Consider the following 144,179-nt stretch of genomic DNA (forward strand, 5'->3'; position numbering starts at 1 on the left):
ATCGTTGCCGGAGTTGACAGAGGTCTGCAGTTCCACAGTCTGAAACTGAAGGCAAGTTTTTGTTCTTCTCCTTCCCTTTAATTCGTGTTCTGTGCATGCCTAGTTAGATTCCAGGAATTTAAACTAAAGATTAAAAATGGATTAAACGAAAAATATATCAAGTCTTGTATGCATGTATAAACTATACTGTTTCGTTGAAACGAGTATTTGCAATAAGTCTTGAGGTTTCTGTTATATGTTTCTTCTCGGTGTTTTGTGTCGTTATTGATTAAATTGAGACCATGATTATGTAATTGATGATTGAACTCTAAATCAAGTGTTAAAAGCAGTAGTTATTATCATTAAATAAATCTGTTTAGAGTCTCTTAAATTTTCTAACTGAAATTCTATAGCTGTTGCTTTAAGAGGTGGTGTTTTAATACATCTTAGGATTGGATATCAGTGGTTTAACATTTATCTAGGACTAAGTTTGAACATAGAACGAGGATGTAAAAACACCATAGAGGCTCTGTTAATCACCGGAGTTGGAGAAGAAGACGCATAAACGAACTACGGCTCTCAAAGGAGGAGAGCCGGTTCACCAAATGAGGGAGCCGGCTCTAGGGGGTGAGAGCCGGCTCCACAAGGGATTGGAGCCGGCTCCATAAGGGTAGAGCCGGCTCCAATAAGGGAGGAGCCGGCTCCACCAAGAAGGGAGGCGGCTCCAATATTCTAGAGGCGGCTCCAGCTTCTTTTCTTGCTTCTGCGTGATTTTGGGTTATTTCTGGACCTATGGAAGATGACTGGGTTGTTTTAGTGGGTAAAATTGGGTTGTATAATAGTTCCAGGGATGTAAAAATGGTTGGAAGTATTGTTAATGGTATTGTGTTGAACCTTGAAGCAACCTAAGGTTAAACGACGAAACTGCATATGTGAAGTTGTCTTTGAAATCTTTGTAAACTGTTTACTGCTTTGAGCAAAGTTTTGGGTTCTTTTGCATGTTTAAATTTATCAAGAATGTTCAAATATGTTATAAGCATATGTTTATCTATCTAGAAGATTAAGTATGCTTAAATGGAATTAATGGATGTTTTAAATTTATCAACTATTGCATCGGATATGGTTGTGCAGGAGGAGTGGTAGGTTTCAGTCTTACTTAATAAAATGGGACTGGAAAGGGATTTCTAAAACTTATGTAGGATGATTAATGTGTTGTACACATGTTAAACTGTTTATATACAAATCTTGAAGTATGGTGGATTGGTATTTATTACTGTTCTGTCAACTATATTAACTGGAGGAACTACATGTACAGTCTTTTCATATATATATAAAGCACTGTAATGTGATATTTAAATGGTATATTGGATGCATAAATTGGTTGTAAATATGTTAAACTATATTTATGTTTCTTTTGGAAATTAGTTGATACATATTTATGTTGTGTTATTAACTATGGAACTGGAGGATTGTATGCACCGGTATGGGACGGTGGCATATTAGGTATGGATTAGTACAAACACTAAGTCCTACCTAATTTGGAATGAGTTGGATTAACCATAAAGAGGTTAAGTCCTACTTATATGGATGTATATGAACCGGTATGGGACGGTGTCATATTAGGGATGGCTTAGTTCAAAACACTAAGACCTACCTATATTGGGAAGGGATTAGTTCAAAACACTAAGTCCGACCCAATTTAGATTAAGGTATGAATTAACCATAAATGTTAAGTCCATCACCTACTTGTGTCATGTCAATCAAATAAAGTGAATGACCTACTATGGTTTCAGGATGAATTTGTGCTACATATATCAGACCACTATACAGATGGATGATATTTTGTATTAGGAGTACGGACTTTATATATTTATTTTATGTGCCATGGTATGAGCTTGAGTCTCAGGACCATGGTTAGGGCGCGTATATCGCTTGGGATGGATAACTGGACATAGGTATTGTTCCTTGGTAGGTCTAGGTACTCATACCCACCTTAGGGTGCGTATTTGCATGTTGCCTTCTATTCAGGCTGAGACAGTAGAGGTCTCAACCTGAATAGAAGGCAGCATGCAAAAATGCACCCAAAGGTGGGCATGAGTACCTAGACCTAACAGGGTACACCTCAATCTATTTTAACCAGCTACGCATCCACTGCATATACGCACCCTAACCAACGAGTCTAAGACTCAAGCTCATCTCGTGGTACCATAAACATATATATAAAGTCCGTCCAAAACTAGGGTATGTCATTCAAATATTTATTAAGATGACATACAATATACAAATTAGTTAGTCACTTAACTTATTCAGTTGATATGACTTAACTACCATCCATTGATCCAGGAAGCCATTCAACTTAGTCACAGTTGATCTGACTTGGTCAAAATTAGGATTCAATATTTTTCAATCCATTCCTTTAATCCGATAGGTTAGGTTTAAGCATTTTGAGTTAAACCATCCCTAGTATGTCAACGTCCCATACCGATGCATACAATCCTCCTTATCCTTGTAAATTACAACACATGTATAATAAGCTAGTAATTTACAATCCAAACCATTATCCATATCATTGTAGAAAAGTATTTAAAATTTCAGCAATATACATCCCAGCATTAATTCATGTAATTGCACTAGAGAATTTGATATTCCAACAATTAACATCTAGAGCATGCATAGTTCAAACTTTAAACATAAAATGATCTATCATGCATCCAAATATAAGATTTATAATCTTATTACAATCCATTATGTTGCCCAAAATTTAACTAAGCAATTTGGTTCTTTCCATCCCTTATCAGTATGCTAAGCTGTATGCTTTTATACTGATTCATCCTTTAAATAATTTATAAAATTATTTTCAAATCCATTTTGTCCAATTCCTTATGCCCAAGAGATGTATTATACACTCTAGAACCTTCCCTAGTCCATTTAACACATTTGATTTAATTAAAATAGGTTTTTAAACAAATCTGGGCATTTGAAACCAAAAATCCCAACTCAGCCGCCTAAGTTACAACTAAGCAGCCTAAGTTACCAACTCAGCCCCCTAAGTTACCAACTCAGCCCCCTAAGTTACAAACTTAGCCGCCTAAGTTAGTGCGGAGGTCGTCTTCTTCGTCTGTTCAGCCTCTGTAAACCCTAAAACTCCATTGTTAAGGTCTCCAAACTTTAACCTATGTCCCATACGTCCATAATAAATTATTTTAAATGATTTAGCAAATAAAGATTCAAATTAAACCACAATTGATGCATAAAGATCTAAGAAATAAAGAAATCATGAAGAAACATATAAAATCTGAAACTCTCTGTTTTAATCCAATTAAACATGCATGATTATTATGTTTTTAGTATTAATTAAGCTCCTGGAGTCTAGCTAGGCATGCACAGAACACAGATTAAAGGGAAAGAGAAGAACAGAAACTTGCCTTTGAGTTTCAGATTTTAAACTCTAATCCACGTCTCTGAACTTTCCGTCAATGTCTTAGGTTATAGTTCTATACCTCCAGTGCTTTGGTTCCACCCAGAAACAACCACGTTCCTTCCTCCTTGAATTGTTTTGTTTTTTATCCAAGTTCCACTCTTGGTTCCTCTCTGCCTCTCACAACCTTACTCTGTTTTCTCTCAATATACTAAGTACGTGAATAAGGTTTTCTCTAACCCTAGCAGACTTATACAAGCTTATATAGAAGCCCCAATGAAAACCTAATCCTAATCCCAAGGTAATTAAAAGTCGGCTATAAAAAACGTGATATCTAAAACAAAACCCTAAAACAATTAAAACATTTAATTCATCTAAATTGAATAAAGAATATAATAAACCATTAACTAAAAAAAACACATAATTTAATTAAATAACACAAATACCATTAAGCAAATAAATTATTCAATTAACTAACACAATTAACACAATTCACTCAACTAAGCAAATTAATAAGCAAATACACAATTAAACAATTAAAACAAAACAATTAAACAATTAAAAATACAATTAAACAATTAAAAATACAATTAAGCAATTAATTAAATACCAGGACTATCCTTTTAAAATTAGGGGTATTACAAAGCTCCCATTCGAAGTCTAACAAAAACAGGCCCCCAAACTGGAAATGTGCAACCTGCAAGGGAACACTGAGAGAAATAGTGGGGAAAAGATACAAAAGACAGAATTAACAATGAAACATTAAAAGAAAATAATTAACAGACAATAAAAGAAAAGAGGGAATTTTCATTCAAAAATAGGTGGACATGATTACAAAAGGAACTGAAATTCTATCATGACTAACCAGATCAACTATGACATAAACAGATCCCCAAGTTCAAAAACTAGAACAGCAACAGAAAATAGAAACATAAACATGTGAAACAAAAGATGGGTCACGAACGGGCAACTAGCTACGGGCCAAGGGGAAAACGGGCAAGGATTGCATTGAGGAGGGATTGAGTTTCACGCCTTTCATCCTATGCCACACGATGGTCCTCAGTTACAACACGACGGTCCTCCTCCGCACACAAGTACTCCTCTCGGATTGTCCTATTGTAGTCCGCCAAGGTATGCTCAAAACGATCCATCCGAGCATGGATACCTGCGATGCTAGCTCGCAGCAAAGCATGGTCCTGCTGAGAGTCAACAAGAGGCTCCTTCCATTCAGCATCCTCAGCCATGGGATCATCCTTGGAAAAATGAGGAGATGGATCCCGAGGGGAAGGAGGAGCAGTGGGCTGAACGGGCCTAGAATGGCCAAGAACATTGTTCCAATAGCGGATGGTAAATACCTGAACCTTTTTGCCTTTTTCTTCACGAGGCGGGATGATGAAACCTTTGTGTTTCAGGAGCTTAGTAATGAAGAAGGGTAATGGCAAAGCCCAAGCTTGGGCTCGTTGATGCAGGGAGTTAAGGCAGTCGTCCCAGAACCGCACAAATTGGCTCCAAATGAGCTCCGAAATAAAGATCCATTGGTCTTGGTCCAGGGCATACAAAGCCTGTAACATCAGACCTCGGCGCTCGGTGCTGTGCACCAAGGGGCAAATATTGTGCTTAAGCACGGAGTCAAAGAACCACACGCATTCAGGTAGGGTGGATTTTAGTGTATAGCTCCGGGGTCAATAAGGATCATCCACATTGCAATGGCAGCAACAACTTGTTCCACAGTTAGATTATAAGTTCCTCATATAAAGGAAGATTCTCATGATTCACAATATCATCGAGGCACTCCAGAGGACAGCCGGATACAGTCATAATGTCAACAAGAATGAATGAATAGAGAGTGCCAGAAATTGAAGTGGTGAAAGTGTTAGGCTGGTCGTCCGGGCAATTGAGGTTTTGATAGAACAGTCGTACCACGCGGGGGTAGGCGATCTTTGCAACAGGCTTGCAAATGTGCTGAATGCACCGGTTAGCTAATTCTGCGGCAGCTCACGAAGTGGTGGGAAAAGTGTCAAAGACATCCGTGAGCGGAAAGAGAAGCTCATAGTTGATCTTTTTCGTAAGCCAAGGTTCTCAGGGTTGTTCACGATTAACAGCGGGGGCATCCGTAGATGGCCTAGGACGGCAAGAAGGTCCAGCACGAGACATTTGGAGAATTGGACGTGGATGGGGAATTTCAGTGAGCACCTGGCGAGCACCAAGAGAGAAGAAAGGTGAGAGTGAGAGCAATGGATGATAAAACCTAAAATTTTTGAACAATAGAGCTCTCTAGCCTATAGCAACAACATCAATAAACATCCAAACCTCCAAAAATGCAATGCCCACACTCCTCAAAATGAAAACAATAAAAAGGAAAAAGAAAAGGAAAAGAAAAAAGAAACGTACCTTGAGAGGAGAATGGAGAGAAGGAAGAATGGGATGAGGAGGGAGGATGGAAGTGTTAGGTATCTGTAAGGGATTGGTGCATGAATGGGGGAGAGGGAAGGCTAGGGGAGTTATGGAGGGGAATTGAATGAGAGAGGTCATGGGGGAGAGGGGATGAATGAGTGAAACAGAAAAGATTGGGAGAGGGAAAGTCGGTTTAAAAGGGGGAGGAATCAGCACGAGGGCTCGAAGAAGGGTCTTCGAGCGCTCGAAGAAAGGGCAGAAGGCGTGGGGGAAATTGGTATCAAGGCACGAGCACTCGAAGAAAGTACTCCGAGCACTCAAAGAGTACTTCATGAGCGCTCATGAAGAGTATGGAATGACGAGAAGGCCTTGATGCCAACACACGGGCGATCGTGTGTCTATACGAGCGCTTAAAAACAGGTCAGAAGAAAAATTCGTATCTCCGAGCACTCAAAGACTCGGCAGTGGACATTTTGGAACTTACGAGCGCTCGAAAAAGACTCAGGAGCGCTCGAAACTGCAGTGCAAAACTTTTCCAAGTCCTATGGATTTCAATCTTTGCTGCACGGCATTAGCAATGAGGTCAGAGAGTGCCAATACAGAATCTAAGTGTTCTTATAAACCTGGAAGACCTCGAAAAATGGGCATTTCGGAAATAAAAGCTCATGCACAAGAGTACTATTCCGAAGGCCCTTTAAAGTCGATAGCTAGACGAAGCAAGATCATGCATTAGTCCTCGTAAATTGGGTTCGTCAAGAGGACTTTCTCAACTTTACGGATTGGGACTATGCCGTCAATGTAAGGCTTAAACCGTTGGCCATTAACCTTAAACAGGGATCCATCGGTAGGATCTTGGAGTTCAACTGCACCATGAGGAAAGACGGATGTGATGACATAAGGACCATCCTACCACGAACAGAGTTTACTGGGAAAGAGTCTCAATCTAAAGTTGAAAAGCCAAACTTTCTGCCCGGGGGCAAAAGACTTTTTGACAATGTGCTTGTCATGAAAAGCTTTAAACTTTGCCTTATAGATTTTGGCGCTTTCATACACATCATTTCGAATTTCCTTAAGCTCATTGAGTTGTAATTTGCAAGTAGAGCTTGCTTGTTTGAGATCAAAGTTGAGCCTTTTTATAGCCCAAAAAGCATGGTGCTCTAATTCGACTGGGAGATGACAAGCTTTTCCAAAGACAAGCCGATATGGCGACATACCAATGGGCGTCTTGTAAGCTGTCCGGTAGGCCCAAAATGCGTCGTTTAGTCTTAATGACCAATCTTTGCGGTCCGGTTGACCATTTTTTCCAAGATATGCTTAATCTCCCGGTTAGATACCTCCACTTGACCACTCGTTTGAGGGTGATAAGGTGTGGCAACCTTGTAAATGATAGAGTATTTAGAGAGGACGGATTTAAGATAACGATTTCTGAAATGAGATCCGCCGTCACTGATGATTGCTCGGGGCGTACCAAAACGACTAAAGATGTTGGACTGAATGAATTTGATTACGACTTTATGATCATTAGTTCTGGTAGCCTCGGCTTCAACCCATTTGGAAACATAATCCACCGCTGCAAAGATGTACTCATAGCCATAAAAAGATGGAAATGGTCCAATGAAGTCGATCCCCCATACATCAAAAATTTCAACAATTAAGATGGGAGTGAAGGGCATCATGTCTCTTCGGGACATGGATCCGAACCTTTGACATCGTTCACATGATTTACAGAAGTTATAAGTATCCCGAAACAAGGAGGGCCAATAGAATCTGCTTTGAAGGACTTTGTCAGCGGTCTTTTTGGCACTAAAGTGGCCTCTACAAGCAAGAGTGTGGCAGATATTTAGGACACTTGTGGTTTCGGTTTCAGGAATGCATCGCCAGATGATTTGATCCGAGCAATATTTAAACAACTCTGGATCTTCCCAAAAAAAAATTTTGACTTGGGAGAAGAACCGGTCTTTCTCTTATTTAGACCATTTGGACGGAATTTTTCCTACCGCTAGGTAGTTTACAATGTCCGCAAACCGTGGGAGACTTAAATGAGAAATCTGAAAAAGTTGTTCATCCGGAAAGGAATCACGGACTGCCGCAAATTCAGAAGATTTTTCAACGAGTAAGCGAGAAAGATAGTCTGCGACAACATTATCGGTCCCCTTTTTGAAGTAAGAGTATCCATCGAATTAGGCAGGGTTTGGTCTCTTTTTTCGCGAGCAAGTGCCTAAGAGCGGCATGATCCGAAAAAACTATGACCTTGGAGCCAAGAAGATAGGAATGGAATTTATCTAAGGCATACACCACAGCTAGCAATTCTTTTTCAGTGGTGGTGTAATTTAACTGAGCATCGAGGAGAGTCTTGCTAGCATAATAGATGACGTATGGAAGTTTTTCCACACGTTGGCCCAAAACCGCACCTAATGCATAATCGGATGCATCACACATGATCTCAAAGGGAAGAGACCAATTTGGCGGTTTCATGATTGGGGCGGATGAGAGAAGAGTGCGAAGTTTAATGAAAGCTTCCATACAAGCTTCATCAAATTGAACGGAACATCCTTGGCAAGAAGATTACACAAGGGCCGAGAAATTTTGCTAAAATCTTTTATGGAGCGACGATAAAATCCGGCATGGCCAAGGAAGGAGCGGACTTGACGGACGGAATTCGGAGGAGGAAGATTAGAGATCAACTCTACTTTGGTCTTATCCACCTCAATTCCCTATTTAGAAATGACATGTCCTAGAACAATGCCTTCTTGGACCATAAAATGGTTTTTCTCCCAACTTAGAATGAGATTTGTCTCTTTGCATCTTTGGAGTACAAGAGATAAATTATGGAGATATGAGTCGAAGGAGGAGCCAAAGATGAAGAAATCGTCCATGAAAACTTCCAAGAACTTTTCAACTATATCAGAAAATATGGACATCATGCACCTTTGAAATGTTACCGGAGCATTGCATAGCCCAAAAGGCATGCGTCGATAAGCAAAAGTTCCAAAGGGACATGTGAAGGTTGTTTTCTCTTGATCTTAGGGGGCGATTGCCACTTGGTTATAGCCGGAATAACCATCAAGAAAACAATAGTAGTTTTGGCTAGTTAGCCTTTCTAGGATTTGATCAATGAATGGGTGTGAAAAATGATCCTTCCTAGTTGAAGAGTTGAGTTTCCGGTAGTCTATGCACCCACGCCACCCGGTGGTGGTTCGTTGAGGCACGAGCTCACCCGCTAAATTTTCAACAACGGTGAGGCCGAATTTCTTTAGAACAACCTGCGTGGGGCTTACCCACTTGCTATCGGAGATGGGATAGATGATTCCCGCATCTAGCAATTTGATCACTTCTTTCATGACCACTTCCTTCATATTTGGATTCAACCAGCGCTGAACCTCTCTAGTAGGCTTTGCGTCCTCCTCCATGTGGATGCGATGCATACAAATAGAGGGGTCAATTCCTTTCAAATCAGCCACTGCCCAACCAATAGCTTCTTTATGCTCTTGAAGCACAGCTAAAAGGCTGGTTTCTTGGTCCTTTAGAAGGTCTAATGCAATGATGACTGGAAGAGTTTGATTTGCACCAAGATACATATACTTGAGGTGGGCCGGGAGTGGCTTAAGTTTAAGTTATGGTGGAGATTTCAATGATGGGACCAGAGGAGTAGTGGAAAGTTACGGAAGCGGTTCTCTTAGAACTTTCGAAGGAGGAATATCCGTGATAGTACCAACATCAAGTAAAGAATTGGCTTCTTGGATGGATTGATCAATATCAAAGTTTAAGAAGTCGAAATGAGACATGCAAGTTTCAAGGGGATCCTTGGTTAGGATGAAGGGGAGAGATTCTTCAACCACTTCATCGATGACATTAAAAAGAAAACAATCATCCTCGTTGGAGGGATGTTGTGTTGCATGGAAGATATGGAGTTTGACTTGCATGTTTCCAAAGGCAATGTCCATCACCCCAGTTCGGCAATTAATGGAAGCATTAGCCGTAGCTAAGAATGGCCTACCGAGGATCATGGGAATATGCTTCTTTGGGTCATGAACCGGTTCCGTGTCAAGAACCACAAAGTCTACCAAGAAGTAGAATATGTCCACTTTGATTATGACATCCTCAAGAATGTCTCGTGGATGCTTGACTGATCTATCGGCAAGTTGCAAGACCACAGAATTTGGCTTAAGATCTCCCAAACCAAGTTGTAAGTAAACTGAGTATGGAATTAAATTCACACTAGCTCATAAGTCAAGGAGGGCCCTCTCTATCTTGTTGTCACCAATGACACATGAGATTGTCGGGGCACCCGGATCCTTATACTTTGGAGGAGTGCTGTGCTGAAAGATAGCACTAACATTCTCAGTTAACCTTACTTTCTTTGGCAAATGATTTTTGGAAATGCGCTTTTGAGTGCACAAATCCTTAAGAAATTTTTGCATAGGGAGGGATTTGCTTGATAGCATCCAAGAGAGGCAAGTTGATCTTCACTTGCTTGAAAACTTTTAGCATGTCTTGAATTTTACAATTCTTATTCCCAATATGTGTCAACTCTCAGAGACGTTGAGAAAACGGAGCTTTTGGCTCATAAGAAGTTTCCACATTTGGGGTGACAAGCTTAGGATTTTCATGAATAGGATTTGGATTAGAAGAGCTGGTATTTGGATTTGAATTTTTCGGAGGAGAATTTTCCTCATCTTTGTTTCCATCAACCTTGTTGTCAACAACTCGACCACTCCTAAGGTTGGTGATTGCTTGAACATGTTCATGACTCAGCCCACTCGGAGGAGGGGATTCATCAATCACATCCATCCCTCTAGGATTTTCAAATGGTTGAGCGGGAAGCTTACCCTTGTCCTTTTGGAGCAATTGATTTATGGAGTTAGCTATTTGACCCACTTGATTCTCAAGGTTAGCTATGGACTGAGTATAAGAATGAACCATTTGGAGAGTGGGTTGCAAAGATGTCAAGAGTTGCTTGTTGGAATCCATCATTTGCATATTTAATGATTCCATCATTTGCTTGTTTGCAGTCAAGATTTCATCGGTTGGAAACACAGGAGGTTGATTAGAGACATTTGGATTATACGAAGGACAGTAACTTGAAGAGGCTGGAAATTGCCTATTTTGAAATTGAGAAGGGGGCTGATTTTGATGCCCCGGATTTTGGAATTAAGAATTTTGTGGGGCTTGTTGCCTCCACGAGAAATTCGGATGATCTCTCCATCCCAGATTGTAAGTATTGGAATATGGATTATTCCCGGGCCTTGAAAACATCGCATTTGCTTGCTCTTGATTGGTATTGGAAAATTGTTCTGGTGTGGGACAATCTTCCGAGAGATGGAATGGACTAGTACATGATGCGCAAACCGCACTTGCCGAATTTTGAGACAAAGAGGGGGAAAGATATGGTGCCATCAATTGATATAATTTATGAGCTATGGCATCCACCTGGGAAGATTCCTCCCTCATTGTTTTTGGTTGACAAAGATTGGTGTTCTTTGTATTGGTTGAGGTTGGACCACTACGAGAATTATGCTGCAACGAGTTTTCACTCAAATTCTCAAGTAAGGTCCATGCCTCATCCGCACTTTTAGACATGAACATCCCCCTACAAGATGAGTCAACCATGAATCTATGTGGGTCGGTTAACCCAGCATAGAAGGTTTGCACTAATTGTCATTTTGGAATTAAATGGTGCGTAAATTTCCTAAGAAGATCTTGAAATTTCTCCCAAGTCTCATAGAGTTGTTCCCCTCGCTTTGTGAAAAGCTAATAATGGAACGCCTCATTAAATTGGTTTTACTCACTGGATAATATTTTTTTAAGAATTCTTGCTGCAGTTGAGCCCATGTGGTGATGGAATTTGCAGTAAGGGAGTTCAACCAATATTTTGCCCTTTCTTTTAAGGAAAATGGGAAGAGATGTAAATAGAGAGCATTGTCAAGAAAGCCCCTCAGCTTGATGGTAGAGCATATTTCAAGGAATTCATCAAAGTGCTTATAAGGGTCCTCATTTTCAAAGCCATAAAAAGATGGAAGTATTTGGATGGTGCTAGATTTGATTTCATATTGAGCGGCCTCAATGTTTGTCATTACTATGCAAGAGTAGTAGGGATGAAATGGTCCCTAAGAGTCATGGGAACCACATTTGGAATTTCGGCCCTATCATTATTAATCCCCTCATTTCCTACATTTTCAGCCATTGTGTTAAATTCAATTTCAAGCTCTCTTATATGAGAAGATTCCCTAAAGTTTCGTCTAAAAGTTCTTTCAAAAGAATTTATGTCAATTGGCGAGTCAATTGTGGGTAGGGAAAGTGATCGACGACCAAACATCAATAACTCATAACACAATCATCACAACAATTCATCATCATCAACTCTATATACGATTTTCCCTTTCTCCTCAATTATTAAGACAGAAATTAAATGGCCACAACAAGGACCGATGCTTGCAGTTGAAAAATACATAATAAGATAGCCTCGACAAGGGCTCACAAATTAACTATTGCTAAATTCTATTCACATGCGATCTATTAACAACCCGAAAATAGAGAGTCAAAGAACTTACCTGGGGGCCTCTAGACTTACAAATTTGCTAGCGTTCCCTCGGCGAGCTTCAAGTCCCTAGAATCTCACAAACAACTTATAACACAAAGATGGTCAAAACCACACAAGAAATATTCACAAATCACAATATTAACAATCAAACCAAAGTTAATCCTAGAGCTTCGGTTGCTAAACTGTTTGCAGTCCCCGGCAACGACGCCAAAAATTGATCGGTTTGTCAATCATACATCAACTTTGCAATAACACAAATCATTGTAAAAAAGGGCTATTGGTTGGGTAAGTCGAACCACTAGGACTGCTAGTTTAGGGCAACCTAAGTGTCTAGAATCATTTTTAGAATGATACAGGGGGTTATAGAGGATTTGTTGGATTGTCACTAAGATTGTGAATTGAAATGCACATAAAACAAGAATGCTAGGAAATAAAAGGCAAAGACAATAAAAATGAGAATTAGGGAAGTGAATCAGCACTAAACCCTGAACACATGCTAGATCAAGACTAAATTGGGAATAGACAATATATATGTAATGGTCAAGACTTATGTAGCAACACATAGTTGCCTTATAATCATTTAGAAGTTCATTAAATCAACACAAGAATGATCCATCAAAAGCTAATACATTTGAACTACCTAACTAGGGTGTAGCATTAAATACACTATCTTAAGCAAAAGATCATCAAGCATTCAATCAAATAATGAAGCACATGAAGCTAGAAATTAAGCATAAACCATCAAAAGGATTACCTAAGCAATGGACTATCAAAGTTCTCTATCAACATGCCATTAAACCATTTCATAACCTTTTTTTTTCATTATCACTATGAAAACATAAGTAATATGATTAATGTAAGACATCATCTAAAACAAGATAATCAACTTAGAAAAATCATTCATATACATCAATATCCATTACAACAAATGAAGTGCTCTAGATCATGAAAAGACCATAGATTATACATTGCAATCCCCAAATTAAAACTGAGCTAAAACATGCTTAGAAAGGAGGACTTCATCACCTCCCTAGAGGAAGAGTTACTTACCCATGGATGCCATAGAAGAAGGAAGAAGCTTGGGGGAAACTCCCATTTTCGAGCTCAACCTTATAGCTACCCAAAACTCTCTTCTCTTTTCCTTTCTTTTTTTCTCCTCCAATCCTGAAAAAAAATATGATCCCCCCTAATACAAGCTCCACCTCTTCTTTTTGTAGACAAGATGTCTACCAACCCTCTACAAAACAAGGCTCAACTTTTTTCCAAAAGAACAACTCCAACCAACTCATAAAAGAGGGAAATCAGAAATTGAGGGAATCAAGGCACAAGTGGGTCTGCAATGTTCCTTCGAACACTCAAAGATTGCAGGACGAGCGCTCGAAGGTGCCTTGGAACAAAAACTTGCTGGCTCGAGAACATGGACGAGCCCTCGAAGGTGGGTCTTCGACTGCTAGAAGATGCCTTGGACCATTCCATCCTGATTTAGAGCGCTCGTATGACATGGATCAGCTCACGTGGATTTCTCATAACTGCCGCATGAGCGCTCGAAGGTGCATCAGTTTGTATTTTTGACTTCTTCTATTTTGGACTTCTCCTATATGGCATTAGCATTGGCCCCTTTTGTTCTCTTTTGCATTGATGAAGGCTTCCTGGATCTCCTTTAGCATATTCTCCTCGGCAATCATCGGCTGCAACAGCCCGAAATGACCTGATCTTTACAGAAAGCCTCAAAACTTCCATTTTATTTCCAATTTGGAATGCAACCTGAAAATTCATAAAAACACAAAACTTGGAGAAAATCTATACATATAAACCATAAATGGACTTAACTAATGCAAATAAGGGTGCTTGAATATGCAATATTCGGCGCTTATCATCAACATCCATACAGTGACTCAATGAACAAGCATGTATGATCAATACAGAATTTTTTTTTTTTTTTTTTTTTTTTGAAGATTGCTTTTTGAAGTCAACATCAATTCACAGCCCTCCACGACGCCGACAACATCAACAGTGACTCGTTACCACCATCACTCTCTCTAATCGCCGCGGTTGCACCTGTTTGTCCCCACCGGATCCATTGTTGCTGATGGGTTCTTCGCAGATCAGATCAGCCATGGCCGGCCACTCTCCAAGGTCGTCGTCTTGTTCACCAGCGACGCAAGCCACCTACTATGTTGAATTTTTTGTTTTGAAACAATGACGACGCCACTGCCCGCAGCCATCACAAGCCGCTGCCGTCGCCGGATCTCTCTGTCGTCGCTATTGCCGGATCTGAAACTCTGCCACCGCGGCCATCTCAAAAGTTGAATCTATATATATATATATATATATATATATATATATATATATATACCAAAAAAAAAAAAATCAAAACCCTCTGTTTGCCCCCTGTGTAATACTGTTCCAGTTCTGGATAGTTCAAAACTAAACCAGTTTTGTAACCTTATTTGAAAACTAGTTCTGTGATAAACTCTTTCAAAAAAAAAAAAAAAAAAAGAGTGAAAAAAATATTGAATCATTTGGAACAGACAAGTCTACCTACAAATGCACTCATTACAATCAGACTGGTCATACCAAAAGTCGTTGTTTCAACTTGTGGGATATCTAGAATGGTGGGATCATCGCCGTTGGAAGAAGAATTCAACAAAGACCTCCACTGCAACAGTTGTTAAGACAACAGATACTGGTGGCAAGAATTTCAGTATTTCTATACATGTTGCTAATAGTGCATGGATAATTGATTCTGGTGCCACAGATCATATGACATTTGATTCTAAACAAGTCTCACCTCTTAATTCATCCTCACACAAATTTGTTTCTACTACCAATGGGACTTCGACCCCGGTTATTGGGGAAGGACCTTTGACACTCACTGATAATCTATATTTAGATTTTGTTTTAGTTGTTCCATTTTTAGATTCTAATCTTTTGTCAGTTTCCCAAATAACAACAGTTTTATCTTATGTTGTCATTTTTTGGCCTGATTTTTATGTGTTTAAGGACATCTAAACAAAGCAAACGATTGGTTGTGGTATTAGGCGAGGGAAACTGTATTACTTGGATTTGTTGTCCAAAAGTTCCGACAAGCATTGACAGTGGATGGTTCTGAGGGGGAGAAAAAAAAAATTTGAAATCTGGCTATGGCATCGACGTCTGGGGCATGCTTCCTTTGGTTATCTGAAAAAATTATTTCCTAATTTGTTTACAAAATGTGATGTTTCTAGTTTCCGCTGTGATGTTTGTGAACTAGCAAAGAGCCACCGTGTTTCATATCCATTATGTTTGCATAAAAGTCCACTTCCTTTTATGCTTATACATTCTGATGTTTGGGGTCCGTCCAAAGTCACTACTTTAGGTGGATCCCGTTGGTTTACTACTTTTATTGATAACTGTACCAAAATGACCTGGTTGTGCTTGATGAAGTCCAAAGGTGAAGTGAACTTATTATTTCAGAAGTTTCATAAAATGGTTGAATCTCAATACAATGCACATGTTCAGGTTCTCCGTAGTGATAATGGTGGAGAATATCAAAGTTTTGACCTTCAGCAGTATTTGGAAGCACATGGAACTATTCATCAAACCACTTGTTCCAATACACCCCAGCAGAACGAGGTTGCAGAGCGAAAAAATCGACACTTATTGGAGGTTGTTCGTGCTTCATTGATAGAAGTGCATATGCCATTATCGTATTGGGGAGAAGCACTTACCTTTGTAGCATATCTCATCAATCGAGTACCTTCCAACTCTATTGCCTTCCGGACACCATTGCAGGCTCTCACTGACGCAATTGTTGCCCCAACCGTCCCAAATCTACCTCCTCATGTATTTGGTTGTGTAGTATTTGTACACCTCTATAAGCATCAACGCAACAAACTAACTCCTCGAGCATTACGATATGTTTTTCTCGGATATGCTACTCATCAAAAGGGGTATCGTTGTTATCACCCTCCCACTCGATGAATGTTTATCATAATGAATGTTGTCTTTCATGAAGACTCGATGTATTTTTCCTCTACGTCTGAACTTCAAGGGGAGTACCAAAATGAAATTCAGACTCTAGATTATGATTATCACATTTTTAAGGATGGAGATTCTAATGTTAATGACTCACAAGTTGGACCAAACAATCAGGAATCAGCAGAATTGGATTCGAATGGTATAAGTTTGGATCAAAGTGGTGATGAACGCCTAGAAATAGAAAGTATGGCGCCAACCCTATCATCGTCCGCGTTCGAGTCCCTCGTAACTGATATATCAAACCAATCGCCTGCTGAGGATGTTCCTAATTTGGTGCCTGAGCCACTCAGAAAATAATTACCACCACATCACACTAGAGGTATTCCTAAACCCACATATGAACCCGAACTTTTTAGTAAAGTTAAGTATCCCATGAGCAATAATGTGTCGAACTATCATTTGTCAAGATCAAATTTATCATCTGTAAATCAATTATCTACTATATCTATTCCTATCAATGTGCAGGAAGCCTTAGCTGACCCTAGGTGGAATGCAGCTATGAACGAGGAATTGAAATCCTTGCAAAAAAAAATGAAACTTGGGAACTCATTGATCCTCCACCAGGAAAGAAACCAGTTGGATGTCGATGGATTTACATTGTGAAGTATAAAGCAGATGGCACAGTTAAACGCTTTAAAGCAAGATTGGTGGAAAAAGGCTACACTCAAACCTATGGAATCGATTATACAGAGACGTTCGCACCTATAGCCAAAATAAACACAGTTCGTGTCTTGTTGTCTTTAGTTGCGAACTTGGATTGGCCATTGCAACAATTCGATGTGAAGAATGCCTTTCTGCATGGTGAATTATCTGAAGTAGTCTACATGGATCTCCCACCAGGATGCATGATACCCGAAAAGTATAGTCGAAAGGTCTGCAGGTTTAAGAAATCATTATATGGGTTAAAACAATCTCGAAGAGCATGGTTTGGAAAATTCACAAAGTCTATAATAGCATTTGGCTACCGTCAGAGCAATTCAGACCACACGTTATTTCTGAAGAAGCAACAGGGTAAGATTACTGCACTCATTGTATATGTAGATGACATGGTGGTTACAGGGAATGATCCTGAAAAAATGAAGGCTCTCAAGAAGTACTTGTCAAGAGAATTCGAAATGAAAGATCTAGGATTTTGAGATATTTTCTTGGGATCGAAGTATCTCAATCTAATAAAGGAATCTTTCTATCTCAAAGAAAATATGCCTTAGATCTATTACAAAAGCCTGGCATGACAGCATGTCAACCAGCTGAGACACCAGTGGAAAAATGACTGAAGTTATGTATTGAGTCCAACCAAGTACCTACTAATAAAAGAAGATACCAAAGACTTGTAGGGAGATTGATGTATTTAGCACACACGAGACCAAATCTGGCTTATGCATTAAGCATTGTTAGCCAGTTTATGCATGATCCTGGAAAGCAGCATATGAATGCAGTTATGTGCATTTTAAGGTATTTGAAATATACTCTTGGAAAAGAAATTTTGTTCACTAAAAATGCTGGTCATCGAAACATAGATGCATATACTGATGCTGATTGAGCTGGAGCTATAGATGATAAGCGATCTACTTCTGGTTACTTTATTTTTGTAGGAGGTAATCTTATTACATGGAGAAGAAACAAAATGTTGTTGCTCGCTCGAGTGCAGAAACTGAATTCAGAGGTATGGCGCTTGCACTTTGTGAAACATTGTGGTTAAGATTTCCCTTGCGGGATTTGGGTTATCTACCTGGGCAACCTATTCGGCTCTATTGTGACAATAAAGCAGCATATGATATTGCCCATAATCCAGTTCAACATGATCGTACGAAGCATGTCAAAATAGACAGATTTTTTATTAAGAAGAAGTTGGATGGGAAAATTGTAGAGTTACATAAGATTCGATCTGAGAATTAACTAGCTGACATTCTCACCAAAGCAGTCTCAAATCAAGTGTTTTCAAAAAATTTAAACAAGTTGGGCATGTGTGACATCTATACACCAACTTGAGAGGGAGTGTTGAGATTTTATCTCTTATTGTACAGCTGTAGTATTGAATTATTTTCTCCTTGATTTAAGGCTAATTGGTAGGTAATTAATTACCTATTTTAGCTAGGTCCTATTCTATAAATTGGATGTAACACCATCAATGAAAAGATTGAATATATTTTTAATTCTCGTATTCTTTTTATGAATTTCAAGAAATATGTACAAAGAGGGAGGCCCAAAAAATGATCTAGTATACAAGATAGCATTGAAGAATTTTTTTCAGAAAACACCCTTATTTGAAACATTTTTCTTTTTTTTTTCTTTTTTTTTGGTGATTGTTAATTAATATTTAGTTGTTTCTTTTTTATATCTTCCCATATTAAATAAATAAATAAATGCAAGGGGAACAAGTGAATAAACTAACGTGAAAAGAATCTCCGGGCATGACGATGAAAGAATCCGGCGAGGTTTTCACATTGATCCATTTCCCGTCTCTGCTTTGTACCTCTAACCCACATACCTGATTAATCTGATACAATATGGGTCAAAAGGTTCTTATCAGTGTGGGTCATCAGCATAATCTTGTTCTCCTTATTTTCGGGACCTACATACTTCATGACCCGAAGATTGTCTTGGGACCAATCTATGCTCTCCAAAACCATCCTCTTAATCATTTGATCTAATTCAGATAGTTGCTCTGAGAAGGACCCTACTGTTTTGCTGCCAAATGAAGAGTTGTGCTCAAAAGTAATCAATCTTCTTAATTAGTTAAATTTTTTGGTTCAATTATATTAAAACAGTTATTAAGAACTTTAAAAAAAAAAAAAAATTTAACTGAATTTTGTTTTCAACAAAAGGGAACAGCATAAAAATGACTAACTAACTAACAACAACGAAAACTAATTAAATTTACGCACCCAAAGCTAGGGTTTCCTTCTGGCCACAAGAGATTAATGAAACTTTCGAGATTTTCGGGGCTGAGTACATCTTCGATATTCATGCTCTCCCATGGTGTTTTCTCTGACTGCCCAGTGTAGCAACCGAAGGGCATTTTAGTAAAGAACATTCCTGAGGAAGTTCCAAGATATCTTCAATTGCACCAAACATGGATTTTCGAAGCTCAGGAGGGACTTTGTTGAACACAGCCTCGAAGCAACCATATTCCTGGAGTTCTTGCTGAACGCGGGCTCTCACGGAGTCCCACTCAAGAGCAAGGAAGCACCAAAAAAATTTTGTGAGCGGGGTGGTCTTTTAATTTATGGGGGCATAGTGAGTCAAAAAAAAAAAAAAAAAAAAAAAAAAAAAATCAATGGGAGCGAATTGTATATTAGTGGGGGCATCTTCAAATATTCTCAAAATTTGAAGTAGTAAAAAAATAAATAAAATAAATAAATTTAGTGAGGATGAATTATAATTTTAGAGAGGACATTTTCATAAATTTCAAAAAATTTGAGGTATAAAATAAAAATATAAAAAATTTAGTAGGCGCATTCGCCCCTACTAGTCTTATGTTAGGTCCCTGCCTGCTCAGGAGTGGCTAGCTTTTAGCTCATCTGAGAAATTTATGATAGGAATAAGAGCTTCAGAGCCCATTATTTTCTTAGTATGCAATTAATTGTTGATGAGCTTTAAGATGTTCTATAGCAGATTTATATAGAATTTCTAATTATGCTCAATGTTGCATGGGAACAAATTATATATATTGTTATCTTGTACTGATAAGGATTAACAAACTCTGCAAACAATACATATAGGAAAGATATATTTTTTTGTTATGCACCGTCACAACGAAACATCAGATTGTCTCCCTCACCAAATTTAAAAACAAAAGGAACAAGAAAACATCACATTGGGACGTACTGTATATATTACTATATTTATGGTCTGTCTATAGCTTGCATGTTTAAATCATGACTGTGGATCAGATTAGATTTAAAATGCTGAAAGCTATGATTAGGTTCTTTTATATGTGTGTCGGCCACTCTAGACAAGGAATTCACGACGTCACATCAGATTTATTGTGTTTTATTTGTTTGTATTTAAATATAATATTTAAGCTCAAGCAAAGCTGAGCTTATTTTATCAAACCCTAAAAAAAACCTAATCAAATGTTATTAATAAAAAAATAATAATAATAAAATATTTTTGTAAAATTTAATAATATAAATTTGTATGAAAATTAATATTTTACATTTCAATGACATTTAATAAATATTTTTGTCTTTTTATGTCAAAATATAAAGTTATTGAAATCTTTTAACACAAGGGAATGTCAACTTAATTATTTTTTAATTTTAATTAATGGTAGGAATGTCGTTGAGCACATGCGCCAAATTTCAGATGTCAAATTTTAGAAGAGGTTAAAGCGCCAAATCTCAAAGGAGGTCAAAATAATAAAGGTCAAACGCTCTATCCATGTGTAATTTATCCAAACCTTAGAAATTTGAATAATATTAAAATAAAAAAGAAGTATTTGTGTTGGATTGGCACTCTATAGATAACCTACATCGATACAAACAAAAAAGTGTAGATGTAAGAATAAATAAAGAAAAAATAGAAGAGAAATCAATGTAATTTACCCTAATAAAAACCATTCCCACATTTTGTGTTACAAAAGTTGTTGCACGTTGAAAAATTAAGAAGATGCCTTAAACTAGCCTTTTGGACCAGATCCAACCATATATGGGAATTGATTTATGGGTACGTAGGTCAGTAGCTAGGTCGGCTCAAAACATGCATACTTTTATCTACAATATGTGATGTTTAAGAATTCAGGCTTACTTATGTTCAGCGGTTTGTTTGATCATTAGGTTCAGTGAAAGAAGAAATGGACTTTGAACAGTACAAAAGTAGATGGGTCTTCTAGACTTCTAGTGGCAGCTGGCTCTACATGCAATTAAATGGAAATTTTCTATTGTTATGTTTGGTGAATTTGTAATTTGAAATTAGAAACACATTCAAGTCACCGATTTAGTATTCACAAACATAATATATAGAAATTTGGGAGTGAAAATTTTAACCTAAGTAATCAATTGACATTCAAAATTGAGTTCATAATGTCAATTTCGTGTGAAGATATTCATTCGTAATCTACTAATCACATTATTTAATTATATAGCTTAAAATTTTAAGTAATACAGCATTGCTCAAATTAATTATGCAGATTCAAAAAGGCTTATCATTTTCGTAAATGTTGGGGTTTATTATTACCGAAGTAATATGTTTGTTCCAAGCAGACGTGTTAATTTAATCCTGACAAGCCATGATAGTCAATACACTCGATCAATCAAACAGCATAAAAGAAACAAATACACCTTATTCATATTTATAAAGCAGAGGAAAATTAGACTTTGAGTAGTTGTTCCTTAACCTTAGGCCAATCCCAAACGAATCAAAAGCTTTTAATTTCCTGTATTGATTTCCGTTGTTCTCAGCCATTGGTTTTCTTTATTACTATTGACGGTGAATTTTACTATTATAATTGTGAAATTTTATATGTTATGTACATATTTGCTTATATGTGCAATTTCACCATTATAAATTTTTTGAACAAAAAAACATTTGCTATTATAATAGTGAAATTCAACATTGATAGTGGTGAAAGTCATCAACTGTAAGGAGTAATATGAAATCGTTACCGGAAAAGATTCGGATTCATCTCAAATACCACAAAAAACCTTTATGCCGCATTCATGAGATTTCTGTCCTTTTTCTGTTGCGAAGAATTTGAGATACTCCATATATTCAAAGGGCTTAAAGCGTAATGGGTGTTCTTCATTCACTAGCTCGTCTGGGACTTTCACAATGTGACCTTCTTTTGGGCTCGAAAATAACCCCACTGAGTACCTCGTTTCATTTTCAGTCATCACAACCCGATGAACCGGAGCATGCACATGCCCATTAGTCAATGCCTACAAATTGGTAAAATTTTAAGTTCTAAGAAATGTCCATGGTGCCATAAATGAATTTTGTAATTTATTTATAGTCTATCATTTGATATTTGTGTGTCACAATAACAATACATGAATGATTGTGGAACCTAAAAGAGCCTTAAATACTTGCATGCTATATATACATTCTTATACATCATTTAAATTTGCTTGACATTTATCAACGACCTTTATTCAATTTTCTTTTTCGTTTTGAAACAGTGTTTAATTTTAAACTTGGTCAATTGACGAGTTGAGCCTAAGACCAAAATGAGTTCGGTGACTCTGGTTAATTATATATAACATCAACTCCAAGAGATTTGACCAAGCTAGATTATTTCATAAGGCTTTAAGTTATGGACATGTTTCACTGAATTTTCAGTTTTCTAATGACAAAAAACTTAAAAAGAAGTTAAAATTTCTTTTGGCTAGCTTATAGTAGGAGTATCTGGAGAGTTGCTTTAAGAAAACACCCATATTTGATTTTTTGTTTTGTTTTTCGGAAAGTTTCAATTACTGGTTTCTTTTTTCTCTGTCTTCCCATATTAAAATAAATATATGCAAGGGGATGAAGTGAAGAAACTAACGTGGAAAGAATCTCCGGCCATGACGATGAAAGAGTCCGGCAAGGGTTTCACATTGATCCACTTCCCGTCTTTGCTTTGCACCTCTAACCCATGTACCTCGTTAAGCTGATACAATATGCCCAAAAGGTTCTTATCACTGTGGGGTCTCAACAAAAGCTTGCTCTCCATTGTTTCGGGACCTTCATACTTCATGACTCGAAGAGTGTATCGGCTTAAATCTATGTGTTCATCACAGTATTTCTGATCAACACCAAAGCTCTCCAGAACCATCCTCCTAATTGTTTGATCCAATTCAGACAGTTGCTCTGTGTAGGACCGTAGAATTTTGCTGCCAAAAGAACAGTATTTGCTCAAAAGTAATGTTCGTTTTAGTTCAATTTTCTAAAAACAGTTATCGAAGAATTTAATAAGAAAAGTAACATAAGATAACTTACAACAAAATAAATAAATAAATTTACTACCAAGAGCTTGGGTTTCCTTCTGGCCACAAGAGATTAGTGAAGCTTGTGAGATTGTCGGGGATGTGTACATTACCAATATTCATGCTCTCCCACGGTGTTGTTGGTGAGTGCGCAGTGTAGCCACCGAAGGGCGTCTTAGCACAAAAAAATCTTGATTTTGTTTGCAAAGGAAGTTCAAAGATCTCTTCCATTGCACCAAGCATCGATTTTCGAAGCTCAAAAGGAACTTTGTTGAACAAAGCCTGGAAGCAACCATATTCTTGGAGTGCTTGCTCAACCCGGGGTCTCACCGAGTCCCACTCAGGTGTGCCCGGCTTTAGCTCTGACAAATCTATCACAGGAAGAAGAGCTTCAGAGCCCATTGTTTTTTCTTTCTTTGGCAGGCTGGGGTTTAAGCAGCTAATTTTCTTAATATGCAATTGTTGATGAGCTTTAAGATGTTGTATAACAAACTTATGTAGAATTTCTTTTAATGTTGGCATTCGCAGGGGACGAATTATATATATATATATATTGTACTGACAAGGCTGTATTAACATATTCTGCCTACAATATAGGAAAAATATATATTTTTGTTATGCACCGTCATAACAAAACATCACGTGTCTCCCTCACCCAAAAAATAATAATAATAATAAAAGGCATTGCATTGGGTCAAATATATATATATATATATATATATATATATATATATTATGGCCTACAGCTTGTATGTTTAAATCACGACAGTGATCGGATATATTTAAAATGCTGAATGCAATGGATTAGGTTCTTCTATGTGTGTCGGCCACTCTAAAGAATGAATTCGATCGACATCAGAGAAGATTTATTGTGTTTTATTTGTTTGTATTTAAATTTAATATTGGTTTAAGACCAAACAAGCTGAGCATATTTTATGGTATGCAGCTTCCGAGTAAAACTTGATAGTTAGTTACTGTAGTTATGTTTTTTCGGCACTTTCTAAACTGCTCTTGCAATATAATACCATGGACGCAATTAGTACTAAGTTAATAGATATATTAAAACATTCTTACTTAGTCTGTCATGTAATGGCAATATGGTCGAACATTTATTCTCAAATTATAGATTTGCCATCTTATTATTACACAGATTTTGATAGTCTAATTATAAGCAACCAATAAATGTATGATCAAGCAGAGCATTACACTATAGTCATGCAATGAGATCATAGCTACGACTATGTTTATTCAAATTACACGCTCAAAACATTTACACTTGGATATTTGCTTCTACAGAGATTAGAACTACATTGTTTGTGTGTAGGATGGAGAAGTAAAATCGACTCAATGGAGATCCTGGGCAGATGTGGACGAAGATCCATTTCGTGTTGCTTCGGACAAATCAAACAAGGTCTGAGTGTCACTTGAGCTCTGGAGTTGCAGCTCACCATACCTGTCTCTCAGAGATTTGAACTTTAAATCATCACCATAGATATTTGGATCTGCGATTATATTCTGAACCTCGATACGACCCTCAAGCATGCTTACTACTGCAGACATGGTAGGCCTATGTTCTGGAGATGGATTAGTGCATAATAGTGCTACTTGGATCATTCTTGATACCTCTTCTTTGTTATAATTGGAACCCAGTTTTTGATCCACCAACTCCATTACACTTCCTTTTTGTTGTAAAACAAAGGCCTGAAATAAGCACAAGGAGGAAATGGAATAAAAACAGAAGCCAGTCACTGGGTAATGTCACTATAGACTAACAAGTGTATTAAGCATGACTCATACAAGCGATATCTATAATTGGATGAATATTTAAATTAAGAAATTAGTTTGGTTTTCTGCAATTTTTGAACTCCAAATATGACTAAATTCATCCTCTTCATTTGTTAAATTTCTGAGTCAGACACATTTATAAGTAACTATCAGATATCAACAATTCCTTTCATTTCAGCGAAAGTAGAGTGATTTCCAAATCAATATTTGGAACTTGTGTTACAAGGACTCGGGTACGTGTGTCAGGGGTGGGTATGTATCCATGCGTCGGACGTGTCAAGTCCCTGGACTAAGGATACATGGACATTGCTAAATATTTATATTTTTTAGTGTTTTTCATTTTATTTCTAGAGTATAATCAATCACATCTTTAGGTATCATGGTGTTTAATATAGGCATTCCACTCGTTTTGAAGCAATAATATAATAACGTTGAATCACTGAAAATGTTTTTTAGGTGTATGTCCAATCAAAAGTGTCCGACAAATATCCCGCGTGTCCAAGTATTGTGCGTCTGACACGAATACTTCACTTACCTTTAAAGAGTCCATGTTGTGAAATGTATATTTTGGGGAGATTATGAAAAATATATATTGTATATTGGCAAATTTCGTTGTCAAAACAAGTCGATCCGATCGAGTTGTAAAAGTTCGGTTCAGAATTTCAAGGTTGAAGATCGAATGTGGATTTGAAGAAGTTCAAGTGTTCATGATTTACTACACTCCGAGATGATGAGAACAATGCTTTAGAAAGGTATGTGAGTGAATGAAAACACTTAGGAAATTTTTAGAAGTTTGAAGTGTTAAGGAAATTTACATTGTCTTTTTGGTACTGGCAACCAAAATCTAGTACTGGCGGGAAATTTACTTCTATCTTTTTGGTACTGGTAACCACAATCTAGTACTGGTAGGAAAATAGTAGATTCACTTCTGTCCATTTGGAACCGGTAGGAACTTCTTGGTACTGGTAGCCAAAGGCTGAAACAGTAGCAAGAGTGCGTTGGAAAGCCTTCTGACCTTCTGGAACTGGTAGCCACATTCTAGTACTGGTTCAAGAAGTCCTGATCAGTATAGAACTTCAATTTCCTTATCTGTTTGATTCCTTTTTGGACCAAACTTCCTTCCAAGTCCTATACACAAAATTTTCTATATTTTCAGAGGGATTAGGACATTCAAAACTCTATATAAACCTTGTCATACACATAGATTTATACACGACTTTTGCATACAAAATTTAGATCTATTAGAGAGCCATCTTTAAGAGAGATTTTTATTCAGAAAATCAATCTGATTTTTTTGATTTTATTTTTGAGAGCACACATAAATACGAGTGATTTAGAAGTGTTGTTCTCTATTTCATCGGAATTGGAGCATAATCAAAGATTCAGAAATTCTGAAAAAGCATAACTCATTCATTCTTCATCAAATTCAGATCTAGAAGAAAATGGGTAAAGCGATCACACTTTGAAGGGGTCAGAGCATTCGTGGAGTGTTGTCTGATCTACCTGCAACTCTTCTACAGAGATCAAGAGTAAGCCTGAGGTCGAGAATTGTTGGACGGGGGAGTCGTAAAGTCGGGGATCGTCAGCAATTGGTTTTTGATAGAATGATAGAGTGTGAGACTAAGTCAAAGTTCGGTATACTTTGCTTCAAACATAATGGATCATTTATCTCAGGATTGCAAAGTCCAACGAGGTTTTTCCTGTTACAATTGGTTTATTCTACCAATTGGGGTTTCTAAGATAAAATCCTGGTGTCATATCTCAAACTCTATTTACTTTACTTGCACTTTATTTTTGCTTTGTGGTTTGATTTTAGTTTTATTTCGGTAAAATTAAAATAAGTAAAAATTGGATAAAAGAGTAAGTAAAATCTATTTACCATCTCTCTAGATTATCTATCCATATTATATTCCACAACCATTCTGCTGCGCACAAACTCTCAACACATGTAACATAGTTTAGAACCCTATAAGGAAATCAAACTACCCAACTAGCCCTAGTACAACCAATTCAGACAGCTTCCTACCCTGTTTGAAATTAATCAAAGCAAGCTGACTAAGCCAAATGGATAGGTCCCAAAGCAAGCAAACTGGTTTTTTAAACTGCTAATCGAATGCATTCAAAGAAGTAGCCGAAATTCTTACCCAATCAAGAAGACATGCATAGTTCTCATTGGGATGATATTTCACGTTTTTCTTTCCAACAACAATCTCCAATGCAACAACTCCAAAGCTATAGACATCTGCTTTGTCGGTCAAGTAACCCCATAATGCATATTCTGGTGCCATGTACCCTCTGCACAACAAAGATTGTTCTGTTACTTCTATTTTACTAGTATGAGGTTTTATGTACAACAAATATGACAATTGAAGTGGCAAAATACTTCTACTGGCAGTTGGGAAATCAGTCATGAAATTTATAAGGTGTTATGACAAACGTAACGAACCTAAGTTGAATCAAGAATCACGACAGAAAAGTAAATACGCCCCACAAAGAACACAAAGATTTATACGTGGTTCGGCAACAGCCGTCCACGGTTGGTATGTGGCGAAAGTTTTCACTATGTGTAAAATTGAAGATTACAAGTTTTTAGCCCCACTCTGTTTCTGTACGAATTTCAGAGTTTCTCTTATCCTCCACTCCAAACCCTAAGCGCCCTTAAATATCGAGCTACAAGAGAATAATTAGGGTCCACGACCCATGAGCAAAAAATTGGTCAAAGTTTTCCCTCGGGTCATAAATAGGACGCAACGCGACCCGGCACCAAATTCGAGCCACAATATCACATAACGTCATCAAAATATGGTGAAAAGTTCATTAGTTCATCGTACATGAGCAAATTAAAATTAATAGATTTTGTCACAATAAAAGGAATCTTAACTTCATAATGTTATCGAGATTTCAAAAAAAAAAAAAAAAAAATGAAATGAACAACTTAAACCATAGGAACATAATGATTTGTAGCAAAAAACTCTCAGCAGAAGAAAAAAAATAGAAGACGACATACACTTTGAGTGGGTACACAACCAAGCCAAACACACAAACAGTTAGATATTGGTATGGGTATGGTGGGGTTCGTTGATCTTTCTACTTTATCCAATGTGACCTGAATTGCTATTCATGTATCATTCAAATGTGATACCCTCTATTATGAAGCAAAGAGCCCATCCTCCGTCAAAGTTACATGAAATTTGCATGGTTGATTATCAAGATATAGATGACCATCACCCATTGTTCAACATTACTGTATGAACTAGTTCTCAAAAAATGAAAATCATTAAAGAATGGCATATGCAGTGAACAACCTTTTCACAAGTATGGTAGCACTGCTTAATGCAGAAACCGAAATAAACTTGTCAATCTGAAAAGATTTTGAAAGCTGCCCTATTTTGGTTACTTCTAGGACTGCAACTCAACCATGTAATTTCAGCCAACACCGTTCATATTCATGTTCTCACATAGTATTCAGAGACGAACTAATATAATTGATGTCAATTTTTAGCAGGCAATTTAAGATGCACATTTCTATGAAAATGCAACAATGTTAGAGTAATCTTGAAGGAAAGAGTGGATTGGAAACTCACATGGTTCCAGCAATTCTGGTGTTAATGTGGGAATTCTCTTCGTGAAGCTTGGCCAAACCAAAGTCGGAGATTTTAGGGTTAAGATCCCTATCAAGCAATACATTGGTAGCCTTGATGTCTCTATGAACAATTTTCAGTGTAGATTCCTCATGCAGGAAAGCTAGGCCTTTTGCAATGCCAATACAAATTCTTTGCCTTGAAGGCCAGTCCAATTTCAATTGCCCCTCCACTGGACCTGCTGTTAACATTGATAGCGCAATCAAAGTACATCTACCGCATTGATTGTTGGTTAATAGTTGTCATATTGTTTGGTTACTCACTCTTATTCAGTCTAATTAACATAGCATGCATGATGAAATAAAAACGGTTAACTTACCAAACAAAGCACTGGCGAGGCTATTGTTCTCCATGTATTCATATACCAATAGTAATTGACTACGTTCAATACAACATCCATACAATCTTGCAAGATTAGGGTGCTGTAAACCAGAAATCATGCCTATTTCATTCACAAATTCACGATTTCCTTGATTTGATCGGGAAGAAAGTTGCTTAACTGCAATTACAGTACCATCCAGTAGTATACCCTGAAAATGTAATAGAAGTGAGTAGCCTTTAAGATGTAAATTGTTCTCCAAATGCCATAACCACACAAATAAAAGGCTTTAAACAAGCACAAAAACACAGGAAAAAAAAAAGGGCTCAATATATACCTTGTAGACAGATCCAAAACCACCTTCTCCTATCTTGTTTGCAACATCAAAGTTGTTAGTGGCGGCTTTAATTTGTCTAAAGGTAAATAAACAAGTTTGCAGGTCTAATCCTCTCAAATCTGTAGAAGAACAAGGTTAAGATGTTGAATTGCATCTTACAAAGTATTAATTTTGCTTTTAGCTGAATATACAAGTGCATCTTGATTAAAAGGGCAAAATTTTGAAAGAATGAGATCAAGATACGCATTTAGAAAAGCTAATGTCTTCTTTGATTGCAGAAAAGTTGTAGGAAAGAAATAATATCTGTAACCAACAGCACCACAGAAACCTCAGCCTATTCTATATTTGTTAGTTATCATATAGAGCAGAAAGAATGATTTCTGACTCACTAAGGAGTCAGAACACAACTTGAATTTTCAAGATAATCAGAAATTGAAAAAGAACCATATACCATTCCTTTTCCTCAGAATTTGAGATATGTCTATTTGTTATTACTACTGCATATATAAGACATGGACATTTTAGGATCCAAGAAAGACTACTAATCAGTAAAGCGCAGGCTCAAGTGGGCTTGAGAAATTAGAAGCCAGATTTGTTCTAAATTTTATTATAAATTTATGAACTCCCTAATTTGGATAATGGTAGCAGTCTACAAATAAAATGTGAGTTTATTTGTATCATACTTTAAATTGATCAGTAATAATCTGCACCTTCTAAAATACTCATAAGAACTATTCTAATCTGTCATACAGTGTTTCGAGGTCATCTCAATAGAATAGAATATTGAAAAGTTTCTGGTTATCCATTCCAAAACAAAGTTCGTTGAGTAGATTACACCACCTTGTTCCCTTGAGGTTCTGTTCCCAAAAAAGCCTTTCCACCAAACAATACCAAAAACTATGAGAATGAGGCATAATGCTGAAGCCACAGCTCCAACTATAATGGATATCTTCTTTTTGCCATCAGGAGGGTTGTCTATACAAAACAAAAGCAGATAACATAGACTGTTAAATTGCACACAGTTTTGTATGCAGCCTGAACAATCAAAATATTTGAAATTCTAATGATAAAATTTTATTCGATAACTCAAACAAATATAAAACTCTAGGAGAAGAAAATAGGCAGTGAATATTTTGTGTTCTCTGAAGTTTCAAATTAGCCTAATTTAAAATTTTCACCTTTTCTTAATAGCGTATGTGTCTTACCTACCCACAGAGAGAAAGAGCTATAAGAAAGATTAGTAAAGTCTTCACACAGCACTACTTACCAGATGCCACAGAAATAGCTGATACGAGAGTACCGTAGCTTCCACTAAAAGGGACTTTTGTTGTTCCTTTCCCAGCCCAATGAAAGCGAATCTCTATAGTTTTATCCTTCACAATTGCTTTCCATTTCTTTATACACACCTTATCAACCCCTTGTGCTTCATGTTCAATATCAAAATCCTTCAAAACTAGCTCATCCTGTAACAAACTAATTTAATCAATCATAGTTGCATTGCATACTAAAATTGCAGTTATAATGTTATTAACTACCTGTATATAAATATCAAACATCCGTCTTCCAAGACTCTGAAAAGATTGGTTCTCTCTAAAAATTATCTCTGCAAAGTGGAGTGTAACAGTATATTTCCCATTTGCCAAGCAACGCCCATAATAAGTGAGAGATAGAGGAGACAGGCGAGCCCTTGTGTACAATTCAGAGTCTTTCATTCTCAAGACAGATACATTTTCTGCAATGTAATCCTTATCTAATTCACGTTCCCAGAAGTCTCCACTGATACTAGTTCCCCAATTTACTCCTTTAGGAACAAATTTTGCTGAATTTCCTTGGTCTTCATCTGCTTCATAAATGGTGTTTCCAATGGTAATTTTTGCTCCACCACAATTGATATGAAATGAATATTGGTCTTCACCAAAGAAGCAACATAATAAAAAATGATGAAACATTAAAGGAAGACCACAGAGAAAAATCGAAAAAGAAAACAAAAAAAAAAAATAACTATGTTATATATATGTAGATATACATTTAATGAAAATCCTTTCCTATAAAACATGAAAGGTCGACCTATTGAACTTGCACCTTGTTTAAGTATCAACAGATAAGGCTTGAAGATGTATCTAAAATATAATTTTAAGCATAATCATCAATTGTAATTCAGAATAATATATACTTACCTTCTGAACAAAGAAGATAATTTTGCTTGAAGCACTTCCCCAATTCTCTAAATTGATGTAGTATGAGAAAAGGTTAAGAAGCAAAGTTATGCAATATAAAAGTGAATTAAAATATATGGAAGCTCCTCAAAGTTCTTGCCAAATAAGTTAGGAATAAGTTAAAAGCTTACGAGTTGTTTCCTTTAGAAAAGCTTCTGAACAAGTTTCTATAAAATAATGGACCAAACTTTATATTAACAAAATAATAAGTGAATGAAAAAACATATGAAGCGGAAGCTAGGGGAAGCCGAAATCAAGAAGGGATTATGATACTTACAGGTTAGCCGGACAAAAATTCGGTATAGAGTCCTCAGAAAAGTTATTGTAAGAGAGATCTATATAGCTGCACAAAAATATATTAATATTTAACTCATTTTTAGGTCCATCAAAAATAACGGGGAAAAAATAACAAGACACATATTAGAAGAAGATTGGAACAGAAAATTGATCCAATGTTTCAAGAAATGTCACTTTTAACATTCTATGACCTTTTGTAATATAAGTTGCTCAACAGCACATTTTTCTTTATATTCTTTTGGGCTTTCTTTTTCTCTCTCATTACCTAAACCATCGAAAAGCAAATTCAGACCCTGCTGAATTATGTTCTTGGCAACAAAATTGCCATGTGGGTCAAACATCTAGCATCCAACAACAAAAGGTAGAAACCAGAATTAAACTTCTATTTTTTCTTTTCACTAGTTGCACATGGACAACAAAGTAAACGGAACAGTAAGCAAATCAGGATTGCTTCACAAAAGCACAAGGCAGAAACACCACAGGAGAATGACCCCCAAAGAGATCAGATCATGATTTAAACCACCGTTGATCAGTGGATGAATTGAGTGTCTATAAATACATATAGGCACATATCTACTGTTTCCATGTATTTAAAATTAGAATATTAAATTATAGAAAAGAATAAGGTTTCATGAAAAACTGATATAAATTCAGGATGAAGAACTTACTAGCTAGAACTTCTGCTCTTGATCCATTCTGGTATGGGCCCAGAAAGCAGGTTGCTTGTCAGATACCTAATCAGTGTTCAACAGTCTCATTCCGATTACATTAGCATTTACATTGCTATTATTCCAATATGTAATGCAGAATAAATAAGTGGCATGAACTTCTAAAATCTGTGAGATAATCTAAATCTTAAGTATAGGAAGGCTTTTTTCTACATATCACAAGGCTTCTTATTACATTAACATTTGAAGGAATCCAAGGTTGGAATAATCATGCATGGATCAACACAATAAGGCAATGCCAAACTACATACGAAAATTTACAGGGAAGATTTTGTGAGTTGCTCTATGCAGAATGGTAGTGGAATATCAGTTTATCAAAACACATAGAGGGAGGTGAATAGGTTTAACATGCTCTGTTATCCAAATTTTAATTTTACCCGCACAATTAAAATTATAACAGAAATATAAGGCAAGTAGATAAACTAAAGTTTAGAATGACACCGGGATTTTTAGAGTGGAAACCCTTGTTGGAAGAAATCCGACCAACTGGGACAAAAACCACGGAGACTTTTGCAATCTCGAACGAAACGATCCACTATCTCGAAGCAAAGTACAATAGATTCTGACTCAAGCTCACACTCACTCCACTCTACCAAGAAGTAGTTGTTGAAAGCCTTTGGCTTTGCAATTCCCCGTCCAAACACTCTTGACTTCAGGCTTACTCCTCAATCCTCGTAGAAGGGAACACGAACACTCCGCGAATGCTCTGTCCCCTTTGTAGCACAATCAAATCCTCCTTCCTTCAAATATGAATTTAAGAAGGTAAAGCGAAAACCCTGCTATTTGTACACTAAAACTATTCTGTCGATTCGGACGGTCCTCGCTTTTGGATCCAAGAGGTATCTTGGCAGAAGAATCAGAAAATGAATATTCCAACTCCTGACGATGAAAACAACATAGGCTCAAAGAGGAAATCGACATTCACTTATCGGGCATCCATCCAATGAAATATTAATTTGAATTCAATATGGTATAAACTACCGGAGGTTGTGCTTCTAGTACCATTTTCATTGGGGAGCACTTGATTCTGGCCATTACCTTGACTTTGAAACTATTGGTCCCACAGGGGGTGCCAAAATTGTTGCCGGGGAGCTGCATTTAATCAATGAAATACCTCATATTCGGCCACCCCATCCATACGAACATTCTAAAATGTAGTTGTATCCATACGAGCATTCTAAAATGTAGTTGTCGATGGATCATTTTTTCTTAAGTCTAGCTCAATTAGAAGAGGAGGTTGAAGACCAAGTTCAGGCTTCTGTTCGTATCCCTTCTTTGGTTGGAAAGGGGTTCCCAAGGGGAATCAAGGTTCAGTTAGGGTCTATGGGGCGAAATCAATAGAATCTTTAATTGGCACGAACTTTGATCAGAGAGAAAACACCAACCTAATATCACTCGTGTAAAATAGTGTGTGCTCTCATAACAGAAAAAATAAAACAGATCAGAAAGGTTCACTGAAATTGCTGAATTTTGATTTCAAAAGCCGTATGAAATCATGAGAAAAAAAGTGTTTATATAGAGAGTCCGAACCTAACTTGGTAAATCAGTCATGGTTGTACATGGACTTCCCTAACAAGTCTTTGTAAAAAAGGAAAGAAGAATTTTACAAAAACTGAAGTTTCCTTTAATCCTATAAAGTGTGACCGGTTGGACTTAGTGGCACTTGTCTGACTTTAACAGTCGCAATCTTACAATTTCGATTTTTTTTTTTTTTTTTTTTCTTAGTTGGTACTCAAACACACATACCTCCACTTAGGCTTGAATCCCTGACCTCCCTTTGGGAAGTAGGGGTCTGTTACCGCTAGGCCACTGGCCTGTTCGTCAATTTCGAAAATTTGTTTCAAGGCTATTCACCAAGTACAACCGGTGGGAAATAAGTTGGACCGGTCAGACTGTGGCAGTTTGCAATTTTAAAGCCAAAAATATGATTGCAACCTAATCTGACTTAAATCTAAACGTGCAATATGTATCCTCATTCACATACCTATACTAAATAATGTTCTCATCGAATCAAAGTATGCTTGCATGTTTAGTTCCGCTTCCGATATCGAGACTCAAGGTAAAACAAAAATTACAACTTGATCAGACACATTTTAACACCGAAATTAGCCAATTACAAGATCCATATCTCACAAACTTTTGTACATCAAAAATTAATTACATGGCAGGTTGCCCTACTGAATTTAGTTACTTACATTTTTTTCACACTTCTGAGTCCTTCAAGGTTTGGAATTTTCCCTTCCAACTTGTTGAAGCTGAGGTCTCTGCCAAAGAATAACAAGGCCACTGTCATGCTAAAATCCAATAAGGGGAAAAAATGTTTAGTAAGATTGAATGCAAACACATAAAAAGTGCAATACAAACCTAACAAAGTCTCACAAAGGCATTTGGAGAAGTGTAATTCAAGAAGTAAAAAAAATGGTGGTTGAAGAAGTGGTAAAGAGGGTTTGGAGACCTAAGTCCCAAACCAAATTGTGAACATCAAGTCAACACTCCTCGCGATGGAAAAATAGCCAAAGGATCCAAATTTGGTTCTTCAGCTCAAGAAGCCAATATTAGATAATGTATAGTTTCATAAAACCCTAGTTCTGCCAAAGGCAAGGGAGAATTGGTTCATCTGAAAGGCAAAAATTTGCAAATTAAATGCGGACAATCTTCTTCAGATATGTTTGATGTGACAAAAAGTGCCTCCATAAGCTTGGAGATGATTATTAAATAGACTACTATTAGTATGATCTCCTAGGCTAATAACTGCATATATAGTCAATAGTAGTTCAGAGTAAGCAATCTATTGCATTTAACAGTTTTGAGTTTCCCTCGTTTTCTCCCATCCCATATCTGTGCCAAGATTCTTAGTTTGCAGGAACTTAGTGCACAGTAAAAGAAGTAAAGACCACGATAGAGGATGAAATTGATCTTTAACCTCCACATTGTTGATACAGTTAGCATATATACAGAGATGTTAAGTTGATATCGAGGAAATTGATACTAATCAAAGATGCACTTGTCATGAAAAAAAAAGAAAATAAAAAAGAATTCAGAAAACAAGAAGTAATAGAGTTACAAATATTTCAATTCGTTCATTTCTGCTATATATTTGGGGATTTCTTCAGATATATTACAGCTCCTCAACACCCTGCAACATAAACCAGATACATACAAGTATTATTGCAGGGGACTACAAATGAAAATACTTTGATAATTTTTCAATGTTAGTATGCAGGACTCACAAATATTTCATTCCTTTCATGTTTCCTAGCTGCGGAAAAACTGAAACTGAATTTCCTCCATATAAGTCACTGATCCTTCTGCACAGAGAACCGGTCAAGTATAATTGCTTTCCACATTATTTATCTTTTACATAAACGCACAAGAGGATATTACTGAAATCAATCATCTCTAGAAATATGACCTGAAAAGGTTTAACTCACAATTCAGTTAAGTAATTTAAGACAGAAATGTCAGGAGGTATGGGTCCTTCGAAACCACCAGCTTCGATCTCTCTGTTGACACGTATCAAATGTGTTTTCAGATAACTAACAAGGGCTGTTCAGTGAAATTATAACTTTTTGTGACTTTATTCAGATAAAAATTTGAGGAAACTGGCAACTAAAAGAATTTTTGAACTAGTTCCAAATTTTCTGTTACCTGAGAACACGAAAGTATTCTTGTAAAGCTGAACAAGCAGGCCTTTAACTTCAAAAAATTAATGGATACTTTAAAAGTTAAGAACACTTACAACATCTGAAGTTGTTTCCAACTTTGGAAACTGGGTAATTTTCCAGTAAAGTTGTTATTGCTTAACCTACTGCATTGGTCCAAAATAGAGAAGAGTGAAGATTACAAAAACACACACTTGTTTTTTACACAACTTTAATTCTTATAAAACAATATTACTAAGGTCACTAATACACTCACAGTTCTGTCAATTTGGTTAGATTGGTGAGCTCCATCCGCAACTCTCCTGTGAGATTGTTACCACTGAGAATTCTACATTGACCAAAATTTTATAGCGATTATGTAATTAGTTAACAATCAAGAATATCATATCAAATATGATACACACACACATATGAGACAGGACTGACAGATTCACCAAGTTGGGCAGCTTCCCAAGCTCAGCTGGAACCATACCACTAAACCGATTGATCTCTAAGCTCCTGAAAACCAATTTTCCAAATCATAATCACAAAAGAGGTAAACCATGTAAAACTTCTAGATAATTATTTTTCCTTTACAGTTTTGTGTGTGTGTGTGAGAGAGAGAGCATACATATAAATGAGAGTTGCAATGTTTCCCAAGTAGGCTGGGATGGGCCCTGATAAGCAGTTGACAGCAACAGACCTACATGTAACATGCACTATTTTCACTATAATTAATTCAAGAAAACAATTAATTAGTGTTGGCTGATCTTGTAGCACTATAAACTATGAAGTCCAGAAGTTGCTTACAAATATTCCAATTTGGTAGAAGCCCATTCTGGGGGTATTGTACCACTGAGATAGTTGCGAGTGAGATCACTACAAAGAGAAAAATATATTTTCAAGTTAATAAATGATATGAAATAAAAAATAAAAAAATAAAAAGAGTTACTAATTTATATAAATCTATTAAATCTTACATTGTCTTGAGGTATGGTAACTTTGCCAAGGATGGCGGTAGCACACCAGCAAGGTCCTGGCCTTGAAGAGATCTGTTTTACAAAAAAATTACGGGCTCAGATTTTTGTTTGAACAATATTATATAATTCAATTTAGCATATATAGAAGAACTTCCAACTGAGTTGTACTAATTGTCTCTTTACACATAAACATCAATTTCCTTCTTAAAGCTAATGTGTTAGCATATTAATTGCGGACAAGTTAGGTGTAAGGAAGAGGTTCTTTCTTGGTGTAAAGAAAACAAATGTTGTTTTTTAAATGTGTAAGAATTTTTTTTAAACTAATCAATATAAGTGGTAATTGGGTAATTGAGATTCATGTGAGTTTCAGTTAACATTCAAAACCCATAATTTTTTTTTTTTAAAAAGTAATCGAGAATTCTTTTAAACTAGTCACTTAACTCAGACTAACTAAACACAGTGATTCAAATTCTTCATTAGGGTAAATTACACTAACCTCTTCCGAGGTTAAGCAAAATAATATAGACCACTCCTACATTTTTCAACAATTACATTGACCTCTCCTAACAGGAGAGGTCAGTCTTACAAGTTAAAGATTGTTTTGATTTTACTAAAATGCCTTCTATATCATGTCTTCTTTTAAAAAATAAAGTACACCCGTTGCAAGAGCAAAACGAACATATTTAAATTTTTATTTTCCAGTAACAGCAGTCAGTCTCTGGCAACTTTAACAAAAAGATGGTTATTGTATTGTTATAGAGAACTTAAAGTTTGAAAACAAAGGAATAGTGTCTGTAATTTTACCAAAGAGTGATGCTACTCTATCCGAAGAATAGTACCGGAATTATGCACCAAAGGGTTGCACAATCTCAAATGCATTCATCTAAGGGTTGTGCAGCCCTTCAGCTTACCTTTCAGTAATTCTATTCAGTTAGAGAATCATTTCTCTTTTCTCCGTTTGTTTGAGGGTAAAATATTTTTTAAAAAATTATTAAAACCTAACAAAAATAACTTATTCATTCATTTTCAGCAAGCTATTTTACACGCCCCACCCGATGGACTCGACCTCAACCTCGATCTAGGCCTTTGCCAAACACCGAAAAATAAAAATATAACAAAATATTTTACCTGAAAAAAGAAAATATATTCCAAGGAAAAAAATATTTTCCGTCAAAACAAATGGAGCCTTAATCTCATAGTTTCATGATATACAAATTACAATTGTACAGTTGTACATCTTCACAATATTAAACAATGAGATATCTTTTCTGAGCAAAAATTAAGCACGGAGATATTCAATCAATTATATATTCAAATTTTTTTTAGTACACATAAGACCGAGAAGATAAATGTTTCCTTGGTCAATGAATTGTATAGGTCCCATTGTAGGTCCACGTGATCCTATGGCTGGGGAGCAATAATCGCGCCACAAGGTTACAGATAAAAATTTGGATCCTCTCCGATGCACTAGATGATCCAGTGCACAGAAAATGATAGAGATCACTCCATAGAGGGTGTGGACTCCACGGGCAGAATGGATCCCACCCCTTGTGGAGTGATCTCCATGCTTCCCAGTGCACTACAACGTCTAAGGCACTTGAAAAGATTCGGGTTGTACACGTAAAAAGGTATCTCCATACAAAATATAAACAATTCAATTTTGTCAGAAGTCAAAATAAAAAAAAAATAAAAAAAATAAAAACAAACTTGAAATTAATCATAAGGTGTCTTCGGAAATCCAATATGAAGCTATAGAGTCAAGGCAACCGTTCAGATATCTTAATGCCCAGAACAACTCTAAGGTTGCAAGTAGATTCATATAAAGATATGTAATTGTAGTGTGCCTTTATGCGCAGGTTAGAACAGCTCACACACAAGGCTGCATAAGTACAAAGAAAAGTAAAAAAATTTGCAATTCACAAAGAAGAAAGTTTTATGTAGTGATGATAGACCTATGCTTGGTAGATCTTTCTTTTTTTCTTCTTCTTCTTCTTTTTTTTTTTTTTGTGTAGAAGGTAAATTGTATAGAAGAAAGAAAGAAAGAATGGAAAACATAAAAAGAGAATAACAGGAACAGAGCAACCAAATAAAAACAGTAATTATATATGCATGAAAGCACCTTGTATGTAAAAAACAAAAAAAACACAAAAATCTAGCTTAAATGCATTACAAAATCAAATCCTAAAACACTCTTCAAGTCAATAGATATACAGTGTGATTTATCATATCAAAACTCAATATAAAGATGACCAATTCTGTAATCATATTTAACAAGGCTCTCACTAGTTTGAGTTCAATATATATGTGTGTGTGTGTGTGTGTGAAATGTATTTTACATTACTGACTATTGAATAAAATTACATGTCACTGCAAAAAGGCTATGGAACAGGGTGTAAAAGGTATATAAGGATATTGTGACTAACAAATGGCATATATATATATATATATATTATAGAAACTTTTACCTTCAGTACACCCTCTTCTATCATTAAAGGATATAGTGATGTAAAAAGAACAAGAAGAAAGAATTTTGATTTTTTATCGCCATAAATAAGTTTCAAATCAATGAAGGTGAAAATATTTTTAATAGTATGAAAAGGAAGCATACATGCTGATGACGTGGCATTCACCATTAGGATAAGAGCAACTGCAGTTGACAGTGTTGTTATGAATCAGTGGTGTCTCGCTGGGTCTTGGTGTTTGCCAGTTGGAGTTTCCATCGCAAGGGTTTAAACTGAAATTCCAATCCTTTTTGCCCAATTGTTCTGCTATTTCCCCGAGAGCATTCACTGAAAAATCAAAATTTTAGTTAACATATTACATGACATATATGTTAACTAAAATCCGACTACTCAAAAGATTATGATATTGTATAAACAAGTTGTATTATTGTGTGTGTGTGTGTGTGTGTGTGTGTGTGTGTGTATACTTACTTGATTCTCAAAAAACCATATACTTCAAGGGACTAATTTTCAATTCAATCATCATATATGGGTTAGAAATGGAAACAACTTATGGTTTTAAAACTTTTTAAAATGGAATTTCTACTGGCAAATCAAAATGGAAATTAAAGATGGAATACAGTAAAACTGTAGAAGGCTTCTTACTTTCATACGCGGGAAGACTCCCATTTCTTACTTCCGCTCCAACACATATTAGAATAAGCAAGATGAGCAGCAGAACAATGATGGCGGTTGACATCTCCTCTTTTGAGTAAATTAATTCCTCGAGATTAGCATAGAGACGGAGCGACCGCGTCAAATATTTTTATATTAGCTTTATGGACATGTATATTGTGAAGTCTTACAAAAATGTCCTCTTTAAAATTTCTAATTTTTTAAAATATTTTTTTAAGTTTTCTTCAAAGTTCTCTCTCCTCTCTCTCCTTTTCGCACTCATATATGCCTGTGCGGTGCATGTGGTGCGACTAGGAAATCAATAAAAGAGGCTGAACAAATTGTTAAGATGATACGGCGATGAGGTGATAAAATCCAAAACGTTACTTTGATTTGATGATATGAAATTCAAATTATGGACAAAATCTTTTCTTTAAAGATTGCAACCAACACTCGGCTCAATTAGTTATAAAAACAGACTCTTATCAGTCAATAAGGCACGAGCAATATTGAACTTCACTTTATCAATTACCTAATTTATTTTCGTTATTGTTTCAGATCGTTGCAAATTAATCTTCGTCATGATGTAACTTCTTTTTTTTCTCTTTTTCTTATTTAAATTTATTATTATAATTCTATAAACTTGATGTCTGTATTTTATATTTTAAAATTTCTTCATCTATAATTTTTGCAAATAATAGTAATATACTATCTGAATCTTTATTAATGCACCATTATTGCACTTAAAAAATAATAACTATTTATCATATTCAATATGCTTGGATGAAATAAATTTCGGTATCTGTCTATTACCAGACTCACCACACATATGAAGATATATGTGTATGTGTATATATATTTTATTTGTAAGTGTGATATGTCGGTAGATAATTTCATCCAATAACAGTTATTGTCAGTAGATAATTTCATCCAACAATTATTGTGAAGCATCACGGGCTCCTGTTTCCTAACATTGGATCAATCATGGTGTAACTTTTTTTTTTCTCTCTTTTTCTTATTTAAATTTATTATTATAATTTTATAAACTTGATGTCTGTATTTTATATTTTAAAGTTTCTTCATCTATAATTTTTGCAAATAATAGTAATATACTATCTGAATCTTTATTAATGCACCATTATTGCACTTAAAAAATAATAATTTTTTATCATATTCAATATGCTTGGATGAAATAAATTTCGACATCCGTCTGTTACCAAACTCACCACACATATGAAGATATATGTGTATGTGTATATATATTTTATTTGTAAGTATGATATGTCGGTAAATAATTTCATCAAATCACGGGTTCCTATCGGTAGATAATTTCATCCAACAATTATTGTGAAGCATCACGGTTCCTGTCTCTTAACATTGTATCAATCATGGTGTAACTTTTTCTTTTTTTTTTTTCTTTTTCTCTTTTTCTCTTTTTCTTATTTAAATTTATTATTATTATTTTATAAACTTGATGTCTGTATTTTATATTTTAAAGTTTCGTCATCTATAATTTTTGCAAATAATAGTAATATACTATCTGAAATAATAGTAATAGTAATGTATTATCTGAATCTTTGTTAATGCACCATTATTGCACTTAAAAAATAATAATTTTTTATCATATTCAATATGCTTGGATGAAATAAATTTCGGCATCCATCTGTTACCAGACTCACCACACATATGAAGATGTATGTGTATGTGTATATATATTTTATTTGTAAGTGGGATATGTCGGTAGATAATTTCATCCAATCACAGGTTCCTGTCGGTAACTAATTTCATCCAACAATTATTGTGAAACATCACGGGTTCCAGTCTCTTAACATTGGATCAATCATGGTGTAACTTTTTTTTTTTTTTTTTTTTTTCTCTTTTTCTTATTTAAATTTATTATTATAATTTTATAAACCTGATGTCTGTATTTTATATTTTAAAGTTTCGTCATCTATAACTTTTGCAAATAATAGTAATGTACTATCCGAATATTTGTTAATGCACCATTATTGCACTTAAATAATAATAATTCTTTATCATATTCAATATGCTTGGATGAAATAAATTTCTGTTACTAGACTCACCACACATATGAAGATGTATGTGTATGTGTATATATATTTTATTTGTAAGTGTGATATGTCGGTAGATAATTTCATCCAATCACAAGATAATTTCATCCAACAATTATTATGAAGCATCACGGTTCCTGTCTCCTAACATTGGATCAATCATGGTGTAACTTTTTTTTTTTTTTTTTTTTTCTCTTTTTCTTATTTAAATTTGTTATTATAATTTTATAAACTTGATGTCTGTATTTTATATTTTAAAGTTTCTTCATCTATAATTTTTGCAAATAATAGTAATATACTATCTGAATTTTTATTAATGCACCATTATTGCACTTAAAAAATAATAATTCTTTATCATATTCAATATGAAGCATCACGGTTCCTGTCTCCTAACATTGGATCAATCATGGTGTAACTTTTTTTTTTTTTTTTTTTTTTTTTTTTTCTCTTTTTCTTATTTAAATTTGTTATTATAATTTTATAAACTTGATGTCTGTATTTTATATTTTAAAGTTTCTTCATCTATAATTTTTGCAAATAATAGTAATATACTATCTGAATCTTTATTAATGCACCATTATTGCACTTAAAAAACAATAATTCTTTATCATATTCAATATGCTTGGATGAAATAAATTTCGGCATTCATCTGACTCACCACACATATAAAGATATATGTGTATGTGTATATATATTTTATTTGTAAGTGTGATACGTCGATAGATAATTTTATCCAATCACGAGTTCCTGTCGGTAGATAATTTCATCCAATAATTATTATGAAGCATCATGGTTCCTGTCTCCTAACATTGAATCAATCATGGTGTAACTTTCTTTTTTTTTTTTTTTTTTTTTTTTCTCTTTTTCTTATTTGAATTTATTATTATAATTTTATAACCTTGATGTCTATATTTTATATTTTAAAGTTTCTTCATCTATAATTTTTGCAAATAATAGTAATATATTATCTGAATCTTTATTAATGCACCATTATTGCACTTAAAAAATAATAATTCTTTATCATATTTAATATGTTTGGATGAAATAAATTTCGACATCCGTCTGTTATTAGACTCACCACACATATGAAGATATATATGTATATGTATATGTATTTTATTTATAAATATGATATGTCGAAAGATAATTTCAGCCAATTAAAAGTTTGGGTCGGTGGATCATTTTATCCAACAATTATTGTGAAGCATCACTACTCCAGTCTCCTAACATTGTTTCTGTCGGTGGATCATTTTATCCAACAATTATTGTGAAGCATCACTACTCCAGTCTCCTAACATTGGATCAATCATCTTCCTTTCCCAGGTCCCTTCGTAAGTCACGACAGAACAAGTACATGACTCGTGGGACTCCCTTATTAAAAATAATGAAGAGTCGGGTCTTATCCATTAAAGTCGCGTGCATGCGGCCAAGACTCTGCATTCAGAAGATTACATCTAACCAGTCAAATCGATTTGTGAATGCAGTGAACCAAGTCAATTCTCTTTATGTTACTGTAATTTAATTATTATTATTATTATTATCATTATTATTGTTTTGTCACTAATAACGGTTTTTTTTATGAATTTATTTGTTGTTCAATCTTAATATCTTATAGAGTAAAAGATAAAAAATAATTAAAATAAACACATTTTTTTGTCCACATCCCTATTTATATAAAATTTTATATATATATATATATATACTTGTCAAACCCCATTTGTGTCGAAATATTTGGTAGCATTGTTGAAATTAAAGATCCATCCATCAAGACTGAGGATAACAACAAAGAAAGTAATGCTATATTAATTACCTAAAAAATACGGTAAATAGATAAAATTCGATGAAACATGGCTTATAGATTTATTTTTCTGAAAATTAAAGGTCCTTAGTTTTAGTAACCCTTCAGTTTCCTTGTTATTGGTTTATAAATAGTATATATGTGAATTAACTTTAAACTTTACAGCTCGTTATCCAAAGAGATAAAAATTAAATTAAAGGTAACTAATTACGAAACTTTGATATTCATTTCAATTAATTAGTCTGAATATATGTTAGTAATATATTGGTTTATTTGAATTCGAATTATTTAGTGGACCTTTTCTGTATTCTTCATAATAGTATATAGTTTACAACTAAAAATATGGTTGAAAGTTATAGGGGTTTGTTACACTTTTGGAATTATTATTATTATTTTATATCATATTAGACCAATTATTTTATATCATATTAGATCAATGGAGCAACAAAATTAATCAAACACTCGGAGTCCTCCAAAAGACATGTCTTTTGCCTGTGCATGGAAGGAGGGAAAGAATACCACTGCGACGCTGTCATTGTAGTGACACTACTTAAAAGAGTAGAAATCATAAAGAATACCTTGAAATCCTTTTTTTTTTTTTTTTTTTTTTGATTGATTTTTAACTTCGTTTTTTTTAAAACCAATTTTGATTGATTGATTGAATGGAGAAGGGTTACATAAACCATTTATGAATTACAATATAAATGACTTTTCAAACAACAAACATATCTAAATGATTTTTATAATAAAAGAATTAGATACCAAAAATTTACCGTTAATTTTATCAAATTTATGTTTGATCGCATAAAATTAAAACTTTAAAATTAAAATTGATTTATGTTTGACTGCATTAAATTGGAATCGTCTTGAAACAATTCCAATTCTCCAATTCAATGCAATCAATCATAACTTTAAACTGAAAAAACATGATTCAACAATGCACAAACATGTCAATCCAATATAATAATAAAAAAATTGACAACTAAACATATTTCTACGTATTATCAATAATCTCATTGCAATTTGCTTTTAAAAAATATAGGACAAAGGACCACCAAAGGGCAAATTGTATAAACCCCCTACCTATCAAATTTGTTACAAAGTGATTTTATAATGATGAAAATGTATCTTAATGTAAATTTAAAAAATATTTTTATTTTTATTTTCATTTTCAATTTATATTTTTGTTTTTAATTTTTAGAAATAGAATTTTAATTTTTTTTTTTTTTTTTTGAAAAATACACACCATTAAAGTGATGTTATAATGAAAAAAAAATGTCCCTTAATATAAATTTTAAAAAATAATTTTTCTTTAAAATGATGTTTATTTTAGGTATTATTTTCTTTTTTGATTTTTAAAAAAATAAAATTTAAGAAAAATCTTAAAAATTGTTCTAAATTATTTTCATTTTCTTATAGATGCACCACTAAAAAATTTTGGAAAAATTTTAACATCACTATGTAGAATGAGTTATTTATATTAATTTTAATTTTATATTAAGGAGAACCATTCTCTTAAATTTATATTAAGGGACATTATCATTTGCAACAAATTAAATAATTAGAGTGATTTTATACAATTTTTGTCAAAAATTGAAAATAGGGTAGGTTTTATGCAATTTGTCCAACCACCTTTTCAAACTAGATTTTTTATTTTTTTATTTTTATTAATTTTTTTTTTCAGACTACAAAAAAACACAGACCAGAAATTAAAGATCAGCCTCAATGGCTTGGATCAACCCAGGAGGCAAAATATCCCACTACTGCACTAAATTGGCACTATGAATAAATTCTTTCATATCCAAATATCTATATATATAGATGCGTGTGTGATTTTGCTCACATAGCTCGAGGACATGGCAATAGTTCTTGATGTTCCCAAATCTATCTCAACTCTTTTATTGATCTTGTTTATATTGATATGCAGTGAAATAAGCATTGTTGAAGCACAAGCTGGGCGTCTTCCTCAAGATGAAGGTACGTAGGTGAATATTTTCATTTAGTTTACTTTCTTGTTAAAATTTTCCGAGTATATAAAAAAGGAACTTCATTATAAAACTGACACAACCTTTCACACATCTTCACATAAGTGAAATATAACGTAAAGTTTGAAGTTAAACTTATGGCCATTTTTTTAATTTGAAATGAGCGTTCTGATGAAAAGAAGTTGAAATGTCCATTTTTCTTCATAAGGTAAGAAATGGGCCTTATTACGCAATCATAACAAAAATAAATTTGATTGATTAACCCCATGCCACGCATCGAAATTTTTTTTGTATGGGTTTCAATGAATTGGGTTCAGATTATATTGATTGCATAATTTAACATTTATTTCTCCTAATTAATGTAACCGGTCCCTTTTATTGAACAGTTCAAAAGCTAACTTAATTCATATAAAAAAATGTGTCAGAAAAAAAAAAAAATGTTTACACAATCACAACTCATGTTTATATATTTTTTTTCCATTTACCTATATTTTATTTGGGGTGTGTTATTTATCTATTTATTTTTTATTTTTTGGTAAGTAAATCAACACACACTTGGGCGAAGCCCATTTGGTGGTCGGACCTTTGACTCTCCTGAGTCTCCTTTGAGGAGGTGGAGGTCATATCACCTTGGTAAGGGGTGGTGAATCAGTGATGACCCTTCTTTGTTATTATGTAAGTAATTTTTATGTTTTTTTCTCCTGTCTAATGCATTTACTTGAAAACGAAGAAAAAAAATACTCAAATTTAGTCTCATTGGTTTCAGAGCGAAAATGGAGAAGATGCCATGTGGTAGTTCTAGAGCCACGCGGGTAGCAAATGGCCTCTTGACCCCTGCGGCTTGCCCCTCTTACCTCGAGGGGCTCAAGGGTCTTCTGCATGCAAAGCTCTTCTTACTTTGAGGCCCGCAAAAGTCCTTCAGTTTCAGAGCTCCTTGAGGCCCGTATGGACTCTTTTACTTTCAGTTCCTCTTAATTCAAGCTCTTCATTTCTGGAGCCCCTCTTACTTGAAGGAGCTACTTTTAGAGCTCTTCCTACTTCAAAGAGCTCAAGGGTCCTCCACCTCTAGAGCCACTCCTACTTTAAGTAGGTCGAGGGCCCTCTCAACCTTTAGAGTTCCTCCTACTTTAAGGAGCTCAAGGGCTCTTCACTTTCGGAGCTCATACTTCAAATACCTTAAAGGCATTTTACTTTCACAGCTCCTCATATATTAAAGAGTGAACAAATTGACAGAACTTGAAGAGACTCGTAATTAATGCATCTAGGCAACAGATGTTTTATAATTTAAATCCCTCTTAAGGACCTCTACCTCCATAACTCCTCTTACTTCAAGGAGCTCAAGATCCCTCCACCTTCAGAGCTCCTTTAAGGGCCCTTTACCTTGATAGTTCTTTCTAATACAAGAAGCTCAAAGACCCTTTACCTTCATAGTTCCTCTTACCTTGGGGTTCTTGGTTGTATAAATTGCTCGTATCGAGGAGATCCTTTCTACAAATAAACCTCAGAGATGAAATGAAGGCTTCTGCGGAGTTCTTCGCTACGGATAAACCTTAGAGATTAATGAAGGCCTCTAGGGAGTTCCTCTTTTAAGGATAAACCCTGGAGATGAAATGAATGATTCTAAGGAGTTCCCTTACAAATAAACCTCATAGATGAAATGAAGGCCTTTAGGGAGTTTCTCCATCAGAAAAACCCCAAAGATGAAATAAAGACCTCGAGTAAGTTACTTTGTATAGATAGACCTTTTTTGAAGGGAGTTCATTTCTATAAGATGGTGTTGGCGTCTTAGGGGTGCCCAAATGATTTAATTTTAGTGGGTGGGCCTGGGCGGTTTAACGTGCTTAGACATAAATTGTTACCCTTACATGTAACCAATCTAAGTAGTTGAAAAAAATGTTTTGTGAAGTATCGTGCTTGTTAGAAATAAAAGAGAAAGAGACAGATGAAACGTATATATATAGGTGAATTGAACGCATAAACACAACACATAAAACACCTATATATATATATAGGTGAGGAATAGGGGTAGGTGAGTGTTGTGCAAGTTAGGGTAACTGATTGATGACCAAGATATCTACGTATGGTAAGTGGGTAGGTGGAGGTGGCTACGGTAAACCCTAGTATTATATACAATATAATCTAACACTCCCTTCAAAACCAAGGTGGATTAAATGAACCATCTTGAGTTTGGAAATGAGATCTCAAAAGTGGCCTGGCGGAAACGATTTGGTGAAGACATTTGCTATCTGATCATGAGAAGTAATGGACCGCAACTCTAAGGTCTTTTAAAGAAGATAATGACGAATAAAATAACAATCGATCTCAATGTGTTTGGTGTGCTCGTGAAAAACATCATTGGGTGCAATTTGGATTGCACTCCTATTATCACAATATATAGGAGTGGCAGTGGATGAAGAAACTCCCATGTACTGAAGGAGCCAATGCAACCACATAAGCTTTAAAGTATTGTCAACAAGTGCCATGTACTCAACTTCCGTACTAGAACCAGCAACCACAATCTATTTCTTGTTGTGCCAAGAGATAAGTGAATCACCAAGAAAGAAACAAAAGCCTGTGGTGGAACGACGATTTGTAGGGTCTCCTGCCCAGTCTGCATCTGAATAAGCATGGAGAACAAGTGATGACTGAGAAGAAAAATGAAGCCCATGAAGCATAGTGTCTTTGAGACAGCGAATGATGCAAAGAACTGCAGCAAAATGAGTAGATCTAGGGGCAGTCATGAACTGACTGACAATATGAACATCATGAGAGATATCTGGGCAGGTAACAGTGAGATAAACCACACTACCAACCAATTATTGATACAATGTACCATCCCGAAGAGATTCGTTATCATGTAAATTGAGTCCGTGTTGTGCTCGAGTCGTGTATCAACAATCTTGTTATCAATTAAGCCTGCTTTTGAAAGAAGGTCTGATATGTATTTTTCCTGAATAAGGTATTAACCGTCTGTAACTTTAGTGATCTCAAGACCAAGAAAATAACTAAGGGGTCTAAGATCCTTCATCTCGAACTGACGACTTGAAAACTGTTTAAGTTCCTTAATTCCTGGAATGTTTCTGATTTTTCTCATTTTCTATTTTCTGGAATTTTTCTAATTTTTAAGGGTATTTTCGTCTTTTCACTCTTGCTTGCAGGATACCGTGGGGTGTGCTGGGTGTGTCCGAGGGTTAGTTGGGGCATTCCATCGAGTTCAGGACTCTTGGAAATGCACCAGTTGCCATTTTGGCATTTTTCTGTTTTTCAAGTCGGACGGTCCCGTGTGGGACCCGCTACCGAAATTGTCGTGTGTGGGGTTTTTAATTGGGTCCAATTGCATTTCATTCATTTTATTTCATGTGTTTTATGTGGATATAATATGGTTTGTATGCATATTCATTTGTGGTGCAAAATAAATGTTAAAAAGAAAAGATTTTTTGGTGATGGGACCTACCCACCACTAACCTTTCATTTTTGTGGTCAAGAGGCCACATTTGTGTGATACCCCTCGAATTTGAGACACGGGTTGATCAGACCAAAGTCCAAACCTGAGGGAATATCAAACAATTAATATTTAAAACGAACACGAAATACAAAAATGAAATAAGACATAAATAATTAAGAGCTGAAATAAATCTAAGTTTAAAAATCCTTGAATAAAATAAAATTAAAATCCAGAAATCCAATCCTCCATAAAACCTCCAATAAATAAACAACTCGGGAATCCATCTCTAGTGGACCCCTAATATAAATCCAAACTGAAATGAAACTACTAAAAGAATATCCAAAGTAAACCATGGAGAGAAGTCCTACGTTGTCAGAAGAGTGAGTGATAGTCTCTGCTCAGCACGATCAAGCCTACGACTGGAACTGTCGTACACCTGAAAAATAGAAGTGGGTCAGGCCCACGAACAAGTTCTATCCTATTACAATCCAAGCAGAGACTCGATACGCATATACATCCTAACCAACTCAACAATAACTATATAGTCCGTATATATATATATATATATATATATATATATATATATATATATTAATACTAAAGGACTCTCACTGGACTACAGGCCAATTTCAACCTGAATAGAGGCAACATGCAAAACGCACCAAAAGTGGGCATGTGTATACCTAAGCCTAACAGGGTACATCTCCAACCATCATAGCCAGCTATGTATCCCAATGCATATACGCGCCCTAACCATCGATCCTAAGACTCAAGCTCATATCGAGGTACCATAACAAATATATTTAAAATCCATCCAGAATCCATAGTAGTGCCGCTCAACCATTCGTTGCCTTAACACTACAAATCAATAGGATTTAACTTTTAGTTAATCCATTCCTTAATTCCATAGTAAGTAGGACTTAGCGTTTTTTAGCTAATCCCCCTAGTATGCCACCGTCACATACCGGTGCATACAATCCATCCATCTAGCAGTTGATAATACAGACAAGGAATGTAAATATCAACTAATCCATACATCCAATAATTGATAATTAAAATATCAAATATAAACATCAATTGTTCCATACTAAGCATGATAAAACTTTGTAATTTAACAGGCTTATTTGATACTACTCCGCATAGTCCAATAATTGATAATACAGACCATACATGTAAAAATCAATTAATTCCAAGTAAGCATAATAGATTATATAAATTCACATGCTTATTTTATAACACTGGAGCATAATTAAACTATAGAATCATTCTCGAAAAATTGTTAAAATTATGTTGAACAATTTAAATTCTCCGCATCCAAAAACAGTATACCAATTTGTGTAAGAATCTTATACTGTTCAAACTATAATACAAGGTGGATTATTATGCACTAACAAGGCCCTTGCGAGTTTTAAATAAGCTTAGGACACCTCTTAGAATCTCCAGTATAGCTTCTAATTAAACTGGAACATCAAAATCCAAGTACAGAAGTAAAATCCATCGCTGAAATTAAAAACAAACTGAAAATCCACAAAGGAACAGGCTCCAAAAACGTGTAGAGCAGGCTCCAATTTAAGGTAGATGAGGCTTAACTTTTAGGTAGAAGAGGCTCAACTTAGGTAGAGGAGGCTCAACTTTTAGGTAGAGGAGGCTCAGCTTAGGTAGAAGAGGCTCAACTTTTAGGTAGAGGAGGCTCAACTTAGGTAAAAGAGGCTCAACTTTTAGGTAGAGTAGGCTCAACTCCCTTGGAGCCGCCTCTACATCATGTGGATTGAGCCAGCTCCACTTCAATCGAGCCGCCTCCATTGAAGGGTGCAGGCGCCTCCACTCTTCCCAGCCTTCGTCTTCCCCGACGCCGGCTGTTTTCTGACTTTCTGATTGTCCTTGCTAAGGTTCCGAACCTCTGTTCTAGGTTCCAGATAGTCCCAACAATTTATTAAATTCATTATTCATCAATTAACATCAATTAAAACATGAATTATGTAAGGAAATTTACAAACAAGCAAACACCAATTCATGTAAAAGCATACTGTTATAATTGAAATTAACATGCGAACCAGATTAATCTTTAATGTCTATTTACTCCTGGAGTTATGTAAGGCATGTAAAGAACATGAGTCAAAGAGAAAGAGTTAGGAATAGAACTTGCCTTTGAGATTTCAATTCAAAATCTCAGCGTCGTCTTCCTAAGGTTTCCGGCGAATGCTCTGTCTTCTCCTTGGTTTAACCCTCGAACACACCCCTTTAATCTTTCCTTGGTTTAGCCTTAGTCCTAGCTAAACCCTAAACAAAGTATTATGTTCCTCTCTGTTTCTCTCCGTCTCTCTGTGTACGTGAACAGGGTTTACAAACCTTTGGCATACAGTTCTATTTATAGGCTTCACTAAAAACCCTAATTCTAGTTTAATTTAGAGACAGGAAAAAAACTATTCATATTATATCTAAGTCAGCTAAATGTGAAGAACCTAAAACCCTAAAAAAAATAATAAAAAAAACAATTAAACAATTAAATCAAATTTGCATGTAAACATATATTTAAGACAGAAAATAATTAAAACAAATACTTAATTAAATAATTCAAATATATACAACAAATAAATAAAATAAATACTATAATTAACTCAATTAATTTACCACAATTTAAACAAATAAGCAAACAGCCAAATAAGCCCATAAAAATGCAAAAATTACAATAAAACCATAAAATAAACTACCGAAACTATCCTTTTAAAATTAGGGGTATTACAATTTGGCCTCGCACTTTCTCTCTCCCCGTAAGGATCTCTCTCCCTCACTTTTCTTCTCTTTTTCTTTTCGTTTCTTTACCAAATTCAAGCTTAAATTACTCTCTCATCTTTTGGACTTTTTGGGTGCCTTTTGCGGTGAATTGGAGAGCTCGGCGAGATCTTCAAGTTGATGTAAGCAATTTCAGCTTTTGCCATCCCTAGGATTTTCGAGATTTTTGGCTCATTTTGGAAGATTTTCATCTAGCTTTGAGGTAGGGGTGTTCTAATGTATAATTTCTTGTGCTTTTATGAGCTTTCTTACTTAAATTGATGTCTAGCATGCTCAATTTGTATAAACTCTTGCAAAAATTGTTTAAATGTTAAGTTTGGAACATGTGACTATTTGTTAATTGTTGTGTAGTGATCAAATATGCCTATGTGAAGTTGAATTCATGTCTTATATGCTTACTATGCTAAATTGATGTTGAATTGAATGCATGAGTTATGTGTTTTAGAAATTTATGTTGGATAACATGTGTGAAAATTTTATGGTTGAAATGATGAGTTGAGGCATGGAGCATTCATGCATCCATTGGGAAAGAAAAAGATAAAAGTGTTTTTAAAACAAGTGAAATGTGTTTTAGGAAATGATTTTGAAAAATGTTTACAAAAATCGGACGCCTAGGAAGCGCCTAGTGGTTCGTGGTGTTAGTGTAGTCTAGAGAGGATTAAGGATTAAGTTAACTAGGCCGGATACGACACCTTGGAGGTGCCTTGTGGTCGTGGATAGTTAGTCAATCCCCCTTTCGTGACGCCTTGGAGGTGCCTTGGGTCGGATTACACTAACGGTTTGGAAGTTAAAACAGTATGGTTTCAGAAACAAGGAGTGACATTGCATGGCATGGCACATCATTGGCATACGTGGTGCATTTGGTAGTTAGTTGGGATATGTATGTTTGTTGATGATACAGTGATTTTACTTGACTCCCGAGAAATGATCGCGTTATCTTGTTTTCTATTCTCTATGTGGATTCACGGGGTTATAAGAGGTGTGTCTTAGACACTTCCTACTGAGCGTTTAGCTCACCCCATTATTTAACATTTTTCAGGTTTGGGAAAAGAAGTGGCAGACGATGTTCCACCACAGGCCTAGCTTGGACTATGGGATTATTTTGTTATTTTGTATCTAATTCACATGAACCTGGTGAACTCCAATCTGTTGTAATTAGTAATGAAACTCATATATGCTAGTAGTTGTATTTTGTTGCATAGATTACAAACTTGATGTATCTGTCGTATAATTCATGTAAATGATTTTGGAACTATGTAAAGGACATATAAAGTTCATCTTTTGAATGTATAGGATATGGCACATCATCTTGCAGTGCTTTGGGGGTGGATTTGGACCAATTTCAAGGTCTCTATTGAGACCATTTTTCATTTCCATGTACATAGCAGTTCAACTGCATTTTTACATAGCTTGTAAAGCCATTTCGGTCGACCAAAATGGGCACTTCGGTCGACCGATCATTCTAGTAGCTGCATTCATTGTTGGGGTCACAACAATGAATGCAAAACGAAATAATGAATAAATAATAAAGGCTGAAAAGATATCTAAAATATATTCCTTAGAATTAAATGATTAAAATTCAATAATCCAAAACCTCCATAAATATCCTCCAACAATTAAACAACTCGGAATCCATCTCTAGTGGACCCCTAATAAAAATCCCAAACTGAAATGTAAACAACTAAAACAAAATCCAAAGGTAAAACTGAAACATAAGAAGTAGTCCTACATAATTAGAAGAATGAGTGACTGTCTCTGCTCAGCTCGATCAAGCTCTAAGACTGGAACCGCCTGATACCTGAAAAATAAGAGTGGGTCATGCCCACGAGCAAGTTATATACTACTACAATCCAAGCAGAGACCCGATACGCATGTACATCCTAAACAATTCAACAATAATTATTGTAATACCCCTAGTTTTCAAAAGGATATAATTGAAATTTTTATTGTGTTTTAGGTGCTTATATGGCTATGTGTTTGTATAGTTTCATGTTTTATTTAAATTGATTTAATTTGTTAATTGATTTGTTGATTAATTGCTTGTGTGTTTTAATTTATGTAAATAGTTCTTGATTGAATTGCCTGTGTTGTTTGTTATTGTGTGCTTAAATGATTTTAATTTATTATAATTTTATTTGGAAATGATTTAAAAGTATTTTATTTTAATTTTTATGTTTTTAAAAGAATGGAATTGGATGGTAGTAATGGACCGGCCAAAGGGTCACATAGAACTACTTGGACAGGAGGTTTGATGGGTACGGATATTTACCCATATATGGATGGTGGTATATATTTAATTGAGTATATACGTATGTAAGGATAGAGTAATATTATTATTCATAATTATTTATTATTTATGTTAAAAGAACTACTTGATCATTATGTTTTTAAAAGAATGGAATTGGATGGTAGTAATGGACCAGCCAAAGGGTCATATAGAACTACTTGGACAGGAGGTTTGATGGGTACGAATATTTACCCATATATGGATGGTGCTATATATTTAATTGAGTATATACGTATGTAAGGATAGAGTAGTATTATTATTCATAATTATTTATTATTTATGTTAATAATAGGAATTTAGCAGGTCGTATATATATATATATATATATATATATATAAAATTATGAATTATGTATATATTTAATCATTATATTTTATGTAATTTGGTTTTATTTTCTTTCCGTCGGTTTTGGATTTCAGTAAGGATTAGGGTTGGAGTAGGTTTAACCTATAAATACATAGGATGTCTGCAATAGGGTTGGAAAAACCCTTTTAGCAGCAGATAGGGACGTGAGAACAGAGAGAGAAACTGAGAGGAAGAAAAGCTAGGTTTCAAGCCAGAGGGCTGAACCAAGGAGGAAGAGGAACAGGGGCTGGCTCGTGGGTTAAACCAAGAGTGGCAGAGGTGGTTCAATGGCAACTAAAGCCACCGGAAAACCTAAGAAGAAGACGGTTAAAGGTTTCAAACCGAATCCTTAAGAGGTAAGTTCTATTCTGTCTCTTTCCCTTTACCCCGTGTTCTGTGCATACCTAGATGATCTCTAGGATTTTAATCGGATATTAATTGAATCTTGCATGTTTTATATATATTGAATTGTTTATCTGTGTGTGTTTAAATTTACTCTGGAATTGTTCTTGCAAATTTGTGTTTCAGTTTTGAGCTTAAAACATGTTAAATCGGTAATTGATTTTAGAGTTCTTTTTACTACAAACTGATTTAAATAAAGATCTGGGATGATTCTGGATATTCTTTAGACTCTTAAGATCAGTATTTATAAAGAACAGAATGGCTGGAAACGGCCGGAGACGAAGCAGATGAAGCGTAGAAGTGCAGTGCTCTCAGAGAGGGAGAGAGAGTCAGCTCCAGGAGGTTGGGAGCCGGCTCCCCTCTTCACAGAGCCGGCTCTAAGGTTTAGGGAGCCAGCTTTGAGGTGGTTGGAGCCTGCTCCATTGTCTTGAGAGCAGGCTCTGTTGTTTTAAAATGTATCGGGGCTGTTTTTACGTAGTGTTTGGTTAAATTTGTTATTTTGAACTGTGTTAGGATATTAAGAGGGTTCTAAATATTAATTCATGGTGTGTTAAAGCCCTATGATGCAACATTTTATTTATATGCTAATAATTTTTAAACAGTATGAAAGTTTAAAACAAATTGCATGTTGTTCACGGATGTAACGGATAGAGAGGATTTACTTGCGCAAACTGTGTCTAGCAATTAAATGGATTGTAGCATGTATTCCAAACATTATATTATGCTGTATTAGAAACCACATTGCATAATTAATGTCTTTGTGCTTATGGATTTAACAGTAAGAAAGTTTAACTGATCTTGCATACTGTTAACGGATAGACAGGATTAAATCGTTTAGTTTTGTTTTAACAATTTAATGGACTATCGTATGATTTATAAATCATGTTTTGGATGCATAATGGGGTCATTTAATTATCAGACTTGTTTTATGTTTACTTTAGATTTTAATTGCTGAGATATTAAAACTCTGTTCTGCAATTACGTGGATTAAATGCTTTGGATTCTAATTGCTGGACTATTAGATAATGTTTTAGCAATTACAGGGATGCTATTTTGGAGTTTAGTTGATGAACTGGTTAAATCTGTTGTTATCAACTATATGGATTATGTGGATTTTATTTGATATACTGTTTGAAGTGTTGCATCATTTACGGATCATATGCATTATATGCACAGGTATGGGACGGTGGCATATTGGGGACGGATTAGATCAAAACGCTAATTCCTGCCTATTCATATATACGGAATGGATTAACTAAAATAGTTAAATCCTATATGGTTGCATGTCCTGTCAACTAAAACAGTTGAACGACATATTGAATGTTTGTTTATATTTCTGTATTATGAAGGAAATGGGTTTAATTAAAACATTTAAATCCTAATTTTATGTCGTGTCTTGGCAACGAACAGTTGAGCGGCACTACATTGATTTGGATGGGAATTTATATATATAATTTATGAGATCGCGATATGAGCTTGAGTCTCAGGATCTTTGGTTAGGGAGCGTATATGCGTTGGGATGCGTAACTGGTTATGATGGTTGATGTATACCCTGTTAGGTCTGGGTACTCATACCCACATTTGGGTGTGTTTTTGCATGTTGCCTTCTATTCAGGTTGAGACCCCCATTGTAGTTTAGTGAGAGTCCTATAATATGGATATATATATATATATATATATTTACGGACTATATAGATATGGTTAAGATATCTAGGATGTATCTGCGTATCGGGTCTCTGTTTGGATTGTAGTTAGGATAGAACTTGTTCGTGGGCCTGACCCACTATTATTTTTCAGGTAACGGACGGTTCCATGTCTTAGAGTTTGTTCGTGTTGAGCAAAAACGGTTACTCATTCTTCTGATGACGTAGGAGTTTTCTTCATGGTTTAACATTGGATTTTCTTCAGTTGTTCGTTTGTTAGTGTTGGATTTTTATTAGGAGTCCACCAGATGGATTCCCGAGTTGTATTAGAAATAGAAAAGTTGGATGTATCAAAATAGTTTTTTATTTATAAAATTTTATTCTAAGGATTAAGTTTTGGGTTTATCATTTTAGTTTTCTTCCAGGAATTTTTATTTATTCCTTTTTATTGTAATTGTATTCTGTGTTCGTTTATTACTAATTGGTTTGATATCCTCAGGTAATCGGGCGTGGGACTGGCCAACCCGCATCCGGAAATCTGGGGGTATCACAGTTGGTATCAGAGCACTCCAGGTTCAAGTGTCCTTAGGAGTGTCTTTCGTTATAGGACTTCCGTGTTGCGTCTCTTAAAACTTAGAGCCATATTAGGATTCGTTGTACTCTATTTACAGTTCGTTAGGAGGAGCAGATGTCAATTAAAATTCCATAGTTATGGAATGGTTGACACTAGGAGAAGGATGGGGTCCGAGGCGAAAGCGATACAGACCCAAAGGAGTTAAGGAGTACGTTATCGAGTTCTTTGCCAGAAGCAGAATTTGGGATCGAAGGTTTAGTTTCGGAGTTGGCATTACTTAGAAAGTATAAGCCAAGGAAGGATTAAGGTGTAGGTGTTAGGTCACAGCATATCGGGGCCAACACAACTTCAGTTGTTCTCACAAAGGAGACAAGCGAAGAGTAGGAGTTCAAAGAGGATCCTATCGGAGGAGATTTCAGCGTATCCAAGGAAGATGATACTAAATCTTGAAGATGAGGGATCGCATGAGGGTGATCTTGTTCACCAGTAGTACGGTGAATGATACTAGTAGAGTTGGTGTGAACCAATCTACATATAGTTAAATTTTTGTATCATCTGTAATGGAGATAGATAAAAAAGTACTCTTCAGGAGTTCTTATCAGAACGAAGAATGATTTTATATCACGTTTCAGAGATTATGGGGATTAGGTTGTGACGTTCTAAGTTGCTTTATAAAGCCATGATAGACGGTTTGCGTTCCGCGTATAAGGAGAATGAGGGTTAAGCCTTTTGGAATTTACTTAGGCAAACGAATGTTGCTTTTAAGCTATGTTGAACGGATAGGTTTCGAGGTTGGATGATTACCTACAAAACTATAAAAGGAGATTTTGTGAAACAATTTTTGCAAGTTGAGTTCAAAGGAGGTTTTCTTGTCTAAAATGGACGATAGCTGAGGTAGAATTTTATTTTTGTCTTATTGGTTGTGTGATACATGTTTCATTTTTCCTTAGTTATTTAGGATTTGGAGTATGGTTTAGTTGGGGACACATGTGATCAGTCAACTACTGTTTTAATAACATGGAGTAATAACGCTATCTACGCTAGGATTGTGAGCATGTGGTCATGGGATTTGGTAGATATATATAATTCTAGCTAATCTATTGGACTTGGATATGTATCATTATGGTATGCTACTTGGGATGGGATAGTTAAACTATCAATACGCGCCAAATAATCTAAAACGATTAGTTTGATATGCTTTACACTAGATATGGATTCATTTTTTTTTTATATAACACCCTAATAATGGTGGATGTTAATGTGGCAGTATTCGTTAGGTTATGGTAGATAAAGGTCATTGTAATGCCACTATGGTTTATCAAAGGTGTCGGAGGTGCAGAACATCTTCTTGGAAATTTCAGAAGTGGTCACCAAGGCGGAAGGAGGATTTCGTGCTGGTAGGTACTTATTAGAATGACGCAGAGAGAGGATAATGGACTGATTAAGTCTTCATCAGTCTATTTGTAACCAAGACACTATTCACGAGGGTGTCATTTGGAGGAATTGCTGGTGTTGCACTTGGATGAGGAACCAAAGTTTCTACACTGTATAAAATGTGAATTTTTTTTTAAGGGTCATAATTTGCAACAATTAACTGTTGCTACGACATTGATGACTATATGGAGGATGGGAAAAGTTCCATATTCATTTGAAACGAGACGAGTCAAAATGACACTTACTTATATTAAAGAAGTAGGGTGTGTCAAGGACATGAAGGTGAGACCGAACACCTATATAAGGAAGAGGTGCACGGTGTGTGTGGAAAAGTCATAGCTAGTTGACTTTCGATGAATGGCATTACCGGTTGATTTTCCATATCGGTAAATCTATCACGGATCAGTGGTGCATGGACTTAGGTTATGGAGTTAGCTTTTGATGATGCTTCAAAATTAAGCAATGGGTGCAGATGGAAGCTGATGGTACCAGACTAATGGTACTTTCGGTGGACAAATTTGAAAGAAGATGCAAGGACTGAGGTTCACAACACTTAGTTCTTTCTTCATCCGGGTGGAAATATGATGCACTCACGATATGGAGCAGATTTTTGGAGGATAGGCAGGAGGAGGGACAAAGTGATTTTTTTTTCAATTCTAAAATTTATTAAATAATCAAGAGGAATCATCAGAGATCACTAGATCTATGTAGCCATTTTCTATACTAACGTGGAAATGATAAAGCATTTTCACGGATTTAGTTGAGGATTGCTGACTTTATAAAAGGTTCAGGAATCTGGTTGGGATTTTGGATAGTGTTTAAATTACTCAACTCAATTCTGGTTTATTTTGAACTGGTAGGACATCAGTTCATATGGATAGAGTGGATTATGAGATGGCTTAGATGCATCAAAGTGGTGATTCACACTTTGCATTTAGTTTTGTCTGGTGGAGGGGAATATAAAGGTGGACGCTCTCAACAACCGCTAAGATATTCATATTTTTCGATTCGTTGTTGAGTTCGCAGTTGAAGTTTTAGCCTGTATAATAATAACACTGGCTATTATCAAGGGAATTAAGGAAGTCAACTATAAATATTAGGGTTGATCTTCGTGGAGGTGTTACCCTGCTCAGATAAAGCTTAAGCTACTGACGGAGGATTAGTAGTTTCTATTAGTGTTGTCAGAATGAATGCGATTTAAATTCGACACTTCTTCTCAATGCACTCAGACGATTATAAGGTTCATCAAGATATCGACTATCTGTTCTAATGACCCAGTTGGTGTAAGGACATGTTTAATTTGTCTATCTGGATCGATTGGTTTTAAATTAATGTTATGCGTATGATATACATGCTGTGACTATGTGTGATTTAGTTTATCGTTAAGTTTAAAATCGGTATATGGTTGAATTAAGGCATGGTTGATTTGCCAAAGTATAACTAAATATACTTAAGGCGGCATGGTTGAATTGCCAAAGACATGGTTGAATTGTCGGCATGGTTGATTTGCCAAAGTATAGATACATCTACTCAAGGGGGGCATGGTTTAGTTGCCAAGCTATAAATGAATATATTTGTGGTGTTTCTTAAATATAGGAACCTTGTTTCTTGTTGGATGAATTGAAATGTGGTGGAGCCTATACATAGAGGTCGAGTCCACATGAGAACGGAATGCATTTTTTTTATAAAAAAATAAAATAAAATAAAATTTAGCGTTTCGTGAATTCCAAGGACGAAATTCCTTTTGTTAGGGGGGAAGAATGTAATACCCCTAGTTTTCAAAAAGATATAATTGAAATTTTTATTGTGTTTTAGGTGCTTATGTGGCTATGTGTTTGTATAGTCTCATGTTTTATTTAAATTGATTTAATTTGTTAATTGATTTGTTGATTAATTACTTATGTGTTTTAATTTATGTAAATAGTTCTTGATTGAATTGTTTATGTGTTGTTTGTTATTGTGTGCTTAAATGATTTTAATTTATTATTATTTTATTTGGAAATGATTTAAAAGTATTTTATTTTGATTTTTATGTTTTTAAAAGAATGGAATTGGATGGTAGTAATGGATCAGCCAAAGGGTCACATAGAACTACTTGGACAGGAGGTTTGATGGGTACGGATATTTACCCATATATGGATGGTGTTATATATTTAATTGAGTATATACGTATGTAAGGATAGAGTAGTATTATTATTTATAATTATTTATTATTTATGTTAATAATATGAATTTAGCAGGTCGTATATACATATATATATATATATATATATATATATATTTAATCATTATATTTTATGTAATTAGGTTTTATTTTTTTTCCATCGGTTTTGAATTTCAATAAGGATTAGGGTTGGAGTAGGTTTAACCTATAACTACATAGGTTGTCTGCAATAGGGTTGGAAAAACCCTTTTAGCAGCAGAGAGGGACTTGAGAACGGAGAGAGAAATAGAGAGGAGAAAAGCTAGGTTTCAGGCAGAGGGCTGAACCAAGGAGGAGGAGGAGGAACAGAGGTTGGCTCGTGGGTTAAACCAAGAGCGGTAGAGGATGTTCAATGGCAACTAAGGTCGCCGGAAAACCTAGGAAGAAGACGGTTAAAGGTCTCAAACCGAAACCTTAAGAGGCAAGTTTTATTCTGTCTCTCTCCCTTTGCCCTGTGTTTTATACATACCTAGATGATCTGTAGGATTTTAATCGGATATTAATTGAATCTTGCATGTTTTATATATATTGAATTGTTTATCTGTGTGTGTTTAAATTTACTCTGAAATTGTTCTTGCAAATTTGGGTTTCAGTTTTGAGCTTAAAACATGTTAAATCGGTAATTGATTTTAGAGTTCTTTTTACTGCAAAATGATTTAAATAAAGAACTGGGATGATTCTGGATATTCTTTAGACTCTTAAGATCAATATTTATGAGAACAGAATGGCTGGAAACGGCCGGAGACTAAGCAGATGAAGCGTAGAAGTGCAGTGCTCTCAGAGAGGGAGAGAGAGCCGGCTCCAGGAGGTTGGGAGTCGGCTCCCCTCTTCACAGAGCCTGATCCAAGGTCTAGGGAGCTGGCTCTGAGGTGGTTGGAGCTTACTTCATTGTCTTGAGAGTAGGCTTTGTTGTTTTAAAGTGTATTGGGGCTGTTTTTGCGCACTGTTTGGTTAAATTTGTTATTTTAAATTGTGTTGGGATATTAAGAGGGTTCTAAATATTAATTCATGGTGTGTTAAAGCCCTAGGATGCAACATTTTATTTATATGCTAATAATTTTTAAACAGTATGAAAGTTTAAAACAAATTGCATGCTGTTCACAGATGTAACGGATATAGAGGATTTAATTGCGCAAACTTTGTCTAGCAATTAAATGGATTGTAGCATGGATTCCAAACATTATATTATGCTGTATTAGAACCCACATTGCATAATTAATGTCTTTGTGCTCATGGATTTAACAGTAGGAAAGTTTAACTGATCTTGCATACTGTTAATGGATAGATAGGATTAAATCGTTTAGTTTTGTTTTAACAATTTAATGGACTATCGTATGATTTATAAATCATGTTTTGGATGCATAATGGGGTCATTTAATTATCAGACTTGTTTTATGTTTACTTTGGATTTCAATTGCTGAGATATTAAAACTATGTTCTGCAATTACGTGGATTAAATGCTTTGGATTCTAATTGCTGGACTATTAGGTAATGTTTTAGCAATTACAGGGATGCTATTTTGGATTTTAGTTGATGAACTGGTTAAATTATGTTGTTATCAACTATATGGATTATGTGGATTTTATTTGATGTACTATTTGAAGTGTTGCATCATTTACGGATCATATGCATTATATGCACCGCTATGGGACGGTGGCATATTGGAGACGGATTAGATCAAAACGCTAATTCCTACCTATTCATACATACGGAATGGATTAACTAAAACAGTTAAATCCTACATGGTTGCATGTCCACTCAACTAAAACAGTTGAACGACATATTAGATGTTTGTTTATATTTCTATATTAGGAAGGAGATGGGTTTAATTAAAACATTTAAATCCTAATTTTATGTCGTGTCTTGGCAACGAATAGTTGAGCGGCACTACACTGATTTGGATGGGAATTTATATATATAATTTATGAGACCGCGATATGAGCTTGAGTCTTAGGATCGTTGGTTAGGGAGTGTATATGCGTTGGGATGCGTAACTGGTTATGATGGTTAAGGTATACCCTGTTAGGTTTAGGTACTCATGCCCACCCTTGGGTGCGTTTTTGCATGTTACCTTCTATTCAGGTTGAGACCCCCATTGTAGTTCAGTGAGAGTCATGTAGTATGGATATATATATAAATATATTTACGGACTATATAGATATGGTTGAGATATCTACGATGTATTTGCGTATCGGGTCTCTGTTTGGATTGTAGTTGTGATAGAACTTGTTCGTGGGCCTGACCCATTATTATTTTTTAGGTAACGGACGGTTCTAGGTCTTAGATCTTGTTCGTGCTAAGTAGACGATCACTCATTCTTCTGACGACGTAGGAGTTTTCTTCATGGTTTAGCATTGGATTTTCTTCAATTGTTCGCTTGTCAGTGTTGGATTTTTATTAGGGGTCAACCAGATGGATTCCCGAGTTGTATTAGAAATGGAGAAGTTGGATGTATCAGAATAGTTATTTATAAAATTTTATTCTGAGGATTAAGTTTTGGGTTTATCATTTTAGTTTTTTTCCAACAATTTTTATTTATTCCTTTTTATCGTAATTGTATTCTGTGTTCGTTTATTGTTAATTAGTTTGATATCCTCGAGTAATCGGGCGTGGGCCTGGCCAACCCGCATCCGGAAATCCGGGGGTATGATAACGTACATATATATATCCATACTGAAGGACTCTCATTGGATTACAGGCCGGTCTCAACCTGATTAGTTGGCAACATGTAAAACGCACCTGAAGTGGGCATGAGTACCTAGACCTAACAGGGTACACCTCCAAACATCGTAACCAGCTATGCATCCCAATGCATATACGATTCTTAACGGTCGATCCTGAGACTCAAGCTCATATCAAGGTACCATAATTATATATTTAAAATCCATCCAAAAACCAGAGTAGTGGCGCTCAACTATTCGCTGCCTTGACATGACAAATCAATAGGATTTAACTTTATAGTTAATCCATTCATTTATCCCAGAGTAGGTAGGACTTAGCGTTTTGAGCTAATCCCCCTAGTATGCCACCGTCCCATACCGATGCATATAATCCATCAATCCAGTAGTTGATAATACAGATGAAAATATAAATATCAACTAATCTATAATAAGCATAATAAGAATATGAATAATTAACATGCTTATCTTAACCACTGATAGAGGATTATCTAACAAGTGACAATACAGATAACAGGGATAGTCATCCATTAATCCATGAGAAGCATAATAAAAATACTAATTAACATGCTTATTTGCTACCAACGTACATGATTAAACTGTATAACCATTCCCAGAAAATTTCTAAAATATAGATAAGAAATTTAAAACATCCAAATCCAACCAGTATGCAAATTTTTTTAATAACTTCATACTGATCAAGCTATTAACACTAAGTATTTCATTATGCATTATCTTGCCTTCTGGAGTTTTAATTTGACTCTAGACAACATTTAAATCATCCATAACAACTCCCAATTACATTTGGAACATCAAAAATCCAACAACAGTAGAGAAAAACTCATCGGAATTAGAAAAAAACAAAAAAACCAGCAAAGAGCTGGCTCCCTAACCAAGGGAGCCGCCTCCTTACCTCATGGAGCCGGCTCCTTAGCTTAAGGAGCAGCCTCCCAAAGCCCTAGAGCCGGCTCCCCACAAAGGGGAGCCCCATCCACTCCATGGGAACCGGTTCTCTCCAAGAGGGAGCCGACTCTCTCCCTCCTCTGCTTTGTTTTCCCTTTTTCCGGCGTCTTCCATACATCCAGTACCTCTCTGTTAAGGTTCCTAGCGGTCTTAGCTACGTCCCAGATTATTCCAGCCAATGTTTAAGTCCATAATGTATAACTGACATTACTTAAAACAGATGATTATACAAGAAAACGCAAGTTCAAACAATTATAAATTCATTAGCACACATACTGTTGTTATCAGATTATAACATGACATATAAATTTAATCGTTCAATTAATCCTAGAATTATTTAAGCATGTAAAGAACTCGAAGCCTAAGGGAGAGAGTTAAGAATAGAACTTGCCTGTGAGATTTTGAATTAAAATCTTGGCGTCATCTTCCTAAATTTCTGGCGATCCTTCACTGTTCTCCTCCTCTGTTGCCCGTTGGTTCAACCCACGAGCAATCACCTTCCTTTCTCCTTGGTCCAATCTTAAACTATGGCCGAAACCCTAACCGATTTACTCTGTTTTCCTCTCAAGTCTCTCTCTGTAAACACGAACTCTCTGTATACGTGAATAGGGTTTTTCTTAACTCTAGACAGACGTATATTGTTCTTTAAAAACCTAATTACACTTATTTTAAGAGACAAAAACCTACACTAAATATAAAACTAGTCCGCCACCATATGATAAAATATAAAACCCTAAACTATATACTACATTAAATTCATATTTAAACTAAGTCCACTTAAGCATAAATGTAAATAAAACAAAGAAATCAAATAATCAATTAAATAAAACAATTAACCAATTAATTCAATTAAATAAACAATTAAACAATTAATTCAAATAAATAAAAACAATTAAACAATTAGCAAATAAGCAAATAAAAATGCAATAAAACAATAAATTATATACTAAGACTATCCTTTTAAAATTAGGGGTATTATAAGAATGGCCATTTCAGTCGACTAGTACAGGAGCCATATCGGACGACCGAAACTCCACTTCGGTCGGCCGAAATGCTATAGTTTTGTAAGCCTTGTTCCATATTTTGACGTGATTAACCCTGAGCCTTGCTTTTCTAGAGTTCTTATGAGGTATAAATATGACATGATAATGATGTATTGACCATGGAATTGAAGGTAATTACCTAGGTAACCTCGGGTTCGGGTAAGGACCCGGCTAACGGTTCGGACTTACGGGTTCGGGTCGTTACAATTCCCGTCAAATCATCTCCAGTGATGATCATACCATTAACATAAAGTAAAAGAAGAATAATACCTCGGCTAGTGCGTTGGATGAATACAGCCGAGTCATAATAGCTAGCAGAGAATCCAAGACGAGAGATAGTATGGCTGAATTTGGCAAACCAAGCTCGAGGTGCTTGTTTGAGGCCATACAAAGCTCTTCAGAGTCGATACACCTTATTATGAGGATGATGATAACTTGGAGGAGGCTGTATGGCTGTATGTAAACTTTTTCAAGTAAATCTCCACTGAGAAAGGTATTCTTAATATCCATCTGAAAAAGTCCCTAATGACAGGAAGCAGCCACAACAATAAGAGAGAACAAATGGAAGGCGTGCAACAGGAGCAAATGTCTCCTTAAAATCAATGCCATATTCTTGTGTGAATCCTTTGGTTACAAGACGGGCCTTGTAGCGCTCAACAGACCCATCTGAACAAGTCTTGATCTTGTATACCCATTTACATCCTACTGCAGACTTTCCAGGAGGCAAATCAACCAGATCCCATGTCTGAGTTTTGGTTAGTGCATCTCACTCCACTTTCATTGCTCGCTGCCACAAAAGAAGATGCCTCATGAAAAGTGTAAGGTTCATGTAAAGTTACAAGGGCATGATAGTATTGGAAATCATTAAGATGTGCAGGTGGAGCTCTTAAAAGAAGATGCTTCACGAAAATTTTGAAGTAGTTGTGCTGATAGGAGCCTTTGGTTAGATGGCTGGGACTCAGTCGAAGGAGGATTGGCTGTTTCTAATGATTCTAAAGGTTGAGAATCAGTCATCTCGTCATGTAGTGTATGTAACAAAAGGGTGAGTAAGCGAATTGTGTCTAGAATATATCAAAGTTTGCGCCCAGCTTGACCATTCTGCTGTGATGTGCTTGAACAAGATGAGTGAGAGACAGTGCCATAATGTTTAAGTATTTGAAAAAATGCATTTTGTTGATATCCCATAGCATTGTTAGAACGAAAAACTTTGATGTTTTTCAAAAATTGAGTTGAAATCATTTTGACAAAATCACGATATATGTTGAGTAACTTGGAATGATTTTTCATTAAAAATATCCATGTGAAGCGTGAAAAATCATCAACAAATATTACAAAATACCTTAAGCCACCCATGGTAGACACACGAGAAGGTCCCCAAACATTAGAATGAATAAGGTCAAAAGGAGCAGAAGCACACGACTCACTTATACTAAAAGGTAATGCAGGTTGTTTGCCTAGCTGACACGAAATGCAATCAAAATTCTCAATTTTAACTTGACCTAACGAGCCTTTGAAGACTAAAGTTTTGACACGAGGCAAGGACGCATAACCTAAGTGGGAGTGCTATAATTCAAAAGAAGGAGATTTGACCTGTGTAGATGCAACAGAGATGGTGAGAGTAGGCAGATGAAGAGATTAAAGCTCGAACAATCGACCAACCTTATGCTTGGTCCCAATAATCTGTCCAGTCTGAGGATCCTGTACAACACAACCATTAGAAGAAAAGGTTATGTTTAAGCATAAAACAGTTAATTGACCAACTAATAATTATAAGTGTAAAATAATCCCTGTATGACTACTTGTCATGGTGGATCCATCGGTTGTATGAATAACAGGTGACTGAGGTATAGGAGTTTGAGTGGTAAGAATTATAGAATCAGATGTCATGTGATTTACAGCAAGCGGAATCAAAATACCAACATGTATTCTTACCTGGTGTGGTAAAAAAAAAAAAAAAGAGATGAAGATGCACCTTTTATTATAGTCAAAACCTGATTGATAATTGCCTCAAGGTCAGTTGCAAAGAATTTAGATGAGGAAGATGGAGACTATCCATAAATGCTAGACGCTGGTGTTGGAGCTGGTGACTACAGTGTCCTAGGATCAGTGCAAGTCATAACTGAAGTAGATTGAGTGAGTCTAGCACAAGTGCAACATTGATCAATGGAATGTCCTCGAATCTGAAAAAAAAAGTGCAGTATAGGGAAAGATCGCGTTTGTTGCGATGAGAAGATACTAACTAAGAAGACATTGATGTAGGAGACTGGGAGTTTGGAAGTATGCCTTCTTGTGGTTAAACTCGTTAAGAAGAGCTTGAATAAGATGAGTAATCCCATTTTTTGCCATTTATAGAGGTTCCGAATGCAAAAATGGACTGCAAATTTGGAATCAGTGCGAAAAATTGGGTTGGAATGGTGTCTTCGATTTTTTTTTTTTGACACTGTTGACATGGCGGCTTACGTGGCAGTGATGACGTGGCGCTAGCATGGCAGATCAGCTGGATGATGACGTGAATGACAGCATGAAAAGGAGCTGACATGGCAAAAATGCTGGCGTAGCATATCACTGACATGGCAAAATGGGACCCCTAAGCTGATGTGGCTGCCCTGGATGTTAACGTGGCAATGCTGACATGGCAGATGATTTGTGTTGCTAACGTAGTGACAGCACAAAGTAGTAGATGTATGGGGGTGCGTAAGGGTGCATGGGAGGGCATGAATGGCACGTGAGAGTCTGGTGGCGTGCGAGCAGAACCTCAGACTTTAGGCGGCACATGTGGGCGCATGAAGGCTTCGTTTGGGCTGATTTTTTCGGTGATGAAGAGGTAATCTCCGACCCTTTTGTTTGATATGATCAGAATGGCAAAAGAATGGGCGGAAGATCAAGAACAATGATAAGAACCGTGATGAATAGTGACCGGAAAAAATAATAATAAAAAGAGGTTTAGTAACCTTGCTCTGATACTAGGGGTGGGCAAATAATCTGTGAATCTGCGAATCCGATCCGATCTGTGCGGATTGGATAGGATTACTACACTCACGGATCGGCGACGGATTCAAAAAAATTAAATCCGTAGTTCACGGATCGGATCACGGATTGGGCTGTTAAAAATCCGATCTGAGAGTCCAATCTGTTAAAAATTCGATCCGAGAGTCCGATCCGATCCGTGAAATTTATTTACGAGTATATATTTTCAAAGAATATATTAGTTAATTTAATTAGTTAATGATAATTTAATGTACTCTAAGGATGTATTAGTTAATAATTATTTAAAAATATGAATTAATTTAAATATATGAATTAATATTAATAAATTATAATTTTATGTATTGTTTTAGGGTTAAAAGATAAATAAATAATATTACTTATAAAAATAAATAATATTACTTATAATGGAGAATTTAGATAAAATCCATTCCGCCGATCCGATCCGTGGGATGACGGATCAACGACGAATTAAAATTTTTCTAATCCGTTGGGAGTGAATCGGATTAGGATTGAAGCTACCCCTATCTGATACCATGTTAGAAATAAAAGGGAAAGAGAGATAAAACTTACGTTATATTGAATTGAATGCATAAACACTATACATAAAGAACCTCTCTCTCTCTCTCTCTCTCTCTCTATATATATATATATATATAAACTACCACAACATTGTCAAGAAAATCATACATTCAGGACTAAGCATTATATAAGGGTTGGTGGCTGTTGTGCAAATTAGGGTAACTGAGTGATGGGCAAGATATTTACTTTTGGTAAGTGGGTAGGTGAAGGCACAGTAAACCATAGGATTATATACAATATTATCTAACAGTGCCCAAAATTGTGCATATACACGCGAATGAGCTTTACTTGTTGAAGTTCAAATTGTAAATTGTTGGGAAGTTGAACCATATATAGTGCCAATAGAAACATTGTTCTCCTTATGTAACCGATCTAAATAGTTGGGAAAAAAAAAAATGTTTTGTTGAGTTATTGTGCCGAAAATTGTGCATATACCAACTTATGAGCTTTTTACTTGTTGAAGTTCAAATTGTAAAATGTTGGGAAGTTCAACCATATATAGTGCCAATAGAAACATTGTTCTCCTTATTTATCTATATTCAATTACCTTAACAAACCAATATGGTTTTGATTTGTGCAGAGAATGCTCTTCGTGAAATTGCTGATCAACTGGGGAAAAAAGACTGGAATTTCAGTATAAACCCTTGTGATAGGAATTCGAGCTGGATAACACCAAAAAGGGATGGCATGCCAACTTATAACAACACACTCATCTGCAATTGTTCTTTCCCTACCGCCGGTGAATGCCATGTAATTCACATGTATGCTTCCTTTATCTGTTACTAATATGCTCTTCTTTCCTTGGTATAAAGTGTAATGGTTAATTATATTGTACCCTATTTTAAGCTCATTTTCACTAGATCCCTTCCATTTCAGAGTGATACAATATTACCCATTTGAAACTGCAATAAAGTTGTATGCATGGATCTCCTCTCTTTTCCCATGAATAAATCATTCTTTTCCCAATTGTAGCATTTGGTGATCTGTATCTTCCGCAAGAATATTACCTAGTCCATATGTGATTAGATTCAGATACTATTGTTTAGATAGCATCAAAAATACCAAAATGAAGCATATGGGTACATGTTTAGTGATAGTATACTTGGTATAAAAAGCTTATTTACATTTTTTGTGCTTATGTTGTAAGTGAATTAAATATGAATTATGTTTGCTTGTCACAGATTTCTTAAAGGCCAGGATCTTGCTGGTGTGCTACCACCATCCTTGGCGAAGTTACGCTACCTCAAGTCAGTGTAAGAATAGACTCCAATTTGTCTTTGTTACACACACTATTTTTGTATTAAAATTATCCTTCCATTAAACTGATTAAAGTATTTTCTATTCTTTATAGCAATCTTGATCGCAACTATCTTAGTGGTACAATACCCAGCGAATGGGCTTCTACCAAGTTGGAAATTTTGTGAGCAATATCACTTTGTAGTTTAGAATCCATTTGATTGTATAATATGTATACACATATAAGATAGGGATCTTTCTGAATTTAACAAAGTGAAATTGCTGTAGATCTGTTTCCGTGAACCGGTTATCGGGACCAATCCCAGATTACTTGGGAACCATCACCACTCTCAAATATTTGTATGTTCACTCCTCTCTATTACACAAAATAATTAGAGAAAGAAGGAACTATTACAGATTTTATATGGTTTACTTATGTTAATGGTAGGGATTAAATTTTCATAATCTATCTGTCTCCCACCCCCTCCCTATATATGTGTACTTCGTCTGTCAAAAAATAAATGTTCCTTTGGGGATTTCAACATCTTAATATTGGTTGGAATCACATTATATATATATATATATATATATATATATATATGACATACACATATACCTGATAAAAAAAAAATATTTATAGGTTTAATAAGATTTACTTCTCTTGTAATCTTGAAGGAAATTGAATTTTCAGGGTTTTAGAGAGCAATCAGTTTTATGGAATTGTTCCGGCAGAGCTCGGGAAACTTGTCAATTTAAAGAGTCTGTTAGTATTTTTTCATAATTTTCATACTCAATATTTTACTATGGTTCTTCAATTTATCCTTACATTAGTTTTTTGGTCACTGTAGCATTCTTAGTGCTAACAATCTCATGGGAGAGTTGCCAACAGAGCTCAATGACATGACCAATTTAAAAGAAATGTATGTTCATTACTGTTACATTAGAATATCATAATGAGTAAATTTTAAATTGTGCCAATATATATATATATATATATATAGATATATATGTTTTTATCGTTGTTCTTATGTTCTTCTCTCTTGGTCTCTGTTTTGGGTGAATGCAGTAGGTTAAGCAGAAATAACTTCACTGGAAAAATGCCCAGCTTTCAAAGTTGGAAACAGCTTGAAAAATTGCAAGTGATTTTCCCTTTTTAAGTATTCAAAAACATTTTCACAGTAAAACTTTTCAGGTGCATTTTTAATCCATTTGATATCTCTTGTTGACAGAGAGATCGAAGCTAGTGGTTTTGAGGGGCCTATATACTCTGGCATTTCTGTCTTGAGCAGTTTAAATGAACTGTGAGTTAAACATTTCTAGATCATTTTTCTTTAGTTTCCCTTCTCCTTTTTGGTGATAAAAGGTGTCAGTAGATGTCATTGGCCATGGGCCCATGGCAAGTGTTCTACCTCTTGGGGGAATACTTGAGTTGCTTAATTCTAGGAACACACTATTGTTCTTTGATAAATCAATATTCCTACTCATGTAGTCTTATTGGGGGTCACTATGCAGAAGGATTAGGGACTTAAATGGTGGGAGTTCAAAGTTTCCACCGCTAGAGAACATGCCAAACTTGACACGTTTGTAAGTTAATGGTTGCAGAAATAAATTAAAAGATTGGCTATTGCATTCCCAATATATTTTATTTGCAGGAATTTGGTTTGTGCTGCAGGATGTTGAGCAACTGCAATATATCTGGATCAATCCCCGACTACGTAGCAAATATGCATCAATTGACAATTTTGTAATTCTACCACTTCCTCAGTTTTTTTGTTTTTGGCTTTCGAGGCCAATTCTCTCTGGAGTAATGATAACTTACTGCTTTCAAGGCAGATGTGCTTGTTTACATGAAACTAAGATGATATACATATACAATATATGCACCTATGTACGTGCATACATATGTGGTATATTTAAATTCCATAAATTTGATAAGGCTTTCTTTTACCAGTTGAAATTAAGCTAAAACTTTGGCTGAAGTGCCTACTTCTAGATCCCAAGGCCAATCTTGTCTTAGTTTAAGAACTTAGCAGAGGGGTTATGGGATGGAGGGTTTTGATACCCAACTTGCCTAACCAAACAGCTGCTCTGCTTATCACCCAAGAATCACTCGAGTCCCATTCTAATATAGTCAATTACAAGAAGCAAATAATGAAATGAATAGAACAGGCTAAAGAAATTGCAAAGAAACCAAAACACTTTGTCTGTAAGCACACGTGATAGTTCTGGTGAAAGAAGGAAGAGATGCTAAAACATGCATAAGAATGGCACCGATATGAAGAACTAAAGGGCAGGTGGAAAGCATAAGTACGCAAGCAAAACAGGTTGAACTATAAAACATGTAAGCAATCTACATAACACTATCACACCTGAATTATATGACTCAGAAAAACTAGGAATTAAGGAAATCAAAATAAACTAGAAAGCATGTAAGCACATGGTCCCAGTCATGCATAAATCACTGAAAAAACCACGAGAGGAAAGTAGTAGGAGAAGAATTCTAACATATTTTGGGACTGAACCAAGCAAGCTAGGTTGAATATGTAATTGCTAGAGATCAGGTTCCAAATAGTTCTAGTCCATTAACCGCAACAAGAGTAATGAAAGATCATATTGATTTTAACAATTAACAATGTTGAATTTACCATATTGTAAAAAAACCACGTAGTTCAAGATGAATGGAGCAAAAGATTGCTGTGCTAATAATTAATCAAGTTACTATCTCCTTATGTTTATATTCCTCTACATCTGCTAATATATTCTTTATATATAGCTACTAAACTTTATTGCTTGTGTATGACAATTCGTTGTTATTCTGTCACAGAGACCTCAGTTTCAACAAGTTGGAAGGAAACATTTCAAACTTAGAAGGGCTTAAAAGGGTAACCTTTATGTAAGTAACTAAATTTGGGGAAATCTTCCGATGTCATTTGCGATACATATAAATCCGTCCCCGAAAATTTCTATTTCTATGTCATATGGAAATGTCTTAATTTGTAGAACAATGATTAGTCATGTGTTGGTGAATTTCCTTTTATGGTTAACTTAGAGGCCATCTTTTAGATTAAAAATGGAAATGATATCAAGGTTCATGCAATTACCAACCATGACTAGCAGGAACCAGTAGAAGTGGGTTTTTAATGAGTTGGGGATATTTATCCTGGGGTTATGAGCCTGAAATAGTGTATTACAAAACCATGTCTTCCTATGTTTGATGTAAATCATCTTCTGTTTCATTCTTTACAAATTGAAATACAGTCAATATAAATTATAATATAACCATGCTGAGACTTTATTGCTCATTGATTAGGTATTTGACAGGAAACTTGCTGACTGGGCCTATTCCAGAATGGATCAATAACAGAGATGATCAGTATGTTTTTCATCTTAAATTCTATATAAATTTGCACGACCTGCCATTCTTTTTAAAATTACTTAATACAATCATTAACTTTCTGCTGCAGAATCTGAATGAAAGGCCAATAACAGTAATTTGATTAGATGCCCTTTATAATGTTGAATAATATTTATATTAGGGTTTTCCCTTTGGCAATGATAATTCTATGTACAAGGGTAAATAATGAAGATGACATAAAAGAAAATATGCTAGAAAATATAATGTCCTGAATACGGTATAATGTATGACTCCCATGAAAGCATTGTTAATTTGTTATCACGAGATTGGAGGGCCATGTAGCCGACTAGGAAGGAGAAATGTAATAGAAATGCCAGGTAGATTGCCTTCTGGTGCAAGTTGAGACTGACTTGTAAGAGGTGGAGAATGGCAGTGTAGAGGTCATCAAAGACTCAACGTGGTAAGGCCCGTAAAGTAAAGCTAAATCAGCAATCTGATGTAGAGTTTAAGAGTTCTGATATAAGGGTTTGGAGCAAATAATTTTAGGTGAGCAGGAATTTCAAGGTTGAAGTTTTGTATAACTGGAAGTTAAAGTCTGGGTTCCTAAATGTCAATGTCAAGGTCTACATTCTTAAATCCTAAAGGTAAAGTTATGAAGTCTTGGATCTAATTGTCATGGTTTGAGAACTTAATCTGGGCGTCAAGGTTTGGAAACTCAATTATTTATGTCAAGGTTTGAAAAATCAAATATAGATGTCAGGGTCTACACTTCTCCCCTTGTGGGCCTTTTCCAAAGTATGTTATAGGAGTATTTATAGTCTGGAGTCTTTTAATGCATCTGTGTGGTGGTTTAGCGGATGTTGTGCAATCAGGCGTTGCCATGTGTCCTAATTGACGTCCAATAGTGTGGCATCACCTCTAACATGGTCCAATATTAGAGCATGGATGTCATTAAAATGGAGATATAGGCGCCCCAGCAAACTTCTATGAAATCCTATAGGTTGTCCCATGTTACAAAGACTATATGTCACTGGTAGTTGCATGATGCTGCTTTCTCTTTATTGGAGACAATCAAGGCATTACAACAATAGACCAGCAAAATCAAATCTGGAAAGCTTGATTACAGCAATTGTAATGTGTTCGTTGGTTTGGTTAGCTATAATTTTGGGATTTGTTAGCTGTCAATATTTGTCAAATTTTAATTGTATAAAACATCTATATATACAGAATGAATCTGTGGTTTTCCTGCAATAAGGGAATTACCAATTAAACAATTTGTCATTCTTTTCATTCCTTTTATTCCCTGCCATATTCAGTTTTTACATGGTATCAGAGTGGTGAAAGATCCGTCTCTCATGGCAGATACTGAAGCTCCTAACTCCAATGAACAAGGCATGAACAACGATCTTCATGATCCCTTCTTTGTTTATCACTCTGATAATCCTACATCAGTCCTTGTCTCTCCACTTCTCACGGGAGACAACTTCAGCACATGGCTTCGCACCATGACGATGGCGCTCCGTGCAAAGAATAAGTTTGGATTTGTTGATGGTACCCTCAAATCACCAACTGATGTCAAAGAGCTGCAACAATGGCAGAGATGCAACGATCTGGTGAGTTCATGGATCCTCAATTCGACAGATATTGAAATTCGGGCAAGCATACTCTATGCCGAGACTGCCAAGGAAATATGGCTTGATCTTAATGATCGCTTCACTCAAACAAATGCACTGAAAATTTATCAACTCAATCAATTGATTGCATCTCTAAAACAAGAAGAAAATCATGTTTCTGCTTACTTCACAAAGATGAACGCATTATTGGATGAGTTGAACTCACTCACGGTGGTGAAACCCCGCACTTGTGGACATGGAAAGGGAATTGCAACTCAACAACAACAAGACCATGCGATGGAATTTCTCCAGGGGCTTCATGATCGATATTCGGCTCTCCGCAGCCAAATCTTGCTGATGGATCCATTCCCAAATGCCACAAAAATCTATGCTTTAGTTCGACAAGAAGAAAAACAGCAAGAAATCCATTCTTTGTCCCCCTCTGTCAATGCACCAGAAGATGCTGCACTTTGTGTCAACCAAGCACCCATTAATACTGTTGATATTTCTCCCACAAATCATGCCAATGCAAGTGCACACTCATCCAACCGGTCGAACAACAGCCAACGAAATAATGGAAGGGACAATCGTCGCAATGGAAAATCAAATTTGCATTGTGATTATTGTGGCTACAACAATCACACCAGAGATGTATGCTATAAGCTTCATGGTTTTCCCTCTGATAGATCACGGAACCATCCTCGAAACCAAAATTTTTCAAGGCCATCTCCCTCAAGACCTCACCAATCTGATGATCGGGCACTGGTCTCTCCGTCACTCTTCACACAAGAGCAATACCACAAAATTCTTGCCATGCTTTCTTCAGTTAGCATTAATCCCCAAGCAAACTTAGCAGGTACAGCATTCGCCGCATTAGACTCTGCTTGGATTATTGACACTGGAGCCTCCAAACACATGTGCTCCTCTTTGGCATATTTCTCATCATATTCCCTTTGCTCCACTCATGTTCAATTACCCGATGGTTCACATGCACAAGTCACTTATATTGGAACTGTAAAATTTTCTCCAGCCTTCCAACTTGAGTATGTCTACCATATACCTTCATTTCAGTTTAATCTCTTATTTGTCAGTCAGCTTTCAAAAACTCACCCATATTCAGTAACATTTTTCCATGATCGATGTGTTTTCCAGGACATGTCTGAGAAGAAGATGATTGGACTGGGTAGTGCACATGGCAGCCTCTACTATCTTTAGACCCCTTCTGCACATCTCATCACTGGTACACCCACCATCGACATTTGGCATTGGCGGCTTGGACATCCCTCTCATCATCGTTTGTCTCAATTAGCTAAGAATGTTCCCTCAATTTCCTTTTCCAATAAATATGTTTGTGATATTTGTCCACAGGCAAAACAAACAAGATTAAGTTTTCCAACTAGTTCCATTTCATCTGGTAAGCCATTTCAATTTATTCATGTTGACATTTGGGGAAGTTTTTCTCAGCAATCTTTCAGTGGTGCACGTTTCTTTTGACTATTGTGGATGATTTTTCAAGATGTACCTGGGTATACCTCATGCGTTTTAAGTCTGATACAAAGTATTATTTGAAATCTTTTTTTGCCATGGTAAAAAGAGATAAAACAAGTATTTTCTGGTGAAGGGGACTTGTTTCTTCCTCAAATTCAACAAGTCCGTTCTGACAATGGCACGGAATTTTTGTCAAAAGAAATGCAAGATTTCTTTTCTAAAAATGGCATCATTCATCAACACAGTTGTGTGTCGACACCCCAACAAAATGGTGTTATAGAGCGGAAACACCGGCACCTCTTAGAGGTTGCTCGGGCATTAAGACTCCAGGCAAGCCTACCTCTTTCTTTTTGGGGAGAATGCATACTCACTGCTGCCTATTTAATTAATAAAACTCCCACACCCTTGTTACAAAACAAATCACCACATGAGGTATTAATTCGTGAGCCACCTCTTTATTCTCACCTTCGTGTTTTTGGTTGCCTAGTTTTTGCTCATAACGCTCACATTAAACACAAGTTTGATCAAACGTGCCAAACCTGGAGTCTTCGTTGGATATTCTTATGCCCAGAAAGGATACCAAATATGTGATGTCAAAAGCAAAAGAATTTATGTGCCCAGAGATGATGTTTTTCATGAAGCTATATTTCCTTTCCATGATGTTACTTTAATTTTCATGCTCTCATCGGTCATCCCACTACCTATTGAGGATCATCCACAATATGATTATGCGCCCCCACCCTCAATTGCACCCACTACAAAAAATCCGAATTTCCTTCCAATGGAATTACCTCAGGATCAAATAGAGCGAGCGTCCTCCCATTACTCAAACATACCATAGAAAAAGATTTGCTCCACCTGTCCTTGTTGACACCCAATCAAATCAGCCAATGCCTTCATCTTAAGGAGATACTCCTCATATTACCATTCCTCCACCTGTCATTCATTCCACTTGAGAACGACGTAAACCAGCCTACCTTCAAGACTATCATTGTTCGACGGTCACTAATGTTGCACTACTTACTCCAGCGACTTCTAATCAGATTAGTATCCTCTACCCAATTGATCAATATATTACATATACTAACTTTTCAGGTGCCTATCGAGCCTTCGTTTCTGCCATCTCCTCCAATGAAGAGTGGTGGCTTGTGGTCGTCACACCCAAACCAAAGTTTGTGCAAAAGAGAGTGGTGTTTTGGAATATGGTGAGTGTAGCCAAGTTTTACATTTATAATATGCCGCTACTACCTTTCACTAAAAATATAGCTAGGGCGAGTAGGGATCGTCCCAAGGGATTGGTGGGTCGTATTAGGTTGTGGAATCGAGATTAGGGTTTAGTAGGTTGTGTGATCAAAAGATTGGTTGGTGATTGAATTATGCTAAGATGTAATTTAAACTAAAGTAAACAATTAAATTTAATGGAGAGAAAATGAGAGAGAGATCTTGGGATTTAGAGGTCACCACTAAGCATAGCTTTTCTACACCCTTAATGAATGATTAATGGGGGGGAAAACATGTATTGCAACAATAGTGTGTGTGTGTGGTTTCAACAAGCATGGATGACAAATTAAGTATATATTGTCTAAGCAACATGATGGATAGCACAGTATATCAAACTAAGCCATTAATCCTTTCTTTAAGCTCACAATCCAAACACATCACAAGGTTAGAGACATATGCTACTTGCTTTCATAAGTATGGAACATCAAACAACAAGCATGGATTGTCCTCCTATTTAACATCTAAACTACAACTACATTACAATTAAGCTAATAACATGGAATTAAACTAATTAAACTAAGGGAGATGCACAATCCATTAAGAAATAAGTATGAACAATCAAATAAACCACAAAAGCATTCCATTAAGCACTATGTCTTGACAGTCTCGAGATCTATAACATTAATATACATAGACATGCATCAATAACACTAAATCTAGAGACAAACACATGAACATCTATTCTAGCATATATATACATATGGATAGAAGAACTGATCAATTGGAAGCATTAAACCACACAAATCATTGAATAAACAAGGTCTATATATATAAAAGTGTCAAAACATGTATCACAATACAAATCTCCTCGAAAACACATAAATCAAGATGTAGAAAGTATGCTTAGGGCTAACTCTAGCCCCAAGAGGATGTCTAGCCACTCATGGATGGTGTCCTCCAACCCTCAAGGGCTAACTCCATGATAGAGGTTGCTCCTCTTCTTGGTTGATGGAAGAACTCCAAGCTTGTGTCTCTAGCCTCCTCTCTTCTTTTCTTCCTCACTAAGAAATGAAAATTGTGTCTCTAGTGTATCTATCTAGTATCTCTCAAGAATGGCTCATATTCCTTATATAGGTAGGTTAAATGTCACCCCCAATGAGCTGGGCTCGTACACCAATATTCTTTCCAATGATTGGACATGAGACAACTTTTAATGAGCTAGAAATTGGATTTTCTCAGGCTTGAGGAAGTTCGATTGATTGAACTTGTGGTGAGATCGATCGAACATGGCTGATATATATCGAATTTAAGCTGGATCGATCCTCTATAGCGGCGCCTTTTTGGATAAAGACAAATCTGAGATATTTTGAAGATATTTTTGGGAAAGAGACAAGTGTGGTAGGTAGGGTGGTACAACTAGATAAGATGGAATTTTTTCGATCGATCGAACTTTGTGGGATCTTTGGATAAGGACAAAAGAGCTTGGATCCATCTTGAAATGCTGAGATCGATGAACTTTCGATAAATCGAATATTTTCTGAGATCAATCAAACTTGCTGAATTTCCACCACTTGCTTTCTTTTGCTCCCACTTTGCTCCCTTTCTTTGATTCATCTCAAGATTGCTTCAATTATGCTCTTATTTAGCTGAGCTAGCTTATTTTGGGGATAAGTACCTGAAAATGAAAATAATACAAAATTAATCTAAAGCGGAAAAATAAGATAGATAAAGGTTCTAGAATACCTAAGCTTAAGGGGTTTAAATGCGCACTTTTCAGCGCTCATCACAACCCCAAACTTAAATATTGCTAGTCCCTAGCAATGAACTAGAAAGTAAATGAATGAAATGAACAACTATACAACTATGAACTAGAAAGCAATAAATGGATAATGCCACTTTCGTAAGGAACACGATTATATTTAGCATATGCAACAAGCCTTTTAAACCCCTAGGTTACCCCTAGTGGACGAGTGAAGTCTCATGAGAGTTTCCAAAAATGATACCCACAAACATTAAGCTCATTCTCACAAAAGAGATACCAATATTGTAAACAAGCATTGGGAGAAAACTACCTCAAGTATGCAATTTTTCAAACATTTCCAAGCAATCTCCCAAAATCTTAACATCAAACAAGCAAATATGGTCCTCCACACATCAAGAAAATGATCATGCAAATTAAAACAACTCTAGAATCCTTTTTGAGTGGACCGGCATCAAGTATGTTGCTATCTTAGCCAACTAAAGAAATGATCACATCTTTACCCTTAAACTAGCACACAAATCTAGTACCGATCATCAAGACAAAGAGTGGACCTTTTATTAAAACTTTATTCATCTAGATGCGCTTATTCTTTTCACTCGATTTTATTTATTATTATTTTTTTTTAAGGATTAAAGATGGAAGCATAGTGCAATGTGCTGATATATTAAGCTTTTTAGCAATTCATGAGGTCGAGTGTTAGGTCAATTACTCCCAAACCGGACGGCTTTAGGGCACTAGGTGTTCAAACACTCCTAAGGACTTAGAAGCTCAAATCAACTAGGTTACAAATCAAGACTACCTCCATCTAATCATTTCCCACTTCTCACCTTTGGAGAGAAGTCCTCACTTTTTTATTACTTTTGCAACAACTTTTTTTTTTTTTAATAAACAAGTTCAATTATTAACCTAGAGTTTGGGCCCTCCACCTTTCGGTGCGAGAAGTTCAGTACTTGATGAGGCTAGAACCCCGGCTACTTAGTGAAAAGGGGTTGTTATCCACCTTTATCAAGAATGAAAGCTTTCAATGCACTACTAGCTCAATTGGGATATAACTAATTTAATAATCAACAAAGCATGTACCCCACAAATGAATGCTAGTGTGCGCCTGTGCTAGTGTAGTTTCCTAAAGTGAATCTCAAAACAATCACAAAATCAGGATGATGTGGACCACAAGTGCAAGCATGATATCAATCTTTCAAAAAATTTACTCCTGAATAGCATCCACAAGGCATACAAGGAGTATTGGACTCTCAAGTCAAGCAATTTTTAAATTTTAAGCAATATAGTCCTCAAAAGATCAAAATCATAGCCAGTTATGGACCAATCATAGGAAATTCTTCAAATACACAAGTCATGCTTAAAATTTTGAATTGAAAGCAAATACTGTAATTAACACCATTACCCCCCCCCCCCCCCCCCCCCCCCCCGGAAATTTAAATGGCACAATGTCCTCAATGTGCAAAGAAAACAAAGAAAAGAGTATACCAGTGCAGCTAAGCAAAGAATGGCCAGGATACAAGTATCCAAAGTAGGTGGCATAGCCCTCCCAAACTAGGGATTAACTGTGGTCCTGAAAAGATGGCACTGGATAAAAGTTCATTAGACAACAAATGGGATAATAACAAGTGCACAGTGGACATGTAAGTGTAAATGGGATAAGAAATTGAAGTAAGGAGAGAAAAAAAAGGGTGGTCCTGAAAATTTCGGGCAGTACTCTCTCTTACTGAAGTCACTGGGATGCACCTGATGGAGTTAATCACAGACAGATATATCAATACGTATATATGACATCCAAAAACAAAGTATACATAAAAGAGAAATAAAGAATAGTACAGTACATCCAGTGTCTAGGCCAACAGACTGGCCGCAAGTATATAACAGTAGCAAAAGTATGACAGATATCACAGATATATAATAGGGGAAGAAGATATGAAAATCATGAAGAGGAGGTAGGACGAACAGAGCGTGCTCCGCGGATGTCTCTGGATAGATCACGTAATGTAGCTATAACATCCGTGCGGAGTGAAGCAATATCAGCCCGGATGGAAACCATGCCGTCCTCCAGAGTCTGAAGACGCTCTGCGAAGCTGGGTATCTGAACTGGAGCCTCAGGTGCTGCTGGAGCGGGAGAATGATGATCCTGAGCCTGCTCCTCATCATGAACGGGCGACCCAACTGGAGAGTGATGCTCTGGGTCCTCTACGGGCTGCTCCAAGTCAATATCCATATGCATGGCAGCCGGATCAACTGGTACATCGTCCACCGCCTATTCTGCTGCTGCAACCGCTGCCTGCTCTAACTCCTCTCTCTCTAGCTCTTCAGCTGCCTCCACAGCGTCGTCCTGTAGACTCTTGATAAGAGCCTTGTAGCTCTTATCCCAATCGTTCTTCTTGAATGAGTAGGCCCCAGACTCAATACACTCCCGTGGCTGGAAGGGATAGCGCTGGTCTCTCAGAATCTGTGTAATGAGATGGCCGAATAGGAGATACTTAGCCTGTTTGGGCTTGGCCTTGCTGATATGATCAACATATAACTTCATCATAGTGCTCCAGATGAGCTCAGGAATGGATAGCCAATGCCCTGTATAGAAGGCGTACAGAGCTGTAAGATAATCACCGCGCCTCTGTATCTTGTGTCCGGCAATAAAAACATTTCGGAATAGCACTGAATCAAAGAACCACAAGTCGTCTGGCAGATAAGTCCGAGTGGTGAAAGTCTCGCCACCTGCATAGTGACCTGTGAGTGTAACGGCCATGTCTGCATATGAGGGCCTCCATAGGGTAGGATATGTATCCTGGAGATCGGGAGGGCAGACGTGTGGACAACGGCAAGATCTGGAAAGAGTGTCCACAGTGATACTGATAGGGTGGCCGTCAATGGTAGTCCGCAGCTCCGCCAGGTTACTTGGGGCAGGTCGGAGGTTCTGGAAGAACATCCGGACCAACCTCGGGTACACTGGGTATGTAACAGGGGCTAGTATGGCTGAGATGCCCCTCCAGTCTATATCATCATATGCCGCTCTGGTAAGAACAGACCGGGAGAAGTAGTCTATATCGAAGACCGACTCATGTGCCCCCTGAAGGCGTGAGAATCTCGGCAATGGCCGGTCTAAGTCCTGGGCTGGCTGAGCTGTTGGTGGTGATGGAGATGGTATGTGCTCAGCCTCAGCACCAGCCTGTGAAGAAGATGCCTCAGCCGAAAACTGTAGTCTATTGTTAGCGGATGGAGACTGAGGTGGAGTAGGCTCTGCTGGCTCCTCCTGAAAATAAGAGGGCTCTGGCTCGGACTCGTGAATGGGGTCCTGGATGTGAGATAGACCTGTCTGGTTGTCTAATCTCTGCCTGGCCCTGCGGTGATAATGTCCACGAGCAACAGTCTTGACCCTCGCCATGGCCTGCAAAATAAAAAGAAAACTTGCAAAAAGGAATTCAGTGCCGGTATAAAGAATTAAAGCACAGTTTATAGAATCATGTATGTCAAATAGGATAGACAAGGCAGATAAAGAACATGAATCTATGCAAGTGACAAAGAACAAGTGACATGACTCGAAGCATGCTAGACAGTGTAAGTATGGAATGCATCGAATGTGGAAAACACAGGCATTGGGCATGTATGAGATAGCATGAAACACAAGAGATGGTGTGTGAAATGTGTGATACAAATCTGTGAAGTTCGATCGATCACAAAAATGTGAGATCGATGCAAGTTCAATCGATCTTGAATAAGTGAGATCGATCTGAGAAAAAGTTCGATCGATCGAACTATGAGGTGAAATTCAAAAAGTCACAGATCTGTGACGTGGATGGCACGGGGGCCTCACAAACAAGCTTGTGGGCCCCTTTACACAACAAATCAACAATTTTGGTCACTTTCTTTGGCCCGTGACCCCCAAAATCAAGAATTAAAACCAAAAAAAAAAATAAAACCTATATATACATATCTATACACATATATACATAGCTTCAAAGCTTCATCAATGGCAAGATTCATCATCAAAACATCATAAATCTAACATAGAAGGCATGGATTTATGAAGATAAAGCTTGAAATCAAAAGAGGGATTTCAAATCTTACCTAAAACCGAGAGATGAGATGAAAGGGAGATGAGATCTGAGATCCGAGATGTAGTGGAGAGATTCGAGATGAGATGGACTCGCGGAGGGTTCGCCGGAGGTGGGGAAGTGAGTTGCAGTGGCGAGGGACAAAGGTGAGGGTGTTAGATCGATCTGTGGTATCGATCTAATAACCCTAAGTTTGGTTTTTTAAAAACATTCCGTTACCAGTTCGATCGATCGAACTGAAATCTCAGATTGATCGAACTGTGATCGATCTCTCCTTACTAAAAGACAAATTTTTATTTTTTTATTTTTTTTTAAGCTTTTGAATTTTTGAAAATCAAACATTAAAAATGAAAAATATTTTTTTTGGATTTTTGAAAAATAAAACTAAATAAAATAAAATAAATAAAATAAAATATTTTTGGAATATAAAATAATATATATATATATATATATATATTTATTATCTTATTATATTATTATTATTATTTTTTTAAATTTAAAATTCAAAACAAAAAAATCAAACTTAAAACAGTAAATCAAAGAACAGAGATCGATCTCTCCAAGATCGATCTCAGAAGAACTCCGATCGATCGAACATGTAAAAACCTGCAGACATGTTCGATTGATGGGACAGAGAGCTGAAATATGCAGGTTGGATGCATGTTCAAAATTTTTCTAAGTGTTGGGACTGCAGATCGATCCAAGATGAAGTTGGATCGATCGAAGAACTAAAGATCGATCTAGGAACAAGTTCGATCGATGGGACAGAGAGCTGAAATATGCAGGTTTCCTTCGAATGATTGGACAGAGAGGTGATTGGATGCAGGTTTGATGCAGGTATGGAGTTCGATCGATGGAACCTCCTTGGAGATCGATCGAACTTATGCAAAATGCTCATTTTTAACATGAAAGTGCATGCAATCCTAATCACAGTTCCTAGCAATGTATATGAACCTAAACCAAATATTTAGACTTCGCAAGAAATGAAATTTAAAATAGAAATGAGAGAGGAATAGGGTTGTGACACCCTACGAAATGTACTAGTCTTTAACGTCTCTAGCAAGACGTTGAGCTCTTTTAGCTCGGGTCAAACATCTTGTAATGCATCCCCTCCTTGATGGGGTGATAAGTGCTTTGAACTCCACCCAACAAATGGTTCCCTAAAGAACTTGTTGGATTAGGCTCAAAAGAAATTTTTGGTCCTTGGTCAAAATGATCTTTGGGCTTCCATGCCCTTTCAAAACAAGATTTTGAAACTACTTTCTTGGAATTCAGGGTTAAAGATGAACTTTTTGGAATTTTGGTTTCACACAAAGACTCTATTCCTTCATATTCAAGGTCATGATATTTCTCTACAACATTCACTTCTTCATGCTTGTCAAATGAATTGGGGGTCGGATTGAAGATATTCAACTTCACCTTCATGTGGCCAAATGAGATCTTCATTATCCCCGTCCTACAATTAATGTTGGCATTCGCGGTTGCCAAGAAAGGACTGCTAAGGATAACGGGAATTTGGCTCTTAGGATTCGGGACCAGTTCCGTGTCAATGACAATGAAATCAACGGGGAAGAAGAATTTATCAATCTTAATCAATACATCCTCAATGATACCCCTAGGCTTTTTGATGGATCGGTTGGCAAGTTGCAAAACCACTGACGTCGGTTTCAAGTCTCCTAAGCCTAATTTGACATATACCAAGTACGGAAGAAGGTTAACACTTGCTACTAAGTCTAAAAGAGCCTGATTAATGATATGATCTCTAATGATGCATGAAGTGGTAGGTGAATCGGGGTCCTTAAACTTTGGAAGAGTGTTATGCTGCAAAATTGAGCTTACTTGCTCGGTTAAGACCACTTTCCTAGGTGCTTGGCTTTTGTTCTTTCTCTTTTGGGTGCATAGGTCTTTCAAAAACTTGGCATAAGCCGGAATTTGCTTGATTGTATCCAAAAGTGGAAGATTGACTTTCACTTGCCTAAACACATCCATAATTTCATTTGTTTTGGCCTTTTGCTTGTCAATTGAAATGGATCCTTTTAAGGCATCCGGAAGTGGAGCTCTTGGTTCAAAAACCTTTTCAAAAATTTTCTTTGAAGTCTCTTCAACACAAGAAGTTTTGAAATCATTTTACAAATTTTTCTTTTCAAAATCACTTTTCAAATAACTTTTTAACACATTCTCATTTGAAAGATCATGCATACGCAATGAAGGAGGAATAGGATGAGAAACGGGATGGGTGTCAACTTTGGGTTGCACCGGTTCACTCTCTTCATTGGACATGCCCACTTGGTTGTCCACAATCTTCCCACTTCTCAAGGTAGTCACCGCATTGACATGCTCTATTGCGTGACCTTCCGATGAGGAATGAGTCTTCACAACACATTGTTGCTTGGGTGGGGCATTCAAAGGCATTTTCCCTTTCTCTCTAGCATTTAAAGTACTAGCTATTTGCCCTACTTGGGTTTCTAGCTTAGCAATGGATTGAGAATGAGAATGAAACAATTGAGTATTCGCTTCTAGAGTGCCTAGAGCGGTCAAAACTTTCTCTTCAAAAGTGGGACTCCTAGAATTTCCTTGAGAATATGATGGTTGATTAGGAAAATGAGAATTAGAAAATTGATTTCCTTGTGATTGAAATGATGATCTATAACCTTGGGAACCTTGGCTTTGCATTGGAGGTGGAACATACTTCCTTTGTAAACCACCTTGGGGAGGGTTTGAGCCTTCCCCTTGGTTTCTCCAAGAGAAGTTCGGGTGATTCCTCCAACTAGTATTATAATGATTACCATAAGGATTGTTCCCTTGATTAACAAAAGCTGTATTGACTTGTTCATGATGCTCACTTTGCACATGTCCATGGGGACAATTGGAAGTAGAATGTAAAACACTTGAACAAGTCATATGTGTCTCATTGGATGCATGATGGGAATGATTAGGGACGGAAGATACTTGATTTGCCGAGTTTTGGTTGATCAAGAATTGATCAGACCTTTGAGATAAGGATTTCATCTCGGCGGCTATTTCATTGGAATGGTAAACTTGATGTAAGCCAACACTCTTCCTTTCACTTGAATTCCTACCATTCTTAGAAGATAAAGTTCGATGCAAAGAATTTTCATTCATGCTCTCATAAAGACGCCACACGTCATCCTTATGCCTATCAATGTAAGAGCCACACATGGAAGCATCAACCATGCCATTGTAATTGTCCGATAAGCTTTCAAAGAAGTATTGAACTAATTGTCATTTGGGCATGTCATGATGTGGACATTTCCTAAGCAATTCATTGACTCTTTCCCATGCCTCATGGAACGTTTCCCCATCCCCGTATGAAAACTCTCGAATTGAGGTTCTCATAGCATTGGTCTTAGAAACTGGATAGTACTTCTTCAATAACTCTTGTTGCATTTCTGCCTAAGAAGTTATTGAAAAAGGCCTATGATTGTTAAACCAATATTTTGCCTTGTCTTTAAGGGTGAATGGAAAAAGCTTAAGCCTTAAGACCTCTTCCGGCATGTCCGTGTATCTCACGGTGGAACATACTTCAAGAAACTCATCCAAATGCTTGTAAAGTTCTTCACTTGGAAGTCCATGATAATTAGGAAGCATTTGAATGGTTTGTGGTTTGATCTCATAGTGGTGTGCTTTAAATGGTGGTAATTGAATGCATGTGGGTGCATTGTATTCATTAGGCATATAGTGATCTCTTAAAGCAAGGGGAGGATTAGCAATTGGAGGTGCAACATGGGCACCTTGATTGCCTTGAACTATAGGAGGTTGTGGAGCATAGATTGGCCTTGGCATTCCCAATGGAACTTGGCCTTGTTGTTGTGGTGGGTGAATGAATGGCCTCGGCATGCCTAATGGTACTTGCATGTTATCATGATGCACATTGGGGTGGAGGATACCTTGTTGGTCTATGTGACCAAGGTCCTCCACATGGTCCTCATTATGTCCTTCCATTGATGAAATGGATTGACTAGAACTTCCTCTTCCCCTAGGGTTTCGAACAACGGATTCAAGATGAAAATTAAGAGGGACAAGAGTAGGTTTTAATGATCTACGACCATGCATGCACAACAAAACACAACAAGCAACAAGTAATGAACAATCACTTCACCTTCACAACAAATCAACAATCAACAAACTTTCTCCACATACAATGTTCCCATACTCCCATGCTATCAACAATATGTAAAGAATAATAAAATTGCCTCCACGTGGGCTCACGATTTATCTAAGAATTGAAATACAAGCCTCCATACGGGCCGACGATTTAACTAGAGATTGAGTTAAGAAAGAGCTCACAAAGGGTCCTTTAGCACTTCAATCAATTTTCAATTTTAGCCTTGCAAAAATTTTTAGATTTTAACTTTTTCATTGCTTTTGCTTAGCTCCTTGCTTAAAATGCTCCTTTGCTCACCTTCTTTTCAATGCACCTAGTCAAACAAGAACCAACACAATAAGTAACTAAAATGAAAATGAAAACAAAGTAGAAACACGATCAAAAGAATACTAATTCCTAATTGATTCTACAAATACGACATTGCCTTCAATCAATCCCCGGCAACGGCGCCAAAAACTTGGTGATTTGTGGTCGTCACACCCAAACCAAAGTTTGTGCAAAAGAGAGTGGTGTTTTGGAATATGGTGAGTGTAGCCAAGTTTTATATTTATAATATGCCACTACTACCTTTCACTAAAAATATAGCTAGGGCGAGTAAGGATCGTCCCAAGGGATTGGTGGGTCGTATTAGGTTGTGGAATCGAGATTAGGGTTAGTAGGTCGAGTGATCAAAAGATTGGTTGGTGATTAAATTATGCTAAGATGCAATTTAAACTAAAGTAAACAATTAAATTTAATGGAGAGAAAATGAGAGAGAGATCTTGGGATTTAGAGGTCACCACTAAGCATAACTTTTTAACACCCTTAATGAATGATTAATGGGGGGAAAAACATGTACTGTAACACTAGTGTGTGTGTGTGTGGTTGTTTCAACAAGCATGGATGACAAATTAAGTATATATTGTCTAAGCAACATGATGGATAGCACAATATATCAAACTAAGCTATTAATCCTTTCTTTAAGCTCACAATCCAAACACATCACAAGATTAGAGACATATGTTACTTGCTTTCATAAGTATGGAACATCAAACAACAAGCATAGATTGCCCTCCCATTTAACATCTAAACTACAACTACACTACAACTAAGCTAATAACATGGAATTAAACTAAGGGAGAGGCACAATCCATCAAGAAATAAGTATGAACAATCAAATAAACCACAAGTGCATTCCATTAAGCACTATGTCTTGACAATCTCTAGATTTATATCATTAATACACATAGACATGCATCAATAACACAAAATCTAGAGACAAACACATGAACATCTATTCTAGCATACATAGACATATGGATAGAATGAAATGATCAATTGGAAGCATTAAACCACACAAATCATTGAATAAACAAGATCTATATATATAAAAGTGTCAAAACATGTATCACAATACAAATCTCCTAAAAAACACATAAATCAAGATGTAGAAAGCATGCTTAGGGCTAACTCTAGCCCCAAGAGGATGTCTAGCCACTCATGGATGTTGTCCTCCAACCCTCAAGGGCTAACTCCATGGTAGAGATTGCTCCTCTTCTTGGTTGATGGAAGAACTCCAAGCTTGTGTCTTTAGCCTCCTTTCTTCTTTTCTTCCTCACTAAGAAATGAAAATTGTGTCTCTAGTGTATCTATCTAGTATCTCTCAAGAATGGCTCATATTCCTTATATAGGTAGGTTAAATGTCACTCCCAATGAGCTGGGCTCGTACACCAATATTCCTTCCAATGATTGGACATGAGACAACTTTTAATGAGCTGGAAATTGGATTTTCTCGGGCTTGAGGAAGTTCGATCGATCGAACTTGTGGTGAGATCGATCGAACATGGTTGAGATCTATCGAATTTAAGCTGGATCAATCCTCTATGGCGGTGCCTTTTTGGATAAAGACAAATCTGAGATATTTTGAAGATATTTTTGGGAAAGAGACAAGTGTGGTAGGTAGGGTGGTACAATTGGATAAGATGGAATCTTTTCGATCGATCGGAAGAAAGTTGGATCGATTGAACTTTGTGGGATCTTTGGATAAGGACAAAAGAGCTTGGATCCATCTTGAAATGCTGAGATCGATGAACTTTCGATCTATCGAATATTTTCTGAGATAGATCGAACTTGCTGAATTTCCACTACTTGCTTCCTTTTGCTCCCACTTTGCTCTTTTCTTTGATTCATCCCAAGATTGCTTCAATTATGCTCTTATTTAGCTGAGTTAGCTTATTTTGGGGATAAGTACCTGAAAATGGAAATAATACAAAATTAATTTAAAGCGGGAAAATAAGATAGATAAAGGTTCTAGAATACCTAAGCTTAAGGGGTTTAAATGCGCACTTTTCAGCGCTCATCAAAGAGCCAAAGTCATTCTCCTAAGCAATCAAGGTTCCGCATTGGCGTGATGCTATGACCACTGAACTTACTGCCGTTGAAAACAACCACACATGGAGCCTTACTCCTTTACCACCCAATAAGAAACCTATTGGGTGTAAATGGGTTTATAAAATCAAGTATCACTCTGATGGCAGCATTAAAAGATACAAAGCCCGATTAGTTGCCAAGGGCTTCACACAAGTTGAAGGGCTTGATTACCATGACACCTTCGCCCCCGTCGCCAAGCTTGTTACTGTACGAGCTCTTCTATCAGTTGCTTCTGTTAAAAAATGGTCTCTCCATCAACTTGATGTGAACAATGCATTTCTTCATGGTGATTTGGATGAAGAAGTGTACATGAATCTTCCACCTGGTTTTGCTCCACAAGGGGAGGCTCGAGTTTGCAAATTACATATATCTCTCTATGGTTTGAAGTAGGCTTCTCGCCAATGGTTTGCAAAGTTTTCCCACACTCTTCATGATGCTGGATTCTCCCAATCACTAGCAGATTACTCTTTGTTTACCCGGATCAGAGAACCATCTTCCACTTTTGACTTGGTGTATGTCGATGACATCATCATTACTGGTAATGACTTATATGCAATTCAGCAATTGAAACACTTTCTTGCACAAAAAATTTTCATCAAAGACCTTGGGCGACTGAAATATTTTCTTGGAATTGAGGTTGCGTGTTCCCAGCGAGGCATTTTTTTTGTCCCAACGCAAATATACATTGGACATCCTGAAAGATGCAGGATTACTTGGTGCTAAGCCTTCTGCCACTCCCATGGAACAACATCTTCATTTGACTACTACTGATGGTACACCTTTATTAGATCCTTCTTCCTATCGTCAACTAATAGGATGTCTTATCTACCTCACAGTTACTAGACCTGATCTTGCATATTCAGTTCAAATTTTGAGTCAATTCATGTAAGATCCCCGCACTCCTCACATAGATGCAGCCACTAAAGTGCTTCGCTATCCAAAGGCACACCTGGAAAAGGTATAATGCTATCTTCATCAACCTCACTCACTTTGAAAGGTTTTTGTGACTCTGATTGGGCAGGATGCCCCACAACTCGTCGCTCTACCACTGGTTTTTGTGTTCTCCTTAGTTCTAATCCCATCTCACGGAAAACAAAGAAGCAAAGTACTATTTCTCGCTCATCCGTTGAAGCAGAGTATCGTGCCATGGCAACACTTACATCTGAACTTCAATGGCTGCAATACCTTTTGAATGACCTTGGTATCTCTCACACATCACCCATCACTCTCTATTGTGATAACCAAGCTGCCATGCACATTGCCGAGAATCCGGTGTTTCATGAGCGCACAAAACACATTGAGCTTGATTGTCATTTCGTTTGTGAGAAAATTCAGTCCAAATTGATTTCTCTTTGTTACATTCGATCCGCTGAACAAATCGCCGACATTTACCTTTGGGTAAGGATCAGTTTCATTGTCTTATGAGCAAGCTGGGCGTTACTCACATACACGCTCCACCTTGAGGGGGAGTATTGGAGACAAACAAGGCATTACAACAATAGACCAGCCAAAACAAATCTGGAAAGCTTGATTACAACAATTGTAACGTGTATGTTAGTTTGGTTAGCCTATAATTTTGGGATTTGTTAGCTGTCAATATTTGTCAAATATTAATTGTATAAAACATCTATATATACAAAATGAAGCTGTGGTTTTCCTGCAATAAGGGAATTACCAATTAAACAATTTGTCATTCTTTTCATTCCTTTTATTCCCTGCCATATTCAGTTTTTACACTCTTATTAACGTTAAGTTGTGCTAGACCTTGAGATGAGATCTCCTTGATAAGCCCTAAACTTATGCCACCAAGCCAAGTACCCTTAGTTTTTCAATAGGTTGCTACATAACTACGTACCCTGAAGTGGGTTATGATAAATGCTTATATACCTCTTTGATCATTTCATATCTGCATGCTTCAAGGTAGACATGATGAGTCATTCGTGCATCTAGGGACACATGCCCCTTTCTTGCTCCTAACATAGGCTTTGTAGGTTCATATCAAGAGATCTTTTCAATCTTCAAAGTTACAGAAATCGGAAGATATCTTTTGGTGACAAGGAAAGAGGTACTCGTAATGTGAAGAGGAAGGTTACTACTAATCAAAAAAAAAAAAAAAAAACAAAAAAAAAGGAAGAGGAAGGTTATATCTGGTGTAGTCATCGTTGAAATATTGGTACTAACAGTGAGTTACAAAGAAGTTCTTGTAAAATATATATGAGTAGGGGGCTCATCAGAGTCAATGAGTACATGGAGAAAACTGCAAGGTTTGTCTGTAGCAAGACCTGTATAGAGAAAATTAGGAACTATTTGTTACATGAGACGGATCACAGAGCTGGAGAAATATGCAATGTTAAAGGCTAGGTCTATCAGATACATAGCATGTAGTTTTGATGTAGTGGTTACCCGGGAATGGACGATTCCTGATATAACATAGTATCAAAGAATTCAGTCGAAAAATAGCTTCTTGTTTCTCTCTACTTATTTCTTCTCCTTTGTTTTCCATATAGGTAAGAATCCCTGAACCTTTCCTTCTCTAAGGCTGTCATGTTAACACTTTCTTGGTAATAGGACAAAAGCTTTGGCCTATATATTATTTACAAACCATGTAAATTTGCCAAAGTGGTTAATTTTGTGTTTGAGAAGGAATTAAGGAAAGAGAAAAGCCTAAACAGATACTAGAAATAGGTGGCTGAGAAGCATCGCAAAAGTTTATGCAACTGCATGTGGCATTTTGGTGAAAAATTAGATTATTTGTTCTTTTAGATTTCTTTCATGATATTATTAGTATAGCATTTTTATACCTCAGTAAGATGTTCCTTCTTTCCTCCATTATCTCATGGAGTTAACATGAGTTATTGACGTATCAATATGATTTTATGCAGGATTATAGATCTTTCCTATAATAACTTTACTGAGACATCTGTGCTACCTTCGTGCACTAGCAAAACCCTGTAAGATATTTTTTTCTTTTTTCTTTCTTCTTTACTTAAGCTTCCCTAAGCTTTACATGAATTTCTTTTCTTCATTTTATTATTATTATCTTTGTTACATGGACTCTTTAAAAATAGTGAAGTATCCGTGTTGGACACGTATCCCTCGGACTTGGGTATGGGATATGTGTCCGACACTTTTGGTTGGACATGTACTTAAAAAGCATATCCAATCATTTAATTACATTATATTATTACTTTGAAATGAGTTAAATGCCTATATTGAACATTATATTAGACAAAAACATTCCTTTACTTTAGAAAATAAAATAAAATAATTAATAAAATGAATATTTAGCCGTGTCCGTGTGTCCTTCTATTTGGAGATTTGACACGTCCGACGCATAGATATATACCCATGTTTGACACCCCTACCCGTGTTACATGACATATACCCGTGTCCGACACCCATACCCGAGTCCATATAACATAAATTATTATTATTATTATTATTATTACCGTCTGTGTTCATCATCATTATTTTGTGTTTTTTATTTTTTAATTATCATTATTGTTATTTTGTTTTTCTTAATCAGAAATTTGTTCAGAAGCTTCCCTAGATGGATAAACTTGTAAGCCTCTCAACTCGTACTTACAATTTGTATATTTTTTTATTTTTTATTTTTATTTTTTTCTTTTTCTCACACTTTTCTTGTACTACATCAATTTAGGGAATTTGATAAGTGCACTCCTTGTTTAGAAGGTAAGTATTTATTTCTTAGTATCAAAAGTAAGATTATGTTATCAAATTTATTACTCCCTCTGTCCCAAAAAGAATGTGGAGTAGAAATTTTTAAAGGGATATGTGGGCCATGTATTGTCCCCCTCCAAAGTTACTAACTTGCTCTTTAAGTTTTGAATATTTAAGTTTAAAATTTTAAATTCTAAGGACATATATGAAAAAATGTAAAATATATTGTTTGAAAAAGGAAAGTGGTCATTTAGTTTGGAACAACCCAAAAAGGAAAGATGTACATTTTGTTTTGGGACAAATGGAGTACAACTATTAATTCGAATCTTCGGGCCTTATTCATTGGTATCCAACTATGGAATTATGGATCAACTAAATGGTCAACACCTGTTCTTTCATGCTATCAAGGAACACACACAAACACACGCTTATGGAACATACTTTTCTTTTCTTTTTTTTTTTCTTTTTTTTTTTTATTTTAATTCTTCCCTGTTTGCTTTTATCTTTGGTCAATCTAACTGTTTTTTCTTTTGTTTATTTCCCTGAAGATTTGTATTCATTGCATATAAATTGTGGCGGAGAAGAAGCCACCATTGGAGAAACTACTTATGAAGCAGATGAAGACCCCAGAGGTTCAGTTCCTGAAAAAGAGAATTGGGGAATTAGTACCACGGGACGCTTTTGGGATATTAATGTAACTGCGAGTGACTATATAGCGAAAAATGTATCCGTCCTCGTAGGGAACGACACTCGATTGTTGTACACAAGAGCTCGCCTCTCTCCTCTGTCTCTCACCTATTATGGGCATTGCTTTGCAGATGGGAACTATACTGTGAGTCTTCACTTTGCTGAGATAATAATCAGAGAAAATCAATCTTTTCAGAGTCTTGGAAGACGGATTTTTGATATTTATATCCAGGTACTAATTGCATTGTAAGTGTGCCTTTTAATATGCATAAAAAAGAAATTAATTTCATTTGTTTGTGGCAGGATGAACTGGTTCGGAAGGATTTTGATATTGTACAGGAAGCACAAGGGGTCGATAAGGCAGTAGTGCTAAAATTTAACAGTGTTGTTAAGGAAAAGACGTTGGAGATTCGCTTTCATTGGGCTGGGAAAGGGACTACAATCGTCCCGACAAGAGGAACATATGGTCCACTCATATCAGCTATTTCTGTGGAATCTAGTAATGTTATTTTCTGTCTAAAGGCTGTTATATCTTCTCTTTATGTTCAATCAAGGTAGACTAACTATAAATGATTGATTAATGACATGGTAGAGAGTTATTCCCGGCTTTGAGACATGAAATTAGGGATCTGCTACCAGGATTTTAATTTGTAACTTTTCATTTTTTTTTCATACTAGTTAATTTGCCTCTTGAGTCGTCCTATTACTGTTAGAAGTTTTCAAAATTTGGATTCTTCTGGCTGTACACAGAAGTTTGGACATTGTAGCATGTAATCTTAGCCTGTTTAATGTTCTTCTCTTTTTTGGGCAGATTTTAAGCCGCCTTCTGATGGGAAAAGGAAGATATTCACGGTAATAATTGGATCTATAGCTTCAGTATCATTCCTCATTTTCACGACTCTCGGTATTTTTTGGTGGAGAGGTTGTCCGGGAAGCAGTATCTCAAGTGAACGAGGTGCATAAATCTTTTACAGACTTGTTGATTTGAATTCACAACCAAAAATCTTCACATATTTCAGCTATTGCAGGATGTAAGAACAATGCGTGACAGAGTATAGATAGGTCCTTTGAGTGTTGCAGGTCACATGCGAACTATGATTATAGAAGTTATAATACCAAGCAGACTTGCTTGTTTGTTTAGTAGAATTGAGACACAACCAAATTTGTCAGAAACTATACGTAGATATTGTCTGCTTTGCACCCTCTTGACACTCATGGTTTTAAAATGCGTCTAAATAGGTTGGGGACATCCCCCTTGTAAGTGCCAGCAACTTCTTCCTAGACAATGTGGGATGCCACAATCGCCCCCTTTTGCGAGTCGGTGCCCTTTCTGGTGTGACCCCCATGTGTTTGTGCACGCTCCCCCATATGTCAAGACCCACCTCACACTTTGTAGATATTGTGCACTTTGCACCTTCTTGGCTTCACTGTTTGTAAACATCTACACAGGCAGGAAACATCCTTTCTTATAAGTGCTAACAACTTCTTTCCCTCTCGCCAGTCAATGTGACGTCACAAAATTAGTATTTTATATTTTTAATCAACATGTTCATATGGTCTTGACAAAACTCTTACGCTGGTTGCCAAGTGACCTAACGTAATCATCCTCCTTTTTTCGGGCTTGGGACTGGGGTGTAAAGATGACACATGCGGAGTAAATTGAGAAAATATCGATTAAGACGGTTTGGACACGTACAAAGTAGACCACTTGCTCCAGTTAGGCAGAGTGACACCGTCTTAATGCTAGAGGAGGGGAAGACCAAAGCTAAAATGGATAGAGAGTTAGGAAGGATACGTTAACATGTTTTTTTTTGAAAAAGTGAGTGAATATTAGACATAAGAGAGACAACGGACTTCCAGATTCAATTTAATTCACTTTTAAATGTCCGAAACTCAGATGAGCTTGAGCTCGTATTTGTGTAGTTTCTTTAATATTCAAATGTCCCCGTTTTGAGGCGGTTGAAGTAGCACCAATGAGATAAAATGAGAAAAACTTGATTGAGATAATTTGGCCATATACAATGAAGACCAATAATTGCTCTAATAAGGAAGAGTGAAGTGGCCTTATTGAAGGTACTGATAGGGGAAGGGAAGATCAGGACTAACATGGGCTAAAATACAAAGGAAAAATATGATAGCATGTGGCTTGATTAAGGTTACAATCCAACCACAGGTTAAGATACTAAGGAAAGATATGTTCCAATGAGATAGTTTGATTTCAGTTTGGGAAAAGAATTAAATGAGTTGAATTGAGTGTAAGATGTTGGGATTAGTGTAGTTGAAAAGTTATAAGTTCTATTATCTCTCTATTACTTCGTTGCAAACAAAATAAAGCATTATTATTTTCTCATTTCATTTCTTATTCTCATTCTTCCAAATGTTATCTTTTATTTAAAAGGCAGTCAGATACTTGGCCAAAACGAGAAGTTACTGCATTTTGTGATAGTTCAATATTTTACATTGCTCTGCAGATCTTAGAGGATTAGATTTGCAAACTGGTTTATTTACCTTTAGACAAATTGAAACTGCTACTGATAACTTCCATGAGGCAAACAAAATTGGGGAAGGAGGTTTTGGATCTGTGTACAAGGTATATAGCAATAGATTTTCTAGCTTCTTATTTTGCTCTCAGTTTTTTGTTTGTGTGTGATGAAATTTGGAGATGGACATTTGATATTACATTTTAATTGAAACTATTTATTGTTATTAATTAAAAATATAAGTTGTTATTCCATTGCAGGGTATACTATTGGATGGTACTGTAATCGCAGTCAAGCAACTTTCTTCCAAATCAAAGCAAGGAAATCGTGAATTTGTGAATGAAATAGGCTTGATTTCTGGTTTACAGCACCCAAATCTTGTAAGATTGTATGGATGCTGTATTGAAGAGAATCAATTACTACTGGTATATGAGTACATGGAAAACAATAGCCTTGCCCTAGCTCTGTTTGGTATGTTACTTTTATACTTCGTTCTGTATCCTCTCTTGATTAGAAAAAGATTCCTAATGAATAGTATAACTTATTTACCGCCATATAATATTGTATATTTTTCTTTGATTTGGCTATTTCTTGTTAATTATAGGTCCAAAGGAATTGCAATTGAAATTAGATTGGCCGACCAGACAAAGGATTTGTGTTGGCATAGCAAAAGGTTTGGTGTTCCTGCATGAGGAATCAACATTAAAAATTGTTCATAGAGACATCAAGACTACCAATGTACTACTGGATAGGGATCTTAACCCTAAGATATCTGACTTTGGATTGGCCAAGCTTCATGATGAGGAGAACACCCACATTAGCACCAGAGTTGCTGGAACTGCGTGAGCTACCAATTTACTCTTTCCTTGAGGAATACTCTAATGTTGTTCCAATATTTTAAAATTTTATTTTTAAATATGACTTAAAATATGGTACAATTCCATTCTTTCATCACCAAATTACCATTATTTATAAATATGAATGTTGTTAGCTGAAATTACAAGGTTGATTTGCTTCCCTGAATGTAACCAAAACATTGCAATCAAATTGTAGATAAGCTTCATTAGGTTTCTGCATATGCAATTAAACCATACTTGTGAACAGGTTGTTAACCAGAACCATAGTAATGGAGATCCTAATGGGCTGCGTGGTCTACGCACTTATAGGTGTAGGCGTAGAGGATGATTTTAGGAGCTCTTTTATTTTTATATATTATTTTTCTTTCTCATTCTCTCTCCCATCCTGCATCAATTTGGTATCCGAACACTTCTATCCTACATAACTTAGTTGTGACAAGGTTATGGTCACATGAGAGTATTTTTATTTATTCTATTATGGTTATCAGTATTTATATCAACTTGCAAAGTTCCATACATAACTGCCTGCCTACCCCATGGTGGGAAGAGGCTTTGCTTCATAGACTCAATAGTCAAGAGTGACACATATGAAAAATATATCTATGGCAACATGCAGTTTCGGTCGCCGACCGAACCTTGCCCAGATTGGGCATCCTCTTGTGGGTCACTTGGGTCCACTCTCCGACCATTTCTGGACTCATTTCATGTTGGCTTCTGCATTCAGGACTTGGATTAGAGTCTGGTTTACCTGTCACTTAGTATTATTGTAGAACAGAATTGGAAAGAAGTGCACCACACCGAACTGGAACCACCCACCAACCCTAAAACATTTATGCTCAGTTTGGTTACAATTCCACACTTAGTGATTTAGTATGGTATTTGGTACAACACTAGTGATAAAATCTTGTCAAAAGCGATGATTATATTTCTATGGTTTAAGCTGCTATGGATTCAATCAACTTTTTAGCATTAAGAATCCTTTTATGCGAACAAGACCTATTTAAATATTCTAGTGCAATTACTTTTCAATATTAAGATTCCTTTTTTATTGTGAACAAGGCCTATTTCAATTTTCTCAAATGCAATCAGTAATGAAGTTATTACCATATTTTGCTAGCCTTATCAATGAGGCTTGCCAAATTGTCAGTCAAATAAGCATGATTCGCATATATTACGTAAGGCTGATGCTATTGTCATACTTGCTGTTCACTAAAGCTTCTATTAATAAAGTACAAGTGTTTGAATAATGTTTATTGTGCAGAGGGTACATGGCACCGGAATATGCACAATGGGGTTACTTAACCTACAAAGCAGATGTGTACAGTTTTGGGATTGTTGCATTGGAGATTGTTGCCGGAAAGAACAACATGAAATATCATCCCAGTGAGAACGATGTTTGTCTCCTTGATTGGGTAAGAGTATTCATTTGATTCGAAACACAGTTTTAAAATCAGTATGCATGCTTGCTATAAGACTTGCTCATTTGGCTTAGTTTCCTTCTTTGTGTCATGTTAAACTCAATCTAGGCTGGGAATTGAAACTGCCTGAATTGGCTATGTTAGAGAGGACAGGAGCTAGTTTGCCCATTTAATTTGCTTGCAAGGTTAATTATATGGACATCAATATCCTGTATTCTTTAAAATAAAAGGAATTGCTGATATTTTAATTAAGTTAGCTCAGCTTATGTTGCCGGTTCGCCGACCCAGGTAGGCCGGGTGGTTTGGTTGAGTGAGCCGAATTTGTGAGGTTTTGTGTGTAACAGTTCTCCATTGTAAACGCCCATTATTGATAGTGAAAATTCTGGTGCGTTCCGTGGATGTAGGCAAAAGTTTTTGCCGAGAACCACGTAAATCATTTGTTTTCTTGTGTGATTGTTTTCTATTCCCAACATTGACCTGGTCAATGGTTAATAATCCCAAGTCGAGTGCCTGAAATCCCATTATGGAATATTTGCGTGAAGAGCCTGGTTGTCAACTACTGCTAATTATCCTAGGTTCTTTTACTGGCTTGTGGTTTCATTTCATTTTCAATCTCCACCTTGTGCACATTTCAGGCCTTAGCTTTACAACAAAAAGGATGTCTGTTAGAGTTGGTGGATCCAAAGTTGGATTCCAATTTCAACGAGGAAGAGGCATTAAGGATGATCCAAGGAGCTCTATTATGCACTAATCCATCTCCGGCACTTAGGCCTACGATGTCTGCATTGGTAAGCATGCTCGAAGGCCGTATCAGCGTCCAGAACATAATCACGGACCCGAGTATCTATAGTGATGAGTTGAGGTTCAAAGCCCTCAAAGGCAAATATGAGGCAGGGTCAAGTGAAAGTAAGACCTTCATTGATTCATCAGAAGCAACACGATATGGATCTTCCACCACATCTGCTCGGGATCTTTATGAAATCAATCTTGATTCTCAGTAACTATAAGCAGTTGTGTGAATTATGTTATTGTAGACTAATGGATTGCATTCATGCTTTTTCCTAGTTTAGAAAACAAAAATTTGCAATAATTTCTACAAACATACTAAAATGCTATCCATGTTTTACATTATGTATCGCCCTGCTTTCCTACAGAAAACAATATTGTACTTCTCATGCTTGTCAAAGAGAATTTCCCGAGTATGTATGTGTGGTGTGTTGTTTTGGAGAAAACATAGTCGACTTTTTATTGTCATTGCATGAATAGGATTTATACTCAAATATTCATGTTGGGTATTGACAATATGAGAGAAGTGAGACAGTGGGCTTGTAACATCCATAACATATACTGTTGTTTTGGATCAATTATAATTACATACGAATGCTGACAGCTAGCATATATGCTAAACTTGAGTTTTAATAAGCAGACATCTCGCAGATATGCTAAACTTGATCCTGACAAACCATGATAGCCAATCAAACAACATACAAGAAACAAATGCACCACCTTATTCCTATGGAAAGTGCTATTAGGAAGTCTAAGCCCACTCATTCAATGAAAGCACCAAGCTGGCTTTTGATGGGCCGAAGTGAGAACCATGTGTGGGTCCCACTTCAAGGTCATCAATGGCATTGATGTTTCTAATTTTATGAGTGGGGTAGCTGCTCCTTTTTTTCGCCCCATGTCCTTGTCTAGAATACCAGTTCACTATTCATATTTATGCATAAATCAGGAAAAAGAAGAAGAAGATTAAAAGTAGTTTTTCCTTTTTTTCAAACACCACAGAAAACTTTTACGCCGTATTCATGAATTTTCCGTCCTTCCTCTGTTTTGAAGAATTTTTGATATTCCGAGAATTCATAGGGCTTGAAACGTAATGGGTGTTCTTCATCTACTAGCTCGTCTGGGGCTTTTATAATGTAACCTTCTTTTGAGGACGAAAACAAACCCACTGAGTACCTCGTTTCATTTCCAGTCATCACAACCCGATGAGGCAGAGCCTTCACACGGCCATTAGTCCATGCCTACAAATTGATAAAATTTGAAATTCTAAAAAATGTCATGATGTTGATGTCATATACGAATATTGTCATTTATTCATACCGTGTCATTTGATTTTTGCCTGTCACATTAAACAACGTACATGAATGATTGTGGAACTTAAAAGAGACACCATACATTTTTATACATCTATTAAATTTGCTTATATTTCCGAAAAAGAAAACATTTATCATTAAAAGTTATTCGATTTTCTTTTCCACTTTGAAACAAAGTAGAAAACTGAAAACTCAGTGAAACATGGCCATAACTTGAAGCCTTATAAACTGGTCAATTTTATTAGGTTTCTGTTTATAAAGAAAAAGGACTTTAATACGACTTCCATGTTGAAAGTGAGCATGTATATATGAATTAATTGATGATCAGTGGTTGAAGTTGATGATTCATCAAGTTGGTCCATCTGTCTTTCCATATTAATATATATATATATATGCAAGGGGAGCAAGTGAAGAAACTAACGTGGAAAGAATCTCCGGCCATGACGATGAAAGAGTCCACCGACGAGGAGGATGATTTCATGTTGACCCACTTCCCGTCTTTGCTTTGCACCTCTAACCCACCAACCTGATTAATCTGATACAATATGCTCAAAAGGTTCTTGTCAGTGTGGGAAAACAGCATAAGCTTGTTATCCATAGTTTTGGGACCTTCATACTTCATTACTCGAAATGTGTGTAGGCTCGAATCAATGTGTTCGTCACAGTATTTCTCAACACCAAAGCTCTCCAAAACCATCCTTCTAATCATTTGATCCATTTCAGATAGTTTCTCTGAGAAGAACTGTACCGTTTTGCTGCCAAAGGAAGAGTACGTGGTCAAAAGTTATAAAAACACCTACAAGAACTATAACAATATCATTTTTCAGTGTAACACTGTAACTAACAACAACAACAAAAACTAATTAAATTTACTGACCCAAAGCTAGGGTTTCCTTCTGGCCACAAGAGATTAATGAAGCTGCTGAGCTTCTCGGGGATGAGTACATCTTCGACATCCATGCTCTCCCAGGGTGCTTTTGTCGACCGTGCGGTATAGACAGTACCTAAGGGCTCATTAGCAGAGACTATTTTTGATTTAGTTTGCAAAGGAAGTTCAAACATTTTTTCTATTTCACCTAACATGGATTTTCGAAGCTCAGAAGGAATTTTGTTGAACAAAGCCTCGAAGCCACCACATTCTTGGAATGCTAGCTGAACCCGGGCTCTCACCGAGTCCCACTCAGGAGTGCCGGCCTTTAGCTCATCTGAGAAAACTATGACAGGAAGAAGAGCTTCGGAGCCCATTCTTTTTTTCTTTCTTTGGCAGTTAGGGGCTGAAACAGCTAATTTTCTTAGTATGCAATTGTTGATAGAGCTCTAAGATGTTTCTATAGCAAATTTATATAGAACTTCTATTTTGGGGCAAATTAATGATATATATTATATTGTACTGACATGGATGTATCAACATATTCGATCTGCATACAAATATAGGAAATATATATATTGCCACATCAATTTTGTTATGCATTGTCATAACAAATATCATGTCTCCCTCACCACAAAGAAAGAACTAGAAAACAAACAAAAGAAAAAGTAAAAAAAGCATTGTATTATTGGGTCATATGTGTGTGTGCATATATATATATATGATTAAATGACAGTGATCAGATTAAATTTTGAAATGCTGAAAGCAATGGATTAGGTTATTCTATATGTGTGGCGCCAATCTAAACAATGATTTCACGACATGAGACAAGATTTATTGTATAAAATATTTAAGCTAGCATATTTTATGGTTCAAATTAATGTAGTTGCAGCTTTCCAGTAAAATTTGATAGCTATGTTTTTTTTGGGTACTTTCTAAACTGCTCCCACACACAAATCATTTACCAATTACCATTGACGGATATATCAAAAATATTATTTTGTTCAGTTTTTTTTAATTAAAAAATATATTTTCTGATAATTAAAAATCTGACCAAAAAAAAAAAAGGAAAAAGAAAAAAAGAGATATATGAATGATAGCTTGGCTACTTGGCTGTATATATAGAAAGAGATATATTTAGTGACATAGATAATGAAGTTATCATTCATCACTTCCAGAATAGAACCCCTTTTAATTGTATTTAATGAAAATATTATTAATTGGTACTTTCGTTCTTATATTTGTCAAGTTTTATTCTTTTATTTATTTATTATTATTTGAGATTATGAGATTATATATAAACAATTTATATTTGTCATCTTAGTTGATTTTTTATTTTTATTTTTATCAAATATACTGTGCCCTTGACCAGAACCACCATTCCTACCAACCTAACTACCAAATCATACTCCATATCAATTCTCAAGAGATCCACAACACTTACCAGAACCATGCAAACTAAGAGCTTTTCCATCCAATTAATCCCCCACTTCCATTAAAACCACCTCTACCTCCAAAACCAATTACACCAAGCAAAAATTTCTCATCCATCATTCTTGGCTAGGGACGGCTATATGTTTATCAGGTTGAGCATGATGCTGTCTAATTAAAACGGTTCTGGTCTCTAATTGGGCCTTTTCTTTTTGTCCTTGTTGTCTAACTTCTCTTATGGGCTGCCTGAACGTTGGGCGGGCCTGAGCCACCTTGTAAATTTATCACAATTTTTTTTTTTTTTTTTAGGACACATTATTTAATTACTCACTCTGTCTATTTATTGGGGAATTCAACATTTATGTTTCCTTTGGTAGGAAGGAAAAAAAATTAGATGGTAGGAGAAAATAAGAGAAGGATGAGACATTCTTAGGAAAGAGATTGCGTTATTATTCTCTCTTTTTGTTTGATTGGATGGAAGAAAAAAGAATAGGATAATACCTTATTTTGTTTGTTAGGAGAAAAAGGAAGAGAGAGTGTTTAATTAGAAGGAAAATTTTGTAATTTAATTTTTTTTTTATAATAGCTTTTTTTTTTTCTTCGCATCTTTGTTCTTATTTGGATGGAAGAAAATTTGTGACAGAGGAAAGATGACTCATCTATCCTCTTTTATCTTCTCTTCTTACCTCCTACTCTCTCCTCTCTACCAAATGGAGGAAGTTTGTTTCTTCGCATCTTCCATCTATATTTGGAGGGAAGAAAATTTGTAAAAGAGGAAGGATGATTCATCTATCATTTTTTCTCTTCTCTAATTACCTCCTCTTTACCAAAAGAAGGAAATTTGTTTCTTCGCATCTTCCATCCATATTTGGAGGAAAGAAAATTTGTAAAAGAGGAAGGATGATTCATCTATTTTCTTTTCTCTTCTCTAATTACCCCCTCTCTACCAAAAGAAGAAAATTTTTTCTTCCTTCGTATCTTCTCTCCACCATCTTCCTTCTTTCTTACCAAATAGAGTTATGGTAATGAGTTCTTAATAATTTTTTTATTATATTGATAAGTGTGAATTTTTAAATATATTCTTGTTAAAAGACAAATGAGTGTATTTTCTAATTTTGCACTTGTTTAATGAAGTCAATATTAGAATGATAGTATGATAATGTTATAAAAAATAGTAAATCCATTTTTTAAATGAAGCATGTATTTTGGGAACATCCTAAAATAAAATAAAATTAAATGAAAAGAATATTTTGGACGAAGTGAGTAGGTTAATTTTTTCTGATGTATAGGATTGCTCAAATTAAATTATGCAGATTACAAAAGGCTCATCATCTAACAAGCAACCAAGGTTTAAAAATGGAAAGAAAGAAAAAAAATGATCATGCAGCGCAGTCATGTGAATACTGTAGCTACTGTTCCCAGCACTCACTCATTGTAATATATATTATTTATTTCTTTGAAACAAGTAAAAACAAACATTAGGAGAGGAACATGTTATGCTGGCTTGGATTTGTTATTGCTATAGTATAATATTTGTCCCAAGCAGATATCGTGCAGACATGCTAAATTTGATCCTGACAAGCGTTGATATAACCAACCAACACTTGATGAAACAAACAGCATAAAACACATAAACACACCTTATTCGTATTTACAAAGTAGAAGGAAAATAGACTAGGAATAGTTGTTCCACATCCATAGGCCAATCCAAACGAATCAAAAACCTCTTCATTAACGATTTCTGCTGCTCCGTGTAATTGGTGAGTTTTATCACTAATATTAATGGTGAAATTCCTCAATTGTGAGGAACAGCAGGAAATTGTTACTGGAGAGGGTTTGGATCCATCTTAAACACCACAGAAAACTTTTATGCCGGATTGATGAGAAGTGTATCCTTTCTTTGTTGCAAAGAAGTTGAGATATTCTTTATAGTCAAAGGGCTTAAAGCGTACTGGGTGTTCTTCATCCACTAGCTCGTCTGGGGCTTTTATAATGTAGCCGGCTTTTGGGTTTGAAAAGAGACCCACTGAATACCTCGTTTCATGTAAAGGCATCACAACCCGATGAATTGGAGCCTGCAAATGCCCATTCGTCCATGCCTACAAATTGATTGATAAAATTTTAAGTACTAAAAAATGTCATAATGTTATGATCACTTGATTTTTATGTGTGACAATAAACACTTATATAAATGATTATGAAACCTAAAAGAGCATGAAAAAAAACTTGCACACTATGCATTCTTACACATCTATTAAATTTGCTTAAACTTATGGGAAATAAGACATTTATCAGCAACCTCTATTCAATTTTCTTTTTCTTTTTGAAACAATGTTTAGATCTAAACCAAGACCAAAATGATCGAGTTCGGTGAATCTCTTTATATATAAAAGACGAAGAGAGGCTTGACCAAGACTAGTTCATAAGGCTTCAATTTATGGGCATGTTTCACACTTGGTTTTCTGTTTTTTGTACTTTCATTTGGGTAATAGTATTTGGAGAATTGTTTTTAGAAACCACCCTATTTTGAACCTATCCTTTGCAAGTGTCAGTTACTTGTTTCTTTTCTCTGTCTCACCATATATATATATATATATAGTATATAAATACATATATATTTTTAATAAATAAAAAAAACATGCAAGGGTAGCAAGTGAAGAAACTAACGTGGAAGGAATCTCCGAGCATGACAACGAAAGAGTCCGGCGATGGGTTCACATTGATCCATTTTCCGTCTTTGGTTTGTACCTCTAACCCATCTATCTCACCAGTCTGACACAGTATGGTCAAAATGTTCTTATCAGTGTGGGGTATCAGCACAACCTCGTTGCTGTCCATATTTTCGAGAAGCACATTTTCGGAAGCTTCATACTTCATTGCTCGAAGACCATATCGGGATTTATCTATGTGTTCATCATAGTATTTCTCAATACCAAAGCTCTCCAAAACCATCCTCCTAATCATTTGATCCAATTCAGCTACCTTCTCTGAGAAGACCCCTACTGTTTTGCTGCCAAAATGAAGAGTATGCACGTGGTCACTAGAAGTAGTAATCTTCCAAAAACAGTTAAATCTTAAAAACAACACGGAAAAGTGATTTTATTTTGGAGGTGAGTTTTGGAGGTGTGAGTGAATTTGTTTTAACTTTCAAAAAAAATAAAAATAAATAAATAATAATAATAATATATAATTAAATTTACTTACTCAAAGCTAGGGTTTCCTGTGTTTCCTTCTGGCCATAAGCGATTAGTGAATCTTGTGACATTTTCGGGAATGATTACATCTTCGATACCCATGGTCTCCCAGGAAGCTCTTGATGACTTGCCAGTGTAGCCAGTACCGAAGGGCTCATTATCAGAGGTTACTGCTGTCTTTTTCTCCATAGGAATGTCAAGCATTTCTCTTGTTGCACCCATCATGGATTTTCGAAGCTCAGAAGGGATTTTGTCGAACAAAGCCTCGAAGCAGCCATATTCTTGGAGTGCTTGCCGAACCCGGGCTCTCACCGAGTCCCACTCAGTAGTGCCCGGCTTTAGCTCATCTGAGAAAGTTATGACAGGAATAACAGATTCCAAGCCCATTGTTTTTCTTAATTTCTTTGGCAGTAAGGAGCTGATGCAGATAGTATGCAATTGTTGATGAGCATTAAAATGTTCTATAGCAAATTTATATAGAATTTCAATTTATGCTTCATGTTGCAAGGGGACAAATGAGAGAGATACATTATATTGTAGTGACAAGGATATATTAGCATATTCTGCAAACATGTACAGTATAGGAAAAATCGATTTAATTATTTAAAAAAAAAAAAAAAAAAAAATTGCTTTGGGATCATATATTTATATATTGATGTACAACAGGTTATCGACTTTTCCTAAGTACATTTGGATAAGAATGTTTCGACCAGTGAGAAGATCAATTGATTAGTAAGAATCAGAACCCACTAGCAAAACGATTTTGGATTGTATTGAATTTTGGTATTTAATAATTTTTAGTTATTAAGTTTATTATATTTTTTCCGTAATGGTTAGAGATATATAGTTGAATTTTGAGCTTATTTTAAATTTTCCTTAGGTTATTAGTTACGTTGTAAATTTCTTTTCTTTTTCTTTTTCGAAAATTTATGTTGCAAATTAATTTCTTTATTCTGATATGTTTCGTTATTATACATTTTTAATAATAACTTTAAAGTTCTTTTTACTTATAATTTGTGACTTCAAAGTTGTTTATTTAAATGACAGATTGATAAAGTTTTTTTATTTATTCATGAATTCGATCAGCTCCATCATACATGATTTTTATTTGTTTGTATCTAAATAAAATATTTAAGCTCAAGCAACCGGATTAGCATATTTTATGGTTCCAATGTAGTTGTAGCTTTCGAGTAACACACCATAGTTATGTTTTTGGGTACTTTCTATGCTGCTCTCACATAGTTGATAGCACCTACTAGGAAGAAAAATACCGAAAAAAGGGTACGAAATACTACAGACACGATCCTATGACAATTTAAAGAATATAGGGCCCGCAAATACGTGAATAGGTCAAAAAATAGTTGTATAAGTTTCTCTCCGAATACGTGAATAGGTCAAAAAATAGTAGTATAAGCTTCTCTCGATCACATAAGTGATAGTACTTGGTCTTCTAGTAAGATCTAACACCAACTAGACATGGGTACGAAATAATATAGACACGATAATATGGTAATTTAAAAAATATAGGATATGAATGCGTCAAAAAATAACAACATAATCATGATTGGATCTCGAATGTAGTCCCAATGAAGACGAAGCTATAGAATGGCAAGAATATGACTAAAAACAAGCAAGAAAATCATATCGATGGCTCAACCGTACTTTGACACTCGAGGGTCGGCAACAAGTCAGTACATAAATACCAATATTGGCAATGGGTTTTGCACCTGCATGTTGTGACACATCGCTCCCAGAAGTAAAACCACTGGCTCCGGCAAGTTACAAGTTCAGAAGCGACATATTTTTAGCTGAATTTGATACGTGTTCAAAATGTATCATCGTATCAGAGTGTCGATCCCATCACAATATCCTAGGGAAGGTATCCAGAATCCTTACCTTCTCACATAATGTGGACGTCAATTATTACTAAGTTGACACATATATCAAAATATTCTTATTTAGTTCAATTTTTTTTAAAAATAATTTTATATTTTTTTGAGAACTAAAATTGATGAATGACAAAAATTCAGTAAGACCAACAAGTACATTTTCGACAGACCAAGGATATTTTTTTTGGTGAAAACAATGCATTGAGAAACGCTCATTAGCTCTTGTTTGTGGGTCATGTTGATTTATTGCTAAAAACATTCGTTCAGGGTTCCGAAATTGAGTTTTCTTATCTGTTAGGAGTCGTGTTGATTATTTCTGGATTTTTGTTCGAGGCCTAAATGAAATCTAATTGCTTTCAAATTTTAGATTTAATGTATTTTTATTTATTAGGTTTCTTATTCTATTTTTTAATTATTTTAGAGAAATTAACTTTAGTTCTAGACTTATTTTTAGTGTTATTTTGCTTTTGGTATTAGGTTTCTTTGTGGTTTTAGTTTCCTTCTAGTGTTAAGTTTTCTTTTATTATAAATATGTGTACTGTCAAACACAAAATTAACTTTTTATTCATTCAATTATTCAATACAATATCATATTTTTCTAAATTTATCTCTTGTTTTGTGGATTCAAGACACCCTACTTTATGGATTCAAAGTAACTCATTCCTTGTAAACAAATTTATCGCTTCCGCTTATGTCAGTTGGTATCAGAATCTTGTCTTTTCCTGATCTAATAACAGGTGCTCGTTTTGGTTGCACCCACTTTGCTGACGATGATCGTAGAGTGAGGCAACTTGGGCAGCCATCATACTCAAGATCAATTCATAGGAACTAGTTTTGGAATTGGTGGCAACCAGGTTCGTGGTTTAGTTTGAGTTCGTGCTGATGATGTGTCTCGTAGCCAACTGAATATGGGTTATGTTCCTATTTATCCACGTACGCCTCCAATCTAGCTATGCAGATTATTTCGATAATTCTTACGCTAATGAGTTCATATTCAGTGATCGAAGTAAACGCAACAATCGTGAATTTCAGGTAAAACTTGATCTACTTACTTTCAATGGAAGTTTTTATTACTGAATACGTCTTGGACTAGATTGAAGAAGTTGAAGAATTTTTTGAATATTTTGATGTACCTGAAAACAAACAAGTTCCGATTGTTGCCTTAAGCTTAAAGGTTGGGCTTCAACTTGGTAGGAACAAATACAATTTTATCGAAGTAGGCAAAGATCATAGCCTGTACAGTTGTGGTACAAGATGAAACGATTGTTCGTGACTAAATTTCTACCACCAAATTATAAGGAAATAATGTATCAAAAATATCGGAATTATCGAAAAGAGAGTCCACCGTCAAAAACTCAACAGTGAAAAATGATAAGAAAGATAGTGGCACCAACAATAATAATAATTTTATTGAGGTAACGACTGACATTATTTAGGTTGATAAAGAGAAAAAAATTGTTGATTCACCTATTGTAGATGAAGAAGATAAAGTTAAGGATATGAAAACATTAATTTCTTTGCATAAGTTAATTGGTAGATACAGAAAATGATTTTAGCACGACGAAAGAAAACGATGGTGACAAGAAGGTCAATGCTGAAGTTGAGTAATAGGAATTAATTGATGATCAACAAGTTAATGATTTTTCCAAATTAGATGTCCAAGATGACATGGAAGAAATCGGGCTTCAAATTGGTGAAGTGTTATTATTTGAGGAAATTGTTAATGAAGAATTATTTATTCTGGAACGTACCAATGAAAATACTTTGGTGTCGTGCTTTGGAAGTTCTCATGGCAATGAACAATATGATTTTGTGGTAATATTATTCATAGGCAAACTCGAGGACGAGTTTTTTTAAAGTGAAGGGGACTGATGCATGATAGAAATTCAGTTAGACCAAGAAGTCCATTTTTGACATACTATAAGTGTTTTTTGGGTGTAAAACCATGCAATGAGAAACACCCAGTAGCTTTAGCTTGTGGGGCCATGTTGGTTTTCCGCTTAGAACCTTTATTTAGAGCTCCGAAATTAGGTTTTTTTTATCTGTTAGAAGCCTTGTTGATTATTTACGGAATTTTTTTTAGCCTAAACGAAGTCTGATTGTTCTCAACTTTTAGATTTAGTATTTTTTGTTTATATATTAAGTTTCTTATTCTATTTTTTCAAAAGTTTTAGAGAAATTTTAGTTTTAGGCTTATTTTTAGTGTTATTTTCCTTTTGCTATTAGGTTTTTGTATGTTTTTAGTTTCCTTCTGGTGTTAGGTGTCTTTTATTATAAATAGGTGTACTGACAAGTGCATAATTAATTTTTATTCATTCAATTATTGAATACATTATTAGATTTTTCTAAATTTATCTCTTGTTTTGTGGATTCAAAGTAGCTCGTTCCTTGTGAATAAATTTATCGCTTTCGCTTATATCCAAAAGTAAGAAAAAAAATATTGATTGGACGTAGCTTAAAATTGTTTTTTAAAAACTCAATTTAAAAATATTGTAGAGAATTTGTCCAAGGTTGATTCCGCAATTAGTCATACCGTAGCATTTTAAAATTCTTATGAGAAGTTCCTTCCTAAAAGAACTTAAAAAAAGAGAAAAGAAAAGAACACTCTACTTATCACTCCGTTTGTTTCGACGTAAAATATCCTTTTTGAATTTTTTTTCTAAGTAAAATATTATTTTATTTTTATTTTGTCGGTGTTTGGCAAAAGTTTATGTCAAGGTTGAGGTCGAGTCCATCGGGCGGGGCATATAATAAAATAACTTGCCAAAAATTAATGGAAAAATTATTTTTGTTAAATTTTAATATTTTTTTTCTTCATAAACATTTATAACAACCAAACACCAGGAAAAAAAAAAAAAAAAAAAAAAAAAAAATTCTAAAAAATATTTTATGTCCACCAAACAAACGAAGCCTTAGTCTCAGTATAGATTTTTTTTTTTTTTTTCTTTTAAGTATAGATGGAATGTAATGACCCGATCATTTTTCTTCCTTTTCTTTTTCTCAGATTTTAACGAATATTTTTTTTGCGTTGTCTTTTCCTTTTTGGGTTTGGTTTTTCATCACTTGATGTTGTCTCGAGTGCTCGGGAATGATTTCCGAGACTCTTTTCCTTGGATTGACAACTTCCTTTGGGGATTGTATCATTTCCATATTTTATTTTTCCGAACACTATTCACATTTTGTCTTTTTCTCGTTTATCCTTTTTCCTTACACAACTTCACTTTTTGTGCTCAGATTTGATTCCGGTTTTGCATGCATTCATGATATTTGATTTCCATGATAGTGGTATTTTTACTTTTCTAGAAAAGTATGTTGATTGCTTACTTCTTTCATAAAGGGGCATTAATCCATACTTTAGTGTAATTATTCTTAACTTGTGGGGTTTTAGTGTAACTAAATAAAATAATTATTTTTCATCTTGGGGACCATTTTGTAATTAAATTTGGAAGATATTTTCAAAAAGGACCTTTTTGTAATTTTTGAAAAGTATGATAAGTGTTACACTCTCATTGGTCCACTTGTTGACATTTGTGTGGAAATACTTTAATGCATTGGATGATGACATTTGGAGGGTGAGGATTCACCCACTTGTTGGCCTAGGATTGGTGCACTTGTTGGCTTGGATGGTTGACAAGTGTAGGTGTGGGATTAAGCCTAGGAAGGAGTCATGGATTGGTGACAAGTGTAGGTTCACAATTTAGTCTTGCAAATATCTTTGGGCCACTTTGGGATTATGGTTTTAAATGAGGGTTTTTGTGCAATTGACCATAGATGTGTGTGTTGACCATGGTGTAAGAGCACATAGTGAGTGGAGGATTTCTATTTCCTCCACTCACACTTAATCACATTATTTCATTCTCTTCCTTACAAGAAAACCCTAACCTCCATGGATGGAGCTTGAAGCCTTAGGCATTGACCTTGATCTTTGAGGCCATTCCACTTACTTTAGACTATAAAGCTTGGAATACTTTTTGTTCCCCTCATCCCCCTCTTCAAAACCCTTGAAGGATCTAGCCTAACTCCTAGTTTTGCTTTGGTATCTAGAGATTCAATTCTCTAGTGAGGTATTGATCTATTATTTTGAAGTATTTTTATATCATTATTGAGTATTTTACATGCATGGAAGAGAAGGACTTGTATTTTGCCCTTAAACTGTTTTAACTTGAAATTAATCTTGTCAAATTAAATATAGAATATGAAAATATACTCAATTAGGTTTCATTTAGTTTTGGTTTCATGTAATTTGGATTTAAAATGAATTAGTTATGAATTTTTGAAGTTGCAAGCTAGTTGTTGGAAATTTGAAGCTTTTCTTTTTTAGTCCGGAAATGAATTTTTATATGGAAATGTGTTACTTTAATTACCTTGAAATTTTTACTAAAACTTCCCCCATGGGTTTAACATTACTCAGAATTTTTTCACAATTTTAGAGCATTTCTAATTTTTTTTAAAAATCCGAAACTATCTGCTGTCCATGTTTTTATTGCAGCTGGAAAATATATTTTTAGATGATTTATTTCACTAACCTTTTGACATTGGATCATGGCTTAAATTTCCAGTTTTACACTCTCATATGTTTAATTCCAAAATAAATTAGGTTTTCCCAATTTGGATGTCAAATGAATTTTTTTATGAATTTTCAAAGTTGGAAGCTGCAGGCTGAAAATGTCTTTTCTGGGCAGAATTTGTTTCAAAGTTGTGGGTCAAAACTGTTTCAATTGGGAAGATATTTTGTTAAACTAAATTGATATTATCAAATTGAAGTGTTTAAGCTTTCATTGGGCTTTGGATTCATTCAATTTGGGTTAGAATTGAATTTTTTATGAATTTTACAAGTTGAAGGTAGCAAGCTGAAAAATCTGTTTTGCGGACCGAAAATTTGGGGCGATTTCATTTCGGTGGTAATTGGGATTTTCATTCCAATTGAGGTAGGGAATGTTTTAGGATTATTTGTGTGTTGTATTGTGTGTTTGCTATGATTATGCAACATATATGTATGTCTTGTATCAAATCTAGAAAGTTAGTAATTTTTATTTCTTTGTATAAGATTTAAAATTTATTATAATGTATAACTTTGATTTGAATTGTAACATGCTAAGAAATTATGCTTAGATATGTTGGTTAACATATATTAAATTTGGATCATTTGATTAAGAATTACAACTTTTATTTAATATTTATCTTTAGTGAAAGTTTAATTCACATGGTTGTATCAAGCATTAAATCAAGTTGTAATGTAATATTTAAATAGGCCTTGGCATGTTCTCTAACATAGATTAAATTGAGGGCATTTGGAATTATTTAAAAATCTAGAGGAAATTAATTAATTAACTTGATTAATTTTGTTTTAAGTGTTTTAATCACTTGACTTGTCATTTGATGTTATATATATGATGACCATGACATGTCTTTCAATATATATTAAATTGAGGTTATTTGGATTAACTTGGAATTTAGAGAATTTAACTATTTATATTTAATTAAATTCTACTTTATTACTCTATGGATTTAATTGCATTTTGGAAGTTATTTCTATATTTAAATCATGGATTTGGATTTGATGTATGTTCGCTTGATTATTTTTGAGTATTGGATAATATAGTTGTTACTTTTATATTCATGAGAATATGTTTTTCCTTATTGAATATATTGTTGCTATGTGTAAGGAATTGCACATTTTGTATTTGACATCTTACATGCCATAGTAGTTGTGAATTTTGAGCATGTATTGTATAAGTTTTCAAAATTTGGATTGTGCTTGGTAAATAGTTGATATTTTGTATATAAATGTTGATATATATACGTTGTTGCACAATTTGTTGATTTTGGAAACTTGGGGATGTCGTTATTTGGCTACGGTTAGGACTTGGTTCTAGTACGGGAAATTGTCTCTCTATATAGTCTAGTGCGCACATAGAGAGGTTACCCATGGGCTAGTAACCCTAAAGTAACTATGTTGTCGGTCTGATCCGGCGTGACGTCCGAGTATCCACTTTGTTTGATTTCGTATTTCATTTTAAGTTGATAACTAAATAATATCGTAACTTATTGTTCCTTATTTGATTTCCTATTTTGAGCTTAAGATGTAGCTTTGTGAAAGCATACTTCATGTGTTGTATTGGAAGTTCCATTGTTGGTTAAATTGCATCGATATCATAATTTGTGTTTTGATGTTCAAATGTAGTTTATGAATGACCTTATAGATTCATTTTGAACATAGACGTTAGGTGGCATGACCTACAATTATTGTTTTCGTATTTTGGATTTCAAGTTAAAGACTCTAAGAATCTATATCTTGTTGCCTTGTATAACATGTTTCCATGTTGTTTGAATTGCATGAACAATGTGATTATGATATAAATGATCTAGGTAGCTTAGAATGCTCCCTGGGTCTTATTTTGACATAGACGTTAGGTGGCATGAGCCCCTTTAACATGTTTCACCATAAGGTGATAAAATTGTAAAATGCTAGGTCGATGCATGCTCATCTCCTACGAGTAGCTTTATGTTACTCACCCCTACGATACTGGGGTATATTTCAGGTACATGACTCAGAATTTGAAGATTCCATTGCTCCTTGGATGGCTTACAGTTTCTAAGTTTCTATTTTATGCAAGTGTTAGCATAAGATGCCTCTTTGTAGCCCTATTTGTTTAAACTTGTATTCGTTGATTCGTATATGTAAAGTGTACGTAAGTGCACTCTTTTTAATGTATTTAACATGTATGAGATGAGACCGGAGGCCAATGACATGTATCTCGTTTTCTATGCACTTTTGTTTTCAAAGTTTATTATGAAAATATTGGAAAATGTTAAGTCATTGCTTCATAACTTTCGCATCGGGTGTTGGAATTTCATATCTTTTCTGCCCGGACTCAGAATCAGACGATTCTTGAGTCTAATTTTGTTCATTTTTCATTGTCCTTCCAATGGTGTGCACTGTGGCACCCTTTTCAGTGAGAAATGACCATTTTGCCCTTAGTTCATCTCTTTTCGGGTTAGGCATTCTTGCTTCATTTGCTTGGCTTATTTGAGTTCCATGGCTTCATGGAGAGTCACTTTGGGGCCTTAGGGATGACGTACATCTCTTGAGGTCATTTGGCTTCTTTTGCTTCCGCATTTCGGGTTCGTTATCGGGTCAACTTCCGGTTCATCACTAACGCACCGGGTTGAGAAATCCGAGTCGTTACATGGAAATAGCAATTAAAAAAAAAAAAAAAACTTTTAAGAGTTAAGATAATATATGGATTCAATTGCGTGCAAGATGGAATCAGTTGTGTTTTGGACCAAATGGGCTTTTCTATACTTTGTATTTTGACCCAATGGGTTATGCACTTTTCACCTAAGCTGAAATTCTTGTAACTAAGGCCCTATGTGGTAAAGCTGGGGTGTCATTTTTTGCTGTCATTTCATTTATGTGAAAATGTAATTTTAAAAAGGTGTGCTGTCATTTTTGTCAAAACAAAATACTTTTGGTAAAAAAGTACATGTGTTGAATTTTTGAAAAGAGAAAATATATTAGGTAATTTTTAAAAAATAATTGACTATTTTATTCATTATTTGAGTAAAATTGAAAAATAATAAAATAACATTTTTAATTTTACTATTAGAGTATAATAAAATATATTTCTAAATTTTATTTGTTATTTGAGTATCATTGAAAAGTAATAAAATAATCTTTTTATTTAATATTCAAGTATAATTGAATTTAATAAAATAATATTTTTAATTTTACTATTCGAGTATAATAAAAATAATTTGTAAATTTTATATACTATTCGAGTATAATTGAAAAATAATAAGATAATATTTAATTAATATTCTAGTATAATTGAAAAATAATAAAATAATTTTTTTATTTTACTATTTGAGTTAATAAAATATATATATTTAATTTATTTAGTATTCGAGTATAATTGAAAAATAATAAAATGAAATTTCTCTAATTGCTAAAGAATAATAAAATAATAAATAACAATATTTGAAAATCAAAACTTAAAATCAAAGTTTCATTTTGAAGTTGCGGGAATTGTGAAGGAAATGACAACTAGTTTTTAAATGTTTTGAAATGTGAAAAGTCAAATTAGAGTCACTAAAATCAAAACATAAAATCAAAGTCAAACGAATTTTGTTACCATCATAAAAACAAAACTAAAAATCAAAACTGAAAACTTTAGGGCCCGTTTGTCATGCGACATGTTTTGTCAATGCAATATCAAAAACCATGTTTTGTAACGAAAATTTATTTAAGGAAATTCAAAAGTTTGCTTTAGTTCCTTCACTATAGTACCAAAAACACTATATCACTAATTTTGTAATATGAGTTTGGACCAAAAAATCTAATATGTTATGAACTATTTCAAACTAATATTAGTTGTCTCAAACATGATATAATCCCAAATTTAAAAACCAATATCAGAAAAACAATATCATAACACATTCCAAACAAGCCTTTAATCTTTCATTTATACCGTTATAAAAAAAAAATTGTAATTGTAATTTCTGTTGGGAATTTTATAGTAATGGAATTTTTTATTTTATTTTATTTATTTTTTATTTTGTAGTTGTTGTTGTTCCTTTAAGGGCTAGTTTGGTATGACAGAATGGAATCAATTAAGAGGGAATGAGAATGGTTTTTATTCTATTCCCGTGTTTGGTAGGTTAAATTAAAGTTGGAAAGAGAATCAAGAGGCAGACATTCTCGGGAATGACCATTCCCACTATTTCATTCCCTCTCTTTAACAATGGAATGAGCATTTCATTCCCACATGGAATAGAATTAAAAAAAATTATGGAAAAAAAAACCGTTCATCATCTCTTCCATCACGTCTTTGTTCTCTTCCAATCCACCCCTTCATATCAAATCTGTTATACTCCTTTCCATAATCCAGTAACTTATATATATATATATATATATATATATATATATTCTTCGATGCATCACGTATTGTACAAAAAATACTTTGCAATATAAATAGATCAAGAACATTTTTTTTTCCCTGTATGGTAATCATTGAGTGTTTTGAGGTAGTATTCAATTAATGGAAGGGGTGAATGAATTCCAATAAATAAATAAATGAAGGATTTTTTTTTTGGAAGGAGATCTGTTATACTCCTCTCCATAATCCAGCTTTCTTCCCCGCTGTCATCATCATCTTCTCTAATACACAACCCAACCCAACCTTCAACACCTCCTTTCACTTGCCCAGTTTCTTTTTTCTCTCTACTTTCTCTCTCTATCTCTTGCCCCAATTTTATTCTTACAGACCTCTTTCTTACCCTAGATTGGAAAAAATTTCTTTATTGGAAAAATTTTCTTTAGATGTTAATTTTTTAGTTAAATTTTTTATTAATGATAAAGGTTATTTGGAGAAAACAATATAAATTTATTCTATTTTAGTTTTTACATTAGTCAAACCAAACGTGAATGAAAATCATCATTTCATTTTTACGCATTCCATGTTTGTAACCAAACAAGAGAATGTGAATCATCATTCCTATTCCATTCTTAGTTTCATTCCCATTCCATTCCATTTGATTCATGCACACCAAACTAGCCCTAACTGTATATGTATTTAGTAGGGGCATTGTAATACCCTTAATTTTCAAAAGGATAAAATTGAAATTTAAATGGATTCTATGTGCTTAGGTGTCAAATTGTTTAATTATTTGTTTTATTTAAATAAATTGTTTTCTTTAAATTGTGTTTGTTGTTTGATTATTTAATTTAAATGCATTCCTTGATTTAATTTACTTATATGATTTAATTGGCAGTTCTTTATTTTAATTGCATTCCTCTATTTAATTGATTGGTGGTAATGGTTTAATTTATTGTTTGGTTTTTTTTTAGTTTGCTTTGCTTATTTAATTAAGTTAAATGAGTATTTAAATTACGTTAATACAGTCATTGCAACCTATGGGCCGATTAGGGTTTTATTTAGGTTAGGGTTTCTATCTCAGATTACCATTAGAATTAGGGTTTTATCTGTGCCTATATATATATGTTTATGGCCTGAAAGAAGGGTTGGAAAACCTTATTCACGTCTCAAAACACAGTGTGATACAGAGTGAGGTTTTAAGAGAAACATAACAAGTTTGTGAGGTTTCCGGCTGGGGCTTCAACGTCAGACCTAGGAGAAAGGAAGAGCAGAAGTAAGAGGAGGCTAGATAGTACACGACGCCGGGATTTCATAACTGAAATCACAGGCAAGTTCTTTCATTCCTCCTTCGCTTTGGCCTGTGTTCTGTGCACCTAGATAGTCTCTAGGGTTAAATTGATTATTAACTGAACTTTACATGTTTATTATATGTTTTATTGATGATCTGTATGTGTTCAATACATTCTGTAATACTTTGTGCATATCTGGGTTTCAAATTGTTCATTAAGCAAGTTAAATCGGTAGCACTTTTAACCTCTGTAATTGATTACAACTGGTATAATCAAACCCCTGGAAAGCTACTGGGTGTTCCTAGGACTCTTAAGACTATGTTTAAGAAGGAACACAAGGGTTAAAAAAGGGTCGGAGATGAAGCAGATCATCGGAAACGACGAATGAATGAAACCGAGGCTCTCAAAGGAGAGAGAGCCGGCTTTCCTATGGAGAGAGCCGGCTCTAGGCAAGGAGAGCAGGCTCTAGGTAGATTAGAGCCTGCTCCAGGTTTCTAAGAGCAGGCTCTGTGATCCTATGTGTGTTATGGAGCAGTTTGTGTGTTGTTTGGTTCAAATGTGGTTTTCTGAACTGTATTTGGGCTATTATGATGGTTTTTAAACACTAAACCATGGAGTATGAAAGCCCTAGGATGCATTAGTTTAATTATATGTTAATGTTTTAAACCATAGGAAAATCTAAAGCAAGTCGTAGGCTATTTACGGACTTAACGGACCGGAAGGATTTAATTGTGCAAATTGTGTCTAGAAATTAAAAAGGGATGGAACATGGATTCCAAACAATATTACCATGCTATATTAGAGCCACCTTTAATAAATTAAGGTCTTAGTACTCATGGATTTAACCGTAGGAGAGTATACAACGGTACAGGCGGTTAACGGATGGAGGGAGTTTAATTGCCTAATTTAATTTTAGCAATTTAACGGAGTGTGTATATATTTATAAATCTTATTTTTGTTGCATGCTAGGATTATTTAATTAACAAGTTTGATCTATGCATATCTTGGATGTTAATGGTTGAAATACTATATTCTTTTATGCAATTACTTGGACAATGGATTTGGATTTAAATTGCTAGACTATCAAACTGTTTATACAATTACTTGGATTAAATGCTTGGATTTTAATTACTGGATTATTAAACTGTTCATGCAATTACTTGGATTAAATGCTTGGATTTTAATTGCTGGATTATTAAATTGTTTATGCAATTACTTGGATTATGGATTTGGATTTGTATTGCTGGACTATTAAACTATTTTAGCAATTACAGGGATGGTATTTTGGGATTATAGTTGATGTACTGTTTCATTAATTCTGTTTTATCAACTATTTGGATTATGTGGATTTATGTGATGTACTGATTGAGTTGCTGCATCATTTATGGATCATATGCATGGTATGCACTAGTATGGGACGGTGGTATACGGAGGGACGGATTAGATAAAAATGCCAATTCCAACCCATTCATACATACGGAATGGATTAACTAAAATAGTTAAATCCTACATGGATGCATGTCATGTCAACTAAAACAGTTGAACGACATAACGGATTATATTTCTGTATTGGGAATGATAGGGATTTAAGTAAAACGTTTAAATCCTAATTATATGTCGTGTTTAAGCGACGAATAGTTGACCGGCACGACATTGTATTTGGATGGAGGTTATATATGTATTTATGATACCACGATACGAGCTTGAGTCTCTGGATCGTTGGTTAGGGTGCGTATATGCAGTGGATGCGTAGTTGGCTATAGTAGGTTGAGGTGTACCCTGTTAGGTCTAGGTACTCATGCCCACATTTGGGTGCGTTTTCGCATTGAAACCCCTACTGTAGCTCAGTGAATGTCCCTTAGTATGGATATATATATTTTACGGATTATATAGATATGGTTGAGACATCTAGGGTGTATTTGCGTATCGGGTCTCTGTTTGGATTGTAGTTAGGATAGAACTTGTTCGTGACCTGACCCACTATTATTTTTCAGGTATCGGACAGTTGCAGGTTTTAGAGCTTGTTCGTGCTGAGCAGAGACGGTCACTCATTCATCCGATGACATAGGAGTTTCTTCGGGATTTAGCATTGGAGTTCTTTAGTTGTTGATTTCAGTGTCGGAGTTTATTAGAGGTCCACCAGATGGATTCCCGAGTTGTATTAGAAATAGAGAATTTGGATGTATCAGAATAATTCTTTATTAATAAAATTTTATTCTGAGGTTTCAGTATTTGGGTTATCATTCTAGTTTCTTTTTAGCAATTTATTTATTCCTGTTTTCTTAATTGTATTCTGTGTTCGGTTATTGCTAATTGGTTTGATATCCTCGGGTAATCGGGCGTGGGCCTGGCCAACCCGCATCTGAAAATCCAGGGGTAGCACAGGCATTCCCCAAGGCCCGCACAAAACCAAACAATACTACAATAAAGGGCCAGAACATAGAAACTAAACAATACAAAAGAAAAGGCCGGAACTATAGAAAACTGGAAATCAGCCCAAAGGTCCCTTACATGTCCATATCACTAAAAGCCCATAATGGCCCAAAATATCAAACATACCAAATAACTATAGAACTGAGGGAACCGGGTGAAAATCACCTCCAATAAAATAGTGTGTCATTTCTTCTATTTTGAAATGAGTAGTTCAGAAATAGCAACGTCACCCATGTTTGGGTTGCACAGTAGGAAAATATTGGGATGCACAGTAGAAAAATGTTGGGATGCACCTTATAAAAATGTTGGGATGTACTTTTACTTACAAAAATGGAGGAAATGAATTATTGCGCAACTGGAGGTGATCCTTGTCAGGGGGAACCATCAACAAATTTGAGTATCCATGGTTATGGTGGTATTAACTATTTATATGTGCTGAATATTTTCTTATTAAAAATATATTTTTTTGTCATTTTATAAATTTAATTGCTAATAATTAGTCTTATTTTAGAAGGAAAAAAAATAGTCCATTTTTTTAAGAAAAAAGAAATGTAATGCACTGAATTTATTTATGGAGTATTTAAAGAAGAAGGAACTCTCAAATTTATAAGCATATATGTAACTACAAAGTTGGCCGCAAAATTATAATTTTAAATCCATAAGAGTTGAATATTTAGGGGTGGGCAAAAAATCCGCGAATCTGTGAATCCGATCCATACGAATCGGATCGGATCATATTGCCGGACCCACGGATTGGTGGCGGATTCAAAAAAATTGAATCCGTAGTTCATGAATCGGATCACAGATTAGGCTGTCAAAAATTCGATCCGATTCGTGAATCCGATCTGTGGCCAATCCGTAATATATATATATATATATATATATATATATATATATATATATATATATATATATATGAGAACTCCCAACATACTGTACTTTTTTTTTGGTAAGTATTATACAATTAGTTTTATAATATTTATTATTCAATCAAATAGCAGTGGACCACCAACTTTTCTTTTAATCAAAACCTAAGCCTAGCCAAAGATGAAAAAACTTAAAGAACTAAAGAAGAGCAAAGAGAAAAGCGACCACCTCACCTATTATGCATTTAAATTGGTTTCATTTGTGTTATGTTATACACTTATACTGCTTTGTAAGTGGATATGAAATTGGTGAAAATAGACTATTTTAAAAAATCCAATCAGCGGATTGGATCCGATCTGATCCATCATTTTACGAATCCGATCCGATCCGTTGGCTAACGGATTGGTGATGGATTCAAAATATCCCAATCCATTGCTAGCGGATCGGATTATGATTGATGCCTAATCCGATCTGATGCCACCCCTATGAATATTGCAAAAACTTAATCCAAAGAAACACATATATTTTTGTTTTCCTTCAAAAATAGAAAATTTCAAAAAAATAAATCATTGCAGAATTTAACCGAAAAAAAAAAAAAAAAAACTGATGGTTCTATGCGAAACAATTAAACCACGTATTTGTCTCAAAAACCACATAAAGCCGCCTCTATGTTGGATTCAGCTTTCTGTTCTTTCTCTGTTGAGTAGAATTTGAGATATTTCAAAAATTCATTGGGCTTGAAATGTAACAGATGTTCATCATCCACTAGTTCGTATGAAACTTTTACAATGTGGCCTTCTTTTGGGATCGAGAATAGTCCCAATGAATACCTCGTATCATTTCTAGTCATCACAATTTGATGTAGCGGAGCATGCAAACGACCATTTGTCCATGCCTATATATAGAATTTAAAGTTAATCATAAGAATTGTCATGATATTATGTTCAATTTAATGGAATTCTTGACTTAAAGTTAATTTATTTATTGTGTGTCATATGATTTTTGTGTGCCACAGTAAATTCATGCCATTTGATTTTTGACATTCCTCTCTTCCATTATATATATGGAGATCTTTGTCACACTCATACACACACATGTTTATTATCTTATATATGGTTAAACATATTTCATGTAACAAAAGGCCACGTAGTTGGCCTAGCTAGCGATACAACCCCTACTCCCCCATAGGGAGTAAATATTTGTTGTGTTGGGGCACATCATAACTATTTGTGCACAACACGTGTGAGCACTTGTTGTGCATGCGCCAACATCAATAGTTGTCATGTGCGTAAGCGTGTTGTGCACACACAAACATCAACGGTTGTGATGTGCCCGGTGCACGCACACTGGCACAATGAATATTTACTTCCCCCAGGGGCGACTTTAGTCTTAGAGCATCTCCAACAGTTTGTTAAAATATCATTTTGTATAAAATATACATGGCCACATAAGATGTATAATTTTTTTTTTTTATCTCCAGCAATCTGTTAAGATACACTGTCACATCACCAATGTATAAAAGTGTTGTGTATTTTACACAACTTTTTACACAATCACATAGCATATTTCATTTCTTCTCCCTCCTTCTCATTCCATTAAAGAATGAACCCTATATTATTAACTAGGTTTGTAAAAGTTATGTGGGTCGACCTGCCATCTTCAACCGTTGTGTAAATTAACTAGTTATGTTAGAGCATCTCCAATCGTTGTGTGTGTGTGTGTGTGTATATATATATATATATTTTGTAAATCTGTTGCGTCATAATAGATTTACACAAAATTTAGATTATTTATTTTTAACTCCAGCAGTTGTTTTATACATTTTGTGTAAAAATATATTCCACAATAACAACCAACAACGTGTCATACCGGTACCCACATAATTTTTACAAATCTACTTAATATATGATTGATTCTTTAATGGAATGAGAAAGAGGGAGGAGAAATGAAATATGCTAATGTGACTGTGTAAAAAGGTTATGTAAAATACACAACAATTTTGCACATTGGTGACGTGACAGTGTATCTTAACAGGCTATACACTACAATTTTGCATATTGGTGGCGTGACAGTGTATCTTAATAGACTATTGAAGATTAAAAAAATTTACACATCATACGTGGCTGTGTATATTTTACACAAAATAATATTTTAACATATAGACTGCTAGAGATGCTCTTAGGCGAGTTAGGCGGTTGCCTAAAGCCCCAGCCAATAAAAATGCTAACTTTCTTAAAATAATTATGTTAATTATTAAACATAAAAAATAGAGGGATTTGACCGTGACCTAAAAAATTTCTATTGTTTATCACCTTTTTTTTTTTTTTTTCTGCAAGGTCCCCAAAATTTTTTCCTTATATATTATAAATTACCTAAAAATTTTATTTTCTTCTATTATTAAACCTCAATAAATAGAGAAATTTAATATTAGGACCAAAATATTTCTATATTTTATATATTACTTTTTTTTTTTTCTCTCTCTCTCTCATCTTTATTGCATGAGCGTATACACACATATATATATTACTTCTCGTTATCATTATACCAACCATAAATATTATCCATTGTACGTGGTGGGACTTGTGAAACTTAATATATTTTTGTAAGAAACCTATTATTAACTTTTATTTTATTTATTTTTTATTCCTCACATATTTTTTTCTTCTCTCATTATAATTTTTTTATTTTTTATTTTCATCTCTCCACTCCTATAATTTACAACCTCACTTCGTCACAAGATTTTGAATGAACTTTTATTCTATTAAATAATTTTTTGGAGTATTGAACCAAAATCTTCAAAATCAGTTTATATTGTTCTATAACTTCAATTAGTTTATAGTTTTATTAAATTTTGTTATTACAAAATTATTTATTTTGTTTGTAAGTTATTATCATTTTTATTTATATTGTTGAATATATCTTCTAGAAAATACATAATCAATTAGCTAACGATAGAACTAGAGATTGAAAAAATTTTACTACTATGCTTAAAAATTACAAAACAAATAATAAACATATTATTAGCATGAACATATGAGTAGACTCTATTAAAAGATCATTTTATTCTTTTTCGCCTAAGGCCCCTAATTATATTGAGCCGCCCCTAATTATATTGAGTTGCTTGATAGCCAACTAACACTTGATCAATCAAACAGCATAAAAGAAATAAATATGCCATATTAAAGTAGAAGAAAAATAGACTAAGAATAGGTGTTTCTCATCCACAGGGGATAACAATTTCCTGTTGTTCCTTGTATTGATAGAATTTTACCACTGTCAATGATGACTTTTCAACTTCACTAATATAGTAGTGAAACGACTGAAACAGTTATTGGAGAAGATTTGGGTCCATCTCAAACACCACAGAAAATCTTTACGCTGGATTGATGAATTTTATGTCCTTGCTCTGTTTTGAAGAATTTGAGATATTTCGAATATTCATAGGGCTTGAAGCGTAACGGGTGTTCTTCGTCCACTAATTTGTCCGGAACTTTTATAATATAACCTTCTGTTGGGGTTGAAAACGGCCTCGTCGTTGAGTATCTCGTTTCATTTTCGGTCAACACAACCCGATGAATCGGAGCTTGCACACGTCCATTCATCCATGCCTGCAAGTCGACAAAATTGACTCCTAAATTCTTAGAAATGTCATAATGTTGGTTAATATGAATATTGTAATTTATTCATATCATTTGATTTTTGTGTCACAATAAACACTTACATGAATGATTGTGGAACCTAAAATAACCTGAAATACTTGCACACTATACATTCTTATACATCTATTAAATTTGTTTTATTTATTTATTTTTTTAAATAATACATTTATCAACAACATTTTTTTTTTTTTTAACAATATGTAGATCTAAACGTGGTCCAATATATATTGACCAGTTGAGAGCCCTTCGGTGAATCTGTTTTTAACTTTATATATAAGATCAACTCTGAGAGTCTTGGTCGCCTTTAAGTTATGAGTATATATGTTTCATTGAGCTGATCCATCTTTGTGACTTGTTTGGTTATAGAGATAAATTCCAATAAAAAAAAGTACGTTTCATTGAGTGTTCAATTTAATTTCTAACAACAAAATACTTGAAACGAACTTAAAAATTCAGGGCTAATAGTATTTCGAGAATTGTTTTCAGAAAACACCCTTATTTGAACCTCTCTTTTTTGGAGTGTCAACTTACTTTTTTCTTTTTCTATGGAGCAAGTGAAGAAACTAACCTGTAAAGAGTCTCCGGGCATGACAATGAAAGAGTCCCGAGAGGGTTTCACATTGATCCATTTTCCATCTTTGCTTTGCACCTCTAACCCATCTACGTGATTCTGATGATGCAGCATGGTCAAGAGGTTCTTGTCAGTGTGAGGTATCAGCATAATCTTGCTCTCCATATTTTCAGGCGCTTCATACTTCATAACCCGAAGACCGTATCGGGACGAATCTATGTGTTCATCGCAGTATTTCTCAACACCAAAGCTCTCCAAAACCATCCTCCTAATCATTTGATCCAATTCAGACAGTTGCTTTGAGAAGGACCCTACTGTTTTGCTGCCAAATGAAGAGTATGCATGTGATCATAAGTAATCTTCTAAAAAAACAGTTTAAACTTTAAAAATATAAAAGTGGTTTTTATTTTAGGGATTATTACATATAAGTGTTGTTAATGATTCATATTTACCATTTGATGGAGTCAAAGTCTCATAATTTTGAAAAAATAAAGACATGAAAAAAGGTACCACATTTAGGCACATAGGTACCACTTTTTGTGCTGCACAAAAAGGTGGTACCCGATACACAAAAAATGGTATTTGATGTACAAAAAGTAGTATCTGCATGTACAAAAAGTGATACATATGTGTCTAAAAGTGGCACCTCTGTGAGAATGAACAGTATTTTTTCATGTCTATGTCAACATTTTGGTCAACTCTATTTTTTCTAAACTATGAGACTTAGACTCCATCAAATAGTAAATATGGATCATTAGCACCATTTATATGTAAAAATTTCTTAATTTTTACTAGGTTTTCAAAGAAAAATTGTCAAAAAAAAAAAACAAAAAAAACAAAATTTCAAGATCCCTTGGAACACACAATAACTGACAACAACAATGACGGCCATGACGACAACAACAAAAACTAATTAAATTTACGTACTCAAAGCTAGGTTTCCTTCCGGCCACAAGAGATTAGTGAAGCTTCTAAGATTTTCGGGGATGAGTACATCTTCGATACCTATGGTCTCCCAGGATGCTCTTGATGACTTGCCAGTGTAGCCAGTACCGAATGGCGGATTAGCAGAGGTTGTTCTTGATTTTGTTTCCAAAGGAAATTCAAACATATCTTCTATTGCACCAAACATGGATTTTTGAAGCTCGGAAGGGACTTTGTCGAACAAAGCCTCGAAGCCACCATATTCTTGGAGTGCTTGCTGAACCCGGGCTCTCACCGAGTCCCACTCAGGAGTGCCCGGCTTTAGCTCATCTGAAAAATCTATGACAGGAAGAAGAACTTCGGACCCCATTGTTTTCTTCTTTCTTTGGCTGAAGCAGCTAATTTTCCAACCACGCAAATGTTGACAAGTATTAAGATGTGGTATAGCTTATTTATATAGGGTTTTAATTTATGTTCATGTTGCATGGGGACAAATGATGCATATGTTGCACTGACAAGGATGTTATAACATATTCGGCATACAGTATTGCAAAACTATATTTTTACCGTATGTTAATTTTGTTTGCGCATTGTAATTACAAAACATCATGTCTATCTCCAATACACACACACAAAAAAAAAACAAAGCATCATGTTTCGGACCAAACGAGGGGAGACAACTTAAAAAAACATTGCATTGGCGTCAAATATATATATATATATATATATATTGATGTACGCTTTAGGGATACCTGAATCATAGAGAATCTTGAAACCATTTGGATTCCAGAAGATCCCATCCGTAGAAAATTATTCAATAATCAAAACTCACAGGCTTTAACTAGTGGCTTTTTATTTATTTATTTATTTATTTATTTATTTATTGTCAAATTCTTCGCTTAAGGCCTTAAAGTAGTTCTACAGGGAGATTGTCAAATATTTTAGAATTTTTGTAATTTGAGGTCTAAAGGACCTCATATTATTTTGAATTTTGATACTTAATAGTTTTTAGTGATTAGATTTCATATTATAATTTTTAGAGATGCATGAATTTTGAGCTTATTTTTAGCTTTCCTTATTTTATTAGTTTTTTTAATTTTAATTTTTGGGTACTAAGGTAAGTCCGGATGTGTTTAAATACTTCAAATATGAAGGGGGAAAAAAAAAAAAAATGTATAAGCTGTCCAAAGGAGCCGATTTTTAAAATAAAAGAGTGTTTTTTGAAAACAGATTTTTTTGTAACTTAATTTTCATAAAACAGTTTTCAAAAAATTGAACTGAGCAGGGTTTTTTTTATACAATTTTCAATTTTTGAATAACAAAAAATTGTTTTCATATTTACGAAACAGGTCATTAATTTCTCTATGCCACTAGACAAGGGGATTCTTTGGTGGGGTCCAATGGATCGAGAAGCTTCAAATGTAGTTGTAGCTTTCCATTAAAACTTGATACCTATGCTATATATATATATATATATATATATATATATATATATATAAATATATATTTGTACTTTCTAAATTGCTGTCACACTTATAAATTATACCATGGACGGTGTCACAGGGATAAATTCTGAACACGAATCTAGTGTCCTGTGATGGCACTAAGTCAGAAATATGAATAACTTTTCTCTGAATTTCTAACTTAGCTCAGCTAACTCATACTTGCTGCCTAAAACACACAGCAAGTAAAACACTCTCACACACAAGTATAGTTGCAAGAATGTAAAGACAATAACACCCACGATTTTACAGAAGTACAAGGCTTCTAACTTTTTACTATTATTCATAAAACAGTACAAGGAAAGGCCTCAACTTGCAGAAGCATACAAGAGTCTCTCACAACACAACTCTGTGTCTCACTCTCAATCTGCCCTCTCTACAGAACCCATATTAGCAATATATAGGCAAACTCTCAAAACCGCTCACAACTGCCCACTAAAGTGGTGGATGAAACCCCCATCCACCTAGGGTCATGTTGACACCCACTAAGTGTGCCAACACTACATATGTAGTTGAGAAGCCCAACTACTAGCTTGTTGGCATGCTCTGCTCATGCCATGTGTCCACAGGAAGTTGCACTCAGCATAGTGGAAGAAACCACCTCCAACTACCTGTGTGTTGTCCTCTCAAATCTATGCCACATGGATGGGAAGTTATTCAGCACACCCCCACTCCCCACATGAGTGTGAAGTGCTAGTAACTTCCCCCAACCAACTGAGCCCACTTAGTGGAAAGTGTAACTTCCCCCAACCAATTAAGCCCACTTAGTGGGAAGTGTTAGTAACTTTCTCCCAACCAACTAAGCCCACTTAATGGGAAGTGTAACTTCCCCCAACCAACTAAGCCCATTTAGTGGGAAGTGTAACTTCCCCCAATCACCTGAGCTCACTTAACCATCTTCTGTAACCATAAGTCATGTCTGAGTCCCTGAGCCAACCTTGCACGCTGAGCCTTGCCTACCCCCACTGCCTTGTGCCCATGTCCCTGACTTGACTATGCCACACGTCCATGACTTGTGTGGTCCATGCTTTAAGCAACATCTAAGCTAACCTTGTGAACTTAGCCCGTGCCAAGCCCACTAATCTGCACTCACACATAAATGTCTCAAAGTGCACGACATCCAAATCGAGTGCCGTCTGCGTCAACCATCTTTTATGGACTCAAAGTACTTCCCATAAAGATCCCGAGCCAAAACTCCAAGCTTCACTTTTTCGCCATATTTATGAAAATGCCACTGGGCACCCCTAGTGCACGCTGACAGCATCCCATGGCTGTCAGGGGGCTTGTCAAGGTCCAAATCCCGTAACAGACGGCCATTATTACCAAGTTAATAAATATATTAAAATATTCTTTATCTTGTTTAATTTTTTTAAAAATAATTTAGTTATTTTCCAAGGTAAGAAATTAGAGTTTTGAAATTGAAATTAGAGACTAAACTTTTTTCTAATTCTATTAATTTCATTTCTAAAATTTCAATTTTATACAGCCGAAATATATTTTCTGAAAATTGTGAATCTAAAAATTATTTTCTATCTTTTGAGTTTTTTTTATAACTATTTCAAGATAACTGAAATAAACAAAAGTGCTAAATCTTTAGGAAGTTTCTTTGTTAGGACGTAGTGCACAAAGGTTGATTCCGCGGTTTGTTATAAAATAATCCTAGCTCTTTAAAATTCTTATGAGAAATTCCTTTCCAAAAGAGCTAAAAGAAAAAAGAAAAATAGTAAAATTAAACACGCAAGTCTTTTTCTTTTCTTTTTTTCCTTTTCTTTTTTAGGTAACTAAATATTTTAATGAAAAATAAACACGTATGTCGGTGATGAATGTTTAAGATATCATATAGTTCTGAAAAACGCTAGCTAATTGAGGCACAACTTGAGTACGGGAGGTTATACTTGAACTTTGAAAAACAAAAAGAAGAAGGGGGTTTTAAGACAATTAAGAAGTATGTAATGCAATGCAGAGGCTTTACAGAGTGCGAATATTGACTCCAAAAAATTGTTTTTCAATCTAGGATTTTATTTATGTAGTGTTGTCAAAGTGAATTTCCTTAGTTTTACGTTTAGTTTGTTATTAATTTAGGTATAATTAAGAGGAGTTTATTTTTATATATATATATTTTCCTAGAGGAGTTTATTGCACTTTATTATTTTATTTAACAAAAAAGTTAACGTTTTATTGGTATTTGTTCAAATCTTTGTATCACCACCCGGTACCTTTCTTTCAATGGTTCATAAAATAAAATTTACATGTGGAAGGGAACGAATTTTCCATATTTTTCTCGTAACCCAATCAGATTTTCTTCATATCCCTCCTAGAGTTTTCTCCTTGTTATACGCTGAAGTGTCAAAAATGGAGGGAACAAAAAGTGAGAAAGAGGTGACGGCCGACTAAGGTAATTTAAGCAATGGGGTACTTTTGAAATTTTATAAAACAAAACCAATTGACGTTATTGTTGTTTGGTGAACTATTTGTTTACAAATACAGAAGCCTAAAAGTGGAATCACTCTCTAATTTTTTTTTTTTTAAAGTAACCAAAATCAAAACCTTTACAAAAAAAAATAAAAGTAAAAACCCCATATTCAATTATTCATATTGGATATGTGAGAAAGTGCGCTTGTGACATCAACAACAAATATTATTAATTTGGATCAATTATTACAAAAGGAATCTACATTTATAATTGTGAGACAGTTAAACTTCATCTATTGAATGAGACAGATTTTATGTGTGTTAAACGAGACTTATTGCTTGTTAAGGATTGAGCTGGTATGGGCCCGGAGTAGTTACCCTAGACAATGCTGGCCCATCATTATTATTTATTTATTTACTATTATTATCATTTTTACATTTTTTTCTTTTATTTTCTCTAAACCCTTGACCAGGTTGGCAGTTTAGACCCAAACCTTTTAGGATAAAGGTAGACTAGATTGTCCTAGGGCTTCTACCGGATTGTCTGCTTATCCTCCATTAACGACTTTGAAGGTCGTTAATTGCAGTTATTAGTTTGTGTTTGGGTTCTGAGCTGTCCCTTCTTTTGGGCTGAATTTGGGCTTATTTTTTTGTCTCTATATGGGCTGTTTCTTGGCCAAAGGCCCACATTGTACTCATACTTTTCATTTATATCAATTGATTAAATTTCCAGGGAAAAAAAAAAAAAGGCAGACCAGATTTGTTTTTTTCTGTTCTTCTTTTTCTTTTTCATTTTATGCATGTTGTTTATAAAATTTTACAAAATTTCTACCCTGTTTTTTTCCGCAGTTCTCTCTTTTTTGTCTTACTCTTCTTCAATCAAACTGTAATTTTTTTTTTTTTTTTTTTTTTCGCTTAAAGTTCTCTAATATAAATTTTTTCTTTTTAGCTACTACTTTTATCATGTGTGACATATTATGTCCGGGAAACAAATTCCTGGCTCGATACATGATGTTGTGGGCCTTGTGGCTATTGTTCCCAACATGCACTCGCTCATTATTATGTATTCTAATTTCATTGAAACAAGTAAAACGATAATGGAAACATAGTAAAGGAAGGAAAAGTGTACAATCAAGTAGGCTTGTAAAGTGGGCTTATCAATAGTAAACCCAAAAAACGAGTCCATGACAACTAAGCAAGAAGCCGACATGATTACAACAAACATAACAAATCCTTAGGCCCGGCCCAATCATATTCCAAGTTATACCCACCCAAACTAAACGCTGACGTCTGAATAGACAAAGGATTGCGCATTGTTTCGAACAGACCCACCCTCCTATGATACGACTGCAATCTCTGAATTTTTCTGTTGTGTTGGGTTTTCTTATTCCAAAAACACTCACAAATCAAACAACAAAAAAGAAACAAAACACTCCCTTTATTCGCGTGGATTAAAGTCGAATAGTTTAGCCCACTCATTCAACCGAATCCACCAAAGCGTTTGATGACCCGAAGTGAGAACCATGTTTGAATCCACCTGAGGCTATGAATGGCCTTGATGTTTTCTGTTTTATGAGTGAGCGAGCTTCTTTGGCTAGAATATAGTGCCCTATTTATATTCATAAACTAGAAGAAAAATATATTAAAAGTAGTTTTTTTGTTTTCTCAAATACCACAGAAAACTTTAACACCGGATTCATGAGCTTTCTTTCCTTTCTCTGTTTTGAAGAATTTGAGATATTCCAAATATTTATAGGGCTTGAAGAGTAATGGGTGTTCTTCATCCACTAGCTCGTCTGGAGCTTTTACAATGCTGCCTTCTTTTGGACTCGCAAACAATCCCACTAAATATCTCGTTTCATTTCCAGTCATCATAATCCGATGAAGTGGAGCGTGCACACGTCCATTTGTCCACGCCTACAAATTGATAAAATTTAAAATTCTAAGAAATGTCATTATCATTTTTTTTTTTTTTCATTAAATATATATGTCATGATCATCATGCTCCATGAATATTGTAATATATATATTCATAATATGTCGTTTGATTTTAGTGTCACAATAAACACCTACAAGCTAGAATGATTGTGGCACATAAAAGAGCATGGAATACTTGCACACTATACATCTTTGTACATCTATTAAATTTGCTTGAATTTCTTAAAAGGAAGACATTTATCAACAACCATTATTCAATTTTGTTTTTCTTTTTGATACAATGTATGGATCTAGACTTGGTCAATTAACCAGTTGAACCCAAGACCAAAATGAGTTCGGTGAATTTATTTTTACACAAGATTAACTTTGAAACTTGACGAAGACTAGTTCCCAAGACTTCTAAAGTTACATGGGCATGTTTATCTGAATTGTAGTTTTTGAACGACAAAAAAACTTTTAAAATTTCGTTTTGCTATAGTATTTCGAGATTTGTTTTCAAAAAGCACCCTTATTTGAAATTTTATTTTATTTTTTTAATTTTATTTTATTATTATTATTTTTTTGGTGGTACATCTTCCAGTATTTAAAAAAAATATATTCAGAGAGAGCAAGTGAAGAAACTAACGTGAAAAGAATCTCCGGCCATGACGATGAAAGAGTCCGGCGAGGACTTCACGTTGATCCACTTCCCGTCTTTGCTTTGCACCTCTAACCCATCTACCTGATTAAGCTGATACAATATGGTAAAAAGGTTCTTGTCAGTGTGGGAAAACAGCGTAAGCTTACTCTCCATAGTTTTGGGACCTTCATACTTCAATGGTAGAAGAGTGTATCTGGTGGTATCAATGTGTTCACCACAGTATTTCTCAACACCTAAGCTCTCCAAAACCATCCTCCTTATCATTTTATCCATTTCAGATAGCTGCTCTGCGAAGGACCGTACTGTTTTGCTGCCAAAGTAGGAGTATATGGTCAAAATTAATTAATGTTCTGTTCGTTTTTTGTTCAGTTTTCTAAAAAGAGTTATTAAAAAGCATCTCGGTATTTCTATGAAAAAAAATGTCAAAAAAATTTATTTTCCAATCTTTGACAGCATAAAAGAACTAACAACAACAAAAAAAAAAAACTACGGAGTAATAAAATTTACGTACCCAAAGCTAGGGTTTCCTTCTGGCCACAAGAGATTAGTGAAGCTTCTGAGCTTTTCGGGGATGAGTACATCTTCTATACCCATGCCCTCCCAAGGCTCTGCTGGTGACTCCCCAGTCATGTAGCTACTGTAGGGCGTCTCAACAGAGATTCCTGATTTTGTTTGCAAAGGAAGTTCAAATATCTCTTTTGTCGCACCAAACATCGATTTTCGAAGCTCAAAAGGAACTTTGTTGAACAAAGCCTCGAAACAACCATATTCTTGGAGTGCTTGCTGAACCCGGGGTCTCACGGAGTCCCACTCAGGAGTGCCCGGCTTTAGCTTATCTGAGAAATCTATGACAGGAAGGAGAGCTTCAGAGCCCATTGGTTTCTCTTTCTTTGGCAATTAGGAGCTGAAGCAGCTAATTTTCTTAATATGCAATTGTTGATGAGCTTTGAGATATTCTATTGCAAATTTATATAGAATTTCTATCTATGCATGCTTCATGTTGTAAGGGGACAATTGATATCTATAATGACCAGGATAAGGATGCTTTAACATATTTGCATGCAATTCCCAGGATCCCATTTTGGATTTGTTAATTAGGAATATTAAATTAGATACCAGTTTGAATTTTTTTTTTTTTTTTTTTTTTAAGCAAAGATGCAAACACATGCATCCTTTTCCCTATGTTTAGGCTTAAACCCCTCCCCTCCTATTTGAGGATGGAAAAGTAGTACAGATCGGTCAAAAATCCTTTAGTCAGATACCAATACTTAGGTAGACACGTAACAATCATAATAATACCAATGGTAGAGAATTAAATTCTCATTCGCTAGGATGCATATATGGAGACACAATCATACATCTATAACTATAAAGCAATATAATATTTTATAATATTTTACAAGGGTTACCCAATCTCTAAGAGAGAAGAAATACCATTATTACGAATCAAGAAGAGAATACAATTATAGAGAGAGCTCACTCAATCACCCTACTATTGGTGTTCTACCACTCAGTACTCTCAGCCACCAATTTCAGTGAAGCTAGGCTACATCTCTCTGCACTGGTACTAAATCTCTCTTCTCCTTTCACACTCAAATCTTTTTTCCTTCTCCACATTCTCCGGTCTACTCCACCTTTGTTTATAGTCTTCAATACCTAATTCCTTATTGAACACGGTTTGTCTTAAAAAAACAAAGTTCTTAATTTTAAAGAAATAACTTGTCCTACAAATTTACAAAAACTTACTTTCTCATAAACAAATAATTCTTGCATGAACAAGTAAGAAGTCGCACTTGTTGCAATCAGGGGCGGAGCCAGAATTTCAATTTAGAGGGAATAGTGCAAATAAATAATAAGGAGAAGAAGAAGACTTTTTAAGTCGTAGAAGAAGAAGAAGACTTTTAGGTACGTAGTAGATGAAGAAGAAGAAGAAAAGAAAAATGGCTTAACTTTAGAAAGAAAAAGAAATTAAAAAGAATTTTAGAAAATAATTTTTTTTTATAGGAGACATTATAAACAAATTTCTATATATGTATATGTAAAAAAAATTAAAAATATAACTATAATAATATAATGAGCGAGGCCAAGTCAGAGGGCCACATGATCTGGGCATGAACCGGCTCCGTCCTGGTTGTAATTCTCAAATGGTGTGCTCTGTAATGGTAGGACTAGCTGTAAACTTCATCACTTGCAATTTTAAAATTTGAGACACAACCAATAATTGTACTTCTTTGGCACTTTACAATTTAAAAAAAATTGAGACTCCACCCCCAATAGGGTTTAGGGCTCTCTGTTCCCCACTTGGTGGTGACAGAGGCCTTTTTGTTGACTCCTCTTTTGTTTCTTAGCTTATTGCCTTTTGTCTCTTTTACTTTGCAAAAAAACAAGTATCTTGGTGAAATGTTGTGTTTGATCCCTTCAACATGCACTAGTTGATGTATGATTTGATGGCATATTATACATATATAATTGGCAGTCGCCATTGCATGATTTAGTTCTTACCCAAATATTCACCTACCACCAGACCCACATTAATTGGACGGGGGGTTATTTTGCTTGAATAAAATATTTTATTTAGAAAAGTATTTTTCATTTAAACTATTTTACGCGAAAAGAAGAGTGTTAGTTCAAAAAAAAAAAAAAAACTATTACTTTTCTATATACATTTTGACATTCATCCTTTTCAAAAAAAAAAGTTATTTTAGACATAAGTCACATTATGAACCTAATTTGACAATTGTTCATTAACTTTCATTAAGCCTCTATTTGGTTAGATGGAAATAAGTAAGAAAAGAAATGAAATGAAAAATGAAAGAAAAGTGAAGTGAATGGAAAAAAAAAAAAAAATTTAACATGTATTTGGTTAAAATGAAATTTTATTCAAGAAAATTGTAGAAAAATATTAATTTGTTATTTTGGATAGCATGAAAGTGAAAAAAAAAAATCGATCAAAGATACCAAATTCACCCTTATGATTTTAAATACTAATAAATAAATGAATTTGTATTTGTTGATGTATATTTTTAGCAAGGAAATAGTAAAATAATGGATTATTAAATTTAATAAGATAATTATTTATAATTTATTTATATTTAAAATAAGACTTCATAATATTTTCTGAGGCAGAAGTAGAACTAATTATTAGTGTATGAGAAACGAATTTTTTTTTAAAAAAAAGGAAATGTATTGATGGCAATACTAATTTTTTTTTAGGGAGATTTGATTGTATTTTGTTGTTGCAAGTTATATATAAACTTGTGGAAAAACAAAGAAAGGTGAATGTAGGTGCAAAATTCCGCTCAACCAATAACGATTGAGAAAAACAATACAACACACTCAAGAACAGTAAAAATAAATAAGAACAGTGTATAGAGAAGCATAGAATTGCTTGGATGCCTTTATTAGAGGTCTAGGCCTCTATTTATACACAAAAGTTGGTAGAATTATGGTAGGACTCGCGTTGCTTGTCCTCCAATTTTTCCCATACATGACTTTCTTTACAAATAGAGTTCTTTCTATTGTATAATATTTCCTACGTACAACTTTCCTTGTATAGAACTTCCTATCAAAGAATTCTCCTTTTATGATAAATCCTTCTACCGATAGGATTTGTTCAATTTTGGAAAACTGGGCTGAATATACCTTGAACCAGTTGGGCTTAAATAATGGGCCGTGTAACACCCCCAACATTTTCCACGCATAAGTTGATCAGGCTTATACACGAAAAACGAGGGATATCAAAAACAATTGGCAATGTACAAGCATGGAATACAAAATGATGATAATAAAAGAATTTAGACAGGAAAGGAACACTAAATAATACAACATCCATCCATCCTTTATTTAATACAGTACTTCATTACAACTTGTAAATCCTATGTCAAGGATCCCTAAATATAACCCTGAGAGTTCAACGTCAAAAGTACATAAAAACTGAAACTGAAGTAATACATAAAACTTCTATCCTGAACTGGATCGTAAGAGTAGATGAGTTCGGATGGTGGTCCCACACTGCTAATCTCAATCTTGGAACGGGTACTGACCGTATCCTGAAATAACAACAATGGTGGGTCAACCCCACGAGCAAGTCCTCTCTACTATGACCCAAATCAGAGAATCAAATAAATTAATCATTAAGAATCGGTTGAGTACTATATCTGTATATATCCTAAGGGAACTATCCAATGTATAACATGACCTCAACCAGAATAGATGGTGATCACTTAGACTCACACTAGGTGGTTAAGTGTCGCCTTTCCCTACCCGGGAAATCAGCTATTATACATGATGCACGGTACTGGCAACACAGACTATAACGAACTACACAATGATAACACCTCTCAAAGTACTGATGAATATACTGAGCATATAAATTAGGCAACACATGCCAATAATATTACTAAACATACTGAGCATGTCAATTAGGCAACACATGCCAATAATATTAAACCACATACCCCGACAGCCACACATCTGTCTATAGCAACAAATGCATAAGGTATAAATGAGTCTAAACTTATTAGCCAACTCACATGGTTCTATATGGCAACACATCCATATAATATAAATGCGACATAATTTAAACAGTCCATTTATTCTCTGAAATGCACACAGCATAATAATCATGGTTTATATACGATTAACAGTATAGCTATTCCATAATATATAATGGATCATTTATATGAATGAAACCAAGCACTAATTAACTTAACATTAATGGTTTATTACAGTTTAAATAAATAATAATACCATTTATAGTCGTTTAACTTAATTACATACGTTTACTAGCGATTCGCCCTTTAATTGATACAATTAATATTTAGAAATATTAATCAGACCATTATAATAGTTAACGAGAAATAAAATAATAATATAATGTCTCGTTAATTCCAAAAATGCCAACCCGAGGCCCCAAAATGTATAGTGAAGGTCCTGGTAATGACAAAACAGTCCCTAGGGGTATTCTGGACTTTTCCAGCAGCTGCAGAGGCCCTTCACGCGCCCCCACGCGGCTCCCAGAGCTCCCCACACGCGCCGCCAAGCTTTCCCACTCTCCCACGCGCTCACACGCGCTTGCACGCGCGTTTGGAGAGTTCCACGCTCGCGCACGCGCTCCCACGCGCGTCTGGAATCAGTCACGCGCGCGCACGCGCTGCCACGCGCGCACTAATGGTTCTTTGCTGACGCGGCGACCTCCGGTTGGTTGGCTGTATCATCTTTCCTACATGCGCGCCACACAGGATCAATCCACCTACCTTCCCTCCATCCAACGCTCACGGATCCGGGTGTACCGCGGTAACATGGACCGCGGTGCACCGGATCAATCGCTGCTGTTTAATGGTCCAGATGCGCGCGCATACCCTCCTATGGTGCGCCGCATCACACCGGATCACTCCGGTCATCTCCCCCATTGCCGGCGACCGGAAAACTCGCCGGAAGGTCGCCGAAAATTGCAGAAAAGCCCCGGAAAAATCTAGAAAATTCTAGAAAAATCCCTAAAGCTTTATTTAATTATTTTCAGCCATTATTAATTTCATAGGATATTGAATAAATATATACCATCCTATATAATTAAAATTTCATTAATTTAATAAGATAAAATTTATAATTTATTAATCTACTAACCTTGGCTCTATGCATACAAATAAACTAAACAATTAATTTATTAATTCAAAGGGAAAAAGTAGATAATAACTTGCCTTTTTGGATTTAAAATGAATCCGCCGGTTGTGCGTAGTCGGGTAAAATCGCCTACACCGGTCCAAACTTCTTTCTCTCTCTCTTTTCTTTTCACTCTTATAAAATAGCTCTCTGAAATTTTTAAGCTTTCTAACTTAAGTGAGTTGCCTTAAGGGTAAAATGGCTAACTAATATATATATACAACTTATATAATATATATAATACAAATATCTAAATTTTCATTAACTTTCAACATTCCCACCTATATGGCTTTAAAGCAATGCAAATCATAGTCAAGTTATTTGATCCACCATTCTACCATAGTAAATGAAATTCTATCCTAATATTTAATTTTTCATCATTACATTGATATAATACTATTATTATTATTATAACTATTATTATTATTATTATTAATAAACTATTATAATTAATATTATTATATTATTAATAAACTATTATAATAATAATTATTATTATTACATAAGAATACATTATATCATCATAATACTTTATAACATAAATATAATACTTTAATTAACTAATATTGCTTAATTAAACATAATCAACAAATAAAATTAATTATAATAATATATGCACAATTAAATGAATAAATTTACTATTTTAACATACACAATTAATTTACATGCACCATTAAATGAACTTAATATAACAATGTAGCATGCACAATAATAGGTAAAGGAATCCACACATAATTGAATTTAAATAAACTAAACTCTTTAATAAAATACGGGGTATTACAGGCCGGATGTTAACATGTTGGGCTGATAATCTCTTGATTCGGGCTTCAATAGGGTTGAAGGTCAAACAACAATGGTATTAGGCTTGTGAACAGTGATCTTGGACTAGCCTCAAACTCAATTTGGGTTTGAGCGAGGTGGGCTTCATAAACTCATCAAGGATAAGTTTATATTTACGATGACGTGGATTATTCTCATTGGAGGGAGATTTTTCCCTCCACACTTTGCCCCAAATTCCTCTTTAATTGGGTTACAGCTCCTAATTAAAGTGGAATTGAATTTGTGCAGTTGCCACTTTCGCACGAGGCGTTTCCATTTGTGTCTATTGTTATTCTGACTCAAGGACTTCTTCAAGACTTGCTTTTGTTCTCAGTGTACTCGTTCCGTCCATTGCGTTCTTCACATTCTCATATCTCCAGGTTAGTTCTTCTTTCCCTTCTTCCAATCTTGCATTATGAGTACTTCGACTACTCCTGAACGTATAGAAATCACAGATTCTGAGTCCACGCCCTCGTCATCCCCTAATCTCATTAGGGTTCCTCCTCCTAGGGTTTTGAACTTCCTTAAATCTGCAAATGACTCGGTTAATCAGCCGGATGTTTCCCCAATCCAGGCTAAGACATCCACCTCTGGGTCGGACAGTATTTTTACTAAGGAAGAAAGGAACACAATTTTATCTGTTCGTCGTATCAAGTTTTCCATTGAATTCGTAATGGAAGATTTTGAGATTCCCGAGGGGGTAGAAATTGTAGAATACCCCGAGGGCGCTGATTTTTGTGCCGGCGAGGGTGTCAGAGAAGATGAGTTGCTTCTCTCTGTTGGGCATCTCAATGCTCTTAGATTCCCCCTTCATCCTTTTTATCATTTAGTCTTTAACAAATTGGGGATTGCACCCCTACAAGTAAACACTAACTTCCTTCGAGTAATCTCGGCACTCCTCATTCGCCGATGGCTGGAGAGTCTTGACCTGACTCTAGCTGACTTGCTGATCACTTACACTATTTTTAAACATGGAACCAAACCTGGTCGTTTCTATTTCACCTCTCCCTTGCACCAGAGGATATGTACAGACCTCCATACTTCTGAAAAGAAGTGGAATGAGAGGATGATAAGGAGATAGGCCGTACCTTAATCGAGCAAACTCCCAATCCCATACAAGTTCGGGAAGTTAGGTATAGAACGTCCCCCCTCTCTTCATGAAGATTGTTCTGAATGTTTCCCATGTTGAGTCTTATTCTTTCGGTATATTTATGAGTTTCTTGGTGTTTTTTCAGTGACATTCCCTTCCTCTGCTGCCAAGAAGAGGTTTTCCTTCCTTGAAGAGCAGGTTTGGAAAGAGCCTCCTTTTGTTGAGGACTTGCTCACTTCTGCAAACCTTAAAGCAGTTGCTTCTAGAGCCGTAGCTGCAGATCTCATGGACCTCTCACTCTATCTTTTGATAGCTTCCCTATGACTAAGGAAGAAAAATAAAGGGCTGTAGCCTTAAAGAGAAAGGCTGTGGAGAGTGCCTCACTGACTATATTGCACTCGAATGAGCAAGAGAATGAGATTGATGAAATTCCTTTGCATAAGAAGGCGAGATTGACTTCTTCCTCAACCACGAAATCTAAGGGTGCTTCCAACCCAAAAAGTAAAGGAAAGAAGGCTGAAGAGACTAATCCTGAGGAGGAGGTCAGAGCTTATGTCCTTGCTGAGGTTAAAGCACCTTGGACTCCTTCTTTTTGGAGGGCTGACAAATCAGTCCTCCATACTGGTGATTCTATGATCACTGATCCATCTGCGGCGTTGGCTGTTGCTCGGGGAATGTGGTTTCCCAAGGATGAAAAGATTATTGGTAGGATGGGATTGGAACAGCTACTCCCTTCTGCCCCCGTTCGAGCCATAGAAGTTTGCTCCTCCCCTCTTCTTCCATTGTCATAATCATCTCACCAACTTTCTTATATCGTTATTGTTTCTATCTGACAATGCAAGACCTGTATCACACCATGGCTCTTTGTGCCACTGCTGAGGCTCAGTCTCTCTCCATTCAGAAGTTGGAGAAAGACCTCAGCAATTCTGAGAAGAAGGCATCCCATGCCATTACAAATGCTCAAATTGTATATGAAGCTAGGGATGTTTATAATAAGTGTCTGGCTGCTTCTGATGCAAAAGTGGAGTCGCTGGAGGCTGAGGTCCAGCGTTTGAATGATGCCCTTAGCACCTGCATTATTGCAGAGAGGCAGATGCAGGGGCGTTACTTCAGTTTAATGCGCTTGTCTAGCGCCAAGGCCTACAGGTCCGGTTTCAATCAAGGTTCAGGCGAGAAATCAACAGATCCCGAGGCTTTTGATACTCATATGGGGGTGTCATTCCCTTATGATGAGGGTCCGAAGGCTCAGGAAACTGAAGTTTTCTTCGCCAAGATGGTGATGGCTCATCCTGAAGTCCCTCCAGCTCCAAGTGTCTCAACTCCTGCAGCTGCTCCTGGCCCATCAAATCTTCCACCTGCAAGTCCAGCTGTGGTGGATGCTTTTGAATTTACCCCGTTTGATCCGAAGAGGAAGTAGGATCAAGCAATCTTATTTTTTTGTAATGAAACAATATTTAGAATAATAGTTATGAATGATATAACCATGTTTCTTAAGCTGTGCCGCCTTAATTTTGCTTCGACTGAGTATGCTTGAATATTTTTATATTGCACACACTTTGTTGGATGTGATCATTTTAAGGAAAGTACCCTGCCTGAGGGTTCCACATTTGTTTTAGTCCGAAGCAAAACTAAATAAGAAATGAAGAAGGGATCTTCTCTGACAGTTTACCTGATAACAGAGGATTGTTTTTTCCTTTGGTGATTTAACCGTCAAGGGAACCCTTCTTGAAATGGATTTGTGTAAAGTAAGTATGTTTATACTTGTTTCTTCTTGTATTTTTTCGATGTAGGACTATCTCGTGGCTCATATTACCGAACTTAAAGTCAGTGAGTATGACTTCCACAAGACCTCGGTATTGAGCGTAAGAGTAAGTTTTGCTGAACCGGACACTTAGGGTCCGAAACGAATGAATTACTCCCCGGCGCTGAGCCTGAGGGGAGGTTTGCTTAGCCGGACACTTAGGGTCCGAAGCGAATAAATTACTCCCCGACGCTGAGCCTGAGGGGAGGTTTGCTGAGCCGGACACTTAGGGTCCGAAGCGAATGAATTACTCCCCGGCGCTCAGCCTGAGGG

At 35.4% G+C, this 144,179-nt stretch overlaps 8 protein-coding genes, 2 long non-coding RNA genes and 1 pseudogene across 17 annotated transcripts; 5 read left to right on the forward strand and 6 right to left on the reverse strand.

Annotated features, from left to right (window-relative positions):
* Positions 1-21,707: 21,707 nt before the first annotated feature.
* Positions 21,708-23,785, reverse strand: LOC132310508 (probable 2-oxoglutarate-dependent dioxygenase AOP1). The gene is made up of 3 exons (XM_059808678.1): positions 23,298-23,785; positions 22,837-23,164; positions 21,708-22,231 (listed from the first exon to the last, which is right to left on the reverse strand). Exons 1-3 carry the CDS (start codon positions 23,777-23,779, stop codon positions 21,980-21,982), a joined length of 1,062 nt encoding a protein of 353 aa, XP_059664661.1. The 5' UTR covers positions 23,780-23,785; the 3' UTR covers positions 21,708-21,979.
* A 659-nt stretch (positions 23,786-24,444) lies between these two features.
* On the reverse strand, positions 24,445-40,457 carry LOC132310415 (probable LRR receptor-like serine/threonine-protein kinase At1g07650). 4 transcript variants are annotated; one of them, XM_059808598.1, is made up of 24 exons: positions 40,309-40,457; positions 39,810-39,990; positions 37,202-37,273; positions 37,032-37,100; positions 36,853-36,924; positions 36,669-36,740; positions 36,499-36,570; positions 36,320-36,388; positions 36,012-36,083; positions 35,811-35,888; positions 35,645-35,716; positions 34,776-34,844; positions 32,521-32,586; positions 31,833-31,898; positions 31,687-31,722; positions 31,517-31,563; positions 30,875-31,248; positions 30,607-30,802; positions 30,180-30,314; positions 29,340-29,458; positions 29,003-29,213; positions 28,627-28,861; positions 27,187-27,337; positions 24,445-24,958 (listed from the first exon to the last, which is right to left on the reverse strand). In XM_059808598.1, the coding sequence occupies exons 1-24, from the start codon at positions 40,400-40,402 to the stop codon at positions 24,602-24,604; spliced, it is 2,985 nt and encodes a 994-aa protein (XP_059664581.1). In that variant the 5' UTR covers positions 40,403-40,457; the 3' UTR covers positions 24,445-24,601. The 4 variants fall into 4 exon arrangements, with proteins under 4 accessions (XP_059664581.1, XP_059664586.1, XP_059664574.1 ...); XM_059808603.1 differs by having other exon boundaries at positions 28,627-28,864; positions 30,875-31,179; positions 40,309-40,456; XM_059808591.1 differs by having other exon boundaries at positions 28,627-28,864; positions 40,309-40,456.
* A 5,330-nt stretch (positions 40,458-45,787) lies between these two features.
* LOC132310587 (probable LRR receptor-like serine/threonine-protein kinase At1g07650) lies at positions 45,788-71,924 on the forward strand. Its single transcript, XM_059808696.1, has 8 exons — positions 45,788-46,164; positions 70,130-70,310; positions 70,731-70,802; positions 70,901-70,969; positions 71,074-71,145; positions 71,477-71,544; positions 71,634-71,705; positions 71,852-71,924. Exons 1-7 carry the CDS (start codon positions 46,044-46,046, stop codon positions 71,687-71,689), a joined length of 639 nt encoding a protein of 212 aa, XP_059664679.1. The 5' UTR covers positions 45,788-46,043; the 3' UTR covers positions 71,690-71,705; positions 71,852-71,924.
* Positions 47,122-53,724, forward strand: LOC132310603 (uncharacterized). Its single transcript, XR_009482654.1, has 2 exons — positions 47,122-52,612; positions 53,450-53,724. It is a non-coding gene; the product is annotated as an uncharacterized LOC132310603 (long non-coding RNA).
* Positions 71,877-101,145, forward strand: LOC132310518 (probable LRR receptor-like serine/threonine-protein kinase At1g07650). 5 transcript variants are annotated; one of them, XM_059808687.1, is made up of 17 exons: positions 71,877-71,924; positions 72,015-72,086; positions 72,298-72,369; positions 72,458-72,529; positions 73,610-73,678; positions 74,096-74,158; positions 93,703-93,771; positions 94,347-94,382; positions 94,482-94,513; positions 95,050-95,420; positions 95,492-95,687; positions 96,000-96,143; positions 97,660-97,778; positions 97,929-98,139; positions 98,273-98,510; positions 99,787-99,937; positions 100,579-101,145. In XM_059808687.1, exons 3-17 carry the CDS (start codon positions 72,350-72,352, stop codon positions 100,942-100,944), a joined length of 2,157 nt encoding a protein of 718 aa, XP_059664670.1. In that variant the 5' UTR covers positions 71,877-71,924; positions 72,015-72,086; positions 72,298-72,349; the 3' UTR covers positions 100,945-101,145. The 5 variants fall into 5 exon arrangements, with proteins under 5 accessions (XP_059664670.1, XP_059664673.1, XP_059664675.1 ...); XM_059808690.1 differs by lacking the exon at positions 71,877-71,924 and having other exon boundaries at positions 72,036-72,086; positions 72,275-72,369; XM_059808692.1 differs by lacking the exons at positions 71,877-71,924; positions 72,015-72,086 and having other exon boundaries at positions 72,438-72,529.
* On the forward strand, positions 87,539-87,637 carry LOC132284093 (small nucleolar RNA R71; annotated as a pseudogene).
* A 56-nt stretch (positions 101,146-101,201) lies between the features above and the next one.
* LOC132310571 (probable 2-oxoglutarate-dependent dioxygenase AOP1) lies at positions 101,202-103,352 on the reverse strand. Its single transcript, XM_059808695.1, has 3 exons — positions 102,917-103,352; positions 102,461-102,794; positions 101,202-101,967 (listed from the first exon to the last, which is right to left on the reverse strand). The coding sequence occupies exons 1-3, from the start codon at positions 103,282-103,284 to the stop codon at positions 101,716-101,718; spliced, it is 954 nt and encodes a 317-aa protein (XP_059664678.1). The 5' UTR covers positions 103,285-103,352; the 3' UTR covers positions 101,202-101,715.
* Positions 103,353-106,185: 2,833 nt separating this feature from the next.
* Positions 106,186-107,919, reverse strand: LOC132279355 (2-oxoglutarate-dependent dioxygenase AOP2-like). The gene is made up of 3 exons (XM_059781319.1): positions 107,543-107,919; positions 107,006-107,348; positions 106,186-106,437 (listed from the first exon to the last, which is right to left on the reverse strand). Exons 1-3 carry the CDS (start codon positions 107,917-107,919, stop codon positions 106,186-106,188), a joined length of 972 nt encoding a protein of 323 aa, XP_059637302.1.
* A 5,353-nt stretch (positions 107,920-113,272) lies between these two features.
* On the forward strand, positions 113,273-116,212 carry LOC132312066 (uncharacterized). Its single transcript, XR_009483182.1, has 3 exons — positions 113,273-113,485; positions 114,258-114,349; positions 115,964-116,212. It is a non-coding gene; the product is annotated as an uncharacterized LOC132312066 (long non-coding RNA).
* Positions 116,213-126,242: 10,030 nt separating this feature from the next.
* LOC132279367 (probable 2-oxoglutarate-dependent dioxygenase AOP1) lies at positions 126,243-128,413 on the reverse strand. The gene is made up of 3 exons (XM_059781328.1): positions 128,043-128,413; positions 127,117-127,441; positions 126,243-126,497 (listed from the first exon to the last, which is right to left on the reverse strand). The coding sequence occupies exons 1-3, from the start codon at positions 128,411-128,413 to the stop codon at positions 126,243-126,245; spliced, it is 951 nt and encodes a 316-aa protein (XP_059637311.1).
* Positions 128,414-133,622: 5,209 nt separating this feature from the next.
* LOC132312123 (probable 2-oxoglutarate-dependent dioxygenase AOP1) lies at positions 133,623-135,411 on the reverse strand. The gene is made up of 3 exons (XM_059810409.1): positions 135,047-135,411; positions 134,521-134,845; positions 133,623-133,874 (listed from the first exon to the last, which is right to left on the reverse strand). The coding sequence occupies exons 1-3, from the start codon at positions 135,409-135,411 to the stop codon at positions 133,623-133,625; spliced, it is 942 nt and encodes a 313-aa protein (XP_059666392.1).
* Between the last annotated feature and the right edge of the window lie 8,768 nt (positions 135,412-144,179).

This window comes from Cornus florida, unplaced genomic scaffold (genome assembly GCF_030987335.1).
Source record: "Cornus florida cultivar Cherokee Brave unplaced genomic scaffold, ASM3098733v1 CherokeeBrave_3.0.0_Hap2_Chr01, whole genome shotgun sequence".
Classification (NCBI taxonomy): domain Eukaryota; kingdom Viridiplantae; phylum Streptophyta; class Magnoliopsida; order Cornales; family Cornaceae; genus Cornus; species Cornus florida.

What these genes read in the sequence shown, in the direction of transcription:
- LOC132310508 (XM_059808678.1), bottom strand. Translation starts at nt 23,779, where the DNA reads ATGCCAACATTAAAAGAAATTCTACATAAGTTTGTTATACAACATCTT. An exon ending in GAAGGAAACCCAAGCTCTTG is followed by an intron (nt 23,165 to 23,297) that starts GTAGTAAATTTA and finishes TTCTTTTGGCAG; the next exon opens with CAAAATTCTACGGTCCTACA. An exon ending in TGGCCGGAGATTCTTTCCAC is followed by an intron (nt 22,232 to 22,836) that starts GTTAGTTTCTTC and finishes ACCAATTTGTAG; the next exon opens with GCATTGACTAATGGGCATGT.
- LOC132310415 (XM_059808591.1), bottom strand. Translation starts at nt 40,402, where the DNA reads ATGTCAACCGCCATCATTGTTCTGCTGCTCATCTTGCTTATTCTAATA. An exon ending in TTAAATTACTTAACTGAATT is followed by an intron (nt 35,889 to 36,011) that starts GTGAGTTAAACC and finishes TTCTCTGTGCAG; the next exon opens with AAGGATCAGTGACTTATATG. An exon ending in AATTTTTGTCCGGCTAACCT is followed by an intron (nt 31,723 to 31,832) that starts GTAAGTATCATA and finishes ATTATTTTATAG; the next exon opens with AAACTTGTTCAGAAGCTTTT.
- LOC132310587 (XM_059808696.1), top strand. Translation starts at nt 46,044, where the DNA reads ATGGCAATAGTTCTTGATGTTCCCAAATCTATCTCAACTCTTTTATTG. An exon ending in TTACGCTACCTCAAGTCAGT is followed by an intron (nt 70,803 to 70,900) that starts GTAAGAATAGAC and finishes TATTCTTTATAG; the next exon opens with CAATCTTGATCGCAACTATC. An exon ending in TCTACCAAGTTGGAAATTTT is followed by an intron (nt 70,970 to 71,073) that starts GTGAGCAATATC and finishes AAATTGCTGTAG; the next exon opens with ATCTGTTTCCGTGAACCGGT.
- LOC132310518 (XM_059808687.1), top strand. Translation starts at nt 72,350, where the DNA reads ATGCCAAACTTGACACGTTT. An exon ending in CTTAAAAGGGTAACCTTTAT is followed by an intron (nt 73,679 to 74,095) that starts GTAAGTAACTAA and finishes CTCATTGATTAG; the next exon opens with GTATTTGACAGGAAACTTGC. An exon ending in CAGTATCTCAAGTGAACGAG is followed by an intron (nt 96,144 to 97,659) that starts GTGCATAAATCT and finishes ATTGCTCTGCAG; the next exon opens with ATCTTAGAGGATTAGATTTG.
- LOC132310571 (XM_059808695.1), bottom strand. Translation starts at nt 103,284, where the DNA reads ATGGGCTCCGAAGCTCTTCTTCCTGTCATAGTTTTCTCAGATGAGCTA. An exon ending in GAAGGAAACCCTAGCTTTGG is followed by an intron (nt 102,795 to 102,916) that starts GTCAGTAAATTT and finishes TTCCTTTGGCAG; the next exon opens with CAAAACGGTACAGTTCTTCT. An exon ending in TGGCCGGAGATTCTTTCCAC is followed by an intron (nt 101,968 to 102,460) that starts GTTAGTTTCTTC and finishes ATCAATTTGTAG; the next exon opens with GCATGGACTAATGGCCGTGT.
- LOC132279355 (XM_059781319.1), bottom strand. Translation starts at nt 107,919, where the DNA reads ATGGGCTTGGAATCTGTTATTCCTGTCATAACTTTCTCAGATGAGCTA. An exon ending in ACAGGAAACCCTAGCTTTGA is followed by an intron (nt 107,349 to 107,542) that starts GTAAGTAAATTT and finishes TCATTTTGGCAG; the next exon opens with CAAAACAGTAGGGGTCTTCT. An exon ending in TGCTCGGAGATTCCTTCCAC is followed by an intron (nt 106,438 to 107,005) that starts GTTAGTTTCTTC and finishes ATCAATTTGTAG; the next exon opens with GCATGGACGAATGGGCATTT.
- LOC132279367 (XM_059781328.1), bottom strand. Translation starts at nt 128,413, where the DNA reads ATGGGGTCCGAAGTTCTTCTTCCTGTCATAGATTTTTCAGATGAGCTA. An exon ending in GGAAACCTAGCTTTGAGTAC is followed by an intron (nt 127,442 to 128,042) that starts GTAAATTTAATT and finishes TTCATTTGGCAG; the next exon opens with CAAAACAGTAGGGTCCTTCT. An exon ending in TGCCCGGAGACTCTTTACAG is followed by an intron (nt 126,498 to 127,116) that starts GTTAGTTTCTTC and finishes GTCGACTTGCAG; the next exon opens with GCATGGATGAATGGACGTGT.
- LOC132312123 (XM_059810409.1), bottom strand. Translation starts at nt 135,411, where the DNA reads ATGGGCTCTGAAGCTCTCCTTCCTGTCATAGATTTCTCAGATAAGCTA. An exon ending in GAAGGAAACCCTAGCTTTGG is followed by an intron (nt 134,846 to 135,046) that starts GTACGTAAATTT and finishes CTACTTTGGCAG; the next exon opens with CAAAACAGTACGGTCCTTCG. An exon ending in TGGCCGGAGATTCTTTTCAC is followed by an intron (nt 133,875 to 134,520) that starts GTTAGTTTCTTC and finishes ATCAATTTGTAG; the next exon opens with GCGTGGACAAATGGACGTGT.